At 35.2% G+C, this 144,179-nt stretch overlaps 1 protein-coding gene, 5 long non-coding RNA genes and 9 gene segments (V, D, J or C); all 15 read left to right on the top strand.

Moving 5' to 3' along the window:
* The first annotated feature begins 1,680 nt into the window (after window positions 1-1,680).
* On the top strand, window positions 1,681-2,212 carry LOC128022776 (T cell receptor alpha variable 18-like). The segment is given in 2 exon segments: window positions 1,681-1,781; window positions 1,896-2,212. Coding segments are annotated over 2 exon segments (357 nt in total).
* An 8,369-nt stretch (window positions 2,213-10,581) lies between these two features.
* Window positions 10,582-11,424, top strand: LOC128031258 (T cell receptor alpha variable 5-like). The segment is given in 2 exon segments: window positions 10,582-10,704; window positions 10,795-11,424. Coding segments are annotated over 2 exon segments (423 nt in total).
* A 5,057-nt stretch (window positions 11,425-16,481) lies between these two features.
* On the top strand, window positions 16,482-17,667 carry LOC128031274 (Ig kappa chain V region K16-167-like). The segment is given in 2 exon segments: window positions 16,482-16,693; window positions 16,927-17,667. Coding segments are annotated over 2 exon segments (414 nt in total).
* Window positions 17,668-22,980: 5,313 nt separating this feature from the next.
* On the top strand, window positions 22,981-35,159 carry LOC128031178 (T cell receptor alpha variable 14/delta variable 4-like). The segment is given in 3 exon segments: window positions 22,981-23,270; window positions 23,355-23,522; window positions 34,720-35,159. Coding segments are annotated over 3 exon segments (360 nt in total).
* On the top strand, window positions 25,899-26,636 carry LOC128031164 (T cell receptor alpha variable 14/delta variable 4-like). The segment is given in 2 exon segments: window positions 25,899-26,106; window positions 26,216-26,636. Coding segments are annotated over 2 exon segments (363 nt in total).
* A 6,270-nt stretch (window positions 35,160-41,429) lies between the features above and the next one.
* On the top strand, window positions 41,430-41,998 carry LOC128031173 (T cell receptor alpha variable 14/delta variable 4-like). The segment is given in 2 exon segments: window positions 41,430-41,564; window positions 41,674-41,998. Coding segments are annotated over 2 exon segments (363 nt in total).
* Window positions 41,999-66,846: 24,848 nt separating this feature from the next.
* On the top strand, window positions 66,847-75,640 carry LOC128022766 (uncharacterized). Its single transcript, XM_052610562.1, has 4 exons — window positions 66,847-66,984; window positions 67,073-67,204; window positions 74,238-74,462; window positions 75,294-75,640. Exons 1-4 carry the CDS (start codon window positions 66,945-66,947, stop codon window positions 75,638-75,640), a joined length of 744 nt encoding a protein of 247 aa, XP_052466522.1. The 5' UTR covers window positions 66,847-66,944.
* On the top strand, window positions 69,872-70,576 carry LOC128031161 (uncharacterized). The gene is made up of 3 exons (XR_008188060.1): window positions 69,872-70,193; window positions 70,269-70,329; window positions 70,439-70,576. It is a non-coding gene; the product is annotated as an uncharacterized LOC128031161 (long non-coding RNA).
* A 224-nt stretch (window positions 75,641-75,864) lies between the features above and the next one.
* Window positions 75,865-81,149, top strand: LOC128031155 (uncharacterized). Its single transcript, XR_008188059.1, has 3 exons — window positions 75,865-75,946; window positions 76,017-76,077; window positions 81,011-81,149. It is a non-coding gene; the product is annotated as an uncharacterized LOC128031155 (long non-coding RNA).
* Window positions 81,150-94,667: 13,518 nt separating this feature from the next.
* LOC128023638 (T cell receptor alpha variable 18-like) lies at window positions 94,668-95,433 on the top strand. The segment is given in 2 exon segments: window positions 94,668-94,831; window positions 95,040-95,433. Coding segments are annotated over 2 exon segments (354 nt in total).
* A 3,768-nt stretch (window positions 95,434-99,201) lies between these two features.
* Window positions 99,202-100,132, top strand: LOC128023622 (T cell receptor alpha variable 3-like). The segment is given in 2 exon segments: window positions 99,202-99,294; window positions 99,428-100,132. Coding segments are annotated over 2 exon segments (354 nt in total).
* Window positions 100,133-101,037: 905 nt separating this feature from the next.
* LOC128023606 (T cell receptor alpha variable 9-2-like) lies at window positions 101,038-101,652 on the top strand. The segment is given in 2 exon segments: window positions 101,038-101,128; window positions 101,200-101,652. Coding segments are annotated over 2 exon segments (471 nt in total).
* A 5,928-nt stretch (window positions 101,653-107,580) lies between these two features.
* LOC128023595 (uncharacterized) lies at window positions 107,581-110,744 on the top strand. Its single transcript, XR_008186029.1, has 3 exons — window positions 107,581-108,317; window positions 108,510-108,677; window positions 110,604-110,744. It is a non-coding gene; the product is annotated as an uncharacterized LOC128023595 (long non-coding RNA).
* Window positions 110,745-114,940: 4,196 nt separating this feature from the next.
* Window positions 114,941-128,404, top strand: LOC128031133 (uncharacterized). The gene is made up of 3 exons (XR_008188048.1): window positions 114,941-115,036; window positions 115,134-115,304; window positions 128,268-128,404. It is a non-coding gene; the product is annotated as an uncharacterized LOC128031133 (long non-coding RNA).
* A 1,876-nt stretch (window positions 128,405-130,280) lies between these two features.
* On the top strand, window positions 130,281-139,523 carry LOC128031138 (uncharacterized). The gene is made up of 3 exons (XR_008188049.1): window positions 130,281-131,080; window positions 131,432-132,029; window positions 139,016-139,523. It is a non-coding gene; the product is annotated as an uncharacterized LOC128031138 (long non-coding RNA).
* The last annotated feature ends 4,656 nt before the right edge of the window (window positions 139,524-144,179 follow it).

Here is a 144,179-nt window from a genome sequence, read left to right as displayed (position 1 = left end):
AATCAGTAGAGAGAACATTTTACATCAATTACATGCATGTGTGATTCTTAACATCTTTTTTCACTGAAAGGACTTTGGTTGTGAAGTGTCTTATATTACTTACAGGTGTGTTTTCTGACAGCATTGGACCAAATGAAGAGGATAAGAGTATAACCAGGAAAGACGGAGAGTCTGTGACACTGAGATGCTCATATGATGCAAGCAGCAATGATATTTTGCTTTACTGGTACAGACAGTATACTAAACGAAAACCTGAGTATTTACTGTTGAAAGGAGCTCGATCATACAATGGAGCTGTTGATATACAAGATCAACGATTTCTGTCAACTACATCCCAAACCTCCACTGAACTCACTATTAAGAGTGTAACTCTGTCGGATTCAGCTCTCTATTACTGTGCTCTAAGAGCAGCAGCCCAGTGATACAAAATGCCTAAGAAGGTTTACAAAAACTCACACACAATTCTAGCTCTAAGAGTCAGTAATCAAACGTTGATAGTACCACATGTACCACTGAGATTGTAAACAACAGAATGTGGTTACACCTGCTGAACAATTAAGGACAGCATGAAAAAGAGTAGAGAATGGTATACACAGTCAGAAAACAATGCATAAAAAGAGTCACCTTTATCTAAGTATTGATATGATTACATTTAATGTAGTTCACATCAGTTTAAATAAAAAGAGATAGAGGATTGGTTGTGATGTCACTAAATCTTTGTTCCTGTTTACTTATTTATATACTAATGTATTAGTTAACACATTAGTTAACATAAACTTACAATGAACAACTCCACTCTTCAGGATTACTTAATGTTTTTAAAAAAAGCAGCGAGACTGTTCAAGTTTTTTATTTTACTATTTGCTTCGCGATGAGAGGAATAAGACATAATTCACCCCAAAAAGATGCTAACACATTGTTTACCATGAAGTTGTGTGCGGAACAACCAATCAAAACTATGTTAGTTGACCAATCAGAACACAGTATGCTACCGAAAGGTGGGGCTTAAGGAAACTGAATCTTTTGAACAGCTTCGCGCGAACCATTTGGGGATCTCTGAGAATTGAGGTAATTTTAAAATGATATTTTGACAAAATGACAATGTTTTTTTAACCTTGGATGGATTTAAACCTATTGTACAGGACTTATAAACAGTGATAGGAAGCTTAGAATTTTCATCTTACTGGCTCTTTAACAATAACTAGTTAATGTTGTGGTTAATGCATTAGTTAAAATGAGCTATAAATGAATCATGCATCTGTTCAGAATTACTTTATCTTTGCTCATGTTTAATTATTTATATACTAATGCATTAGTTAATGTATTAATTAACATGAACTAACAACTAACTATGCCTGTCAATAGCTTTATTTAATAAGCTTTTTTTAATTACAATACACATACATTTATTAAGCAGCTAACAACCACAATTATTAAACAATATTAACACCCCATTTGGGCACTGATTTGGGCTATTGGTAGACTTGGAAACCATCTAAACATCAACTCATATTTGGTGTTACCAATTTGGTATTTTGGTATTAACATGGAGATAATTTTTTATATTTCCACCTGTTAATACTTCCATGATCATGAGAAAAATGTGAGGAAATTGAACAGTGATGCAAGCCATGCCTTTATAAAGCAGGAAGTTCCTGTGTGTGTTTGTGACTGATCTGCAGTGACTTACAGCTCAGAGCACTGAGAGCCTCAACAGAGAACTGAACTGATCTGATTGAACATGGACAGATGCTTCATACTGATTCTCATCGTGGGAACAGGTACATTATTTATGAGTGAAAACAGCTGAAACAGTCTATTTACACTAGCACAGTATTTATTATTATTATTATTTATTTATTTATTTTCAGTTCATATGTGCTTACTGTTGACAGGTTTGGTGGCTGGAGACAGCATTGATCCAGATAAAGGGACAGAAAAAAGTATTAAAGAAACAGAAACAGTCAAGATGAGCTGCTCATATAGTGCAAGAAGTGCTGATGTTTTTCTTTACTGGTACAGACAGTATCCCAACGGAGAACCTCAATTCTTATTATACAAATATGCACCGTCTTTGGGTGATTATGAAGACACCTCTGATGATCGATTTCATTCAGCTACAACACAATCCTCCACTGAACTCACTATCACTGATATACGTCTGTCAGATTCAGCTCTCTATTATTGTGCTCTAAGAGTCCGTGCCCAGTGATACAAAACATGAGACATGTCATACAAAAACCTGAAGCTCTTTTCACTTTTAAATTATCTACTGAAAACCACAGTCAGAACCACAATTTATACAGCTCTGAATGTAATAAAATATGTGGTCACACCTGTGAGACTCTGAAGTTGGCCTGTTATAAAAAAATAAAATAAAATAAAATAAACAAACCTTAAATGTTGCGACCAAACCAAATCTGGTTCAAAAGTGCTTAACAAATTTACTATACCACCACCCAATATAAGGTATAACTGTCCTAAACTAACAGTATTGGTAATTACCAATATATATATATTTTCTGTAATGGTTTGTGCTCTTAAATCACAGTAGTATTTCTAATGCTAATATTTGTAATATTTGAATTTACTGTTTTACAAGAAAGGCTATTATTATGAATCATTTTATTATTATTATTATTGTTTATTTTTTAAACAAGTTTGTGTGTGTGTGTGTGTGTGTACACACACACACACACACACTTAATTAGTTTCTGACATAAGCATATATTTTTTCCTGTTGTTGTTAGAAAGTAAACAGACTCCATCAGTGGGAGGAGTTTATTCACACTGTTGAGGATGTGAGCCAGAGAGAAGCAGTTATTCAAAGTCTATTTTTGCCATCACTGTCAACACTGAAGACATCATGTTTGTCTTTACCTGGATAATAATGCAACTTTGCATGGGTAAGATTTATTCATTCAAGCATTTTTTATTTTATTATGAAAACAATCATACAACAACAAAAATCATTAAACAGCTGAAAAAAAAAAACTTCCCTATAAAATACAATTAAAGTTATAGAACTATTATATTAATTTACTACTTGATTAATTGTGTTTCTTTTCTTTTCCACAGGAACTTATTTTGCTGATACAATTCAACCACTGTCTTCAGAAAAATATGTAGTTGAGGGTAAAAATGTGACACTGTCCTGTAAATACAGTACCAGTACTGGCACTGTTAACTCTCTCCAGTGGTATCGACAGAATGGTGGAGCAAAACCAGAGTTGCTACTTTTTCTTGATGAATATTCAACTAAATCTGAGCTTGATCTTCGTCTGTATTCAAAAGCTACAAAATAAATCAAACGTGTGGATCTGAAGATCTCCTCTGCTGCTGTATCAGACTCTGCTCTGTATTACTGTGCTCTGACGTCCACAGTCACAGGAAACACAAGAATGCTGCACAACATCCTGACATGTGCGAAGACGTACATCTATTTTTATTTTTTATTTTTCATAAATGTACCTCTTATATAAATTGATTATGGAGAGAATGTAGAATGTTTAATTATTATTATTATTATTATTTTCCCTACTTTAAATGTTAAACTTCATTTGTAATGATTTTTGGTAACCATTAGATGGCGATATGCACCATATATTCATATTATCAAGCCTCATTACAGAATTAGCTCCTCTTTTAATATTTAATAATTAACAGATATCTTATTTACAGATCTGTTGCTCTACATTTTTCATTGTCTATACAATAACAACAACAAAATTAGTCTGGTTGAGGTTCTATTAATATTCACAATTGATCTTGTTGAGAACCTCAGTATTATTTAATGTGGAAAGGACTCTTTAATGGAGCAGAACTGGGACCCCAGAGTCTCCTCGCTTTCAGTCGACAACATCAGAAACATCCACTGAACTCATTATTACTGGAGTAACTCTGTCACATACAGCTCTCTATTACTGTGCTCTAAGAGTTTGTGGTGCAAATTAATTTTTTCCTCTTTGAAAATGAAAAACATCAAAACCACAATCTTTTTAAACACAGACATTATTAAATTATGTGAAAAAATCTGTGTCTGAGTGTGATAACTGATAAGTAATTGTTTCCAGACATAAAAAAAAGATAAATAAAAAAAATTAAATAGAGAAATAAAAAAATCTGTACATTTCAGCCATTTTACTTATTATTATTAATTATCATTTTGTTTATTTTTTTTATGTTATAATTAATTATCCTGTCATAACATAACAACTGTTATGATACATCTCTTATTACCCAAAGTGCTATGCATGTGCTATAATTTTACACTCAGTTTATTGTGCATAAATGATAACTTAATTTGATTAATTTACTTAGATCATTTATTATTAATTCTAACTAACTTATACGTTGTTCGGTTCTGACTGACTATGTAAAAACTAAAGAAAAAAAAAATGTTACATTAATATAGACTTTGGTGGTATGAAAAGACTAATCTTGGATTTTAAAACTAATTATGTGTGTGTGTTTGGGGACATAAGAATGGTAGAATTGCTGGTAACATTGTAATTTGTGGCTGAGTGATTTCTAGAATTGGAAGGCTATTTCAAAGAACTTTAATTTATTCACTTAAAGCACTGTTAACTTTTTTTGGTCAACAGAAACCTGATGAAACAAATCAATAAAGATGCAAATGCACAGCAGAATCTTATTAGACCTATGGTAAGTGGAGGCCTCAATGAAGGTAACTCTCTGTAGCAAGAGAAGGCCTGATGACACTTGCAGTAAATGGCCGAGCTCTAGGAGTGGAGGCCTCAGCATGATGACACTCTAAAACAAGAGGAGGCCTAACTATACCCCCATACTCATGCAGAACATATTGTAAGGAGGCTCACATGAAACCTACAAATAACAGATGCTGACCTAGCAAAGCTTTGGCAAACAGAGGCCTCTATGAAGATAACTCTCTGTAGCAAGAGGAGGCCTGATGACACACACAGTAGATGACCGAGCTCTATGATTGGAGGCCTCCACGTGAGACTCTCAGATGAGAGGAGGCCTAACTTAGCCCCAAACTGAGGACTTACTGTAAGGAGTCTCACATAGAGCCTACTACTCACAGATGCTGTCCTAGCACAGCTCTGGCATGGAGCTCCAATCTCTCTGCTAATTTAGTATAGAAATCTAAACTTCTCCAAAGCCAAATTACAATTCACCATTCAATTCCTTAGAAAGTGAAATAAAGTCTGGACTGAATATTAAGCTGAATATTCAAATAATATATGCAATTTAAAGAATCATGTAGGACACCTGCCCTCCAGGACCAGGTTTGGAGACACCTGTGTTAGACTATGGGTGCTGAATTTAAAATGAATCTGTTCGTAATTAATAAAGTCAGCACTGGGGGGCAGCATCCTTCAAAAGTACCATGTGAAGATTTAGACAAGACCTAAAATATAATCAAGAGAACAGCAGCACAGAGGAAACAGAGAGCTACAGTAATGACAGAGAGACACATTCATTAGAATACACATCAAAACATTAATTCTCAACAATGAAAAAACTGATGATTATTATGCTTTTCTTCTCAGCACAGGACTCAGTTAAATAGATTTATTGCACTTTACAGATACTGTTTTTGTTACTTACATACGTATGTAAATTATAAAAAGTTAAATCTGTTTTCCAGTGTGCTGGGGGCAAGACGGTGTTAAACAGCCTTCGGGAGAAACAACTGCAAATATAGGAGATCCAGTTACTCTACAGTGCAATTACTCTACCAAAACTACAAATGCATATCTCTTCTGGTACAAACAGCTACCAAATAGAGCACCAACATTCATGCTGAGTGAATTTACTGTTGGTAAAGGATCTACTGAGGATGAATTTAAAGAGAGGTTTTCTGCAACACTGGACTCCACATCAAGAACAGTTCCACTGACAATCAAGAATCTGCGAGTGTCTGACTCTGCTGTGTACTACTGTGCTCTGAGGCCCACAGTGACTGAAACACACTCAACAATCACACAAAAACATAGCTATACATAGAAATAGACTTATGTGCAAGTCACGTAGAGCATCATAAAAGTACAACATCTAACAACAACTTTCACACTCTTTACACTTGAATCAAATAAACCTCAAAGATCAGCTTTTTAAAATACTTTGTCAGTGATGTGCTGAATCATAGAATTGTATTTATACTGCAAAGCATATTTTCCTGTTTCCACTAAAAATAGCTAAAAGGTGTTCACCTTTTCAATAAAACTGCAAACATTTTATTTGATTTGTACTGTTTAAAACAATTTAAATACTATATGGCCAGTTGAAAAGAATGAGGACAAGTATATTCTAAAATAGGCTTATCTGAGAAATAAACTATTTTGTTTTTATAGATATTTTTATATATTCTAAAACATTATGTATGATTTTGGCAAAAAAATAAATAATGTGGCACAAATGTTATTTAGTTAGTCTCATACAGTATTTCCATAATGTCTTGTACCTTTGACATTAAACATGGTGTCATGTGGATGGGAATATGCATGGAAGTAATATGCAGATGAGATTATGCACAGTAAAACGAGGTCATTGTAAGCTCTATATATGGTTATTTTGGGGAGGACACTGGGTGGACATGCACATATGCACAATCTTTCCCTGACTGGAATTTATAAAGGGATTTTTGCACAGGTTCATGGTTTCATAAACCTGAAAACTTTTGTGCATACGTAAAAACCTAGCTTCTGTGTGCATGTACACTTTTAGGATGAAATCTATGGAGAGTTTTATATATGAGGCCCCAGGGGATTTTAAGCAGGAAGTTTCAATGTGTTTGAGAGTGAAACTGCCGAGTGTCACAGTAACATAGATCTACAGCTCAGAGCACAGACAACATTAACACACACCTCATCTGACCTAGTCAACATGGAAAAACACCTACTTCACCTGCTTCTCATTTTAATTCTGGCTTCAGGTACATGCAGACACTTTTATTTTTTTATTTATTACAGTGATATTAATTTGAGATAATTTTGTGTGTTACTTGAACGGCAAATGATATATATATATATATATATATATATATATATATATATATATATATATATATATATATATATATATATATATATATATATATATATATATATATATATTTATATATATATATATATATATATATGCCATTTTATTTGTTTGATTTAGGTGTGATGACTGCAGACCAGATAAGGCCAAATAAAGATGCAGTTGTCATAAAGGAAGATGAGACTGTGACCCTCAGCTGCTCATATGACACAAGCGACAATTATGTTTATCTGTACTGGTACAGGCAGTATCCTAATGGAAAACCTCAGTATTTAATATTTAGACCTGCCAGATCAGCCACTACAACTGGGAAACCAGCTGATCCTCGCTTTGAGTCGACTACATCACGAACATCCACTAAACTCACTATTACTGGAGTAACTCTGTCAGATTCAGCTCTCTATTATTGTGCTCTAGAAGTTGTAGCCCAGTGATACAAAGTCAATGTGAAGCCGTACAAAAACTCAAATTCATTTTTCTCTTTAATCTCAAGCCACATCAAACCCACAATCTATAATTCACACAATATAATTAAACTTGTGGAAACACCTGTGTGTGGTTACTGAAAGGGTAATGGAAAGGAAAAAATATATACTTCTTGAATTATTATAATTATAATTGTATAATTTATAATTATAATTTAATATCTCCTCTGCAAAATCTCTTGTATGAAGTCTGCCTGAGTCTCAAAAATGTTCCTCTCAAAGTCAAACTCTTCATATAGTGCATATTAACATCCAATACATGTCATTTTACTTCTTCTTTATTATACAGTAATAATACATTGATTCGGACATTAGTTACACTGTTTGTGAATTGTCAGAATGTGACTGAATTTAATTTAAATAGTTCAGATCAGCAATATCTATTCAAACTCACCACAAGGAGGCATCATTCCTCAAATTCTTACTGTATATAAAGCTGAGGCTTGTGAAGAATCTCAAACTACAATGAGAAACGGAGAAGAAAAGACTTCTGGAAAATTCTGTTCAAATATTCTCCCTCTTTATCTTAAAGTGAGAATGGCAAAATGGGTGATATTATTATTATCTTTTCTTCACAGCTTTTGAGTTTGGTAAGAACATTATTTGATCATTTACACTTTACTTTATGATATACTCAATGACAGCACTTAAATCATGGCTACATCTATTTTCCAGTTTGCTGGGGACAAGACAAAGTTGAACAGCCTTCAGGAGAAATGACTGCCAATGAATCAGCTCAAATCACTCTACAGTGCAATTACTCTACCAGTTCTTCTAATGCTTATCTCTTCTGGTACAAACAACTACCAAACAGATCACCAACATTCATGCTGAGTGAATTTACAGTTGGTCAAGGAACTACCGAGGATGAATTTAAAGATAGATTTTCTGCAACATTAGATTCAACATCAAGAAGAATTCCACTGATGATCAAGAATCTGCGTGTGTCTGACTCTGCTGTGTACTACTGTGCTCTGAGGCCCACAGTGAATGAAACACACTCAAAACTCACACAAAAACACTGAGATCTACCACAAACCACTCCTGTCATCATAATACACTCACAAAACATTGAATACAATCACCAAAAGAGAGAGTGAACAGAGTTCCATGGCCATGAATTTAATAAAAGGATCTTAAAGTCAGTTCACCCAAAAAGTATTGTTCTGTCATCATTTCTCAACACCCTCATTATATCCTAAACATGTATAACTGTTTTGGAGACCACTGACTTTGACCATTGACACTATATGAACAAAAACACAAAAATATTTAGTTAAAGTCATACAGGTTACGAACAACTGTTTTTATTTTGTCTGTATTATAAATCTGCACTTTTCTATTTATAACTGAGAAATTAGATATGATTGAAAAATAATTCTATCAAATTTAATGCAAATTATTCTATGATACTATGACACTTAAGAGTCAAAATGAATCACAGATTCTTTCAGTCAAGCAGTGTAGTGAGGTACTGTGCTATAGTCTCCTCCTCCAGGTGTTTGTAAATGTATTCAGTGTAACTTTAGCAAAGAGATACTGAAGCAAAGAGACGGTTAAAACTTCTGTTCTACTTTTCATTCATTGATGTGCTCATTCAGTTTAGTGTAATTTAGCACAACATATTTATAGTATTATGATGACACACTGGCAAAAATATTTCATGTTGTTCATCCCATATTTCTTGGGTAAGTAGATTTTAAACACCTTTCTTCAATTTGACAATGACTGAATGAATTACATTTGCAAATGGTTTTCTAATTTCCAGGGTGTAAATCTGAGGATGCCGTCCAGCAGAATATGAGAGTTCAAACTGCTGTTGAAGGTGCAGCTGTAATAATCAATTGTACATATACAACCACTGATCCATCGCCAACTCTCTTCTGGTACCAGCAAAAAGTCAATGGATTCCCAAAGTACATGCTGAACAGAGTTGCTACTTATGGAAACAATGAGGAAGAGTTCAAGAAGAGATTTAATGCAAGTCTGAACACACTAACAAAAGCAGTTCCACTGACAATCCAGGATGTGCGTGTGTCTGACTCTGCTGTGTACTACTGTGCTCTGCAGCCCACAGTGACTGAAACACACTCAACACTCACACAAAAAATGTTTTTAGCCTGAAGGTGGCAATATCTACATACACATGATGCCTCCTATTTACTATTGTAAGCCTGATTGTAAGTAAACATTCTGCTATTGAACATCATCACTATTAACATAAGCAGAAAACAAAGCTTCACTTACAGTTGTGGAGGACTGCTGTGAAAATGGTCTATTTACCCATCACCCTAAAAAATAAACAAAGCTGACTTGGTTGCTTGTTTTATTGATTTGTCGCTTTAATTTCTATAATATGTAATCAAAACTGTCATTCATCCTTTATTTGTGTAAATGATTTTACAGCTTGTTAAATCTTTTACAGCTTGTTAAATCCTTAGTGGGGTATTAGTTCTTATTAGTAGAATTAGAATCATTATTACCTTATCAGGATTTTTGTTTGTTTTTTTCCCCAGGGTTATTAAAAAAAAAAAAACTGAAACACTGAATGAGCAAAAAAGCACCATGACCAGTCCAGTTTAAATGTTCAATAAAATGATTAATATGCATTCAAACATGTTTATCAAGTTTTAATTCTAATTACTAAAGTTCTATCATTAAATAATACTTGATTATCATATAATAATGCTTGACTGACTGATGTTAAATGTGTACTTAAATGTGTAGTTTTTTAAATATTTGAAAGTACACATTTAACATCAGTCAGTCAAGCATTATTATATGATAATCAAGTATTATTTAATGACAGAACTTTAGTTATACCATTAAATAATTTTTTATTATTAATTTTTTTAATTATATATACAATATTTTTATTTATTTATTTATTTATATTATATATTTTTAATTTTTATTTTATTTCATCATTATATATATATATATATATATCTCAGTCTGGTGAGTTAAAAAAAAGAGAGAAAAAAACCTACCCAATGGCGAGTCAATTGCCAAGGTGTCTTTGGACCCTTCTTCTGTTCTCCAGGAGTGAAATGTCAACAGAGAGGAGGGACTACACAGACCTGACACTATCTAATCAATTCAGACTGAAGAAACTATTCTAGTCTTCAAATGAACACAGTGCACTGCACAATGGATATCTTTTCAGTTTTTCTCTTCTACAGTCTGGCATGTATGTGTATGTGTATGTATATATTTATTATTGATTGTTAATGATTAGCTTATTTAAAAAGATCTCATTAAACATGTACTTCTTTTTCAGCTGCTGTCTCTGGAAACGTTATCACACCAGACAAAACAGAGCTTTCTGCTGAGGAGGGTTCAAGTGTTACATTATCCTGTAGTTATTCCTCTGCAGATTATCTATACTGGTACCGTCAATATCCTGGTTCAACTCCTGAATTTCTTGAGCTCATCCTTGATGGTACAACAACCACCAAAAAGTCTGATGCAGATCCAAGACTCTCAGTTAAACTCACTAAACGAGAACAAAAGCATGTGGATCTGGAGATCACCTCTACTGCTGTATCAGACTCTGCTGTGTATTACTGTGCTCTGAGGCCCACAGTCACAGGAAACATTTGTGTTCCCTACAAAAACCCCAGTGAGAGAGACCAAGAATAGAGCAGATGTAGTGAGTCAAACAGTCTTAAAGGGGTCATATGATGCTGCTAAAAAGAACATTATTTTGTGTATTTGGTGTAATTAAATGTGTTTACGTGGTTTAAGGTTCAAAAAACATTATTTTCCACAAACTGTACATTACGGTTTCTCCTCAATGCCCCACCTTATGAAACCCGCTGATTTTTACAAGGCTCATTGGTCTGAAAAGTGTGGTGTCCTGTGATTGGCCAGCTATCCAGTGCATTGTGATTGGCCGGGTACCTCAACTGGGTGATGGAAATGTTATGTCCCGTAACATATTGTGATGCCCTGTCCAGCTGGAGTGAAGAAAAATAAACATTGAAAACCATTATAAACATGATTTCTAATTGTGGCCTCTTTTGTAAGGCCAAACAAAGTAGTTTCGCTTTCACAATGAAACCGCGTCAAACACCCGTGGCCTAGAGCGAGCGGAGGCGGGCCAGCTAGAGAACGGCACAGCCAGTGGATTCTGCAAAGGAGCTTGCGGCAACCACATGCTATGACTCTGGGATAGACTCCGCTTTGTCCTCGGTGAAAGCCGATCCGGCGATTCACAGTGAAAGGTTGATGTATTTCGTCAGCGACCAGCATGGATCAGCTCCAGGCATGACGAAGCGAATATTGTCCTCTTTTGGAAGGTCAAACAAAGTAGTTTTGCTTTCACAACCAAACACACAGCGTCTTTACGACATTACAGTGGCGGCAACAACAATACTACAATGAGAATAATTGGGCAGTGTTATGCAAATCTTCCCACATAGTGACGTAGATATGTGGGGGTGTGTTAGAACGAGCCATTTCAGGGGGTGTGGTTGACTCTTAACTTTTATAAAGAATATCTCTTTGGATTTGAGACTTTAGTCTTTGCAATTTTACAGATCTTCTTTATTGAAATCACATCATTTTGACCCCTTTAAACTGACATTATGACATTCACACAACATAACATTGAGTGTACACTTTCAGCGATGTGGAGTGTTAAGAAAAGACACCTCGCAGATGATGCTAGCCACCCTTCTGTTATATCAACCAATTATCATAGAGACGTAAATTACGTGTCTTTAGTTTGAACATCTCCCACTGCGCTGATAAAGTACCAATTACTTATGATACTGTAAGTAGCGATATTGAATATTTGATCGCCAACATAATTCCCAAGCTGTCATTCAAACAATTTTTATACACATTAAAAATGAAGGGAAAACATGCCTAAGATAGATATAGGCTACAGCCGTCAGCTTAATTAACAGGCATAAAAGGCAGCTCTCTTTTAACACAGACTTTTAAGAAGGGATGGTTTGCTCCAAGTGATAGGCCAGGTAAGTGAAGTTACATTATCTTGCTGTATGTGTATCGTTTTCTTTACTTTTCTGACTAAAAACAACCAAAAAGCCATTTTAAAGTTAAGAAAATAATAATAATGATACAAATAATAATAATCAGCAAAGATCCCCAGACCAATACAATTAGTGTGCCTCCTCTGTTTTAAAATCCACAAGCCGCCACTGCATTAAATAATACAATATAAACAATGTATAACAACACATACAAACACATATTACATGATGTCTATAAATATCAGAAAGACAGAAAATATGACATTGTTTACTGTCAACGAAGAAGAGCATTTGATGAAGAAGAACATTTTACAGATGGACAGAAAGAGAGACAGATAGATCATTTTAATTGTTTTTATCCAAAGCAAACCACATCATGTGACAGCGAGCAGGAAGTACCTGGGTGTCTTTAAGAGTTTCACTGTCTCATACAGAGTTCAGAACATCGAAAGACTCAAAAAAGAACTGATCTGATTTAACATGGACAGATGCTTTCTGCTTATTGTTATTATGGGAATAGGTACATTAATGATGAAACAGCAAAATTATTCATTTTTTCAAAAGTCATTTTTACTGTTTGTGAGCAGTGTTTGAAATGTTTGAAATGTGCTTGGTTCATATTCTGCTTTTTTTGTTCACAGGTTTGGTGTCTGGGAACAGTATTGAGCCAGATAAAGAGAAAAATTTTATCAAACAAGAAAGAGAAACTGTCAAGCTGAGCTGCTCATTTAGTACAAGCAGCAATGACATTCGGCTTTACTGGTACAGACAGAATCTACATGGAGAACTTTTGTTTTTAGCATATAAAGGTGCTCGATCATTGAGTGCTAAACGCACCTCTGATGATCGGTTTCAGTCGACTACATCAGATACATCCACTGAACTCACTATTACTAATGTAACTCTGACAGATTCAGCTCTCTATTATTGTGCTCTAAGAGTCGGAGCCCAGTGATACAAAACATGAGACATGTCATACAAAAACCTGAATCTCATTTCAATTTGAAAATATCTAGTGAAAACCATAATCAAAACCACAATCTATTCAGCCCTTAATGTAATAATATATGTGGTAACACCTGTGTGCAGAAGCCATGCAAGTAAACCAGAAACATTTAAAAGAAGCATTAAACATTCAGTTATCATATTTCATTAGTTTCTTGCATGAAAACAGCATTAAATTAATCTGTTTATTCAACAAATTCCTCTTCTTTTAATTAAAGATTATCATTTCAACCTTTAGAATCAAACTATTGAGTATGAACAGTAAATGTTGAAAATAGTGTAGCTAAAAAAAAAAAAAAAAAAGAAAAAAAAGATTATAATTCAAACAGGGAAAAACTGCAACAAGGTTTTTTTTGTTTTTTGTTTTTCTAATGAAAGTTGTAATTGCAAAACCTGGTCACACCGTGGCAGAACTGTATCCTCTTATACATGCAAGCTCTTCCTAGCAGTATTTCACCTTTACAAACAAAGTCACACACAGTTAAATCAAAACTCAGACTGGTTCATTTTTATCATCATTATATTTCACTAATACTGCTTTTATATGCTTTATGTTAATCTGGCAAATTTCTATTGGTAAGGAATTCTATTTGCTGCCATTCTAGGTAAAGCAATTTTACTTTTAATTTGAATTATTCCTTATATCAGTGTATACTTCAAAACAGATTTATTTACTTTTTTTTTTTGTATTTCCTGACAGAGTGCAATAAACAAGATTCTGTCAATCAGCCAACAAGAGTTCAAACAGCTTCTGAACATGAGATGGTTAAACTTCACTGCACTTACAGTACCAGTGACCGAAACCCTTATCTTTACTGGTACCAACATAAAATATTTGTTATGATATTCATACTGGTGATCATATTTCCACTTTCCACAAACACTCAAGCAGCAGGAGGAGCAGATTCACACTGATGTTGACAGTTTGAGATGATGATGAGTGAAATAATTACTGTAACTCTTTTTGCCATCGTCTCTGCAAACATGTTACTGTTTACCTGGATAGTAGTCCAACTATGCATTGGTAAAAGATCACACCATATTATTTCAGTCAAAATAAATACAGAAAATACAGAAAAATCTATTTTAATTTATTGCTTGATTAACTGAGGCAATTTTCCTTTTCACGAGAAATTCTTCTACTGATATAATACAACAATTTACTTTAGAAAAACATGTTTTTGAGGGTGAAAATGTGACTGTCTTGTAACTTTCAGTACCACTGGTGTCACTGTTAACTCTCTCCAGTGCTATCGCCAGTATCTCAGAGCAAAACCAGACTTTTCACTCTTTGTAACTGAATATTCAAGCAAATCCGAGCTTGAACTTTGTCTGTATTTAAAAGCTACAAAAGAAATCAAATGTGTGGTTCTGGAGATCTCCTCTGCTGCTGTATCAGACTCTGCTCTGCGCTACTGTGCTCTGGAGAACAGAGTCAAAGGAAACACCACAATCATAGGCAGAGTTTCACTTTTATGTGTGTGGGGGGTAAAATAAAATAAAATTGATATGAATTAAATTTAAATGAATTTAAATTAAAATGAAATAAAATATGTAAAATATGTGTAAAATAATGTGTTTTTTGAACAACCTAGTACTGTATGAGAGCTTGTTCTAGTACACCCCCAAAACAAAATCAAGACTTCGTAAAAGACTATAATAGGGCCCCATTAATAGAGAGAGACTAGTAATGTGGTTCAAGCATGTTTTTGAAAAAAAAACATTTTAAGTTTAATTCTTAATTAGTGAAAAATGGTTTTCAAAGTAATTTCAAGCAATTTTAAACGTCATCCACAAGGGGTCAGCCTTGCTCTCTCCATGAATGAGTGTATTTTGTGACATGATACAAACCTTTATAGAAGAGCACTATGGCATAAACACAGAGCTTTTGAGAGCATAGTTGAGTGAATGTTTGTTCATAGATAAACTATGTTTAGATGGGTTTTGGTTTCCTTGTGTTTCACAGCACATTATGATGGTAAGCACATCTGTATAAGCCTGATAATAAGACATTTTTTTTTTGACATACATTCAGGTCAATACATTTTAAACTGTACTTTCCTAATAATTTGTGTTAATGACTTACTTTTTTCTGTCTATTTTTTCCAGTGTCCTCAGGACAGGACAGGGTTGAACAGTCTTCAGGAGAAATGACTGAAAGTGAAGGAGCTCAAGTTATTTTAATGTGTAATTATACTACTACTTCTACAGGTCCATACCACTTCTGGTACAAACAACTAACCAACAGATCACCAACATTCATTTTGAATCAATATTCCACTGAGCCTGATTTTACGGAGCAATTCTCTGCAACATTGGACCCCGCATCAAGCACATTTCCACTGACAATCAAGAATCTGCGTGTGTCTGACTCTGCTGTGTACTACTGTGCTCTGAGGCCCACAGTGACTGAAACACACTCAACACTCACACGAAACCTTTTATGGGCCACTTGAAGTCTGTGTGCACAGAACTCTGCATAAAGCACCACAGAAGTGGAAAGGTTCCAATAGCAGTCCTTTTAGTTCTATTAAACACATTTGAACAAAGTTTAATTCCAATTTCAAAATTCAGCACATTAGAAATGTAGTGCTGTAAACTACTTGTAAATTGCTTTCATATTCTTTCACTTATTCACTGCAGTTAAACTGAGAGATATGATGAGTCTGTGGAGATTTGAAAAAGAGCAATGATCACTATTAATATTAACAAAATCAGTGACAATCATGGATTTTTGTGTGTGTCTGACTCTGTTGTGTGCTACTGTAATATGCAGCTCATTGTGAAACACACTCAAAACTGAAACACAAAAACAGACTTCTGTCCCATGACAATAATAAAACAATGAATACACTTTTTTTTTTTTACATTTAGTACTCATCACTATAAATTTAAATTATAAATAAGGTCTTTGCACCATAATATGGTCTTCATAATCTTCTGTGAACCTCACAAAAGCAGATCTCACATTTATTTAGTCTAAATGTAATGTTTGGTTTAAAACGTGTAGGTTTTTGTTGGCATAAGACTGGAAGAGGAGGAGTTTGGCACATACTGTAGATCTGAGATGATCTTGTTACATTTTCTATACTGTCACAAAGCTCAGTCCTGCTGTAGTGAAACACACATGTACAATGATTCTTCATTCAGTCATCCTACTTTGGACCTTGACATGTAAGTGCTTTTGTGTATGTTTTGCATGCATTTGCGTTTCTATCTAAACTTATTACATCCTTAAATAATGTATTATTTTTCTGCTACTACATTTTAAAATCTCATTTCACAATGACAATGCAACATTACCGGTAATATTTTGCGTATTGCATGTATTTTACAATTTGAAATCACTGTAACAAATCTATTTCAGCACTATTCAAAAATTAAAAGTTTTTTTTTTTTTTTTTCAGGTGTGAGTTTTGGAGCTGAAATCACACCAGACAGCACTGAGGAATCTGCTGCAGTGGGTTCAACTGTTACTTTATCCTGCAGTTATTCCTCTGCAGACTCACTTCAGTGGTACCGTCAGTATCCCGGATCAGCTCCTCAATTTCTTGTGCTTATAATTGAGAGTGTGAAAGAGACTAAGCCATCTAATGTAGATCCCAGGTTCTCTACTAAGCTCAGAAAAGAAACTCAAGCAACAAAAGAGATCAGCCGTGTGGATCTGATCTTCTCCTCTGCTGCTGTATCAGACTCTGCTCTGTATTACTGTGCTCTGAGGCCCACAGTCACAGGAAACACAAGAACACTCTACAAAAACCTGACATGTGAAAAAGCATAACTATACCTTCTACAAATCAGACTAAACAGACTAGAGCAGCCTCATCACCTGGGGAAAAAACAAATGATTCCAAATAAGTATGTTCTATACAGTATGAATGTGTGTAATATAAATGTAATCTGGATGTACTACAACAGCCATGTTGTCATTGCCACGCGACCTACCAGTGTCAGTATCGTTGCGTCACTGCCATTCATAAATCCAATGGCCTCATGGGACAGTAAAGTCTCCATCATATGCACACTTAAGAATTACGCCAGAAGTAGTAGGGCATCAGTGTACTTTTTGCCTACTCTTTTTTACTGTGAATTCGGACTTCATTTGTTACATACTGTCTTTCACCTACTAAATAATAGGGAAGTATGTGATTTCAGATGCAGCCAATGTTTATCAACATCCAACTTCATCCACAAGGGGTCAGCATTGTTCTCTTCATTTATAGACATAATATGTGACATGACACGACCATTTAAAGAAGAGTTTTTTTTTAGAGCAGAGCAGAGTTGAGAGGATTGTTTTTTTCTTTTATCTCGTAGAACAACTATGTTTAGATGGGGTTTGATTTATCTGTGTTTCATAGCACATTATTATTGTAAGAACATTTGTCTGTTTCTGTATACTTTAAAAGAAAAGGCATTACTTACATCCAGGTTACTAAATGTTTCAGTTCAATATTAATGATTCATGTTAATTACTTTTTTTTTTTGTCTGTTTTTCTAGTGTCTTCGGGGCAGGACAGGGTTGAACAGTTTTCAAGAGAAATGCCTGCAAATGAAGGAGCTCAAGTTATTTTAATATGTAATTATACTACTTCTACAACTCCATATCTCTTCTGGTACAAACAGCTACCAAACAGATCACCAACATTCATTTTGAATCAATATTCCACTGAGCCTGATTTTACAAAGCAATTTTCTGCAACATTGGACCCCACATCAAGAACATTTCCACTGACAGTAAAGAATCTGCGAGTGTCTGACTCTGCTGTGTACTACTGTGCTCTGAGGCCCACAGTGACTGAAACACACTCAACACCCATACAAAAAACAGAACAAGTGCTCAATTATATGACAAGGTTCAAATCCACATGCTATTTACTTCTTTCCCACAACAATAACATGCATATAATAATAATAAATAAATAAAATCATTTAGTTAGTACTGTGCAAAGTGAATGTCATCCAATTTATGAGATCTAAATTATTAACAAAGTATAAGAAATAGTGTAGTTCATATTCTGTTTGTTGTGTTCTGAGAACTGACAGAGTTAGTTAGTAACAACAAGAGGGTACAATAGGATATGAATAACAATCAAATGTCTCTGTTTATGAAACAGATCTGATCTGTTCTGCTCTCTCAAAGAGCTCTCAGGAAGAGGTGGGGTTTAAACACTGATATCTGATGTGATCTTCTTTAACTTCAAGTCTGTTAGAGAGAGAATAAGAAACACAATGAATCTCTATTCTGTAATTCTACTTTCAGCCTTTGCATGTAAGTGTTGAAGTTTTGTGTTTTGCACCCCTATACTCTGAGCAATCAGAATGACACATTTCTTCTCATTAAGTATAAAGCGTTTTTCTTCATGTAGTATATTAAATTCTATAATGATACATCCAAATTGAATATATATTTAATTTAAACACCTGTTCTTAAAATGTTTTATCAACCTTTACAGATGCAGCTTATGGAAATGAAATCAAACCAACCAAAACAGTGGTGTTTGCTGCTGAGGGTTCAAATGTTACATTATCCTGCAGTTATTCATCTGCACTCCGTCTTCACTGGTACCGTCAGTTTCCTGGATCAGCTCCTGAGTTCATTGTGCTCATCTCAGACAGTTCAAAACAAACTAAGGAGTCCTATGTAGATTCTAGATTCACGACCAAAGTCACTAAAGTCAGTAAAGAAAATCTTGTGGATCTGAAGATCTCCTCTGCATCTATAACAGACTCTGCTCTGTACTACTGCGCTCTGGAGCCCACAGTCACAGGAAACACAAGAACACTGTACAAAAACCTGACACACAGCACTGCATCTTCCTCACACATACACAGCCCCCATATCTGCCACAGTATAGTTAACACAAGGGAAAACCCCTCTATTCAGAAAAAATACTATTATAGATTATCATTCACAACAAAATAAGATATAAGAAAGGGTGACAAAGATTCAGTTACAATATGATTCTCAATATATTTATGTTTTATTAAGCAACATTGTTAAAAGAGGTGATAAAATCTTATTTATATGCATTTACCTTTATCAGGTGACGAGGAAAGAAGGGTTTATATTTAAAAGCATTTTGCTGAACCTGATAGAGACAGCGTCATGCAATCATGACCCCTTTGTGGAAGACTGTCTATGGCCCCAGATTATTATTGTTTCACTTCACTGAGATTATAAGCACACATACAATGATGCTCCATTCAATTATTCTAAAAAAATAAGTGAGTAAATAGCTTTATAATATAAAGAAGTAAAACATAAGTATAGTGCTTATCAATAATTTTTTTTAAACACTTTTTATACCAATCATCCCTTTATAAAGATTTGTTCAGGATATCAAAATAACATCACGTTTAGCAATTTCAAACTTCATCCACAAGGGGTCAGCATTGCTCTCTCTTCATTTATATAATATCATGTGACATGATACAACCCTTTAAAGAAGATCACTGTAAGATGAACAGTTTTTGAAAGCGGAGTTGAGTGATTTTTCTGTTCTTTTACCTCATAGATCATTATGTTTGGATGGGCTTTGATTTCTCTGTGTTTCATATCACATTGTGAGGGTAAGCACATTTTGTTTCTGCACACTTTAACAGAAAAAGGTTTACCTAAATGTAGGTTACTAAGTGTTTACACTTGCTTTCCTAATAATTCCAATAAATGATTTATTTTTCTGTCTATTGTTCCCCAGTGTCTTCTGGACAGGACAGGGTTGAACAGTCTTCAGAAGAAATCACTGCGAGTGAAAGAGATCAAGTTATTTTAAGATGTAATTATTTTACTACTGGTATAGATGTATACCTTTTCTGGTACAAACAGCTAACAAACAAATCACCAACAGTCATTCTGAATCAATACTCCAGTGAGCCTGATTTCAAGAAGAGATTTTCTGCAACACTGAACTCTACATCAAGAACATTTCCACTGATGATCAAAAACCTACATGTATCTGACTCTGCTGTGTACTACTGTGCTCTGAGGCCCACAGTGACTAAAACACATTCAACACTCACACAAAATCAGATGAAGTGCTCAGTTATATGATGAGGTGCAAATCCACATGATACTGATGCACATGCACATTCATCCCATATGATCATGTTACATTTTATAGACTGTCACAAAAATCACACATGCACAATGACACTTCATTCAATCATTATTTTCTCTGCTCTGGGATGTAAGTACATTTGTTTATTTCTTGTATTATGCATTTGCAATTCAAATTGAAATCAATATTCTGATCAGACACACAGAAAAAATAGTTACCTTTTAGGTACTAATATGTACACTTTAGGTACAAACCAAATCAATCTTACTGTAACTACTATTCATTTTTATATAATATGTTGATTTATAAGTGATCTATAATTGTTAACGAGGACTGGAAGTGAACTATTTAGATGTGCATAATTAAGCAGGCTTTATAGATAGATGTAGGCCTATACATAAAATACTTTCTCATAAATACATTTCTCATCTTAAATGCTACATGAGCTCTTTTTTCACTGAAAATGTTAACATTTCTAGATAGATTAATTGTATGTATGTATATATATATATATATATATATATATATATATATATATATATATAATTTCAAATCAATGATCACTTGAATCATTTTCAAACACTATTTGAAAATTGAACGTTGTTTTTTTGCTCTTCTCCAGGTATGTGTGGGAAGGGGGTGCAGCTGGTGCGGTAAAGCTTCCATTTCATCATTACTGCAGGATACATATTGCGTCAGTTTATAATTCAAATATCCAGGAAGAGTCTCTAATGATGAATTGTGTTGGAAATATCCCCTACACCAACTCAACCCTAAAACTACCTGATGGTGTTAAGAAATGCAAAACTGATGTAATAATGCATTAGTCGATGTAACCATGCCATTTAAACTTAATATGCAGGTTTGAAGCGTTTTGTCAAGCATAAAATAAATCGAGTGCAACTTCACACTGCGTGACCTGCATGTGAGATACTAAAGTTCAAAAGCATCATTTTTAAAATCTCGCAGCAGGATAAAATTGTTTTGAATATATAACATAATATTCCTAATTGTGCAGAAATTATGCTTTATTAATCTAGACTGTGGACCTGTAAATCATACTTTGTGTGAAAAGGAATAAAAGTTGGCGTTTTAATGCCTATAGTGTTCATAACAGGAAACTGCATCTCTGTTTTTTTTTCTTTCTTTCTAAGTTTAGCAGAAATGTATTTAGAGGCATCTATTTCCGATGAGTGTTATGTTGTCCACAAGGGGTCAGCATTGATCTCTTCATTTATTGTTACAACGTGACATGACACAAGCATTTAAAGAAGAGCTCTGTGAGATGAGCACAGGGTTTTGTAGAGCAGAGCTGAGTAAATGTTCTGTTCGTTTACCTCATAGAACAACTATGTTTAGATGGGCTTTGATTTTTCTGTGTTTCATAGCACATTATGAGGGTAAGCACACATTTTCTGTTTCTGCATTCTTTAACAGAAAAATAATTACATTCAGATTACTAAACGTTTACACTTATTTTCCCTAATAATTCAAGTTAATGAGTAAATGTTTCTGTCTATTTTCCAAGTGTCTTCGGGACAGGACAAGGTTGAACAGTCTTATAAAGAAATGACTGCGAGTGAAGGAGATCAAATTATTGTATGGTGTAATTACACCACCACAGATACAAACCCATATCTCTTCTGGTACCAACAGCTACCAAACAGATCACCAGTATACATTCTGAACAAATTTACTTTTGGTGAGGGAAATACGGAACCTGATTTTAAGAAGAGATTTTCTGCAACACTGGATTCAACATCAAGAACAGTTCCACTGATGATCCAGGATGTGCGTGTGTCTGACTCTGCTGTGTACTACTGTGCTCTGAGGCCCACTGTGACAGAAATCACAAAAACACTGTACAAAAACTTGACATGTGAAAAAGGATAACTATAACTGCTACAAATTAGACTAAACAGACTGGCCGGAGAACATAACAATCAAGAGAATCACATTCGCAAATTGCCAATTGAGACACTGAATGTATTCCATAAGACTTCCATAGTACTCAAAGACACAAGATTTAAGATTAGATATAATAATTCTGTACAAACCCATGATTAAACTCATTAAATGCACTGTGAAAAGTACATTACACAATGTAACATTTTTTTTTTATGTTTATAAATTAAAGGAAAAAAAATCATGGAGGAAAGAAACAGAATGGATAATTGTTGAGGATGAGGAAACTAACATATGAAAAAAAAAAAACTTCATTGTCATTTTGTAATGCTTTTTGCTAACCATAAGATGGCAATATTCACCACATATTCATATTATTAAGCCTCATTACAGGATCATTAGCTCCTCCTTTTCTATTTACTTGTTTAAAAAACAGATCTCTCATTCACATCTGTTTCTCTTCTTCTTTCATTAATGTACCATACAACAAAAATTATACTGTGATACTGACTGAAGGATAGGATCTGTGTAATAATATTTGCCGTTGTTTCCGGTGAGACTAATTTTTGGCTTTGTTTTTTGTTATTGTTTTTTTATTTTCACTAAATTGCAAATTGCCAGACAGCATAATCTACAGAGAGGAAGAAGTTCCTGAATAACTGTATGTCTACAAACTCAGAGCATCACAATCATCACAACCCAGAGAACAGAAGAGCATCAACAGAGCAGATCTGACTTACTAAACATGGACAGACACTTGATACTGATTTTAATCATGACTTTAGGTAAAATACCCTTGTGCTAAGGGAAATAAATATGATAGGATTTAACCAAGATTAGTTTAAAAATGTTTGTTTATATCTTTGCAGGTGCAAAGGCAGCAGACCAGATTGGGCCAGATCAGGGTGAAAAAGTCATCAGTACTGAAGGAGAGTCTGTGAGATTAAGCTGCTCATATGATACAAGTAGCAGAGATGTTAGACTTTACTGGTACAGACAGTATCTTAATAAAGAACCTCAGTATTTAATGTGGAAAGGTGCTCGGAACTGGGGTGGTACTGGAACCCCTGCTGATCGTCGCTTTCAGTCGACTACATCAGAAAAATCCACTGAACTCACTATTACTGGTGTAACTCCGTCAGATTCAGCTCTCTATTACTGTGCTCTAAGAGTTGGAGCCCAGTGATACAAAATCTATGTGAAGCTGTACAAAAACTCAATTTAATTTTTCTCTTTGAAGCTCAACCACATCAAAACCACAATGTTATAAATAGATAAATTATTTGGAAACACCTGCAAACAACTGTTATAAAAAAATTTATTCAAAAAAAGAAATGTTTAATAATCGGTGCCAATTAAAATGGAAAGAAAAAACAAAGTGAAATGCACAACAAAAGATACACAAGCACTTCATAACACACATGAACTTACAAATTACATATAATGCAGGTCAACTCAGCTAATAGTATTATAATGATATTTTCAATTGTTTTTATTTTAAAGATTATTATTTGTTTTCTAATCAACCGGATAATTCAACAAAAAAAAAAGAAAGAAAATTTGATGTTAATTTAATGACTCTTAGGCCATCCAAGATGTACTAGGTTCATTAAAGGCAAGACAGCGGCTGCCCGTTTTTGAGAATCAGAAAAAAAGCAAATTAAAGAAAACAAAATTACCTTGTTATGAATGAAGATATGAGATCTTAATAATTGAAACAATTGGCCTGTGTAAGAATCCTTAGCTTTAGCCTCAGTGATTTTCAAACAGATCATTCTTTTGAACCAGTTCATCAAATTGGACTCATTCAGTGCTCCAGTTCCTCTAAAAGTACACTGAACCAAAGACCAATGAACCGGTGAAACAAGCACTTGAACAAAGGAGCGAAATTTCACTTTATATGCATTAGACATTTAAAACATCAACATTTCACATCATTGAGTGTTTTAACTATATAATTGTGTATATGTTACATCAGGTGTTATTCAAATATTGCCCTGGAGGGCCAATGCAGTGCAGAGTTTGGCTCCAACCCTGATCAAAGTCACCTGCCTGTGATTTTCTAATGATCCCAAAAAACATTAGCATGCTTAGGTGTGTTTGACTAGGGTTAGAGCAAAACTCTGCAGGAAAGTGGATCTAGTGGTCCAGATTTGAGGATTGGCCCTCCAGGGCAAGATTTGAATAACCCTGTGTTACATCATTGCATGATCACGGAAAGAAACAAGTGAATTGAACCAGTTAATTAAAATAAAGGTAAATGTGTAAATCATATTCAGTTTTTTGCACAGACCGATCATTTTGCCTTAGAAAACCTCAATATATCGTCAGGAGTCACGGGTATTGTGTTTATATGCTTTTTTCAGCTCTCCTGATCATTTATTTTACACCAGCTGTCATGCAGATGTTATGCAGTAGAAGGAGGAATGCACCTTAGGAATAGAAGATGCTCAAATTAATTTAAATTGATTATTGTCATTTGCAATGCTTCATGGAATTTTAGTCTTTCCTTCTCTAAGAACACAGTCTTTTTTTTTTCTTTTTTTTTAAATGTGCTTGCCCCTGGATCAGTATCCATCATCTGAGATCAATTATAGGAATCACAAAAAGGTGTGAAAAATTTGAACACTTTCAAACTTGGATCAATCACATAAGTCTCCAACCATCACAACAATAAAAACGAACAAACTAATTTATGAGCTAATGCAGTATAGGCACACTGATTTTTATAATACAAATTTAAATATGGAAATGTATTACATTTTAAAACATAAAAAAAAAAAAGATTTAAGACATAAGAACTCAGAAATATTTAAGATTCATAATTATTTTAGGTCACTAATCAAACTTTTGAGACTGGCCTGGTTAACTATTATCAATATACATCTTTTCTGTTTATTTCGGTTCAAGATTTATGCTCTAGATCAGTAATATTCTGTCTTGTCAACAACTTGTATCATAGTGTAACAATATACAAAAGTTCATAGTCATGGGAAGAAGGAGGCGGAACCTACAAACATTCAAATAAAACTTTAATTATAAAATAAACACAAAACAGTGTGACAGCCCTATAGCCGACGATTGCCGCGCACAAACAAAACCAACACACAAAATAAAACCCAGGCCTGGTCCTCTCTCGTCCTTCACTGTCGTAACTCCTCCTTTTTATCCTTCCAGAGCTTCTACGTGGGACTCGAAACCAGTGAGTGGAGCAGGTGTCGCTCATTTCCAATCACTCCACTGGCCTCGACCCGTTCCCACGGCTCTCGGTCCAGCCCCACTCATCACACATAGCACTATTAATATTATTGGCTCAATAATTCAGGTTTATAGATTTTGTTAGTCAAAACCGTCTGCTAAAGTAAAAAATAGATGTATGATTTTTTTGCTGTTGCAAATGTTGTAGAATGCAAACTCACAAAAAAATGTGAGAAGCGGCAGATGCTCTTTTCACACAGAAAGCAGGAAGTTTCAATGTGTTTGAGAGTGAAACTGCAGAGACTCACAGTAACACAGATCTACAGCTCAGAGCACAGACAACATTAACACACACCTGATCTGACCTAGTCAACATGGAAAAACACCAGCTTCACCTGCTTCTCATTTTAATTCTGGCTTCAGGTACAACTTGACTCTCTTATTATAATTTTATTACAGTGGTTTTAATGAGATAATTTGAGATAATTTTGTTTAACTTAGCTGACAAATTATTATTGTTTGTTTGATTTAGGTGTGATGACTGCAGACCAGATTAGGCCAAATAAAGATGCAGCTGTCATGAAGGAAGATGAGACTGTGGCCCTCAGCTGCTCATATGACACAAGCAGCAGTTATGTTAGACTTTATTGGTTCAGACAGTATCCTAATGGGGAGCTTCGCTACTTAATATACAAGGCTGCACGGTCAAGTAGTGGAAGTGGGAGACCCGCTGATCCTCGCTTTGAGTCGACTACATCAGATAAATCAACTGAACTCACTATTACTGGTGTAACTCTGTCAGATTCAGCTCTCTTTTATTGTGCTCTAAGAGTTGGAGCCCAGTGATACAAAGTCTATGTGAAGCCGTACAAAAACTCTAATTATTTTTTCCCTTTAATGTCAAGCCACATCAAATCCAGAATCTAGAATTCACAGAATATAACTACACTTGTGGAAACACCTGTGTGCGCTTACTGAACACATAAATGTGTTCTGAATTACAGTACATCACAACAATTTTAAAAGATATGACTAAACATTTCATCATCATTTAATACCTCCTCGGAAAGGCCCTCGTATGAAACTACTGAGTCTCTTAAACAGTTTTCCACTCAAAGCCAAATCATTCATACAGTGCAAACTAACATGTCCAATAAAAATCATTTTACTTCTTATTTATTCAGATTTTTTCATTGATTCAATTCAACTGATTTTCACATTAGTTGCACTGTTTTTGCCATTTGGTACAATCGAATGTTTGTTCACCACAAGGAGGCATCATGCCTCAAATTCTTATATAAAGCTGAGGCTTGTGAAGAATCTCAAACTACGATGAGAAACAGAGACTGTGCAGTAAGAAGAAAATACTTCTGGAAAATTCTGTTCAAATATTCATAATTTTTTACCTTTAAGTGAGAATGGAAAAATTGGTGATTATTACACTTTTCTACACATTACATTATTTTGGTAAGAAAATTATTTCATCATTTACACTTTAATACTACATCTGTGTGAGATACTCAATGTAAGCAATTTAATAATGGCTACATCTATTTTTCCAGTTTGTTGGGGACAAGACAAAGTTGAACAACCTTTAAGAGAGATGACTGCAAACGAAGCAACCCAAATTTCTCTACTGTGCAATTACTCTACCAGCAGTTATAATAATGCATATCTTTACTGGTACAAACAACTACAAAATGGATCACCAACATTCATTCTGAGTGAATTTACAGCTGGTAAAGGAAATATTGGGGATGAATTTAAAGATAGATTTTCTGCAACATTAGATTCAACATCAAGAACAGTTCCACTGATGATCAAGAATCTGCGAGTGTCTGACTCTGCTGTGTACTACTGTGCTCTGAGGCCCACAGTGAATGAAACACACTCAACACTCACACAAAAACACTGAGATCTACCACAAACCACTAACTATATCATATTATATTCACAAACACCACATAAAATCTATAACCATGATCTTAAAGGGACAGTTCACCAAAACATTGCCATTATTTAGTCATCCTCATGTTGTCCTACCTACATGACTTTATTTCTTCATTGGGATGAGAAGATATATAATGACAAAATATACATTTATTAAGTAATATCAAGTAATTAATAGACCATACAATAAGCAAAGTATTAACTGCCTTCATGTTGCATTAAATAAATTACATAGGGTTTGTTTAGAGTTATGTATGACAAAACGAATATGCTAACATTATACATTATTTTATTTTATCTGTATTAGTAATATGCACTTGCACATAGTAAAAAAATGAGAGAATACTAAAATGTCATATTCTTTCAAAGTTAAAACAAATTACTCAACAATACCTTAAGTGTCAAAATGTGTCTGAAAAAAAATCTGTATATAGACAGACTCCTCCTCCTGCTGTTTGTAAATGTATTCAGTGTAACTTTAGCAAAGAGTGCCTGAAGCAGCAAAGGGTATAGAACTGCTCTTCTAGACGTGTTCATTAAGTTTAGTTTGAATTTAACACAGCACATTTACAAAATTAAGATGATGACACAGTGGAAAAAATATGTAGTGTTGTTTATCTCATATTTCTTGGGTAAGTATAAATTCTTTCTTAAACAAAATTCCTTCCATATTGATTTGAGAATTAATTAATGATTGAATTAATTAAATTGGTAAATGGTTTTCTGAATTCCAGGATGTAGATCTGAGGATGCCGTCCAGCAGAATATGAGAGTTCAAACAGCTGTTGAAGGTGCAGCTGTAATAATCAATTGTACATATACAAGCATTGATCCATCGCCAACTCTCTTCTGGTACCAGCAAAAAGTCAATGGATTCCCAAAGTACATGCTGTCTACTTATGGAGATAATGATGACAATTTCAAGAAGAGATTTAATGCACGTCTAAAAACATTAACAAAATCAGCTCCTCTGACAATCCAGGATGTGTGTGTGTCTGACTCTGCTGTGTACTACTGTGCTCTGAGGCCCACAGTGACTGAAACACACTCAACACTTACATAAAAACATTGTGTCAGCATGCAGAAGTTGAGACATATTACAAAGTTTATTTTTGTCTTTTTATTGTCACATTGTTATTTTTCTAAATACTATGAATGTACTTAAAATGTATTTCTACTTAAATCTTAAATCTGTGTGTATACAGATGCAGGGTGTCTTTACAAAAAATAAAAATAATAATAATAATAATTATAATAACAATAACATATATATATATATATATATATATATATATATATATATATATATATATATATATATATATATATAAAACACAGCTTGCGAACAAGACTGAGACAAATACACTTTGCATTTATAAACATTATAAATGTAAAAATAAAATTCAATTGAATTTAATAAAAAAGTTTAATTACTAATGTATTTCATCACTAATTACTAACTCAAAGTATTGCAAACTCCAAAACAAAGCACCTCCTCTAGAAGCATACACGGTACTGCTCTGGTGTTTGCAGAAATGCTTTGATATCTGACTGATTTTGATTGTATTTCACATATGTAAGTTACTTCGGATAAACATACATAAATTAGGAAATACATAAATTCACCACATGGAGGCAGCATACCTCAAGGTGTCTTTAAGGAGACTTGCCTGTGGACCTGAAGACTTGAAATATCAAGAGAAGAGCAACACAGAGGAAACCAGGAGCAACAATCACATCAGACAGAGAGAGAGAGAGAGACAACAGAAGAATACACTTTAAAATATTAATCTCTTTATCTCAGCAATGGAAAAATGGGTGATTATTACACTTTTCTTCACAGTACAGGACTTTGGTAAGAAAGTTCTTCATTTGCACTTTATTATTTCTTTAGATGTGCGTTACTTCATATATGTAAATTATTAATGATTAAATTTATTTTCCAGTATGCAGGGGGCAGGACAAAGTAGAACAGCCTTCAGGAAGAATGACTGCAAATGAAGCAGATCAAGTAACTTTAATGTGTAATTGCACTACAGAAAATACTAATGCAGATGCTTATCTCTTCTGGTACAAACAGCTTCCAAACAAATCCCCAATATTCATTCTGAATAAATATCCATTTAGTGAAGGAATAACTGAGCCTTATTTTAAGAAGAGGTTTTCTGCAACATTGGATTCAACATCAAGAAGAGTTCCACTGACGATCAAGAATCTGCGAGTGTCTGACTCTGCTGTGTACTACTGTGCTCTGAGGCCCACAGTGACTGAAACACACTCAACACTCAAACAAAAACAAAACAAATGCTCAATTATATGACAAGGTTCAAATCCACATGCTCTTTACTTCTTTCCCACAGCAATAACATGCATATAATAATAATAAATAAATAAAATCATTTAATTAGTACTGTGCAAAGTGAATGTCATCCAATTTATGAGATCTAAATTATTAACAAAGTATAAGAAATAGTGTAGTTCATATTCTGTTTGTTGTGTTCTGAGAACTGACAGAGTTAGTTAGTAACAACAAGAGGGTTCAATAGGATATGAATAACAATCAAATGAATCTGTTTATGAAACAGATCTGATCTGTTCTGCTCTCCTAAAGAGCTCTCTGGAAGAGGTGGGGTTTAAACACTGATATCTGATGTGATCTTCTTTAACTTCATGTCTGTTAGAGAGAGAATAAGAAACGTACACAATGAGTCTCTATTCAGTCATTCTGCTTTCTGCCTTTGCATGTAAGTATGAAAATGTTTTTTTGCATCTCAGTACTCTCAGTTGTCTTTTCAGTATTAAGAATAAAGTGTTTTCGTTTATGTTGTATATTGCATTAAATATAAATATTTGATCTACTTTTGCAGATGCCGCATATGGAAATGAAATCAAACCAACCAAAACAGAGGTGTTTGCTGCTGAGGGTTCAAATGTTACATTATCTTGCAGTTATTCATCTGCATATTATCTTCACTGGTATCGTCAGTATCCTGGATCAGCTCCTGAGTTCATTGTGCTCATCTCAGATGGTGAAAAAAAAGCTCAGGAGTCTTATGTGGATTCCAGATTCACAACCAAAGTCACCAAAGACAAAGAAAACCATGTGGATCTGGAGATCTCCTCTGCATCTATAACAGACTCCGCTCTGTACTACTGCGCTCTGACGCCCACAGTCAAAGGAAACACAAGAACACTGTACAAAAACCTGACACACAGCATTGCATCTTCCTCACACATACAGCCCTCATATCTGCTATAGTTAGCACAAGGGAAAACCCCTCTATTCAGCAAAAACAGTATTATAGATTGTCAGTCACGACATAAAAAAACAAAAAAACAAAGGGTGACACACAAAGATTTGGTTAAAAGATAGTTCTTGGTACTCATAATGTTTTATAAAGCAACCATGCTGAAAGGTGATAAAATCATATTAAGACGCATTTGCTTTTTCCCAGGTGATAAGGCAGGAGGTGTTTGTGTGGTTTACAAACCTGACAGAGACTATATAACCTGAGAATGTAAGCACACATACAATGATAATACTCCATTTAGTTATTCTAAACTCTAATATTCTAAACAAATGTCCATGAGTATATCAGTGAGTAAATAGCTTTATAACATACAGAGGGATACGTTTTGTGTGGATCAAGCATTTGTTCAAAAACACTATTCATACCAATCCTACTACATTTATTATAAATAGTGCAAGGTTTACATTTTTTAGCAATTTCCAACTTTGTCCACAAGGGGTCAGCATTGCTCTCCTCATAGGTATTACGTGACATAACACAAACCTTTAAAGAAGAGCACTGTAAGATGAGCAGAGTTCTTAGAGCAGAGTTGAGTACATTTCCACTCTTTTACCCCCTGTAACAATTATGTTTAGATGGGCTTTGATTTATCTATGTTTCATAACATATTATTACGGTATGAACTTTTTTCTGTTTCTGTATACTTTAAAAGAAAAGGATTTACTTACATTCAAGCTCCTAAATTATTACTATTCATGGTAATGATTTCCTTTATTTCGGTTTATTTTTCCAGTTTGCTGGGGGCAAGACAGGGTTGAACAACCTTCAGGAGAAATGACTGAAAGTGAAGGAGCGCAAGTTATTTTAATGTGTAAATATACTTCAACAAATCCGAATCTCTTCTGGTACAAACAGCTTCCAAACAGATCACCAATATTCATCCTGAATCAATACTCCAGTGAGCCTGATTTTAAGAAGAAATTTTCAGGAAAACTGGATTCTCCATCAAGCACATTTCCACTGACAATCAAGAATCTGCGAGTGTCTGACTCTGCTGTGTACTACTGTGCTCTGAGGCCCACAGTGACTGAAACACACTCAACACTCACACAAAAACAGATGAAGTGCTCAGTTATATGATGAGGTGTAAATCCACATGATACTGATGCACATGCACATGGAAGTGAAATATTTAGATGTGCATAATTATTAAGCAGGCTTTATAGATAGATGTAGGCCTATACATAAAATACTTTCTCATAAATATATTTCTCATCTTAAATGCTACATGAGCTCTTTTTTCACTGAAAATCTTATTTTTTATAGATTAATTGTATGTATACAATTTCAAATCAATGATCACTTGAATCAATTTCAAACACTATTTGAAAATTGAACGTTGTTTTTTTTGCTCTTCTCCGTGTGTGTGGGAGGGGGTGAGGGGTGGGGGGTGCAGCTGGTGCGGTCAAGCTTTTGTCCAAAAACATCATTTATACCAATCATATCTTTAAAAGAATTGTTTAGAGTTTGCAGAATAACATCATGTTCAGCAATTTCAAGCTTCCATTTCATCATTGCTTCAGGATACATATTGCGTCAGTTTATATTTCAAATATCCAGGAAGTGTCTCTAATGATGAATTGTGTTGGAAATATCCCCTACACCAACTCAACCCTAAAACTACCTGATAGTGTTAACAAATTCAAAACAGATGTAATAATGCATTTGTAGATGTAACCATGCCATTTAAACTTAATATGCAGGTTTGAAGCGTTTTGTCAAGCATAAAATAAATCGAGTGCAACTTCATACTGCGTGAGCTGCATATGAGATACTAAAGTTCAGAAGTATCAGTTTTAAAATCTCGCAGCAGGTTAAAATTGTTTTGAATATATAACAATATTCCTCAAGTAATTGTGCAGAAATTATGCTTTATTAATCGAAATCGTGGACCTGTAAATCATACTTTGTGTGAAAAGAATAAAAGTTGGAGTTTTAATGCCTATAGTGTTCATTTCAACAGGAAACTGCAGCTCTCCAACACGTTTTTTTTTTTTCTTCAGTATAGCAGAAATGTATTTAGAGGCACATATTTCCAATGAGTGTTATGTTGTCCACAAGGGGTCAGCATTGATCTCTTCATTTATTGTTACAACGTGACATGACACAAACATTTAAAGAAGAGCTATTTGAGATGAGCACAGAGTTTTTTAGAGCAGAGCTGAGTAAATGTTCTGTTCGTTTACCTCATAGAACAACTATGTTTAGATGGGCTTTGATTTTTCTGTGTTTCATAGCACATTATGAGGGTAAGCACACATTTTCTGTTTCTGCATTCTTTAACAGAAAAATAATTACATTCAGATTACTAAACGTTTACACTTATTTTCCTAATAATTCAAGTTAATGAGTAAATGTTTCTGTCTATTTTCCAAGTGTCTTCGGGACAGGACAAGGTTGAACAGTCTTATAAAGAAATGACTGCGAGTGAAGGAGATCAAATTATTGTATGGTGTAATTACACCACCACAGATAGAAACCCATATCTCTTCTGGTACCAACAGCTACCAAACAGATCACCAGTATACATTCTGAACAAATTTACTTTTGGTGAGGGAAATACTGAACCTGATTTTAAGAAGAGATTTTCTGCAACACTGGATTCAACATCAAGAACAGTTCCACTGATGATCCAGGATGTGCGAGTGTCTGACTCTGCTGTGTACTACTGTGCTCTGAGGCCCACTGTGACAGAAATCACAAAAACACTGTACAAAAACTTGACATGTGAAAAAGCATAACTATACCTGCTACAAATTAGACTAAACAGACTGGCCGGAGAACATAACAATCAAGAGAATCACATTCGCAAATTGCCAATTGAGACACTGAATGTATTCCATAAGACTTCCATAGTACTCAAAGACACAAGATTTAAGATTACATTAATTCTGTACAAACCCATGACTAAACTGATTAAATGCACTGTGAAAAGTACATTACACAATGTAACATTTTTTTATGTTTAAAATTTTTAAAAATCATGGAGGAAAGAAACAGAATGGATAATTGTTGAGGATGAGGAAACTAACATATGAAAAAAAAAACTTCATTGTCATTTTGTAATGCTTTTTGCTAACCATAAGATGGCAATATTCACCACATATTCATATTATTAAGCCTCATTACAGGATCATTAGCTCCTCCTTTTCTATTTACTTGTTTAAAAAACAGATCTCTCATTCACATGTGTTTCTCTTCTTCTTTCATTAATGTACCATACAACAAAAATTATACTGTGATACTGACTGAAGGATAGGATCTGTGTAATAATATTTGCCGTTGTTTCTGGTGAGACTAATTTTTGGCTTTGTTTTTTGTTATTGTTTTTTTATTTTCACTAAATTGCAAATTGCCAGACAGCATAATCTACAGAGAGGAAGAAGTTCCTGAATAACTGTATGTCTACAAACTCAGAGCATCACAATCATCACAACCCAGAGAACAGAAGAGCATCAACAGAGCAGATCTGACTTACTAAACATGGACAGACACTTGATACTGATTTTAATCATGACTTTAGGTAAAATACCCTTGTGCTAAGGGAAATAAATATGATAGGATTTAACCAAGATTAGTTTAAAAATGTTTGTTTATATCTTTGCAGGTGCAAAGGCAGCAGACCAGATTGGGCCAAATCAGGGTGAAAAAGTCATCAGTACTGAAGGAGAGTCTGTGAGATTAAGCTGCTCATATGATACAAGTAGCAGAGATGTTAGACTTTACTGGTACAGACAGTATCTTAATAAAGAACCTCAGTATTTAATCTGGAAAGGTGCTCGGGACCGGGGTGGTACTACTGGAACCCCTGCTGATCGTCGCTTTCAGTCGACTGCATCAGAAAAATCCACTGAACTCACTATTACTGGTGTAACTCTGTCAGATTCAGCTCTCTATTATTGTGCTCTAAGAGTTGGAGCCCAGTGATACAAAGTCTATGTGAAGCCGTACAAAAACTCAATTTAATTTTTCTCTTTGAAGCTCAACCACATCAAAACCACAATTTTATAAATAGAAACTAATAAATTATTTGGAAACACCTGCAAACAACTGTGATAAGAAATGTTATTCAAAAAAAGAAATGTTTAATAATGTGCCAATAAAACCTCAAAATATCATCAGGAGTCACGGGTATTATGTTTGTATGCCTTTTTTTCAGCTCTCCTGATCATTTATTTTACACCAGCTGTCATGCAGATGTTATGCAGTAGAAGATGGAATGCACCTTAGGAGTAGAAGATGCTCAAATAATTAAATTATTTTATTATAGTTATTTGCAATGCTTCATGGAATGATATGTCTTTCCTTCCCTAAGAACACAGTCTTGTATCTTTTTTTTTTTTTTCAAAAAGTGTGCTTGCCCCTGGATCAGTATCCATCATCTGAGATCAATTATAGGAATCACAAAAAGTTGTGAAAAATTTGAACACTTCCAAACTTGGATCAATCACATACATTTCCAAGCATCTCAACAATAAAAAACGAATGAACAAACTAATTTATGAGCCAATGCAGTATAGGAACAATGATTTTTATAATTCAAATATAAATATGGAAATATATTACATTTTATGTACACTTATGTACAAGACATAAGAACTCAGAAATATTTAAGATTCATAACTATTTCAAGTCACTAATCAAACTTTTGAGACTGGCTTTGTTAACTATTATCAATATACATCTTTTCTGTTTATTTCAACTCTAGATTTATGCTCTAGATCAGTAATATTCTGTCATGTCGACAACTTGTATCATAGTGTAACAATATACAAAAGTTCATAATCATGGGAAGAAGGAGACGAAACCTGCAAACATTCAAATAAAACTTTAACGGGGGGGGGGGGATGCTCATTTTCTAAGTTCCACTTTATGTCGTCTTTTTTTTTTCCTTAAAGGTGTTCAAGGTTTACTTGATGTGCTTACGCGCCGATTGCTAAGTTAACAACACAGAGATATTTGAAGCAGTTTTACTCACCGCCTGCGGTTCCAACTCACGATCGTGACCCTTTTTCATTGGGACTGCATTATCCTTAAGAAATAAACGATATGCAAATCTATGGAATAAAATCACTTTCAAAAATAATCGTACATAATTCAAAACATTTGTGTGTAATTTTAATATACTCGTGCGTAATTTAAAACTATTGTACGTAATTCTGTTCGAGTTGGATTCCAAAATCTACGGCCACTACGGTTTACAGATACGCGAGTTTGTGTGTTTTTTAGAGTACAACTCTAAAATGCACGACTGTGACAGTTTACAGACACGGCGCTTGTTTTCACAATAGCTCTGTTATACACACGACATGCGAATTACGACCACGAAATGCGGTGTGCAAAACGACTGTCAAAAATACGTCATCAAGGTCACAGGCATTACTATCCGAGGGAAGATGAATCGATTCAACGAAGAGTCATACTCTTAATCGCTATTGGCCTATAGATTCATAGAAAGCGATAAATTAAACACATAATCCTAAAAAAAAATAATAATAATTTATCCAATGTAAAAACAGCATTAATGATGTAAATAATATTGTTTTAAATTAAACTAAACTTCGAAAGTACCTTCAAAAGGGCTTACTGACGTAATCACCACCGCACGTTTAGGTCTTAGTTTATCAATAATCAAATACAGATTACAATTATTTTTGATAATACAAACGTCTCTTAACACGGTTAGTCGCACTTGATGTTCTTAAGTTAAAGTAATTTAAAGTCAGCTGTATTTGTTAACATTAGTGAACTAAGAAGAACAAACAACGCACAGCTGTATTTTTATAAATTAACAAAGTTTAATAAATACTGTATCAAATGCATTGCTCATAGTTAATGTTAGTTAATACATCAGTCAACAAATTAAACTTTATTGTAAAGTGTTACACTAGAAAACTAGGTTTTGCCTGATAGAGAAAAATGAGTAAAAAAAAAAAAAAAAAAAACTAATAAATTAAAAAATTAGTCAGCAGAGTTTAGTAACCTTGTTTTAAGTGACATTAACCAATTAATCAAACAGACACAGGTTTATCCACTAAAACATTTATTTAGCTTTCAGTTTCATTCACCAATTCAAGTAAAAAGATAGATAGATAGATAGATAGATAGATAGATAGATAGACCACTCATTCATTCATTCATTCTGTAGTAGCAGTCCATAGAACAGAATCCAGCAAACTCTTCGTCTGAATAGAAAGCTGTGAAGATCCCTTCTTTCCAAGACCACAGTATCTACAGCATCACACATCTGCTGAGCTCCAGCTCCACTCTGTGTCTTCCTCACATCTGGACTGACAGACTTCCAGTCAACCATACCTACACAAGAGAAAAACAAATGTTGAGAGATTCAAACAAGAAGTAACCAATAAGTAGAATAAAATATCCAATAAAAAAAGAAGCACAAGTGTCTGAGACTGCAAGTCTGCAGCCAGATCCTTCTCCATTATATTATAATACAACTGTACTACTGACTATTCACTGAGTAACAAAAGTACTACATATGCTTCCTGTGCATGGTTTCTAACAGAATGGAATAAGAAAAAAGTTGCCTGGCACTCATCTATACCACAGGTTATACTAATATTTACATTTACATTTATTCATTTAGCAGACGCTTTTATTCAAATCGACTTACAGATGAGGACAGAGTTGAAGCAATCAAAAAACAAAAAGAGCAATGATATATAAGAGCTTTAACAAGTCTCAGTTAGCTTAACACATTACATGTAGCAAGGGCTTTTAAATAATGTAATAAATAAAAAGAAAACAGATAGAATAGAAAAAAGAATAGAGCAAGCTATTTGGTTCATGTGCATGTACAACTCCAAAGTGTTGGGTTAACTTCAAAAGAGTGAATGTCCTTCGAGTGCACTTTGTGCAATGGTACAGTCAAGGCATGAGGATCTAATAAAAGAGGCTAATCATTCAGAGTAAAGTTACTGGCAGTGCTTGTCTCCATCTTCTAATGTTGACAATGTCCCTCTGAAGGAAAGTCAGTGTCTTTCTCATGTGTGGTGGATATGCAATGTTGAAAGCAGAATACATCCAGAAGGCTGTTATGAAGCTTCATCAAGGCTGGTGCACTGACACTCATCTGTTCCATCTTCTGTCACCACACTGAGCCCTCGAACTATGATTGACATTTTACAGTCAGTATCCATCAAGGTGTACGGTAGGAAAGGTGTAGACGGGTCCCCCTTTCATAAAATAAATGAATAAAAAGAATAATAACAACAACAACAACAACAACAACAACAACAACAACAACAACAACAACAACAACAACAACAACAACAACAACAACAATAATAATAATAATAACAAGAAAAAAAAAAAAGAAAACACTTTTCAGATTCATCAGATTCTGTTGCATTCTCTTTGGCTCAGACAGTGTAGCTACATACAGTGCAGAACTGCAGAAACAATCAGAAGCTAATGTATAAGCTTCACAATATACGGTGCATTTCATGTTCTTGTCTAGACTGATAAATCTTACATTGTTTTCTAAAACTATTGCTTTAAATTTTTAACAGATGGGCTAAAAAGGTACAGAAGAATAAAATATTACCTGAAAATATTTGAAACATGATATTTTACAGTTGATGAGTTTTTTTTTCTTTAATATACTCACTCCAGCAGGTGTCCTGAAGTATGTGTATTTTTTGAGTACATCCTCCTCAGACATTCCTTCAGTGCTTTCTCAGCGTCTCCAGGAGAATGTTCCTGTCGTGTGGTCTTTGACAGCCATGTGTCTGGATGCGTTTCACTTTATAACACATTCACATGAGCCTCAACAGATATTGAATCCTCCCCAACACAAGTTTCCTTCATCAGAACAACAGAAACAGATCATGCTTAGACCGTGACATATATGAAAAACATCTAAATACTTACTGAGCAAGGTGCTTTAGATATAAAAAAATAATAAAAACATTGAACTGCATAAACATTAAGATGATGGTCAGGCAGTGAAGAAGTGGAGTACATACAAAAAGGATTTAAATATCTGTAGTACATTATCTTCCTTACATTAACCTGCACTAAGTGAAAATGTAAAATTGATTAACAGTGCAAAAATAAATTATGCATATGTCAGTGTGCTTACATATTCTACAATAACCTGCAAGTGGAGCTCGTTCTGCTTTACATTTCAGGTTTAGGGATGTGTCAGATGTGCTTAAAACACAAACTTGACTGATTGTCATTTTCCAGCAAATAAAGATTACAACATCTTGTTACTACAATATTGTGTGTGATTATGTTGATAGAGATAAATCAATGGTTTAAAAACAATTTAACTTACTCAGTCATTTCTTTCTGTATTTATGTGCTAATTTGCATAAATACCACAACAGATCTAAACATTGGGTATAGCCAGGTGAAAATGTCTTGTTCGATCTTGTTGATAACAGTAAAATACTTAATATTAAGGTCTGAATGGAACCCATTTAGGCTACCCATGAGCATTAATACAGAGAGGCAGGAAGAAGTACTTTAGAAACCAGCCTTTATTAGTTTGGTCCGTGGGACTGTTTCTGGAAATTTACTTTTTATTTTGCCTACTTTTTGTCTTCTGCATGCTCCTTACTATTGTCTCATGTTCTTGCCTCAGACTCGTCCCCCAGAAACAGCCCCAAATATAATCTTTTAAAAATTAATAAAGGAACCAGCCTAAGTAGGAACCAAAGTACTTCTTCCTGCCTCTCTGTATTGATGCTCATGGGTAGCCTAAATGGGTTCCACTCAGATCTTAATATTAAGCATTTTACTGTTATTTGTCAACAAAATTTAACAAGACATTTTCACCTGGCTAGACCCAATGTTTAGATCTGTTGTGGTATTTATGCAAATTAGCACATATTTAATTAGACTATGCACCATTTGTCCATGTTAACAAACGATTACTATCTCTGTAATATTGATACTCTCTGTTATTAGTTATTAGTACACAGGGGTCGTCAAGTTCGGTCCTGGAGGGCCCGTGTCCTTCAGAGATTAGCTCCGACCTCATGACCGCCTGGAACAAGTTTGATGACCCCAGCTTAAACATGTCAGATTAAAAAAAAAATAATAATAATTATTAACTTACCTGAGACGAGGTGTAAGCGCTTGGCTGTTGATCCGCCATTTCGGCGCCAGTGGTTTAAAACTTTGGTAGGGCGCATGCGCACTTCGTTGAATCAATTCATCTTCCCTCGCATAGTAATGCCTGTGACCTTAATGACGTATTTTTGACAGTCGTTTCACACACCGCATTTCGTGGTCGTAATTTGCATGTCGTGTGTATAACAGAGCTATTGTGAAAACAAGCGCCGTGTCTGTAAACTGTCACAGTCGTACATTTTATAGTTGTACTATAAAAAAACACACAAAATCGCGTATCTGTAAACCGTCGTGGCCGTAGATTTTGGAATCCAACTCTGACAAAAAACAGAATTACGTACAATAGTTTTAAATTACGCACGAGTATATTAAAATTACACACAAATGTTTTGAATTACGTACGATTATTTTTGAAAGTGATTTTATTCCATACAAATCCGTCGTCAAACTGGGCCGTGTTTGTAAAACAAGCATCTTCGAAATGCAGGGAACAAACACAAACACTTGCACAACTCCGTGGATGCTCTTTAAAAATAAACTCCGTCCACTGGTCCCTTGATGTTTTTTTTTTCTTTTGGTAATCTGTGCAGGGTTGTCTTGCCCTGGCAACCAAAAACACACTTCTTTTATGACATTTCGCGACGCTCTCACTCTGATCAGTGAACATCTGTTGTGCTCTAAGTGCTCTGCTATACGGGAGCACGCGCTCTTCCGGCAGAAGTGCCTTAGGACCCATATAAGGAAATTCCGCTCCATCTAACGTCACACAGAGCCATACTCGAAAAAAACTTTCCGAAACTTGTGACAAACCAGAAGGAGTATTTTGGAACAAAAATACTCCTTCAAACGTACAACTTAATTTTTGAAACTTTATCCATGTTTAGCATGGGAATCCAACTCTTTAACAGTGTAAAAAACTCAGTATGCATGAAATAGCATTTCACCCCCCTTTAATTATAAAATAAACACAAAATAGCGTGCCAGCCCCTCGCGGACGACTCCGCACACAAACAAAACCAACACACAAAATAAAATGCAGGCCTGGTCCTCTCTCATCCTTCACTGTTGTAACTCCTCCTTTTTATCGTTCCAGAGCTTCTACGTGGGACTCGAAACCAGTGAGTGGAGCAGGTTTCGCTCATTTCCAATCACTCCACTGGCCTCGACCCGTTCCCACGGCTCTCGGCCCCGCCCCACTCATCACACATAGCACTATTAATATTATTGGCTCATTAATAATTAAGGTTTATAGATTTTGTTAGTCAAAACCATCTGCTAAAGTAATAAATATATGTATGATTTTTTTGCTGTTGCAAATGTTGTGGAATGCAAATGCAGATGCTCTTTTTACACAGAAAGCAGGAAGTTTCATTGTGTTTGAGAGTGAAACTGCAGAGACTCACAGTAACACAGATCTACAGCTCAGAGCACAGACAACATTAACACACACCTGATCTGACCTAGTCAACATGGAAAAACACCAGCTTCACCTGCTTCTCATTTTAATTCTGTCTTCAGGTAGAACTTGACTCTTTTATTATAATTTTATTACAGTGGTTTTAATGAGATAATTTGAGATAATTTTGCGTAACTTAGCTGACAAATTATTATTGTTTGTTTGATTTAGGTGTGATGACTGCAGACCAGATTAGTCCAAATAAAGATGCAGTTGTCATGAAGGAAGATGAGACTGTGACCCTCAGCTGCTCATATGACACAAGCAGCAGTTATGTTAGACTTTATTGGTTCAGACAGTATCCTAATGGAGAGCTTCGCTACTTAATATACAAGGCTGCACGGTCAAGTGGTGGAAGTGGGAGACCCGCTGATCCTCGCTTTGAGTCGACTACATCAGATAAATCCAGTGAACTCACTATTACTGGTGTAACTCTGTCAGATTCAGCTCTCTTTTATTGTGCTCTAAGAGTCGGAGCCCAGTGATACAAAGTCTATGTGAAGCCGTACAAAAACTCGAATTATTTTTTTCCCTTACCCGTCAAGCCACATCAAACCCAGAATCTAGAATTCACAGAATATAACTACACTTGTGGAAACACCTGTGTGCGCTTACTGAAAGGCTAATAAAAATAAAATATGATGTTCTGAATTACAGTACATCACAACAATTTAAAAAGATATGACTAAACATTACATTATTATTTAATACCTCCTCGGCAAAGTCTCTTGTATGCAGTCTCTTAGTCTCTGAGTCTCTTAAAGGGGGGGTGAAATGCTCGTTTTCACTCAATATCCTGTTAATCTTGAGTACCTATAGAGTAGTACTGCATCCTTTATAACTCCAAAAAGTCTTTAGTTTTATTATATTTATAAGAGAAAGATAGTCTGTACCGATTTTTCCCGGAAAAACACGAGCGCCTGGAGGCGTGATGTGTGGGGCGGAGCTAAAGAATCATGAGCGTGAGTAAGCTTTTGCGTTGAGAGCGTTTGGAAGCTGTGACATTACCGTGAGGAAAAAACCATCCAAAACAAACCATGGCTAAAAGTCAGATTCAGCGTATATTTATGATCCAGAATCAGATCCAGAGGATGAAATTTAACAAGAGCAGCATCAGCAACAACGTCTCTATGTTAGGGCTGTGCAAAAAATCGAATGCGATTTTCATGTACATCTCATCAGTAAAGACGCTCCAGTAATTAGAAGTATATCTCCAGCACGTGTGTTCAGATCAGGATTGCCAGGTTTTCACAACAAATCCTGCCCAGTTGCTTCTCAAAACTAGCCCAATCCCACTTCCAGAAGGTTCCCCGATAAAACATTGCTTCCCGGGGTTAAAATATACGTTTTTTAGCAGGGTTGCCTTGGTAAAATTTGCGTTTTAGGGGCTAAATATCACGTTATTTGTATTGGGGTCGCTGTGACCCCAATACAAGAAGCAACTGGGCAGGATTTGTTGTGAAAACCTGGCAACCCTGATCTGAACGCACATGCTGGAGATATATTTCTAATTACAGGAGCATCTTTACTGATGAGAGGTGCATGAAAATCGCATTAGATTTTTTGCACAGCCCTAGTATGTACTGAAACTGTATATATTTGCTTAGCGGTTTTGGAAAATGACTAAGTTCCACTTTATGTCGTCGTTTTTTTTTTTTTTTTTAAGCTTTACATGTGGAAAGTGCAGTTTGATGACAACATCACATGTTGTTTACTTGATGTGCTTACGCGCCGATTGCTAAGTTAACAACACAGAGATATTTGAAGCAGTTATACTCACTTGCCTGCGGTTCCAACACACGATCGTGACCCTTTTTCATTAGGACTGCATTATCCTTAAGAAATAAACGATATGCAAATCCGGCGTCAAACTGGGCCGTGTTTGTAAAACAAGCATCTTCGAAATGCAGGGAACAAACAAACACACTTGCACAACTCTGTTGATGCTCTGTAAAAATAAACTCCATCCACTGGTCCCTTGATGCTGTTTTTTTTTTTTTGGTAATCTGTGCAGGGTTGTCTCTCGCTCTGATCAGTGAATGTCTCTGCTCTGCTCTACGGGAGCGCGCGCTCTTCCGGCAGAAGTGCCCTTAGGACCCATATAAGGAAATTCCGCTCCATCTAACGTCACACAGACCCATACTCGAAAAAAAACTTTCAGAAACCTGTGACAAACCGGAATTTGTTCCAAAAATACTCCTTCAAACGTACAACTTAATTTTTGAAACTTTGTCCATGTTTAGCATGGGAATCCAACTCTTTAACAGGGTAAAAAACTCAGTTTGCATGAAATAGCACCCCCCCCCCCCCCCCTTTAAAGGTCCCCTTCTTCGTGATTCCATGTTTTAAACTTTAGTTAGTGTGTAATGTTGTTGTTAGAGTATAAATAATATCTGTAAAATTCTAAAGCTCAAAGTTCAATGCCAAGCGAGATATTTTATTTAACAGAATTTGCCTACAAAAAACGACCCGTTTGGACTACAGCCCTCTAGTTCCTGCAGTAATAACGTCACTAAAACAGTTTTTTTGACTAACCACCGCCCACATTAATTTACAAACAGGGGGCGTGGCCTTGTTGCACTCCAACGGAGAAGAAGGAAGAGCTGTTTGTGTTTGTCGCCATGTTGTTGAAACGCTGTTTTTTTCATCTCTGAGTCCAATCATCTTTGTTTGGGCTTCCCAGGAACGCTGTACTTTGAGATTAATGGTTACAATTTATGTTTAACTCTGTTCCCGAAAATTATAATGCACATGTAAAACTATGTGCAGCACATTTAGCTGAGGACAACTTTCTCAATCTCAATCAGTTTAATGCTGGATTTGCACAAAGATTATTCTTGAAAGATGGAGCAGTTCCCTCTTTGTCTGGAGAAGGCGTTGTTTATGGACCACAACTGGTAAGTGTATTTTATTATTTAAGTTGGTGCGTTTAACAGTTTCTGTAACTTATTACACAAAGGGCAACGCTGTTTAGCTTTGTTAACTAGATGTTAAGGCTGTGCAAAAAAATGAATGCGGTTTTCATGCGCATCTCGTCAGTAAAAACGCTCCTCCTGTGACTATAGCTGTGTCCAAATTCAGGGTCTGCATCCTCCTTAGGATCCTTCCTACCCTGTTGAAGGAGGATGGGTCCTCCGACGACCGCAAAAACCGGAAGTCGGTGTTTGTGAATTTGGACAGCCTACCCTTCTTTCAGTTCCCTCCCTTAACCGTTGCTCATGTCCTGTCGCCTAGCAACCGTGACAGCGCCAAGCAAGAAGCGGGTGAAAAGCTCATCGTTCTCTCCCCGGAGCTTTATAAACACTTCTGTCTGCTCTTTCGTCCTTAGAAGCGTTAAAAACAGCTTCAATCACTAACAAATAAGCTGTGTGTAAGGGGATATTCACACAGGCAGTAAGGAAGAAGCTAGTTTACGAAAGTAAACGTTTTTTTTTTTTTACCTATACACGTACACATGTAAAAAAAAAAATGCTTAATGCTAAAACAAAATGCCTAACTAGAAAACCACTGAAAATATATCTTTTTGAAAAGCCAGTTTTTAAAAAACATCGAAAATAATACTCCTCCCCCACTCCGCTACCGCTCGCTTCGTCCTGCCGAAAAGAATTATGGGATAGGTAGGACGCGAAAGGATCCATCACACCCATCCTTCGAATTCGGGGAAAAGGAGGACGCATTTGTGGGCCGCATTTGAAGGATCCTACGAATTTGGACAGCCTTCGTCGCGGCGCTGTGACGTAACATCCTTCAAATGCGTCCTCCGAAGGATGTAGACCCTGAATTTGGACACAGCCTATAAATACATCTCCAGCACGTGCGTTCTAGCCCAATCGCGTTACCAGGAGGTCAGCCTGCTCTCAGCTGCTGTCGAATCACGGCACAGGTACCGCTGGCCCAATCAGAACTCGTTACGTATTTCTGAAGGAGAGGCTTCATAGAACAAGGAATTCATCAGCCCGTTTTTGTGACAATGAAAACAGCAGTATACATACAGATAGGTGAATTGTGTGAAAAATACTGTGTTTTTACACGCGAAACATGAACAAATGTTATATTGCTCATTGTAAACACAATCAAAGCTTCAAAAAAGCGCGTAAAACGGGACCTTTAAAGACAGCTATCCACTCAAAGCCAAATCATTCATACAGTGCAAACTAACATGTCCAATAAACATCATTTTACTTCTTATCTATTCAGATTTTTTTAATTGAATCAATTCAACTGATTTTCACATTAGTTGCAATTTGGTACGATTGAATTTTTTTCAGCTCAACAAAATCTATAAGTCACCACAAGGAGGCATCATTCCTCAAATTCTTATATAAAGCCGAGTCTTGTGAAGAATCTCAAACTACAAAGAGAAACAGAGACTTTGCAGTAAGAAGAAAAAACCTCTGGAAAATTCTGTTAAAATATTCATCCTTTTTTACCTTTAAGTGAGAATGGAAAAATGGGTGATTATTACACTTTTCTACACGGCACATGATTTTGGTAAGAAAATTATTTCATCATTTACACTTTAATACTATATCTGTGTGAGATACTCAATGTAAGCACTTGAATAATGGCTACATCTATTTTCCAGTTTGCTGGGGACAAGACAAAGTTGAACAACCTTTAAGAGAGATGACTGCAAACGAAGCAACCCAAATTACTCTACAGTGCAATTACTCTACCAGCAGTTATAATAATGCATATCTTTACTGGTACAAACAACTACAAAATGGATCACCAACATTCATTCTGAGTGAATTTACAGCTGGTAAAGGAAATATTGGGGATGAATTTAAAGATAGATTTTCTGCAACATTGGATTCAACATCAAGAACAGTTCCACTGACGATCAAGAATCTGCGAGTGTCTGACTCTGCTGTGTACTACTGTGCTCTGAGGCCCACTGTGAATGAAACACACTCAACACTCACACAAAAACACTGAGATCTACCACAAACCACTAACTATATAATAATATATTCACAAACACCACATAAAATCTATAACCATGATCTCAAAAGGGACAGTTCAGCAAAACACTGCCATTATTTAGTCACCCTCATGTTGTCCTACCTACATGACTTTATTTCTTCATCAGGATGAGTAGATATATAATTACAAAATATTAATTTATTAAGTAATATCAAGTAATTAATAGACCATACAATAAACAAAGTATTAACTGCCTTCATGTTGCATTAAATAAATTACATAGGGTTTGTTTAGAGTTATGTATGACAAAACGAATATGCTAACATTATACATTATTTTAATTAATCTGTATTAGTAATATGCACTTGCACATAGTAAAAAAAATAGAGAATACTAAAATGTCATATTCTTTCAAAGTTAAAACAAATTACTCAACAATACCTTAAGTGTCAAAATGTGTCTGAAAAAAAATCTGTATGTAGACAGACTCCTCCTCCAGCTGTTTGTAAATGTATTCAGTGTAACTTTAGCAAAGAGTGCCTGAAGCAGCAAAGGGTATAGAACTGCTCTTCTAGACGTGTTCATTAAGTTTAGTTTAAATTTAACACAGCACATTTACAAAATTAAGATGATGACACAATGGAAAAAATATGTAGTGTTTTTTATCTCATATTTCTTGGCTAAGTATATATTCTTTCTTAAACAAAATTCCTCCCATATTGATTTGAGAATTAATTAATGATTGTATTAATTAAATTGGTAAATGGTTTTCTGAATTCTAGGATGTAGATCTGAGGATGCCGTCCAGCAGGATATGAGAGTTCAAACAGCTGTTGAAGGTGCAGCTGTAATAATCAATTGTACATATACAAGCATTGATCCATCGCCAGCTCTCTTCTGGTACCAGCAAAAAGTCAATGGATTCCCAAAGTACATGCTGTCTACTTATGGAGATAATGATGACAAGTTCAAGAAGAGATTTAATGCACGTCTAAATACATTAACAAAATCAGCTCCTCTGACAATCCAGGATGTGCGTGTGTCTGACTCTGCTGTGTACTACTGTGCTCTGAGGCCCACAGTGACTGAAACACACTCAACACTCACACAAAAACATTGTGTCAGCATGCAAAAGTTGAGACATATTACAAAGTTTATTTTTGTCTTTTTATTGTCACATTGTTATTTTTCTAAATATTATGAATGTACTTAAAATGTATTTCCACTTAAATCTTAAATGTGTGTATACAGATGCAGGGTGTCTTTACAAAAAAAAAATAAAAAAAATAATAATATTAATAACAATAACAAATATATAAATATAAAACACAGCTTGCGAACAAGACTGAGACAAATACACTTTGCATTTATAAACATTATACATTTACATTTTTTTTTCAATTGAATTTAATAAAAAAAGTTTAATTACTAATGTATTTCATCACTAATTACTAACTCAAAGCATTGCAAACTCCAAAACAAAGCACCTCCTCTAGAAGCATACACGGTACTGCTCTGGTGTTTGCAGAAATCTGATAATCTGATGTGTATTGTGAAATTGCTTTGATATCTGACTGATTTTGATTGGATTTCACATATGTAAGTTACTTCGGATAAACATACATAAATTAGGAAATACATAAATTCACCACATGGAGGCAGCATACCTCAAGGTGTCTTTAAGGAGACTTGCCTGTGGACCTGAAGACTTGAAATATCAAGAGAAGAGCAACACAGAGGAAACCAGGAGCTACAATAACATCAGACAGAGAGAGAGAGAGAGACAACAGAAGAATACACTTTAAAATATTAATCTCTTTATCTCAGCAATGGAAAAATGGGTGATTATTACACTTTTCTTCACAGTACAGGACTTTGGTAAGAAAGTTCTTCATTTGCACTTTATTATTTCTTTAGATGTGCGTTACTTCATATATGTAAATTATTAATGATTAAATCTATTTTCCAGTATGCAGGGGGCAAGACAAAGTAGAACAGCCTTCAGGAAGAATGACTGCAAATGAAGCAGATCAAGTATATTTAATGTGTAATTACACTACAGAAAATACTAATGCAGATGCTTATCTCTTCTGGTACAAACAGCTTCCAAACAAATCCCCAATATTCATTCTGAATAAATATCCATTTAGTGAAGGAATAACTGAGCCTGATTTTAAGAAGAGGTTTTCTGCAACATTGGATTCAACATCAAGAAGAGTTCCACTGACGATCAAGAATCTGCGTGTGTCTGACTCTGCTGTGTACTACTGTGCTCTGCAGCCCACTGTGACTAAAACACACTCAACACTCAAACAAAAACATGCAAAATAAATAAAACCTGTCCAACTTTACCAACGTAACACTATAAAACAAGTGAAAACATTCTAAAAAGTTACTATCATTTATAAGTTATCAAGTGAGAATCATATGAGTAATAAAGAATAAATTGATCTTAAATGGCTCGGGGGACCAAAGAATTGAGTCATTAAAAGTTCAAGATGAACCTGGAATTGTGAAGTTGTGAAGTTCTACTCAAGCAGAACTGATCTATAGCATTTCCATTTTGTTTTGCAGTATGACACAGAATGCGAATACATTTTCCTTTTTCCAAGGTTCTTGTGCTTGTGTTCAAAACTGTCACCTCCAACCAATCACCTGCAAGTGAAACCATAAAAGTAAAAAAAAAAAAAAAAAAGTCTGAAGACACACCTCTTCTGTGAGGACTGAACTAATACATTATAATTGGAGCCCAGAGAACATCAATACACTGATTTGTCCTACTGTAAACATGGTAAAATGCCTGTTTCTGATTTTAATTCTCACCCCAGGTACAGTATGACTCCCTTTATTCATTGAAGTCATTCACAGCAGAAAAACAGTGTAAGAAATAATTGTGTGCAGTTTGAATCAGTAATTATCTTATTTCTTTGTTTTAGGTGTGATGACTGCAGACCAGATTAGGCCAAATCAAGAAACTAGTGTCATGAAGGAAGATGAGGTTGTGACCCTCAGCTGCTCATATGATACAAGTAGCAGATATGTTAGACTTTACTGGTACAGACAGTATCCTAATGGAAAACCTCAGTATTTAATGTGGAAAGAGGCTCGGGATTGGAGTAGCACTGGAACCCCTGCTGATCGTCGCTTTCAGTCGACTACATCAGAAACATCCACTGAACTCACTATTACTGGAGTAACTCTGTCAGATTCAGCTCTCTATTATTGTTCTCTAGAAGTTGGAGCCCAGTGATACAAAGTCTATGTGAAGCCGTACAAAAACTCAAATAAATTTTTCACTTTGATCTCAAGCCACATCAAACCCACAATCTATAATTCACACAATATAATTAAACTTGGGGAAACACCTGTGTGTAGTTAGTGATGTAGTTATAAATATAATGGGAAAAGAGCGAAAGAGATCAAAATAAAAAGTTGTGGATTGCTAATATGCAAAATATATGCAAAACCAATCGTAATAGTTTGGACAGCTATACACTTTTTAAGATTACAAAACTGACTTTCGATGCTGGCAGAATTAAATATATGTAATATAGTAATTAAGAATAACATTAATATTAAGTATGTCTCTTTTTCTTTAAGTTTCCTCTTATAATATACATAAATACAATAACAATGTCAAGTGATAATAATGTCTAGAATTACATCAATTCATCAAATGGAAATAAGGGGTCAGTGCTTGAACCAATGTATGGGACTGATAAAACAAACATTGGAAAGACTTTAAAATGCACCCAGAATCCTTCAGGAGGAGGAGAAAGTCACACTGTGTGTGATCAGGTTCTGTGCAGTCAGACTCCTCCTGCGGGTCTTTGCATTTGTGACAGTGTTACAGCTACTTTATCACAGAGAGGCTGAAACAAGAGTCTGCTGTAGATTTTAATGAGTTCATTTTATCTAAATTATTATTTTAACTGTTACGTGCCTCCCTGGTCTAGGGTAAGGGATGGCAGAAACAAGGAATTTTTTTAAACAAGGTAGAAAACAACTTTTCTACCGACCACCTGGACACGTTCTCTCCTGTCCCAGCATGCCACAGAAAACCACACAGACTTGTCACTGTCTAGAATTTTGGTTTATTTAACAAACTCAAAGAAAGATGCTTAGCATGGAGCAAAATAAAGTTCAGGAGGGGACCAGGCCAAAATAACAAACATAACAGATCTAACTTACAAAAAGGAGTACTTTTTAATCTCTCTAAACAAAATCCAAAAATAAACAACAAAAGTCTTACCTTACTCCCTTTCTAGACAAAAACAGTTGAAAACATGGACAATAAAAGAAATGGCGTCCTCCTCCATACGGCTCCAAAATTAATTAAACTTTCACCTTAAGGTCTAACCTTGGGAGCTTACTTGTACAAAAACAAATAAACCACAACTCTCCAACGTTTCAAACTGTATACACCAACAACAATGTAAACAGACAACTAGCACACATGCTATGGTCTGGGGCAGGTGAAAAGTCTCCAGAGGCAGCAAAGGCCAAGAAGGGCACACTTCAGATGGAGTCCTCAGCTCCCATCTACAAGCTTTCCCTCCAGCAGCCAATCAGAGCAACCAGGTGATTGATGACAACCAGAACCAGCCGATCTTCATCAAGCTTTTTGAATGGCGTAGAGAGAATAGAGCGACAAAAAAACAGCCAAAATAAACTGTAATCAACATAGTGGCAATAATTAAATACTGCACAAATAACACCTTAAACAAATTACGCCCAAGGACGTAACATAACAATTGTGATGACAAACTGGCAAAGACTTGTAGTCATCTTTATCCCATTTTACTGGGGTAAGTCAAAATCTACAATATGCTTTTAAAATGAATATGAGATCTTCATCAGTGATGTTTTGCATTACATTACAGGATGTGGTTCTCTGGAAAGCGTTGAACAAAATACAACCGTTCAAACTGCTGTTGAAGGAGCAGCTGTAACAATCTACTGTCAATATGAAACCACTGATATGTCTGCAAATCTCTTGTGGTACCAGCAAAAAACAAATGGAGTTCCAGAATACATGCTGAGTAAATTTGAAATGCAGTTCAAGGAAAGATTTAGCAGCAATATCAACACAATTTAAAAATAATTTCTACTGACAATCAAGGATCCATGTATATCTGACTCTGCTGTGTACTACTGTGCTCTGCAGCCCACTGTGACTGAAACACACTCAACATTCACACTAAAACCATGTATGCCTTACTTCAGAACATTTAGAATTAAGATTTTTTTTGTTGATATGGTTTCTTTGACTGTTTACTCTGTGACCCACTTTTGGGTCGCGACCCACCAGTTGAGAAACACATGACACTACCTCAAGTACTAATCCAAAGAAAACATCTGCTTTTGAAGATGACTAAGAATGTTTGCATTTTTGCCTTTTCCATGGTAAACATCACAAAACTGTCAGCAAACTTGTAACTGTAATGTTAATATCACAATGTATTTTGCATAATAATGTTGTTATGCAATGCTTTATCAAAGACTTTGTTTAATCAGCCAAATAAGACAAAAACTGCCAACGCATGACAACAGGTCACCCTGAGCTGAATTTGAAGAGAGATTTGATGCCCAGTTAAACTCAAATTCGGGTTTTAGGTGGATTTAGCACTGGTCCAGTTAACAAGGGTACCAATATGATCAGAAGAGAAGGAGATTCTGTGACAATGAGCTGTTCATGACACAAGCAGCAGTTATGTTTTTCTTTACTGGTAACCAAACAGAGACAGAATATTTACTGTATAAGGATACCCGATCCTGGAGCAGTTATGGAAATCTGTGACCCTTGGTGTCAGTCAACTACATCTGAATCATCTACTGAACTCACTATTAAGAGTTACTACTATAGGTCAGCTCTGTATTATTGAGCTTATATTGAGGCTTGTTGATATAAAATGCCTGAGAAGCTTCACAAACACACAAACACACACACACACACACACACAAGAAATATCTTTTGTAAATCACAGAAATAAATAAATGAGAGGATATGGTAACACTTGTTGAACAATAAACGGTGGTTCATAATTTGTTAATTTTCCTTCTTCCAATGAACAAACTAAATAAAATATTATTCAGTTGTTATTGTAAATTGAATTGTAAAAAATAATTAGCAAGAGTAGAGAATTTAAATATCCAAGTTGTTATTTCTTCCCTCAAGAATAACATAAAAATAATGAAAGTGTTATACGTTAATAAAATAATATGATTATAATTTCAAACTGAGTTTGTATTTACTGTTGAAAGGAGCTTAATCATACAGCGGAACAGTTGATTCAGACTGTCACTTTCAGTCATCCCAATCATCCAATGAACTCACTATTGACAGTGTACAGTAACTCAGAATCAGATTCAGTTCTCTATTATTGTGCTCTTAGAGTTGGACCCCGGTGATACAAATGCCTGAAATTTTTTACAAATATTCACACACACAATTCTTGCTTTAAAAGTCAGTAATCAAATGTTTATAACATCACATGTACCACCGAGATTTCGAACGACAGAATGTGGTAAACCCTACTGAACAAGATAGGAGCACATGAAAAAGAGTAGAGAAGGGTATTTATTATAATGAACTAGAACAAATTGCTGTTTTACAGCAAAATAAATGTGAAATTTCATATGAAATATGAAACTTTAAATTTTGTTTCACAGTTAAATAAAAAAATCTTAATTTATAGATTTAAAAAAAACAGAACTACATTATCAATAAGAAACAATTACACTAGAAAGCTGTTTTAAATGAATTAATATGAATTTCAAGAACAATAATGGTGTATAACAACTGTGTGCCTTGTGCACTGATAATTAAAATATGCAGAGTCAGAAAACACTGCATAAAAAATGTCCCCTTTTTATAAATATTGATGTAATTACATTTAAAGTAGTTCAAATCAGTATAAACCAATCCTCTGTAAAATTACAATTTGAAATAAAAAGGGATAGAGGATTGGTTGTGATGTCACTAACCACACCAATAAGAGTCCTTACAGCAGAGCACCTCCCCACTGCAGTCATTTATAAGTGCATCCATTTCAGTCATTTATTTCATTTATCGAATGTCTGCATATGGATGAATCTTACAAATGATAAATACAAACACCTCCTAAAGCTGTGATCAAAGCCAATTAAAAACATATTTAAACTCAGGTATTAACATGGAGATATGTCTGCTACTGATTCTAATAATAATTTCAGGTGAATAGATTTTATGCTTTAAAAATGTTGTTTTTTAAAAGAATGATGTTTTGGATTATGGAGAGGGCTGATGGTTTAATGTGTAGTTGCGATGTTTTAAACTTTATTGCAGGTGTTTTTGCTGACAGCATTGGACCAAATAAGGATACTAATATGATCAGGAGAGAAGGAGAGTCTGTGACACTGAGCTACTCATATGATACAAGCAGCAATAATATTTATCTTTACTGGTACAGACAGTATCCCAACACAGAACCTCAGTATTTACTGTGGAAAGGTGCTCGATCATATGGAGGAGAGGATAAAATAGATCAACGATTTCAGCCAGCTACATCCCAAACATCCACTGAACTCACTATTAAGAGTGTAATTCTGTCAGATTCAGCTCTCTATTATTGTGCTCTACGAATAAGAGCCCAGTGATACAAAATACCTGAGAAGCTTTACAAAAACCTCACACACTGTTATTGCTTTGAACTTTAGCAAATACAAGTGTATCAAACCACAGAGATGTCAGTATTCAAATGTTTTTCACACCACATGTATATCTTTTGTAAATAAAAAGAATGTGGTGACACCTGTTGAACAGTTCTGAAGTATGTGAGAGCGGAGAGGAGAGGATATGACATCAAACTAGAAAAACTTATGAACACACTTGCTTTAGTTTATGTCATTTGCATAAAGCTACTCCTTAGCATGGTTCCATGGAAATCAAAGCTAAATTATATTCTCAACTATGTTAAACTCATAAAAATAGTGCCAATTTATTTCAAGTTCTCTAAATATTTTAAAACAGGTATTATTACAAGACTTTATTTGCCTTGTTTTGACTAAATTTGTTGTATAGGAATTATGCACATTCTTGTTTCTTAGACTTAGAATTTAAGTCCACTTTTAGGGTGAATTTATAATGGTTTGAGTCTATGCCCTAAATGCTTTTAGGGAGTAAATATTGTGCGCACACAGAAGTTGTAAAAATCTTGAGATTTTGCTGAAACCGGAGAGATTCTACAGAGCTAGGAAAGTATGACAACAACAAACACTAACAACACTTCTAAACTTGTGATACTAAGGAATTTATATGGAGGAAGAATTAATGGAACAAAGTTCCAGGAGACAAGTAATTTTGATGTCTCGTTCATAGTTTGATTTGTGATGTTAATGACAGAACTGACAGAAATGTTATCATCTGAATAGTTTAATTTGAAATATATACTGATATACTTTAACACAAGCTTTCCACATACTTAAACACATTTTCCGTTAAGCTTTCGAAGTCAGTGTTTTATATACGGTGTATAATTCATGCCCAAAATGTAACACGTCTATGTTTGTAAGCAGTTTGTTAGACCTGTCAGTGGCCGGTGACTTAAGGAAATTTACTGGCCAGAAATATTTTTAACCAGCCATAGAAAAAATAAATAAAACAGGCAGCTGTGACAAAGTTGTAGATAATAGCAAAAAAATAAATATCACAATCCTTGATTTCAGTGTCAATATCTGCTAAAACTACTAGCTTACAATATAAACTATTAGGCTACATTTTTTTTAAAGACTAGTAAATAGTTAAAAACACAGACAACAGCAGGATTATTGGAATTGGTGTCTAAACCACAGCAGTGGATCCAACACAGCGGCCATTGCTTGGACTATTTCAGAAATAAAACGGGGAATCCGTTTACTTACGGGGATTTGTCGTTGTTCTTCTACTCGCATTTGTGTTAATTTTAGTCCCTGTTTGTAAATGTTGCATTTTGGTCAGCCGGCCACTCCTGGGAAGGTTTCTCCACTGTTCCATGTTTTTGCCAATTGTGAATAACGGCTATCACTGTGGTTCGATGGAGTCACAAAGCTTTAGAAATGGCTTTATAACCTTTTAAAGATTTACAGATCTCAGTTACTTTCTTTCTTATTTGTTTCTGACATTCTTTGGATCTTGAAATGATTTCTAGCTTTTGAGGGTCTTTTGGTCTACTTTATTTTGTCAGACAGGTCCTATTCAAGAGATTTCTTGATTGTGAACTGGTGTGGGAGTAATCAGGCCTGGGTGTGGCTGAACTCAGGAGTAATAAACCAGTTTTAACAGGGGGGAAAACACTTCTTCACACAGGGCCATGGAGTTTTGGATTTTGTTTTCCCTTATTAATAAGAACAATTTCAAGTGCTCTACATTCCAGAATTGGTTTTGTTCATCAGATTGAAATAAGGGGTCAGTGTCTGAAACAGGATGTGAAGATACTGATAAAACAAACATCAGAACATTGGAAAGTTGTTAAAATAGGCTACACCCAGAATCCTTCAGGAGGAGGAGACAGTCAGATTCAGATTCTTTTCATCTTTACAGTTTGAACTATTTCAGTGACTTCATACTAAGTCATATTTTCTTCAACGAAAAGAGTGACATTCTTTCACATGATTTACATTTTTAGAACATAACAATTCTTTAAGGTAAATTAAAATTAGCAGTTTGCTTCAATAGTCTGTAGAAATTTACGGAATTACAGTAATGAGAAAAAAAGGTAGAAACTAAAAGTACATACTGTAATTCAAACAAATAATTTTCAGGGCTAATCCTGAAATTGCAATCAGCAGTGTTTGAAAGGCACAAGGCTGAAATCTATTCTGTTTTGAATGTGTGTGCTTCACAGTTTTGACATCAGTGTGTAAGCATTTGAACAAAGTGCTGTAAATCCACAGTGTTATGCAGGTTGTGGTTAAAGTCGTGGGATAAGTGTGTAGAGTTTTGAAAACTGTGTTCAAGCAATGAAAAACGAACTAGAGTTTGGTCCACATGAACTGCTGCTGTGCAGACTGTAGTTAGAGTTTTGCACATGTGACTCCAGTTGTGCTAACTGTTGTTTAGCAATCGAAAAAAACTGTATTTAGCAGCTAGAGCAAAAAAAATTAAATATTCCAATTATTATTTTTCCCTTTAAGAAAAGCATTTCAAAGTAATGAAATAGTGCTATATGCTGATATTAATAATTTATAATTTTTTTATAATTTCAGTAACATAAACAGTATTACGTAATACATTCATAAACATAAATGTTGGCACAGTAAATGTGAGAAATGACATTTGAACCTTTTGCAATACAAAAAAGAAACCAGGAGAGGGTGATATTCGCTTTACATTGTTATATGTTCATCTGAAAGTGCACCCAGCTCCACCTCTTTATCACTAACACCAAGACTTTGAGTAACAGACTCACGCTTTCAGGACTGAATCATTCTGCTTGGATATACTATTCTCTCAAACAATGAAACTATGGTTGGAAATGTTGGTTTTTGCATTGGTTATTGCTGGTATGTAGAGATAATTTCTTTATGTTTATTTCTTTATTCAATAATTTGTTTTATTATAATTAGTTTTATTGTCATTTTAATATAATTTGTTCTTATTTGTTTATAGTACCATTTGTAACATCGTATATTTGCAGAATGTAGAGCAGAGGATACAGTTGATCAGCCAGATAAACATGTAACTGAAGCTGAAGGAGGATCAGTCACGTTACAATGCAAATATACTGCAACTACAACAACACCAGAACTCTTCTGGTACATCCAGAGAGAAAATGATGTTCCTAAATACATGCTAAGGAAAAACAAATACGGAGGTGATCAGGGCACTGAGTTCCAGGAGAGATTTCACTCAAAGCTTTCATCAGATTCAGTTCCTCTGACGATCAAGAATCTGCGTGTGTCTGACTCTGCTGTGTACTACTGTGCTCTGCAGCCCACAGTGACTGAAACACACTCAACACTCACACAAAAACTTTATTCAATGCTGATCCCCATTCTGTGAAACAATCAGCCTTTTTCATTCTTTCTCACACATGTATATATGCAAAAGCTTTTTTTAAATTAATATATAAATATTTAAAATTCAACAATATAATTCATGTTAAAATAGAATAAATGTTCAATGACAGTCAAAAACAAAACAAAACAAAACAAAGCTTGCTGTGTGTTGACAGAAAAGGGGGCAGGACTTTATATGACAATCTACACCCATATTATTAATATAAATCACATAAGTTCTTCAGTGCATTCATTAACCTATGATTTATGTACTCTATTAAAAATAATTATGGTAGACTATAATTTATCATTGTCCACTTTTAAAAACAGTTCCGATCTGAAAAATCAAAATGGAGATATTTATTGATCTTCAAAATCACATCAGGTGAAGCACGCTTTTAGCAGTTTTCACACACACACATTTTTTGCTTTAAAATGTGTATAATACCAAATGTACCACTGAGACCTTAAACGCCTGCTGAACAATTAAGGAACGTGAAAACGAGTAGAGAAAATTCAATATAATAATGATCAAGAACAAGTAACTGCACTTAATGTTTATATTTGTTTGTATATGTAATGTCTTGCTTTACCTTTACAGCTAAATTGTATAATTTCAAGTTTAAAGACAAAAAAACAACACCAACACTATGTTTATTCTTGTGTGAAATACAGAGAATCAAATAATAGAAGTTATGCCGAAAGAATAAATACGAATTGTAAAGGAAAACACAATTATGGTTTAGCCTCATGTAGATTATTCTAAGATCCACAATGCATGATCGTAAAAAACGTCACTGAGGTTGATGAGTATTGTCATTATATTGTTCTTGATATGCATTGTTCCGTTATATTTACATTATGAAAAGAAGAGATAGGATTGGTTATGATGTCAGTGACCACACCCACACTATTCATAAACAGCAGAGCACCTCCTCACTGCAGTTATTCATTTATGCATCCATTTCAGTCATTTATTTCATTTATCAAACATTTATAAGTTTAGATGTATGAACCTCAAAAAAGACAAGCTGTGATCAAAACCAATTTAAACTTTTAAACTGAGGCTTCATCATGGAGGTACGTCTGCTAGTGATTCTCATAATTCCAGGTGAATATAATTAATGCTTCAATCATCATTGTTGTTTTTGACAAAAATGGAATTCTGATTCATGGAAAGGTCTGATGGTTTAATGTGCAACCGCAATTACATTACAGGTGTGTGTTCTGACAGCATTGAACCAAATGACAAAGATACTGATATGATCAAGAGAGAAGGAGAGTCTGTGACACTGAGCTGCACATATGATACAAGCAGCAAATATGTGTATCTTTACTGGTACAGACATTCTCCTAAAAGAGAACCTCAGTATTTACTTTATAAAGGTGCTCGGTCATATAGCAGATATGAGGATATACCAGACCGCCGGTTTCAGTCGACTACATCCCAAACATCCACTGAAATCTCTATTAAGAGTGTAACTCTGTCAGATTCAGCTCTCTATTACTGTGCTCTAAGAGTAGAAGCCCAGTGATACAAAATGCCTTAGAATCTTTACAAAAACTCAAACACACAATTCTTGCTTTAAAAGTCAGTAATCAAAGGTTTATAAACCCACTGAGATTGTAAATAACAGAATGTGGTAACACCTGCTGAACAATAGGAGAGCATGAAAAGAAGAGAAGGTATGATAATAAACTAGAACAAATTGTTGTTTTACAGCTAAATCAATTTGACATTTCATAGAAAAATGTGAAACTGTTACTTTTTTACAGAAAAAAAGAAATATGTTATCTGACTTCTCATGTGAACTAAAATATTCAATAAGAAAGGAGAATTAAACTAGGATCTGTGTCAAATGTATTTAATATTAATTGCAAGAACAGTGACTGTTTGCATTATGTACAGCATATATTCTAATATGTACACTGAGAATGTATTGCATAAAAAGAGTTAACTTCTCATAAGATTTGTAAATACAGCTGTTGTTTTTTTTCTTCTTTTTTTTACATTTAGTTCACATTGGTTAAACTGATAAATCCTCTGTATAACTAAACAATTTGAAATAAAAAGGGATAGAGGATTGGTTGTGATGTCACTAACCACGCCCACAATAAGAGCACCTCCCCACTGCAGTCATTTATATATGCATCCATTTCAATCATTTATTTCATTTATTGCTCCTTTAGCTTATATCTAAACCAATTAAAACATTAAAACTGAGGTATTAACATGGAGATATGTCTGTTACTGATTCAAATAACAATTTCAGGTGAATATATTTTACCGTTTAAAAATCTAATGGTGTTTTTTTTTTTGGTTTATGGAAAGGGCTGATGGTTTAATGTGCAATTGCTATGTTTTATTGCAGGTGTGTTTGCTGACAGCATCAGACCAGATAAGGATACAAATATGATCAGGAGAGAAGGAGAGTCTGTGACACTGAGCTGCACATATGCTACAAACAGCATTTATGTTATGCTTTACTGGTACAGACAGTATCCCAAAACACAACCTAAATATTTACTGTGGAAAGGTGCTCGATCATATGGAGGAGAGGATAAAATAGACACACACACACACACACACACACACACACACACACACACACACACACACACACACACACACACACACACACACACACACACACACACACACACGCACACACACACACACACGTTTGTTTTGTGAAAAGTGGGGACATCCCATAGGTGTAATGCTTGTTATACTGTACAAACTGTATATTCTATGGCCCTACACCAACCCTACACCTAACCCTAACCCTCACCGGAAACTTTGTGCATTTTTACTTTCTCAAAAAAAAAAACTCATTCTGTATGTTTTATAAGCATTTAAAAAAATGGGGACATGGGTTGTAACACCTGTGTCATACCCATGTCATTATACAGAGTTGTGTCCTGATAAGTCACAAAAAACACCCCCCCCCCACCCCCAAACACATACAGATACACACAAAACACATACAGTACTCGACAAATGCGCAACACAAGAGTGAAGGCACGCTAGTGACATCTGTTGATCAAAGCCATGCAGGAACAGCGCACACAATTTTTTGTATGTGGATTAAGTCATTATTTCGAGAAACTAAATCATTATTATGAGAAAAGTCATTATTATGAGAAAATAAGTAAATATTACGAGAAAGTTTCTCAATATAACGAGATACTAAGTAAGTCATAATTACAGTATGAGAGTTTCTTATCAAATGCAAACTGTAACAGGCATCACTCATACTGGAAAATGAATAGTTATTTGCTTAAATTAAGGGATCTTAAACAGGAAATGGAAAGATGAGTAGAGGGGAAATGAGTAGTACAATAGCTAAATCACAGCCTCTCATGGAAGAAGAGTGCGCCTAACAGAATGACAAAATAAGCTTGATGATATGTACAGAAGGTGATCACAGCGAGCCTTTATTGAATCGAGACAAAAATGGTTAGAGCATGGAAAGCAGATGTCTGCTTATTTGTTCAAACTTGAAAAGTCTAGGGATAAATTAAATTATATTTCCAAAATGAATATTAACGGATCTATTACAGATAACTTTAATACAATTTCTAGTTTTTGTTTTAATTATTACTCTTATTTATACACATATAAATTTAGTGAGCTTAATATGTAAAATTTGTTGTAAGCATTTAGAGAATGTAAAAATAATTAGTCAAGAGGATCATCTATTATGTGATCCCGAATTACTATCGCTGAAATTGCAACACTAAAATGCAATAACTAAAATGTAATAAATCACCAGGTAGTGATCGAATTACTGCTGGATTCTATAAGCAGTTCTCTTAGATTCTTGACCTGTTCCTTTCTGAAGTTCATTCTGAAAGTTTAAAGTCCTCTGAACTTCCTACAACTGTGCATCACGGTGTAACCGTGTAACCGATTCTCAAACAAAATCAAAAGGAAAACTATACAAGGGAGAGAAAGAAGTAGTCCTGATGTCATTAGTCACGCCCACATTATTAATAAACAATAGGCAGACTCTCCACATATAGTAATTAATCAGATGAGTAAAACAGAACAGAACATCTTCAGAACAGCTCTCATCAAAAGCATAAACATGGAGAAGCATCTACTACTGATTGTCATAACAGTATCAGGTACAGTAAAATACAGTTTACACATTCACATTTTTAAGCTATTTCAGTAACAGTAAACAATACAGAGTAAATATCAAACTATGAGAAATTACACAGTTTTTTTTTTAAATAGAACCTTTTATACAGGCTGGTTTACAGATGTACTGTTGTGTGTCTAAAATGTATATTCAGGTGTATTTCCTGACAGCATTGGACCAAAAGACAAGGACGCTATAATCAGTAAAGAAGGAGAGTCTGTGACAATGAGCTGCACATACAGTACAATCAGCAATGAAGTTTTGCTTTACTGGTACAGACAGCATCCCAACTCAGAACCCCAGTATATACTGTGGAAAGGTGCTCGATCATGGAACCGTGAAGAGGATATACAAGACCGTCGCTTTCTGTCGACTACATCCCAATCATCCACTGAACTCACTATTAGGAGTGTTATTCTCTCAGATTCAGCTCGCTATTTCTGTGCTCTAAGAGCAACAGCCCAGTGATACAAAATGCTTGAAAGGCTTTACAAAAACTCACACACAAAGTTCAAAAACATTCGTAATCAAATGACACCCAGCCACATTTATCTCTCATTTAACCCACACAGAAGATAAACACCACAACATGGTAACACCTGTTTATTAAATGGGAGGGAGAGAGGATCAAAGTAAATGATATTAAGAGTACGGTATGTAACAAATTAAATAATTAATTCAATCTCTAAAACAGAAATAAAAGAAATAGTCTTTTAAAGAACACATTTCTTTGAGAAAAATCCCTTCTCTATTTTCATTAACAATGCTGTTTTTAGATACTGCTTCGTTTGCCTGAAATCATCCAGTCACTCATCACTATAAAACCACTTGCATTTGCTTATTTCTAGATTGAAACATTAAGATATGCATACATCTTGAGCTGTTGAAGTTCACCAGTTCATTGTTTAGGCACTGTCAACTATTAGGTTAGCAACGTCCTTCAGAATATCTTCTTTTGTGTTGAACAGGTTACAGGTTTAGAACAAGTTTAGAGTGAATAAATGATCACAGCATTTTCATTTTGGGGTGAACTATTCTTTAATCCGTCAGACCTTTGAGCCAGATTTACAGAATAGATTTAACTTTGAATCCATTAAGATGTTCCAGAAGACATGCAACTGAGCTATGAACCCAACATGCACAACACATCCATTCCTCATTTGACATGAAGTTGATTGAGTTAACAACATGGCAAGACTTACCTTGATGGTGGAGCTCAAATTTGTTCAAATCTACCAAATTCAACTTGTACAGTACCTAATAAGACCGCTTTTCTGAGAACAATTTAAATATTTCAGCTCGGCAGCAGTTACAGAATGAATGCTTGGATCACATTTTTACTTATTCTTTTTTTCATTTTCTTCCGGTATGTAATCAGTTCTACCATATTCTCTATTTCAGGAATTTAGTTTTAGGCTACTTAATAATTGACAGATATTTTGTGTTGATTTTCAGAATGCCGAGCAGAGGATATAGTGTTACTCAGTCCACAATAGTGCAAACTGCCACTGCCGGGGAAACAGTGACTACTGACTGCACATTCAAAACCAATGCTTTCCCAATGCTTTACTGGTACCAATACAAAGAAAATCAACTCCCAAAATATGTGCTGAAGAGATATGCTGAATCAAGAGATGAGGATGAAAACTTTAAGGAGAGATTTAATGCAAATCTAAAAACCTTCCGCTGACAATCCAGGATGTGCGCGTGTCTTGATACATGTACATAGTGGTCCCTACGGCCTATTCAACTATTTGCAATGTACCTTCAAATTTTAAAGGCAGTCACAAAAAAAAAGAAACAAGAAAACAACTACAAAGATATAGACAGAGACTAATTTGTATACTTTTAACTCCCCTTTGGATGTGAAATGAATGGTACTTTAGAGTATTTACTCTCACATAAGACTTACATGCTTAAAAGGAGGAGGAGTAAAGCAGCTTTACAACACTGAGATAAGGAACTTCTTGTTTTAGTAAACCTGGCCTTTTTCTCCTGACAAACAATACATCATGTCAACATTTGCAGTAGTCATATTAATAGAATCTCTCCTAATAGCATTTCAAGGTAAGATTTCACAGAGATAACTCATTTTAACTTAAAATTGGTAATATGCGAATCAGAATTCTGATGTAAAAAAAAAATGCTCACTGCTCTCTTAATTGTTTTCAGGTGTTAGTAATGCTGAAGAGATCATATTTCCCAAGAATGACACAGTAATCGCTAAAACAGATGAAAAAGTTATCTTATCTTGCAGCTACACTGGCACCGTTTATGATTTCTATTGGTACCGTCAATTCCCTGAAAAAGCACCTCAGTTCCTCATAATGGAATCGTCTGGATTCATAAAACAGGCTTCTCCTCAGGTTCCTGGGATAACAATGGCCAACAGAAAAGACATCAAACACATGGAGCTGGAGATCTTCCCTGCAGCAGAGGCATATTCTGCTCTGTACTACTGTGCTGTGCAGCCCACAGTGAAAGGAAAACCTCTGACTCCATACAAAAACCACAGTGATCCTTCACACAAGAACAGATGTACAGAAATGTTTCTCACGCTACTTCTATAGACAAATACATTTACAAAAAATTAAAATAAATTCACTCATTTTAACTCATAATGTGATTATAGTTTGAGTGTCAAGACATATTCCTTTATGGTATGGTATTTCACTAACAAACAAAAAACATACTCATTCAATTTATTGACAGGACTTCGGTGCTGTTTTTTTAGGGTGCAAAGATTATGTTATGATCTTATGATATAATGAGATATAATGACTGTTAATTAAAAAAATCTAATATTATTATCCACTAAAAATTAATATTCATATACTCTAAATTAGTGAATGTAAGTATGTCTAGTATTTATGGAAGGATGAAAATAATGAGCATGTACTATTAATGCAATCAAGTACATGTTCCACTTCAAAGTACAGTATACACATGTCATTCTCTCTCTCTCTCTCTCTCTCTCTCTCTCTCTCTCTCTCTCAGAATAAAAGCTTGACCAGAATCTGAGCTTAAGGTTTTCTGGTGTCAGATCAGCATGTCTTATATAAAAAAGGGGGGATGCTGGCAAAGGACAATGATAAACAATAGCAATAGAAATCAAATTGTACATAATTATTATTTCTTCAGCTAGAACTCGTGAGAATGCATAAACACTTCATTTTCACTGCAGTATAATTTAAATGTGGGGGTACTCGTTTCAAAAGAAAACCTGACAGAGGTTAAACAGATGTGTGTCTGTTCTCCTCCACTTGGGGGAGATGTTTTAACAAATATATACAGCTCCAATCTTACAACCAGAACTTATCAAAGAGGTGGTTGAGCATCTCAGCAAGTTCCAGTTAGATTCAAGAGAATATACTTCTGGATGTCTTTTAAATCTTGATTACAATGAGAAGCTGTGTGGAAACTCTTTTAATCCTGTTTGCAACTTTCATGGGTAATGTACCAAATTTTATGCATGTATTTTCTCTTACCTGTCAGTTTCTAATAGATTATACACAAACTTACTAACATAATTTACTCTCCTCACAGAATGCAGAGGACAAGACTCTGTTAAACAGCCCCACAGTTTCCAAGCAGCATATGAAGAGGAGGATTCAGTAATTTTGGATTGTAAATACAATACTACAAGCCAAAACCCTACTCTACTCTGGTACAGACAAAACAGCCATCACTCTCCAAAATATATACTACGGAGACATAAAATTGGAGATGGAGATGAAGCCATTGAGTTCAAGGGACGATTTCACTCCAGACATGATTCTATTTCAAGATCAGTTCCTCTGACAATTCAAAATCCACGTGTGTCTGATTCTGCTCTGTACTACTGTGCTCTGCAGCCCACTGTGACAACAGGATATTCAGTGCTAGAACAAAAACCTACTTGAGCTTACAACTTTAAAAAGATGAGAATGAGCACCAAGATAATAGTGTTATTGTGCTGTGGAAACTGTTCTACAATACCACACACAGACATCTGACTGAGATTACTGTTAAATATTACAAAAGAATGCAGTAAATTTAGTCATTAGTCTCCTTTATTTTGACAATTCCAAGGGAGAGGAGGCCCTGAATGTGATTTTTATTTAGGGGGCCCGAGGCAATAGAAATAATAATAATAATAAAAAAAATATCAGTAACTTGCTAAAGAAAAACACTTCTCGTGTTTTAATATATCAGTTTTCTGTAGAGCCTATAAAATTAAATCAGAGAATACCTTTTGTGTAAACTTCAAATCAACTGAAAGAAAAACCAAGTAAAAGTGACTCAAACATATTTACCATTCAAGAGAGCACATTATTTCAAAACAGACACATGCTGTTCTGAACTCCAACAGAAGGGGGCAACATAATCTCACGAGTTATGTTTCACAAGAATTTCACTGATTTTCACCAGTGATGATTAAATACTATCAACATTTAATAAAAAAAAATAAAAAAAACTGATTGTAGTTAATGTTGACCAATGATTATTAAATTAATACCCTGGTGAAAGTATTTTTTAAAGCAAATTCATTAGATATATAGATAAATCTATCTTAAATGCAGTGAAATGGTAGAGTATAAGTGACAGTAGTGTTTCACTGACCAAACCCACATTGGTATATAGAACTTTACTCAGTGCATTCAGTCACTCTTTAGCTTCTCTAACATTTTATTTATGAAGTCACAATCAGCATACTTTATTGTTACAAATTTCCAATAAATCAGTTTAATAATGTTATAAACTAAAAGGTGCTCGATCATGGAGGAGCAGTGAGGATGAGTTTCAGTCAACTACATCCCAATCATCCAATCAACTTACTATTTTAAAAGCAGCTTTGTCAGATTCAACTCTTTATTATTGTGCACTTTATGTAGAAACCCAGTAATACAAAAACACAGTAGAAACCCAGTAATACAAAAACACAAGAGAAGGTTTACAAAAACTCACACAAATGTAATGCTTTCGATAGCCTTTTAATTTATCATGTATTGCATATTTTTTTTTCATTTTAGCTTGTTTGTTAGGTTATCTCTTCTCATATTATGCTAAGCCTCATTCAAATTATAGAAATGAGAAAAATAGACATTGAATATTGGCAATAAGAAGCAAAATTAAGAGAAAAAAATGCATTATCAAAACACAAAGAATTAAAAAGAAATTATCACATATTTAAACAGTTACTGTATGCATTCTCATTTCATATTTTCTTTGGTGCTTCAGATTTAATGTCAGGACAGAAGGAGGAGTTTAGCACAGACTCTATACAGCTGAGTAGATCTGAACATCACACAACACTGTGTGGAGCAGCTGCTCTGTTTTTAGCTTGTTCTTATACTAGATCAGTGAGTGAACATGTTGATCTATATTATTATATTGCTGTCATCAACTGAAGGTACAGTATAATATTGCAAAAGCAATAGCATTATATTAAAGCAGAATTGTTTGAAAAAAAAAAAATTAAAACCACTTTTGATTTGCAGGTTACGGAGCCTCAGAAGTCATCACTCCAAAAAGAAACAGAGAATTTGCTCTTGAGGGTGACATTAATGTGACACTCTCCTGTAACTACAGCGGTTCTGCTGTTGGTGTTCACTGGTATCGTCAATATGCAGGTTCACCACCACAGTTCCTCATACTGGAATATTCAGGGATAACAACTCCAGCTAATCCACCCATTCCAGGAATAATCATCAATCACAGAAAAACTGAAAGCCATGTGGATCTGATCATCTCCTCTGCTGCTGTATCAGACTCTGCTCTGTACTACTGTGCTCTGCAGCCCACACTGACAGGAAAACAGACTGCACTGTACAAAAACCTCACAGTATTTTGGGAAAGTATTAAAGCATGTCACTGAAATATGTTGTAACTTGTAATTTATCTGTATCTACACTGTAAAAAATGTGGAGTAGGATTTACTTGAAAAAAGTTTTTTCACTCAGAAAATTCTATTAAATTTACAAACATTTGCTAAGTAAAAGCCTAAACATAATTATTAGTAGGTTTAATTAGACATTTTTAAGTTAAGTTTACTTGGAAATTCCCAGTTAATTTTGTTGACTCTTTGTTTGTAAATTTTACATAGTGCAGCCTAATGCTTATTACTGAAAAAAATATGTATTATGTATTTTTCTTTTACAAATTTTGCACTCATATATTTTAAGTAAAATTTAAGCACTGAATTTAATAAAATCTGCGAGTTTATGCAATTTACTTTAACAAGGTAACACAGGTAAATCACCGTGCAATTAAAGCATTTGGTTCACTTGCAAACATTCAAGTAAGCATGTGGACAGGCTGTTATCATTTTAAGATAATATGCCCACTCAATAAAAATTAATAGCCAAATGAACACAGAGACCTCAATACTTGGTACACCACACACAATGACGGTAACAATCAGTGAATAGTGTTTGAGTATCAATGGGTCATTTTGAATAGAAAATAAACTCCAGGTGTCACAAAACAGTATGTTACTAAAACAAACAACAACTAACAACTAAAATAAACAACTAACAACAAAAACAACCATAAAACAGTGTACATTTTTAATTATGCATGCCCCATTGCTTGATGGGAATATGGGATCATAACTTGAGATTTACTTAAAGAATCCTTGTAAACACAACAAACGGTTCCAAGTAAAATATACTTATGAGTTTTAACCTTCATTACCTAGGCAGTTCCATTTGAATTTACTTATGTATTTAAGTAAAATAAATAAAAATGAAAACTCGAGTAGCTTATTGAATTAAACATGGTATTTTGAAGTAAAAAGACAAAATAGTATTTGTTTGTAAAAATTTACTTAACTGATGCTATCTTTATTTACAAGTTAAAAAAAAAAATCACTTTTTACAGTGTATGTATTCTTTACTGATTTTCTTATATATGTGGGACTGTGTTATAAATAACAGTATGGTCTGTCATATATTGTGTGAGATGAAGCCTGAATGTTGTCTGAGTAGGAGGAGTTCACACATTGTGAAATGCATTAAGACTCTCAACATTTCACAAACCTCATTGTATTAACAGATGTTTCTATGTGTCTCCTGTTCAAACCTGATTATTGTGCCAACATGTTGATTTTTTTCAAAAAATCTTTCATCAGCTCAAGGTAGTAAATTTTGAAGTTGTCAATAAAACAAATAATACTGAAGTATTACTTTTCTTTTAAAAAATTCTAATAAAATATGTTCAGTCTATACACACACATTTAGTTTTGTACTTTAATTTAGTTCTTTTTAAGCAAAAGGGCCTGCATATTGGTATTTTAATAGATTTGAAAGAGGATGTCAGTTTATTTTCTGGCTCTGTTTTTGAATTTTAAATGTATGCTTTAAATCCAGGTTCTGGAGCAGCAGAAGTCATCACACCATTCAGTGATTATCAGTTTTCTGATGAGGGTGAGAGTGTGACACTCTCTTGTAGCTACACTGGTTCTGTTCGAGGTCTTCACTGGTTTCGTGAATACGCGGGTTCACCACCAAAGTTCCTCATTATGGATTATAATGGGGCAGTTATTAAAGCTGATCCTCCAGTTGCTGGACTCTCAATCCATCACAGAAAAGACAACAGTAGTGTGGATCTGAAGATCTCCTCTGCTGCTGTCACTGACTCCGCTCTGTACTACTGTGCTCTGGAGCCCACAGTGAAAGGAAATCCACTGCATGCTGTACAAAAGGCTGTTTAAATAAGACTGAAAGTGAGAGCTGGGGATGACTGTTTATGTTTTTAATTGCACATATATTTCTTATAAAGTTCTTATATTAGTAGATCCTTAAGAAACTGTCATACTTTGAAAATATTCTCTGGCTGAAATTGGAAGATTATCACTTTTATGAGGACATAAATCATGTTTTATGCATAACATAAGTGAGCACAATCAGGGAAGTTGTGGCCTAATGGTTAGAGGGTTGGACTCCTAATCGAAGGGTTGTGGGTTCTAGTCTCGGGCCGGACGGAATTGTGGGTGGGGGGAGTGAATGAACAGCTCTCTCTCCACCTCTCTCTCTATTGAAGTCACCTTCAATACCATGACTTAGGTGCCCTTGAGCAAGGCATCGAACCCACAACTGCTCCCCGGGCGCCGCAGCATAAATGGCTGCCCACTGCTCCGGGTGTGTGCTCACAGTGTGTGTGTGTGTGTGTGTTCACTGCTCTGTGTGTGCCCATTTCGGATGGGTTAAATTCAGAGCACAAATTCTGAGTATGGGTCACCATACTTGGCTGAATGTCACTTCACTTCACTTCACTTCAATCAGAAGTACATCTCAATAAAAGTGTCTCAAAACATTTACCCTTTTAGATGGTACATTTTAAAGCACAGTAAACTGGGTAAAACATGCTGTTCTGAGCTCCAACAGAAGGGGGCAACATTATCTCACAAGCTTTTTTGTTCACACCAAATAAGCACCTGACGTCTATAAGAAACAGCTGAAAGCACAGAACATGTTTCATATTTCATTAACCCACACACACATTATTCACACACAACAGAAGTTCACTCAGTCTCAGTGCTGTCAGTCAACCATCAGCTACTCTCATATTTTCATTCATTTTATAAAACCACATTCAGCAGAATTTGGAACCAATATATTGGTACAGTATGTTAATAATAATTATAAAAATAATCAATTTAATAAGTACTAGAAATTAAAAATCTGATCTTTATAGTGGACATCAGTTAAGATGGAGGAGAGACAGATGATACTCATAATGATCATCACAGTTTCAGGTAAATATACTTTTAAGCACAATTACTTATATTTTGTGAATCAAATAATTCAGTCAAATGTAATGTTCATAAGTAATGACATTTAAAAATGTGATTCACTACATTTTAGGTGGTTTTGCTGATAGAATTGGACCAAGAGAAGGAGACACTAATATAATCAGAGAAGAAGGAGAGTCTGTGACACTGAGCTGCACATATGAAGCAAACAGCAATGATATTTGGCTCTACTGGTACAGACAATATCCAAACAGAGAACCAGAATATATACTGTTTAAAGGCGCTAGATCACTGAGCAGTTATGAGGATATACCAGATGGGTTTCAGTCGACTACATCCCAGACATCCACTGAACTTACTATTGTAAAAGCAGCTCTGTCAGATTCTGCTCTTTATTACTGTGCACTTCGAGTAGCCCAGTGATGCAAAATACCAGAGAAGCTTTACAAAAACTCACATGAAATTAATGCTTTGAAGAGTCTTTAATCAATCAGTATCAAAACACATCATGTTTTATAAACCACAAACAGTGAATTTGGTAACAGCTGTGAAATTGAGAGGTTAAAAAGGTTGCATAAGGGCATGTGAATATAATATACAGTAGCATGCATCACATGGTTTCACATTATCACTTCTCAGTTAAATCCTTGCAAAACAACAACAACAAAACACAAAAAAACTTATTTACATTCATGGTTATACATTTTGTACTTCACGTGTCACTTTTATAAATGTAATTACTAGTCTGAACGATAAAAAGGAAGCAAATCATAAAAGTTAAATAAAACCATTACATCACACATTACATCATTACAACACTTTCTGACAGAGGCTTCCGCTGTTAATCAGTATATTTGACAACTAAAATGCAGGTCTAAATTCTATTAAGGCTAATGAAAAATATGAATTACGTGGTGAGTTATCACCACAAACACATTCAGGAGATCTATGATCAGAGAGAGATGATCTGATTCATAAATTCAAGACTGTAGCTTTAAGAGAAGGTACTCTGTGGAGAAAATGAATGAATATTTAGTTCAGTAACACTCTGTCATGCTGATGAACCTGAAAACCATCATCCTGAAAATGATGCTTTGTTGTATGCCTTTGCTCTGGTCTCTTTCATTTCAACCCTCATATTTCTCTCCATCTGTTTCATTTGTAAGTCTAGAGAGAATAAAAATGTTGATAATTTCATCTGCAGCTGTCAGTTTGGAAATTTCCCCACACCAGTTGAAACTTATATGTTACAGACAGAAGGGGACATTATAAGTCTTTTATATGGTTACTCCTCTGCAAGAAATTTCTGGGGACAGGGAGATCAACAGAACCCAAGAACAAATCGTTAGGATTATTTTTTGATAATTATATCTTTGTGGCTGAAGAAATTTTTAATCACTACCTTGGTTTCCAATACAACCTCAATGAGCATTCAAGTGGCTCAAGTTACTGTACAGTTTGTTTTGTGGATATTAACATCAATATGATCATTCTTTTTAAGGAAAAGCTAAATTATTCAGATTTTATGGATATTTTATATGAGTCTAGGAAGCAGGCAAACATTTTGTTAGCAAGTTTAGTGCAAAAACAAATAAGGGTAATTTAGAATAAATATTATATGATTTAATGTGTATGTAGACCAATGTCGGTGTTTTAAGTTGAACCAGTAGAGGACGACATGTTAAAATGTACATAACACATTGACTGCTGTAGTAATTGTTAGGTGCCTTGTGTTATCCTCTGAATGGTTACAGCTGTATTTATTTGATGGTTAAGAAGTTATTTTGTTTTTATTGCAGAATTCTAAAAGATCTAATTTTATTTCACATTTTATTTTGTTTAATTAGTAGTCAGTAGACTAAATTCAAGTTGATGAATTTCAAATGAATAGTCATAGTATGGTGCTGAAGTTTGCTATAACAGATTCAAAAGGATCACTGTTTTAATGGGAGGTCAGCTTCTGGAGGTGCTTTCTGGAGACATCATCTGCTAGACAGTGTTTTCTGTCTAAAATAACATGCGGCAGAGGAACTAATCCACTGCAAAATGGTGCTCAGCTTTTTACTTTTCTTCTGCACTCTTGCATGTAATAATTTTATGTTTGCATTATTATGTTTTTTCATAGTTTCCATTCTATTTAATTGTATTTTAATTTGTTTATTTCTTGGTATCCTGTGCTGTTTTATTTCATGACAATGGAGTTAATAGGTGTCAGTTTTAGGAATGTCATCACACCAGTCCAAACAGGTGTTTTCGACGGAGGGGGGAAATATAACTCTGTCCTGTAACTACTCCTCAGCGATTAGTCTGCAGTGTATCTCCAATTTCATGGTTCAGCTCCTGAATTTCTTTTGAAAATACTACATAGGACAGAGACAGTTTCACAGAAGTCTCACATTGTAGAACTAGATCCTCGATTGTCTGGAAAACGGAATGAAAAGAAAATCTGTGTGGACCTAGCAATCTCTTCTGCTAAAGTGACAGACTCTGCTCTGTACTGAGCCCACTGTGACAGCAAAACAAACTACACTGTACTAAACCTGACTTGTGTTAATCATCCAGTGGGTAAATTATTAATCATCCAGCATATTTTTACAGATATGTGTGTGATAGTTTAAAAATAATAAATACATAAATTAATAAATAAAGAAATAGTATCTTGCTAAAGAAAAACATTTATCATGCATTGATTTACCATTTAAAGTAGTTTTCTGTCAAATTCTATGTGATAATACATTTTGTTTATCTTTTATAAATAATTTACAGACAAAAAATAAATAAATAAATAAAATAAAAGTTACTCAAACATATTTTCAGTTCAAGAAAGCACATTATTTTAAAAAAGACACATGCTGTTCTGTGCTCCAACAGAAGGGGGCAACATAATCTCACAAGTTATGCTTCACAAGCATTTCACTGATGATCACCAGTGATGATTTAAAAGTACTATCAACATTTAATTTCAAACACTGAATGTAGCGAATGTCGACTAATTAAATTAATTACATTTTTAAAGTAATACCCTGCTGGAAGTCTATATTTTCACTTGCTCTTTGTAATTTTGGTAAAGCAAATTCATTAGACTTTCAGGTAAATATACAATATTTTATTCACAACTACAGTAACTTGCACTGTACACCAAGTATGTATTAAATCATGATATATTTAGTATTATGCATTTTTGCATGATGCAAAACACATCACATTATTGTTAACCAGAAAGGGAATGTGGTAACTGCTGTAAATTTAGTGGATAAAAAATTCATATAGCATGTGAATATAATTTAGCATGTAATGCATATTCTCTTCATATTAGCTTGTAATTATCTCTTTTCATATTAGGTTGTGTTTATAAGTATCATGAAAAATGATAGAAATTCACTTTTGAGCCAAATAGTCAGAATATTTGCAATGAGCAGCAAACTCAAGAACACAAATGTGTTTTCAAAACAAAGAATTAAAAAGAAATGATCACATATTCAAACAGCTACTGTATGCATGCTCATTTCATATTTTCTTTGGTGCTACAGATTTAATGTCAGGACAGAAGGAGGAGTTTAGCACAGGCTCTATACAGCTGAGTAGATATGAACATCACACAACACTGTGTGGAGCAGCTGCTCTGTTTTTAGCTTGTTCTTACTAGTTCAGTGAGTTAAAATGTTGATCTATATTGTTATACTGCTGTCATCAACCAATGGTATTATATTGTAAAAGTAAAAGCAATTTATTCAAATGGAAATGTTTGAAAATAAATTTAAGACTACTTTCATCTGCAGGTTGCGGAGCCTCAGAAGTCATCACTCCAAAAAGAAACAGAGAATTTGCTCTTGAGGGTGACATTAATGTGACACTCTCCTGTAACTACAGCGGTTCTGCTCGTGGTGTTCACTGGTATCGTCAATATGCAGGTTCACCACCACAGTTCCTCATACTGGAATATTCAGGGATAACAACTCCAGCTAATCCACCCGTTCCAGGAATAACCATCAATCACAGAAAAACTGAAAGCCATGTGGATCTGATCATCTCCTCTGCTGCTGTATCAGACTCTGCTCTGTACTACTGTGCTCTGGAGCCCACACTGACAGGAAAACAGACTGCACTGTACAAAAACCTACCAGTATTTTGGGAAAGTATTAAAGCAAGGATTTTTCTACTGACATTTTATTATTCAATGTTCATTAAATACTCAGCTAACCAATAAATAATAAAAACTCCTTCTTCATGCTTTTATGTCATGATTTAAATGTATAAAATGTAATATCCTGCAATTTAAAGGTAATTGTAAGCAACATTAATATGTTTTCTGCAAATCTGGATAATTATTGCTATAGGATCCGCATTTCAAGATAATCCCCCTAAAATGTCACTGAAATATGTTGTAACTTGTAATTAATTAAGTCTATCTGTATCTATGTAATACTACTTATTTGATTAAATATGTGGGACTGTGTTATAAATAACAGTCTTGTCTGTAATATATTGTGTAAGATGAGGGCTGAATGTTATCTGAGTAGGAGGAGTTCACACATTGTGAAATGCATTAAGACTCTCAACATTTCACAAGCCTCATTGTATTAACAGATGTTTCTATGTGTCTCCTGTTCAAACCTGATTATTGTGCCAACATGTTGATTTTTTTTAGTTGTATTACTATCATCAGCTCAAGGTATTGTTGCATATGCTGGACATTTCATTAGTACACTGTAAAAAATATTTTGAAGTTGTCAATAGAACAAATAATACTGAAGTATTACTTTTCTTTTACAAGAAAATATTTTCAGTCTATAAACACACATTTAGTTTTGTACTTTAATGTAGTTCTCTTTTTAAGCAAAAGGGCCTGACTACTGTTTCTCAGAAGCCAATAACATAATGGTATTTTCATACAGTAGATTTGAAAGAGGATGTAAATTTATTTTCTGGCTCTGTTTTTGAATTTTAAATGTATGCTTTAAATGCAGGTTATGGAGCAGCAGAAGTCATCACACCATTCAGTGATTATCAGTTTTCTGATGAGGGTGAGAGTGTGACACTCTCTTATGGCTACACTGGTTCTGTTCGAGGTCTTCACTGGTTTCGTGAATACGCTGGTTCACCACCAAAGTTCCTCATTATGGATTATAATGGGGCAGTTATTAAAGCTGATCCTCCAGTTGCTGGAGTCTCAATCCATCACAGAAAAGACAACAGTAGTGTGGATCTGAAGATCTCCTCTGCTGCTGTCACTGACTCCGCTCTGTACTACTGTGCTCTGGAGCCCACAGTGAAAGGAAATCCACTGCATGCTGTACAAAGAGCTGTTATATAAACTAATGTCAATAAAAATAACTCAAACATATATACCATTTTAAAGCACACAGTAAAACAACTGGATAAAACATGCTGTTCTGATCTCTAACAGAAGGGGGCAACATTATCTCACAAGCTGTTTTTTTTTTTTTTTTACACCAAATAAGCACCTGATGTCTATGAGAAACAGCTGAAAGGACATATTTAATTTTATACACAACAGAAGTTCACTCAGTCTCAGGGCTTTCATTCAACCATCAGATGCTCTCATATTTTCATTCGTTTTATAAAACCACATTCAGCAGAATTTGGAACTAATATATTGGTATGTTAATAATGATTATAAAACGAATCAATTTAATAAGTACTAAAAATTAAAAATCTTATCTTTATAGTGGACTTCAGTTAAGATGGAGGAGAGGCAGATGATACTCATAATGATCATCACAGTTTCAGGTAAACATACTTTTAATCACAATTACTTATATTTTATGAATCAAATAATTCAGTCAAATATAATGTGCATTTATACTAAACAAAAAATTAAATAATGACATTTAAAAATATGATTCACTGTATTTCAGGCATTTATGCTGATAGAATTGGACCAAGAGAAGGAGACACTAATATAATCAGAGAAGAAGGAGAGTCTGTGACACTGAGCTGCACATATGAAGCAAACAGCAATGATATTTATCTCTTCTGGTACAGACAATATCTAAACAGAGAACCAGAATATATACTGTTTAAAGGCGCTAGATCACTGAGCAGTTATGAGGATATACCAGATGGGTTTCAGTCGACTACATCCCAGACATCCACTGAACTTACTATTGTAAAAGCAGCTCTGTCAGATTCTGCTCTTTATTACTGTGCACTTCGAGTAGCCCAGTGATGCAAAATACCAGAGAAGCTTTACAAAAACTCACATGAAATTAATGCTTTGAAGAGTCTTTAATCAATCAGTATCAAAACACATCATGTTTTTATAAACCACAAACAGTGAATGTGGTAACAGCTGTGAATTTAGAAGGTTAAAAATGTTGCATAAGGACACGTGAAAACAATTTAGCATGCATTACATGCATTCTCATGTCTCATTACATCTCTTTTCTCATTTGCATACGTTTTTAAGGATGTCAGTAAAATGGTCTATAATCAATTCAAGTCTCATGAAAAAACAACTACAAAACACTAATTTATAATTGTTAATTGTTCTTCAGAAGTTACTTTTGTGAATGTCACACTAGTCCGAATAATAAAAAGGACCAAACAATAAAAACCTATTTAAAAAAAGGGGGAAACAAATAAGATGTTGCATAAAAATATGAACAGCACTTTCTAACAGACGATTGTTAGAAGAAACAGTATACTGGTTAAAATGCCAAAATGTATACAGTTTTAATATAATGAAATATATTTGTTAGGTGCCAAATTATCATCATGAACACATTCAAACATTCAGGATCAGAGATCACAGATCTAGGATCAGAGAGAGATGATCTGCTTCATAAATTCAGGACTGTAGCTTTAAGAGGAGGTGCTAGAGGGAACCTCTGCTATTTGTTAAATTGATGTTTACTTCAGTAACTGTTGGTGATACAGATAAATGGAAACATTATCTTGGAAAATGATGATTTTTGTCCTTTTGCTCTGTTTTCCTGTCTGTAAGTATTTAATCTAAACTTTTTTTTATTGTTTATTGAGGCAAAATTTGTAGTCAATGGTTTGTTAATAGCAAGAATTGAACCTTAAAATAAAGTGTGGCTGTAAGGTTTTCCTTCTCAAGATTAAAAAATGATTTCATCTGCAGGTGTCAGTTTTGAGAATGTCATCAAACCAGCTGAAACTCATGTGTCTGGGACAGAAAGGGATATTATAAGTATCTCCTGTAGCTACTCCTCAGCAAACAGTCTGCTATGGTATCGCCAATATCCTGAATCAGCACCTGAATTTCTTTATGTTATTCATGCCACTGGTGCAGTTTTACAAAAATCTAAAATTGTGGATCAAGATCCTCGATTCTCGGCAAAACTGAATGAAAAGAAAACTCATATGTACTTGGAGATCTCTGCTAAAGTGACAGACTCTGCTCTTTATTACTGTGCCCTGGAGCCCACTGTGACAGGAAAACCAACTGCACTGTACAAAAACCTTACTTAGTGTACAGTGTGAAAATACCATTGACATTTTCATGTGCCATTCAGAGGATTTACCATTCAATATATATATATATATATATATATATATATATATATATATATATATATATATATATATATATATATATATATATGTATAATATGCTCACATTGGCTATCGTGGGTATCAAAAAAAATAAATTCAATTCAATTCAATTCAATTACTTAATACTTTGGTATCAGTCAGAGGCAGCCGATCAAGACGATTTGAGTTGTTTTTATGTAATTATAAATGTAAAATTATATGTAAAATTGAGTGAGCAGAGTTTTTTTTCTTTTTTTTGAGAATGAAGATGACCAATGCTTGAAGTATACAGCTGCTTCTCAGTTGTAAAGTTGTTGTAAAGCCCCTTAAACCTTTTTCAATTAGTCCTTCAGCACACATATGCACTAACATGGATGTTACTCCCCCTTCATGACCATGTCCTTCTGAGGGGGGTGTAACACTAGAACAGTATGTTCTCTTATGAATTACAGAAGCTGGGCAGCTTTTAAATTGTGTGTTACACATGACACTAACCACACCCACAATATTAGTACACAATATACTGGATGTCACCACAGATTCATTTACACCATAAAACGATATTCAGGTACAGTTTTCTAATTATATCAGTAATAGAAATACAAACAACATCTGGACGGCCAACATGGAGAAGCAGATGCTATTAATGATTCTCATCGTAGTTACAGGTAAATAATACTTAATCATACTAAACATAGTAGAAAGCTGTAAGAACAATATTCCATTTTAATGCAAAGCAAACCTCGCCCTGATGTTTATATATGCACACACACACACACACACACACACACAACTATATATACACACAAAAACATGTTTTATTCCTGATCAGAGATTGATGTATATATAAAAAAATCATTTCAGGTGGATTTGCAGACAAAATTGGACCAAGAGAAGGATATACTAATGCAATCAATGTAGAAGGAGAGTTTGTGACCCTGAGCTGCACATATGATGTGAGAATTAAATAATGTTTATCTTTACTGGTTCAGACAGTATCCAAATGAAAAACCTCAGTTCTTAGTGCTCAGAGGCGCCCGACCACAGAGCAGTGAGCATTTACCATCCACTGAGCTCATTCTTGAGAAAGCAGCTCTGTCAAATTCAGCTCTCTATTACTGTGCTCTTCGAGCAGCACAGTGATCCAAAATCTTGAGACACTTTACAAAAACTCAAATACACAGCATGCTTTGAACAGTCTTTGATCAAATTGCATCAAACCACAATTTATAATTTTTTTTTGTAAACCACAGCTCTAGAAATTAGAGTGTGCCAACACATGTGAATTGAATTCTGGAGATTATGTAAGATTATATAGGGGGCGTGTGAAACTATCACTTAGCATTTGTTTTTCTAAATGCTATTTTAAATTCAAAAATCATTCAGTATACAAAATTAATGTTTTTTTTTTGTTGTTTTTTTTTTTACTTAAAAAAATTAAAACAAACAAAAAAATATAGTAGTTCTCTATATTTTTGTAGAAGTTATTTGTTCATTATCCTCTATAGATGACATAAACCTGAATAGCCGTCATGTATATTATGGCAAGAGGAGGAGTTAAACAGACACTAGTGCACAGATAAGTAACAATCCGGCTCTGTGCGAAGCAGCTGTTCTTTGTTTAGCCTGTTCCTGGCAATTTGCTGAGTGAACATGTTCATCTGTATTATCATACTGATGTCATTAACAGAAGGTATAATATTGCAATGTTTTAGACAAATATTGAATAACATTATGGAAATACACTGAAATAAAGTACAGACCCAAAGTTTGGACACACCTTCTCATTCAAAGAGTTTTCTTTATTTTCATGACTATGAAAATTGTAGATTCACACTGAAGGCATCAAGAGTTTTATAATAATGAGTTTGAAAATCAGAAATGCTTTCACTCTCCTCAAATTGCTTTGGAAAAAAGTCTGCAAAGTGACTAAATGTAAATATAAATGTAAATGCTTTATTAGCTAACCAAGCTAATAACAACATTGCATTATAAAGTACATACATATTATTGCATTTAAATGGAGAATGTATATTTAAAAGAGGATATAGATTTCAGATGTAATATGCAGGTTCACCACCAAAGTTCCTCATACTGGATTCCTATGGGGCAGTTATTAAATCTGATCCTCCAGTTGCTGGAGTCTCAATCCATCACAGAAAAGACAACAGTAGTGTGGATCTGAAGATCTCCTCTGCTGCTGTCACTGACTCCGCTCTGTACTACTTTGCTCTGGAGCCCACAGTGAAAGGAAATCCACTGCATGCTGTACAAAAAGCTGTTTATATAAGACTGAAAGTGAGACGTGGGGATGAACGTTTATGTTTTTTATCACACATATATTTCCTATAAAGTTCTTATATTAGTAGATCCTTAAGAAACTGTCATACTGTGAGAATGTTCTGTGGTTGATTATCACTTTTATGAGGACATGAAACGTTTTATACATAACATAAGGGAGCACAACAATTAAATGATTGTATTCAGAAGTACATCTCAATAAAAGTGACTCAAAATCATATTAGATGGTACATTTTAAAGAACACAGAAAACTTGACAAAAACATGCTGTTTTGAGCTCCATCAGAAGGGGGCAACAATCTCTTTTTTTATAAACAAATGTTAATAAAAATAACTCATTTTAAAGCACACAGTAAAGCAGCTGGATAAAACATGCTGTTCTGATCTCCATCAGAAGGGGGCAACATTATCTCACAAGCTGTTTTATTTACACCAAACAAGCACCTGATGTCTATAAGAAACAGCTGAAAGCACAGAACATGTTTCATATTTCTTTAACCCACACACACATTATTCATACACAACAGAAGTTCACTCAGTCTCAGTGCTGTCAGTCAACCATCAGCTGCTCTCATATTTTCATTCATTTCATAAAACCACATTCAGCAGAATTTGGAGTTCATAATGATTATATAATGAATCAATTTAAAAAGTATTAGAAACTAGAAATCTGATCTTTATAGTGGACTTCAGTTAAGATGGAGGAGAGGCTGATGATACTCATAATGTTCATCACAGTTTCAGGTAAATATACTTCTAATCACAATTACTTATATTTTGTGAATCAATTAATTTAATCTTATACCATTTTGAATGAAAAAAAAAAACATCAGAGTTTTAAAGTTTGATTCACTGCATTTCAGGCATTTATGCTGATAGAATTGGACCAAGAGAAGGAGACACTAATATAATCAGAGAAGAAGGAGAGTCTGTGACACTGAGCTGCACATATGAAACAACCAGCAATAATATTTGGCTCTACTGGTACAGACAATATCCAAACAGAGAACCAGAATATATACTGTTTAAAGGCGCTCGATCATTTAGCAGTGAGGATATACCAGATGGGTTTCAGTCAACTACATCCCAGACATCCACTGAACTTACTATTGTAAAAGCAGCTCTGTCAGATTCTGCTCTTTATTACTGTGCACTTCGAGTAGCCCAGTGATGCAAAATACCAGAGAAGCTTTACAAAAACTTACATGAAAGTAATGCTTTGAAGAGTCTTTAATCAATCGTTATCAAAACACATCATTTTTTATAAACCACGAACAATAAATGTGGTAACAGCTGTGAAACTGAGAGGTTAAAAAGGTTGCATAAGGGCATGTGAATATAATATACAGTAGCATGCATCTCATGGTTTCACATTATCACTTTTCAGTTAAATCCTTGCAAAACAGCAACAACAAAACACAAAAAAAAACTTATTTACATTCATGGTTATGAGTTTTGTACTTCAGGTGTCACTTTTATAAATGTCATTACTAGTCTGAACGATAAAAAGGAAGCAAATCATAAAAGTCTCTTTCATTTCAACCCTCATATTTCTCTCCATCTGTTTCATTTGTAAGTCTAGAGAGAATAAAAATGTTGATAATTTCATCTGCAGCTGTCAGTTTGGAAATTTCCCCACACCAGTTGAAACGTATATGTTACAGACAGAAGGGGACATTATACGTCTTTTATATGGTTACTCCTCAGCAAGAAATTTATGGGGACAGGGAGATCAACAGAACCCAAGAACAGGTCGTTAGGATTATTTTTTGATAATTATATCTTTGTGGCTGAAGAAATTTTTAATCACTACCTTGGTTTCCAATACAACCTCAATGAGCATTCAAGTGGCTCAAGTTACTGTACAGTTTGTTTTGTGGATATTAACATCAATATGATCATTCTTTTTAAGGAAAAGCTAAATTATTCAGATTTTATGGATATTTTATATGAGTCTAGGAAACAGGCAAACATTTTGTTAGCAAGTTTAGTGCAAAAACAAATAAGGGTAATTTAGAATAAATATATGATTTAATGTGTATGTAGACCAATGTCGGTGTTTTAAGTTGAACCAGTAGAGAAAGACATGTTAAAATGTACATAACACATACCATTGACTGCTGTAGTAATTGTTAGGTGCCTTGTGTTATCCTCTGAATGGTTACAGCTGTATTTATTTGATGGTTAAGAAGTTATTTTGTTTTTATTGCAGAATTCTAAAAGATCAAATTTTATTTCACATTTTATTTTGTTTAATTAGTAGTCAGTAGACTAAATTCAAGTTGATGAATTTCAAATGAATAGTCATAGTATGTTGCTGAAGTTTGCTATAAAAGATTCAAAAGGATCACTGTGTTTTAATGGGAGGTCAGCTTCTGGAGGTGCTTTCTGGAGACATCATCTGCTAGACAGTGGGGGTTTTCTGTCTAAAATAACATGCGGCAGAGGAACTAATCCACTGCAAAATGGTGCTCAGCTTTTTACTTTTCTTCTGCACTCTTGCATGTAATAATTTTATGTTTGCATTCTTATATTATTATATTTTTTCATAGTTTCCATTCTATTTAATTGTATTTTCATTTGTTTATTTCTTGGTATCCTGTGCTGTTTTATTTCATGACAATGGAGTTAATAGGTGTCAGTTTTAGGAATGTCATCACACCAGTCCAAACAGGTGTTTTCGACGGAGGGGGGAAATATAACTCTGTCCTGTATCTACTCCTCAGCGATTAGTCTGCAGTGTATCTCCAATTTCATGGTTCAGCTCCTGAATTTCTTTTGATAATACTACATAGGACAGAGACAGTTTCACAGAAGTCTCACACTGTAGAACTAGATCCTCGATTGTCTGGAAAACGGAATGAAAAGAAAATCTGTGTGGACCTAGCAATCTCTTCTGCTAAAGTGACAGACTCTGCTCTGTACTGAGCCCACTGTGACAGCAAAACAAACTACACTGTACTAAACCTGACTTGTGTTAATCATCCAGTGGGTAAATTATTAATCATCCAGCATATTTTTACAGATATGTGTGTGTTAGCTTAAAAATAATAAATACATAAATTAATAAATAAAGAAATAGTATCTTGCTAAAGAAAAACATTTATCATGCATTGATTTACCATTTAAAGTAGTTTTCTGTCAAATTCTATGTGATAATACATTTTGTTTATCTTTTATAAATAATTCACAGACAAAAAATAAATAAATAAATAAATAAATAAATAAAAGTAAAAGTTACTCAAACATATTTTCAGTTCAAGAAAGCACATTATTTTAAAAAAGACACATGCTGTTCTGAGCTCCAACAGAAGGGGGCAACATAATCTCACAAGTTATGCTTCACAAGCATTTCACTGATGATCACCAGTGATGATTAAAAAGTACCATCAACATTTAATTTCAAACACTGAATGTAGCGAATGTCGACTAATTAAATTAATTACATTTTTAAAGTAATACCCTGCTGGAAGTCTATATTTTCACTTGCTCTGTGTAATTTTGGTAAAGCAAATTCATTAAGACTTTCAGGTAAATATATAATATTTTATTCAGAACTACAGTAACTTGCACTGTACACCAAGTATGTATTAAATCATGATATATTTAGTATTATGCATTTTTGCATGATGCAAAACACATCACATTATTGTTAACCAGAAAGGGAATGTGGTAACTGCTGTAAATTTAGTGGATAAAAAATTCATATAGCATGTGAATATAATTTAGCATGTAATGCATATTCTCTTCAATATTAGCTTGTAATTATCTCTTTTCATATTAGGTTGTGTTTATAAGTATCATGAAAAATGATAGAAATTTTGAGCCAAATAGTCAGAATATTGGCAATGTGAATGTGAATGTGAGCAAAATGAAGAACACAAATGCATTTTCAAAACAAAGAATTAAAAAGAAATGATCACATATTCAAACAGCTACTGTATGCATGCTCATTTCATATTTTCTTTGGTGCTACAGATTTAATGTCAGGACAGAAGGAGGAGTTTAGCACAGACTCTATACAGCTGAGTAGATCTGAACATCACACAACACTGTGTGGAGCAGCTGCTCTGTTTTTAGCTTGTTCTTACTAGTTCAGTGAGTGAACATGTTGATCTATATTGTTATACTGCTGTCATCAACCAAAGGTATTATATTGTAAAAGTAAAAGCATTTTATTCAAATGGAAGTGTTTGAAAATACATTTAAGACTACTTTCATCTGCAGGTTGCGGAGCCTCAGAAGTCATCACTCCAAAAAGAAACAGAGCATTTGCTCTTGAGGGTGACATTAATGTGACACTCTCCTGTAACTACAGCGGTTCTGCTCGTGGTGTTCACTGGTATCGTCAATATGCAGGTTCACCACCACAGTTCCTCATACTGGAATATTCAGGGATAACAACTCCAGCTAAACCACCCGTTCCAGGAATAACCATCAATCACAGAAAAACAGAAAGCCATGTGGATCTGATCATCTCCTCTGCTGCTGTATCAGACTCTGCTCTGTACTACTGTGCTCTGCAGCCCACACTGACAGGAAAACAGACTGCACTGTACAAAAACCTCACAGTATTTTGGGAAAGTATTAAAGCAAGGATTTTTCTACTGACATTTTATTATTCAATGTTAATTAAATACCCAGCTAACCAATAAATAATAAAAACTCCTTCTTCATGCTTTTATGCCATGATTTAAATGTATAAAATGTAATATCCTGCAATGTAAAGGTAATTGTAAGCAACATAAATATGTTTTCTGCAAATCGGGATAATTATTGCTATAGGATCCTCATTTCAAGATTATCCCCCTGAAATGTCACTGAAATATGTTGTAACTTGTAATTAATTAAGTCTATATGTATCTATGTAATACTACTTATTTGATTAAATATGTGGGACTGTGTTATAAATAACAGTCTTGTCTGTCATATATTGTGTAAGATGAGGGCTGAATGTTGTCTGAGTAGGAGGAGTTTAGCACGCACATTGTGAAATGCATTAAGACTCTCAACATTTCACAAGCCTCATTGGATTAACAGATGTTTCTATGTGTCTCCTGTTCAAACCTGATTATTGTGCCAACATGTTGATTTTTTTATTTTTATTACTATCATCAGCTCAAGGTATTGTTGTATATGCTGGACATTTCATTAGTACACTGTTAAAAATATTTTGAAGTTGTCAATAGAACAAATAATACTGAAGTATTACTTTTCTTTTACAAGAAAATATTTTCAGTCTAAACACCCACATTTAGTTTTGTACTTTAATGTAGTTCTCTTTTTAAGCAAAAGGGCCTGACTACTGTTTCTCAGAAGCCAATAACAAAATGGTATTTTCATAGATTTGAAAAAGGATGTAATTTTATTTCCTGGCTCTGTTTTTGAATTTTAAATGTATGCTTTAAATGCAGGTTCCAGAGCAGCAGAAGTCATCACACCATTCAGTGATTATCAGTTTTCTGATGAGGGTGAGAGTGTGACACTCTCTTGTAGCTACACTGGTTCTGTTCGAGGTCTTCACTGGTATCGTGAATACGCGGGTTCACCACCAAAGTTCCTCATACTGGATTCCTATGGGGCAGTTATTAAATCTGATCCTCCAGTTGCTGGAGTCTCAATCCATCACAGAAAAGACAACAGTAGTGTGGATCTGAAGATCTCCTCTGCTGCTGTCACTGACTCCGCTCTGTACTACTGTGCTCTGGAGCCCACAGTGAAAGGAAATCCACTGCATGCTGTACAAAAAGCTGTTTAAATAAAACTGAAAATGAGAGGTGGGGATGAGGGTTTGTGTTTTTTTTTTTAAATCACACAGATATTTCTTATAAAGTTCTTATATTTGTAGATCCTTAAAGGGGGGGTGAAATGCTATTTCATGCATACTGAGTTTTTTACACTGTTAAAGAGTTGGATTCCCATGCTAAACATGGACAAAGTTTCAAAAATTAAGTTGTATGATTGAAGGAGTATTTCTGTTCCAAAAATACTACTCCCGGTTTGTCACAAGTTTCGGAAAGTTTTTTTCGAGTATGGCTCTGTGCGACGTTAGATGGAGCGGAATTTCCTTATATGGGTCCTAGGTCACGTCTGCCGGAAGAGCGCGCGCTCCCATATAGCACAGCACTGAGAGCACAACAGACTTCACTGATCAAAGCAAGAGCGTCGCGAAATGTCACAAAAGGAGTGTGTTTTTGGTTGCCAGGGCAAGACAACCCTGCACAGATTACCTAAAGAGAAACAGCATTAAGGGACCAGTGTATGGAGTTTATTTTTACAGAGCATCAACGGAGTTGTGTAAGTGTTTGTGTTTGTTCCCCTGCATTTCGAAGATGCTTGTTTTACAAACGCGGCCCAGTTTGACGTCGGATTTGGACATCGTTTATTTCTTAAGGATAATGCAGTCCCAACGAAAAAGGGTCACAATCGTGTGTTGGAACCGCATGCGGTGAGTAAAACTGCTTCAAATATCTCTTTGTTGTTAACTTAGCTATCGGCGCGTAAGCACATCAAGTAAACGACATGCAATGTTGTTATCAAACTGCACTTTCCACATGTACAGCTTAAAAAAAAAAAAAAAAAAAAAAAAAAACGACAAAGTGGAACTTAATCATTTTCCAAAACCGCTAAGCAAATATATATACAGTTTCAGTACATACCACATAGAGCCGCTGTTGTTGCTGCTGCTCTTGTTAAATTTCAGCCTCTGGATCATTAATATACGCTGAATCTGACTGTTAGCAATGGTTTGTTTTGGTTGGTTTTGTCCTCAGGTAATGTCACAGCTTCCAAACGCTATCAGCGCAAAAGCCTACTGGCTCTCGTGATTCTTTAGCTCCGCCCACACGTCACGCCTACAGACGCTCGTGTTTTTCCGGAAAAAAATCGGTACAGACTATCTTTCTCTTATGAATATAATAAAACTAAAGACTTTTTGGAGTTATGAAGGATGCAGTACTACTCTATAGGTACTCAAGATTAACAGGATATTGAGTGAAAACGAGCATTTCACCCCCCCTTTAAGAAACTGTCATATTGTGAAAATGTTATGTGGCTGAAAGTGGAAGCTTATTACTTTTATGAGGACATAAATCATTTATGCATAACATGTGTAAGCACAACCATCAAATGACTGAATATAAACAAATGTCAATAAAAATAACTCATTTTAAAGCACACAGTAAAGCAACTGGATAAAACATGCTGTTCTGATCTCCATCAGAAGGGGGCAACATTATCTCACAAGCTGTTTTATTCACACCAAACAAGCACCTGACATCTATAAGAAACAGCTGAAAGCACAGAACATGCTTCATATTTCATTAACCCACACACACATTATTCATACACAACAGAAGTTCACTCAGTCTCAGTGCTGTCAGTCAACCATCAGCTGCTCTCATATTTTCATTCATTTCATAAAACCACATTCAGCAGAATTTGGAAGTAATATATTGGTATGTTAATAATTATTATAAAACGAATCAATTTAATAAGTACTAGAAATTAAAAATCTTATCTTTATAGTGGACTTCAGTTAAGATGGAGGAGAGGCAGATGATACTCATAATGATCATCACAGTTTCAGGTAAATATACTTTTAATCACAATTACTTAGATTTTATGAATCAAATAATTCAATCAAATATAATGTACATTTATATTAAACAAAAAATGTAATAATGACATTTAAAAATATGATTAACATTTCAGGCATTTATGCTGATAGAATTGGACCAAGAGAAGGAGACACTAATATAATCAGAGAAGAAGGAGAGTCTGTGACACTGAGCTGCACGTATGAAACAACCAGCAATTATATTTATCTCTTCTGGTACAGACAATATCCAAACAGAGAACCAGAATATATACTGTATAAAGGCGCTCGATCACGGAGCAGTGAAGAGAATATACCAGATGGGTTTCAGTCAACTACATCCCGGACATCCACTGAACTTACTATTGTAAAAGCAGCTCTGTCAGATTCTGCTCTTTATTACTGCGCACTTGAAGTAGCCCAGTGATGCAAAGTACCAGAGAAGCTTTACAAAAACTCACATGAAATTAATGCTTTGAAGAGTCTTTAATCAATCAGTATCAAAACACATCATGTTTTTATAAACCACAAACAGTGAATGTGGTAACAGCTGTGAATTTAGAAGGTTAAAAAGATTGCATAAGGACATGTGACTACAATTCATATTGGGTGCCACTCCACCTGTATCCACAGGATACCTATCTAAACAGGGTGTTGCTACTAGGGATCTGTTGAAACAGTTCCTTCAACAAGCTTATGCAAGAGCAAGTGGTAGCCCCTGTGTGACAGGCCAAGACTTAGTATGATTCTAGGCTCTGTAGCATCCCTTTAAATTAATCTATTATTGATTCCAGGCCTTGAGCTCTACCCTGGGCCCAGGAGTCTGGCCCTAACAGGTAAGCTTGGGTATGTAGCCTAGGCATTTGGTCGCAAGGGAAAATGTCACAGACAGCTGTCTAAAGTCCCGGGTGCAACTCCCATGTACTCCCCAAGGAAGGTGGTGTGGGTATACTGTGGGATGTGGGAATCCCAATTTCATGATGACTACACATAATCTAACCATCCTGCTTAATCTCAGAAGAATTTGTTTTGGAAGATTTCTTTCCTTTGTCCTCTCTTTTAGAGATTTTAGAGTTTAACTCTACACCAATCAAACACACATGAACCAGCTAATCAAGGTCTTCAGGATTATTACAAATAAATAAATAATTGGCGGGTACGCTGAAACAGACTGGAAATAGAATTTGCAGGACAGTTCATCTCCAGGAACATAGGTGAAGACCTCTGGGTTTGAGTTGATATAGGCAGTTAAAGATTAAGCCTTATTTTTTTACGTTCCAACAAGAAAGAATAAAGAAAAAGTATTTGAGAGTGAAAGTTTTGTGTGGCATTTTGAGTGAAATTATGCTCTATATTGAAAGAATGAGTGGGATATATAAATACATAAAGATTATCAATGCTTAATTAGTCCTTCAGCACACGTATTCAACTCTTCAATAGGCTCCACCACTATTTTCAACGATCTATTTTAATATCTCACTAACATGGATGTTACACCCTTCACGACCATGTCCTTCTGAGGGGGGTATAACACTAGTACTGTATGTTCTCTTATGAATTACAGAAGCTGGGCAGCTTTTAAATTGTGTGTTACACATGACACTAACCACACCCACAATATTAGTACACAATATACTGGATGTCACCACAGATTCATTCACACTATAAAACGATATTCAGTTACAGTTTTCTAATTATATCATTAATAGAAATACATACTACATCTGGACTGCCAACATGGAGAAGCAGATGCTATTAATGATTATCATCGTAGTTACAGGTAAATAATATTGAATCCCACTAAACATAGTTGTAAGCTGTACAAATCTCAATTTAATGCAAAGCTAACCTCATCTTGATGTTTTTTATGTTATATATATATATATATAGCAAGGACACATTTGTGGCATGTTTTAATGAAATAATCCTGATCAGAGATTTCAGAAATGTATTTCATTTCAGGTGGATTGGCAGACAAAATTGGACCAAGAGAAGAAGATAGTAATATAATCACGAAAGAAGGAGAGTTTGTGACCCTGAGCTGCACATATGATGTTAGCAGCAATAATGTTTGGCTTTACTGGTACAGAAAATATCCTAATAGAGAACCTCAGTATTTACTGCTCAAAGGTGCTCGATCAGAGATTGGTGCTGAGGATAAATCAGACCATCGGTTTCAATCAAGTACATCCCAGTCATCCACTGAGCTCGTTATTGAGAAAGCAGTTCTGTCAGATTCAGCTCGCTATTACTGTGCTCTAAGAGTAGCAGCCCAGTGATAGAAAATGCCTGAGACGCTTTACAAAAACATGCTTTAAACAGTCTTTAATCAAATCATCAAACCACAATTGATTATTTTTTTTGTAAACAGCTTCTCTGGAAATTAGAGTATGGCAACACCTGTGAATTTTGGAGATAATGAAAGGTTATACAGGGGGCATGTGAAACTATCACTTCGCATCTGTTTGTCTAAATAAGTAATTTAAAATGACTCTAGATTCTGAAGTCTAGAGTCGTGGGGAAGTCGTGGCCTAATGGTTAGAGGGTTGGACTCCCAATCGAAGGGTTGTGAGTTCTAGTCTCGGGCCGGACGGAATTGTGGGTGGGGTAGTGCATGAACAGCTCTCTCTCCACCTTCAATACCACGACTTAGGTGCCCTTGAGCAAGGCACTGAACCCCCAACTGCTCCCCGGGAACCGCAGCATAAATGGCTGCCCACTGCTCCGGGTGTGTGCTCACAGTGTGTGTGTGTGTGTTCACTGCTCTGTGTGTGTGCATTTCGGATGGGTTAAATGCAGAGCATAAATTCTGAGTATGGGTCAACATACTTGGCTGAATGTCACTTCACTTTTTTTTTTTTTGAGCAAACAAACAAGAAAATAAATAAAATATATAATTATTCTAAAGTAGTTATCCTTCCATGATCCTTTAAAGACCAAATAAACCTGCATAGCTTTCATGTATATAATGGCAAGGGGGGAGTTAAACAGGCACTGGCGTACAGATAAAGATAGGTAACAATCAAACTCTGTGTGAAGTAGCTTCTCTTTGTTTAGCCTGTTTCTGGCAATTTGTTGAGTGAACATGTTCATCTATATTATCTGATGTCATCACCACAAGGTATATTTTTGAAAAATACTGAAACATGTTAAACTGATTTGTGTATATATTATAACATACTACCAATGCACTACACTTTATAATATTATATAATATATTATTTAAAAGATCAGTATATAAATTTTATGTTCATACAAGATGTGTGAATGTTTGTTTGTTACAGTTGATGATACATTTGAACTACATCTAGTCCACCCGTTCCAGGAATAACCATCAATCACAGAAAAGAGCAAGTAATTCTGGAGATCTCCTCTTCTGCTTTATCAGACTCTGTTCTGTACTACTGTGTTATGAGGTCCGCAGTGTCAGGAAACATAGTAACTTAGAACAAAAAAACTTTCAACACAATTTCACTGCTATAGCCTGGCAAAAATAACACCATCTGGAAGTACTGTTGATGACCAGCTGAATGTCTGGGATTTCCAATAAAATTGCTGGGACTTGGAACATGAATTAGCATACTAAATGTCTTAATGAAAACGTAACATTACAGAAAGGTTTAGTTGATAAAAAATGTCATTAGCATGAAGAACAACCTGGACATGTGCGATTAGTGTGTGATGTCACTAACCACACCCACTTCTACATTAATTCAAACTGTAGAGTCAGTGAATCGTATCTTCTTCATTCACATTAAATACATGAATTCCCTAAAGTCCATCATTACAGTGTCTCTAATTACGGCAAACATTATTTGTATTAAAACAAAATAAATTACTTGAAATATTAACAGACAGATGTTGACTGCTGATTCTCATGACAGGTTATATTTTAAGTGCCATTTATAGGTTTGAATCTTGTTTTATTTTTTATTTTTTATAATACTTCTTTATCAAAAGTGACAGTAAAGACATTTATAATATAACAATAGACTTCTATGTCAAATAACTGCTGTTTCTTGAGCGCCAAATCAGCTTATTACTGTAGAATAATGTCTGAAGCATCATGAAGCCTGGAGCTTTCATTGTAATTTTGATCATTCTATTATACTGTAATTCTAAAGGAAAATTCATTTTTGTAGGTGTATTTGCTGACGGCATTGTGCCAAAAGAAGTGGGTACAAAAATAAAACCAGGAGAGATATACAGTGTCCTCCATAAGTATTGGAACAATAAAGACAAAATAGCTTTCTCTGCTGTGGAGTCAAGACATTAGCAAATATGATTAAAGGATGAATATGCGACAAAACTACAGAATGTCACATTTTATTATTAGGACTTTCGACACTACACGTTTAACCAAATAAAAAGAACAGCACTTTTAGAGTTCATCCCACTATTTTATGTGAGCAAGAATTGGAACAGTTAAATTTAAGGCAGATATAAAAGATTAAAAGCTAATATTTAGTTGCAGATCCCTTGCATGCTATTAGAGCAGTGAGTCTGCAATCCATAGACATCACCAGACTCTTGCTCTTATGCTGTGAAATGCTTTTCTGCAGCCTTTAATGCATCCAGTTACAACTGTTGCTTGTTTTGGGGAGTTTCTGTCTTTAGTTTCCTCTTCAGCTAGTGAAATGGCAGGCTGGAGGATTTAGATCTGGAGATTGATTTGGGCAAACTAAGACTTTACATTTCCTTGCCCTGATAAAGTCCTTGACTGAACTGGCAGGGTGTTTTGGGTCATTGTCCTGATCCAATATGAAGTGCTTTCTAATGAGTTTGGTGGTATTTTCTTGAATGTGGGTAGCAAAGCTGATTTTGTACCCTTCCAAATTAATTCTGCTACTGCCATCATACAATTAAGTCATCATTAAAATGAAGAAGTCCTGTTCTAGAGACAGCCATGCATGCCCATGCCATGACACCAGCTCCACCAAGCTTTACAGATGAGCTTGTATGCTTAGGATCATTTGCAGTTCCCTTTTTTCTCCACAGTTTTGCTTTCCAATCACTTACTGTAGATAAAGGTTAATCTTTGTCTCATCAGTCCATCAACTCAGTTCCAAAACTCTGGCTCACATTTGTAAAGAATCTTGACTTTCTATTTTTGGTGCTGAACAGAGGTTTGCATCTTGTTGTGTAGCTTCTGTAATTCTTTGTCAAATTCTCCTTTGGACTGTAGATAGACAGAGCATCACCCCAGCTTTCTGGAGCTTGTTGGTGATTTTACAGACATTTAGGGTTCATTTTCACAGTTTTTTATAATTTGTCTGTCATCAACTACTGTTTTTTTTCTCAGCCGACCAGGTTTTTATTGGTTGCTATCTTGAAAAACAAGTTTATGATTTCAAAAGTAGTCTGATTGATTCCTAGCTGGTGAATTTAGCTCTTTCAAGAGACAAAATGTTATTGTAACTAATAGGTTAAACAATGTATCTTACAGTATTGTTTTAGCTTGAGGTATAGAGCATTGATCAATCAAACTAAACCAAACATGAAAAAAATCATTCCACATGTGTTTCTGGTTTTGTGATGAATAATTTTAAGAGGCGGAGCATAACATAGGCCTGTAGGACACAGAGTCATTCAGTGAATGGCATCACAGATGACTGAGGCGAGCAGCAGCCTGTTCATCATGTTCACATGTGTGCTTATACTGCTGTCTTTAACTCAAGGTAAAATCTTACATACTGTATCACTCATTACATTACACCATTCTCATTTTAAATATGCCCAACAATCCTTATATATATTTTTTTGTTGGTTTGTTTTGTTGTAGTAAACAGAGCTAAAGATGTCATCACCCCATACAGTGATGCAGCATTTGCCACTGAGACTGAGAGTGTGAAACTCTCTTGTAACTACACTGGTTCTGTTGAGAGTCTTCACTGGTATCTGCAACATGCAGGTTCACCACCACAGTTCCTCATTCTGGATTACTATGGAACAATTACTCGTGCGAATCCTGGAATATCCATCAGTCACAGAAAAGAAGAGAATAGTGTGGATCTGATCATCTCCTCTGCTGCTGTATCAGACTCTGCTCTCTACTACTGTGCCCTGCAGCCCACAGTCACAGGAAACACTCTAAACACCATACAAGAACCTGAAACACTATTAAATTGTAAACAGTGTTGACTCCAGGGGCGCTGCCAGGAATTTTGGGCCCCATGACAAAAAATCAAACAGGGCCCCCTCTGCACAGCTGTTGTCACCACATCTCTAGGACCTAACTGTCCTACCAAAAGCTTTACATAACTCTAATCAAAGACTTGCAACTGTCTTGCTGCTTGTAGTTCAATACTAGTACTAGCACAATATTATGTCTCTCCACCAGGCATATGAAGGCATATATTCAGAATATTTAATTGTGCTCTGAAACTGCAATTTCTTTCTGAATTACTCTGAGCTTTGTATACAAAATACAGATCCATTCATCATTGTTAAAAATTAAATTATTTTACAAGATTAATTGCTAGTGTTGGAAAATAACACTATTCTGATGCAAACTATTATGAATTTCATAATTTTCTTAAAACGTATGTAATATAGTGTACAATTGGGACAATTCTCAAAGGTTTTCATAAATTCCTATCCACCGAGCAGTATAGTTGGAGCAATTTTGCACATTTAACTTTTTGAATGCACTAGTTCTGAGATACATGTATATGTTCATTATCTGCCACTAGGGGGTGAAGTTACAGCAAAAACAATACATGCAGTGAATTATTTACATTCAGAATTCTAATTGTATTTTCTTAAAACAGATGGCAAAATAATCAAAGATATCAAACAGAGAGAGTGAGTAACTCTGAGCTTTATATAGCTCAAGTACAAAAGAGCAAAATAAAATCCTATTAACTGACAGTCATCACAGTTTCTAGTAGAAAGATAGAAAGTGGTCTAAATATCTGAAACCACACCCACATTTATAGACTATTAGCTGCACAAATGACTCCCCATTACATTGAAGCATTTACTTTCAACTTCAAATCATTAAGCATATATTAACACGCCTAATTTATTATAAATACATTTCTTACCATGGAGAGATGTGTTCTACTGCTTCTTATAACAGTAACAGGTAAAGTGCATTTCATTAGACTTGAACAGACTGAGGATTCAAATTTTTAATTGTGTACATATTAATTGAATTGATATTATTAATTGAATCTGATATTCTATATTTCATAGCATAATAAATGTTATAATTCATAGCACTGTTACTTTATCAACAGAGAGAACAGGGGTTAAATTAAACTTTTAATAAAGAATAATTCATTCTCTTGCAGGTATATTTGCTGATAACATTCAACCAAAGGACAAGGACAATATAATCAGTAAAGAAGGAGAGTCTGTGACACTGAGCTGCACATATGATGCAAGCAGTAACAATATTATGCTTTACTGGTACAGACAGTATCCCAAAACACAACCTCAGTATTTACTGTGGAAAGGTGCTCGATCATGGAGCAACAGTGAGGATATACCAGACCGCCGGTTTCAGTCAATTATATCTGAATCATCCACTGAACTCACTATTGCCAGAGTAACTTTGTCAGATTCAGCTCTCTATTATTGTGCTCTAAGAGTTGGAGCCCAGTGATACAAAATGCCTGAGAGGCTTTACAAAAACTCACACCCAAACTAATTGCTTTGAACTGTATTTGATCAACTGAAAATCAAACCACAAAGTCTCTGAATAACAGAATATGGCAACACCTGCCAAAACTTAACTGAGATAAATGAAATTAAGGATTAAAGTTTACTTCATGAATTATTACCACCCTTCATGCTGTGATCATCAGTGTTCATGCTGATGATTTATAAATTAAAAACAGCTCATTCATTTGACTTTACCAGACAATTAATATTTTACCTCAACGGTCCAAACTAAGGTGTTGTTTGAAGAAGGAGAAAATTGTATAAGTATATATGAATCTCATTACATTCATATATTTACCTTTCAATTGAAACTCATTAAGCATTTATTTATTGGCTTATTTTATTAGCAAATTTTTGACCAAGGAAAGATGTGTTATACTTGTTATTACAATTTCAGGTAAAGTGCATTTCAAATATCAGCAATAGACTAAAATATATGGTGGAATCAAAGTGTTGATTATGTACATATTCAATTCATTGATTATAAATTATAATTCTGACATCATATATTGTTTTTCATGTTGTTAATTCATTGCACAGTATATGTAACAACAGAAAGGAGAGGGGTTTTAATTAAACTTTTCTAGCTGGAAAACATGCAACATCTTACTTAAGTACACTGTCCTGCAGATAAACTAAAACTTCTTGAAAATGATGATTTTTATTTTGTTTTAATTTGTTCTCTAACAAAAGTATATTCTATCACAAACTGTCAGGATTTTATAATTTTTGTTTGCTGTTCTATTATTTCATATGAATATTTATTTCTTTAAATATTGATTTAATTTTGAATATTGCAATCTGCAGGTGTCAGTTTTTGGAATGTCATCACACCAGTGTAAACTGAGGTGTTTGGGACAGAGGAAACAGAAATAATACTGTACAAATACACATCATATCCCTGATTAGTACAATGAACATTTGAGAAATGACACTACTTGTAAAATAACAAGTGCAAGCAGATCCATTAGGCATCCATCCATCATAATAATTGTTAATTTCTGTGTTTTACAAGAAGGTTATGTCAAAAGGCGGAGCTTAACACAGGCTTGTGAAACAGATTAGTTCAGTGATAGTCAGCATCACAGATCACTATTGCAAGCAACAACTACCATCGTGTTCACTTGTGCACTTATACTGCTCACTTGAACTCAATGTAAAATCGTAAATGCATCATTACATAACAATATCTAATTTTAAGCATGCTTAAATAAGTTTTGAATGATTGAGGCAACACTTGCTGCTAAAACTGTATTAGTGTAGGAAGAGTCTTATTCAAAATGAAGTATAGTGCTTTTTTTATTAAACTTATAAACTGACTGACCAAATGGTTGTTGCACAGATTTGCATTTAAAGTTCAAGTGGATCTGTTTTCCCATAAGCTTTACCTCATGTATTACCTGAAACAGTACTTCTCAGCTGTGTGTTCATGTTCACTCCAGTCCTGTAGCTCAGTCTGTGTTTTTTTATGCTGATTTAAGTATAATTTTAAATGATAGTAGTTTGCTTGAGACATTATCTGTTTGACAAGGAAATAATTAAAATTCTGGTTGAAGAACAGCTTGTGCTGAACTAGAACATATTTCTGGTTAAAATCAACATGTTGCTCTGCTTAACTGGTTTGTTCTGCTATCTTACATGCATTGCATTTATTTGTCTTTTCTATTACTTTGTCTAGTTGACATGAATAAGTGTGGAGTCTAAATAAACCACACCCACACTATGGTTTCACAATAGGCCACTACTATCATACATTTACCTTTAAACTTCAGTTCATATAGCAAGCTACGCAGTAAACCTTCCCAACATGGAGAGATGGTTTCTACTGATTCTCATAACAGCACCAGGTATAAAACATTTAATCTGAGCAGATTCAAATATTTTTATATTAAAATGTTTGGCCATTTTTATTGGTACTCTACTACAAAAACAAAGTCACATTTGTTGAAGAAATTCTTTGCTAGTGTAATTTTTATTTATACATGTGATGCTTTTTTGGATGTGTAGAGAAGCCAGCTGACCTGTTCAATCTGTCCAATTCTCCTGCAGGTATTTTATCTGACAGTATTCAACCGAAGGAAACTACTATTTACAGAACTGAAGAAGAGCGTGTAATGCTGGGCTGTTCATATGATACCAGCAGCAGTTATGTCTATCTCTACTGGTACAGAAAGTATCCTAACAGAGAACCAGAATATTTACTGTATAAAGGTGCCCGATCATATAGCAATGAGAATATACCAGATAGGTTTCAGTCCATTACATCCCAAACATCCACTGAACTCACTATTAAGAGTGTAACTCTGTCAGATTCAGCTCTCTATTATTGTGCTCTAAGAGTAGAGGCCCAGTGATATAAAATGCCTAAGAAGCTTTACAAAAACTCACATGTAGTTTTTGCTTTAAAAAAATAAAGATCAAATAAGAATTAAACCATAGTTATATCTTGTACAAACCACAATGCTCCTTTCATTACACCTGCTGGAAGAAAAGAACTGTGCTTAGGAGGAAACTGTAAAAGAAGATTACATTCCCGATAATTGTTTTGTCATGCATTTTTTTGTTTTTTTGAAGGAATAGTTTAAACAAGAATGAAAATTTGCTGAAAATTTACTTGACTAATGCTATCCAGATGATTTTGGATTAGCATTAGTTATGCTAACCAGATGAGTTTGTTTCTTCATTGGAACAGATTTGGTGAAACTGTGCATTACATCGTTTGCTCACCAGTGGATCTGCATTGAATTGCTGCCATCAGAATGAGAGTCCAAACAGCTGATAAAACCATCACAATAATGCACAAGTCATTTTGTCCTGTTTGTCAATTAATGTCATATGAGGCTAAAAGCTGTGTGTTTGTAATAAACCATTTAAATGCTGTGTAATTAATCTAAATTAATCTTTAATGACATGAGGGTGACTACATTTTCAGCAAATTTAAAATTTTAGGTGGACTATTACATTAATCCTTTCATAAGCAGTTATACGCTTATGGATACTGCATGGATTTTTGCTCTTGCATGTGGCACTCTTGTGAATGACATCCTCCAGTCCAAAATGAGATGTTCCGTCCAGAAATTATTAAAATATTAAAGACTCCCTTGAGGGATGTCATAAGCTTTAACTCATGTATTAGTCTACCTGAAACAAACATTAATTTAAACAGCTTAACAACTGTAACAGTATTTCTCATCTGTGTATTATTCATGTTCACTCCAGTCAATACTGTAGCTCAGTTTATGGTTTTTAATGCTGTTTTAAGTGTAACTTTAAGGGTTGGAGATTGTTTGAGACATCATCTGTTTGAAAAGGAAAGAATGCACATTTTTGTTCAAGAACAGATTGTGCTGAATTAAAACTTAATTTTGGTTATAATCAACATGTTGCTCTGCTTAACTGGCTTGTTTTGTTCTGTTATATTTAAGTATTCCATTTACTTGTCTTTTCTATTGCTTTGTCTACTTGAGATTATTAAGTGTGGAGCTTTTACATAATATTAGTTTTTTTGTCCACATAGAAGAACTTGCCGTTTTTTTACTTCCATAATGCTAATGGTGCTTTTCCTTACACATATAAAGATGGCAGGGTAACCAAAGATAAATGCACAAAGAGACAGCAACTCTGAGCTCTATATGACAGATTATGAGCAAACAATCTAGAGGAAATTAAACTAACTGACAGTTTCTCAATTTCTAATGTAAAACAACAGGAAATATCAGAAACCACACCCACATTTACAGACATTATAGCTGCACAAATGACTCTCCATTCATACATTTACCTTTCAACCTATAACCATTAATGCATATTTACAGACCTAGTTTATTGGTAAATTTCTCACAATGGAGAGATGTGTTCTACTAATTCTTATAACGGTATCAGGTAAAGTGCACTTTAAATATTAGCACTACACTAAAATAGATATAAACATATTTAATTCTTAGATGTTGAACTAAAATGCTTGAAATCACATGTGATAAAGGAGTTTTATAAAACATAATTAATTATTTTGCAGGTGTGTTTGCTGACAGCATTGAACCAAAAGACAAGGATAATATAAACAGTAAAGAAGGAGAGTCTGTGACACTGAGCTGCACATATGATACAAGCGGCACTTATGCTATGCTTTTCTGGTACAGACAGTATCCAAACAGAGAACCTCAATATTTACTGCGTAAAGGTGCTCGATCATGGAGCTACAGTGAGGATATACCAGACCGCCGGTTTCAGTCAGTTACTTCTGTATCATCCACTGAATTTACTATGGACAGTGTAACTCTGTCAGATTCAGCTCTCTATTATTGTGCTCTAAGAGTTGGAGCCCAGTGATACAAAATACCTGAGAGGCTTTACAAAAACTCACAAACAAAATAAATGCTTTGAATCATATCTGATAAAGTGAAAAACAAACCACAGTTGTACTTTACATGAGCCACAAAACCTGTGAATAAAAGGTTATGGTAACACCTGCTTTAACTTAACAGATAAATAAAAATTAAGCATGAAAAGTTTCATTCAACAATTATTACTCTGAAAAAGTGACTGCTTTGTTCATGCTAATGATTCAATAACTCATTTATTTACCGTATTTTCCGGAGTATAAGTTGCACTTTTTTTCATAGTTTGGCTGGTCCTGCGACTTATAGTCAGGTGCGACTTATTTATCAAAATGAATTTGACATGAACCAAGAGAAATGAACTAAGACAAATGAACCAAGAGAAAACATTACCGTCTCCAGCCTAATGCTGCTCAGTGCTCCTGTAGTCTACCACTGAAAACAGAGGGCCCTCTCGCAGCTGTAGACGGTAATGTTTCTTTTGGTTTTTGGTTCTAAATAAATGCGACTTATATATGTTTTTTTCCTCATCATGACGTATTTTTGGACTGATGTGACTTATACTCAGGTGCGACTTATAGTCCGAAAAATACGGTAGTTGATTCTGTCTGTCAGTGTGAGTCAGATTATTTGAATATGAAGACTATCTTTAGGGGGAGGTGCATTAGCAGGAGACCTGCTGTTCTACAGTAGAGAGTGAATCAATGTTACATCAATAAAGGTCTGTCCTGCAGATGTCCTGTCCTGTTTTTCAGTCTGTTCACTAACATGTAAAAATATTCTATGCCAAAGTGTCAGATTTAATTTTCTTGCTTGCTGTTCTGCTGTGGCATGTGAAATTTTCATTTAAATGATTTCAACTTGAATTCTGTCTTCCTATTTGCAAGTGTCAGTTTTGGGAATGTCATCACACCAGTCCAAACTGAAGTGTTTTGGACAGAAGGACACAATAAAACTCCTTTAACTGCTCCTCAGCAGTTAGTATTGCCCATATCCCGGTTCAGCTCCTGAATACTTTTTAGTCATTTTTCATACTACAGAGAGTTAAACAAAAGTCTGAAATTGTAGATCAAGATCCTTGATTCTCTGGAAAACTTTAAAAAAAAAAAAAAGAAAAAAAAAACTGTGCAAAAGCACATCATACTTCTGTTAGGTAATTGAAAATTAGAGAAAAATTACATTACTTTGAAAGATAACAAGTCCAAGCAGATTTAGGCATCAATCCATCATATATGTTAATGTCAAAAGTCAAAAGGTGGAGCTAAACACAGGTTGTGAAACAGATTAGTTCAGTGATAGTCAGCATCACAGATCACTGATGCAAGCAGGAACTACCATCATGTTCACTTGTGTGCTTTTACTCCTGACTTTTACTCAAGGTAAAATCTTACAAGTATCATTATATCAACATATCTCATTTTAAACATGCTTAAATAAGCTGTTGTTGTAGGTAACAGAGCTAAAGATGTCATCACCCCATACAGTGATGCAGCATTTGCCACTGAGACTGAGAGTGTGAAACTCTCTTGTAACTACACTGGTTCTGTTGATAGTCTTCACTGGTATCTGCAACATGCAGGTTCACCACCACAGTTCCTCATTCTGGAGTACTATGGAACAACTACTCGTGTGAATCCTGGAATATCCATCAGTCACAGAAAAGAAGAGAATAGTGTGGATCTGATCATCTCTTCTGCTGCTGTATCAGACTCTGCTCTCTACTACTGTGCCCTGCAGCCCACAGTCACAGGAAACACTCTACACTTCATACAAGAACCTGACTGGCTCTATAATGAGATGTCAATAACAGCAAGTAGTATCCACACAGATGAAGGTACTTTTATTTTGATGATACATTAAAATTAATAATTAATTATACATTTTCTGGCTGGTTATATTATGCTGGTTACATGTATTGATTTAACTCTCATTATTGAAAAGTAATATTTTCAGATGTTTCATCATGTTTTGAAAACTTCAATAACTAAAGTAAACATTTATCATCCTTTATATTTTTCAGGTTCACCAATGTTTTATCCTTGTTAGACTCCTGAATGTTGTCAACGGGAGAACAAATGTTTATCACACCACCACTGGGGGGTGCTGTTTACATACAAATGTTTCTGAGAGGACACCTACTGTAACTGTATCTGAAATGAATTCCCATATGCAAGGAACAACAGAAGATGGCCCTTTTTCTGGACTTATGTGTAATTTGGTGAAACTATTCTTAAAGGGGTCCTTTTATTCTTTTTCACTTTTTCAACTTTAGTTTTCCTGCAATGTTCTTGTTTGAGCATAAAAATATCAGCAAAGTTGCAAAGCTCAAAGTCCACTTCAAAAGGAGATAATCACAACAGTAATCACTTTTCAAAAAGTACAACAAATGACTCGTTTGGACTACAACGCATATTTTCTGGGATTTGTGATATCACAAATACTGACAAATGGGATGAAGGGTCCCGTTTGAGCTGCACAAGAGAAGGCAACGAGTGTTATCACTTTGTCAGAGACACGTTAGCTTTCCCAAAACAGACAAACTTAGAGTGGTTGCAATCATCCACTAATATCTTTAAAAAAAAAAATTATAAACCCATATTATAAATGCCTAATATAATCAATATAGATATCAATCAAAATAAAATTTGTCACTAGACTGCAAATATAATACAAACTGCATTTTCAAATATTAAATATAGTAGTCTCTTGTTTGTTTAGCTTTAAACTATCTTTATAGTAACATAATGAACACAATGAACATAAAAACAACTAATGTAGGAAGAGACTTATTCATCAAGAAATATAGTTATTGTTAAGATACTGATACACTGACTGAAGGCACAATCTTATCATCTCTGCTTTTAATAAGACAAAACAGAGAAGGTGGTCTAAATAATCCACACCCACACTGAAGCTACAAATAGGCTACTACATACAGTATATACACCATATATTTACATTTTAACTTCAGTTTACAAAGACAGTAAACCTTCCCAACATGGAGAGATGCTTTCTACTGATTATTATAATCTGAGCAAACTCAGTGTATATTAAACTCAGTGTATATTAAAATGTTTTAAGCCATGCTTATATTTTTTACTCTATTATTACTATCTACTAACCACAAACACACTAGTGTAAAACCTGTTGGAAAAAAAGAGCTGTGCTAAAGAGGAACCTGTAGACCTGTTGTCATTTCATGGAAAACCCTCCAACAAAAGAGCCTCTGAAAATAAAGTTTTCCATGTTAAATTTAATATTTGCCATAGTGTGAATAAGCGTATCTTACAATTAAAATGAGTTTCATATTTTTTTAAAGAATAGTTTACTCAAAAATTAAAAACTGCTGAAAATGTGCTCACCCTTACGCTATCCATTATGAGTTTGTTTCTTCATTGGAACAGATTTGGTGAAATTTAGCATTACATTGTTTTCTCACCTGTGGATCTCCAGTGAATGGGTGCCATCAGAACGAGAGTCCAAACAGCTGATAAAAAATCACGATAATCCACAAGTAATCCATGCAACTCCAGTTTATCAATGTCATATAAGGCCAAAAGCTGTGCATTTCTAATAGCCAGATGTATCATTAAAATGTTTTAACTTCAAACTGTTGCTTCAATCTAAAATATGACTGCAGTAAAAAAAAAATCTTGTCTGAATCAGGAGAGAAATATGGACACTTGTTAGCACTGTTTACAAGCAAAAACAGTCCAAAACATTGAATATTATGTATTATGGACTCATATTTTGTCCAGAAGTGTTAGTTCACCTGAAAATGAAAATGATGTCATTAATGACTCACCCTCATGTCATTCCAAACCCGTAAAGACCTCCGTTTATCTTCAGAACACAGTTTAAGATTTTAGATTTATTCAGAGAGGTTTCTGTTCCTCCATTCAAAACATATGGACGGTATACTGTCCATGTCCAGAAGGGTAATAAAAACATTAATCTTTTCTTCCGGGTCTGTGAGCGTGTTCACTGCAGTGTAGTGATGTCCGGTTCACAAACGAATCATTAGATTTAACTTGAAGCAGTTCACCAAATCGAACTGAATTCTTTGAAATGGTTTGCGTCTCCAATACGCATTATTCCACAAATGACTTAAGCTGTTAACTTTTTTAATGTGACTGACACTCCCTCTGAGTTCAAACAAACCAATATCCCGGAGTAATGCATGCACTCAAACAGTAAACTGACTGAACTGCTGTGAAGAGAGAACTCAAGATGAACCAGATAACGAACAAACGATTGACGACCCATTGAAAGTGACATGATGTGTAGCCAGGTACGGTGTCCCATACTCTGAATACATTCACTCCATTCATACATTCATTCACACCCCCCTAATTCCTGCTGGTACTGAGAATCCAACCTGCGTGTGAACCATTAGGCCACAACTGCTCTTTTGGTACTAAAGTAAAACTTCTGACCTGTGTATTCTTATTTAAAATACTGTAGGCTTCAAATGGGGATTCATCAATTATGGACTGCAGCTTTATGGGGAGTTAATCTGAGACCTCTTCCTTAACTTGACAAAGAATGAAAGATTAGTAGACAGTTGGTGCTAAATACTTCATTGTGCAAAATGATTACTCCCTATTTCCATGCTTTGCTTTGTTGTCTTGAGTGTATTCCAGATTGAATGTACTGACTAATAATAATTGTTATTTTTGGTCCCACTTTATATTAGGTGGCCTTAACTACTATGTACTTACATAAAAAATATGTTTATATGTTTATAAGTTTTCATATTGTATTGTAAAACACTTTTGCTGCTATTGAGGTGGGATAGGGGTAAGGTTAGGGAGAGGGTTGGAGGTATGGGTATGTTTAAGGGTGGGTTAAGGTGTAAAGTATGGGTCAACAGTGTAATTATAAATGTAATTACAGAAATTAAATACAGATGTAATTACATGTCATTTTTTTATATAAGTACAATGTACAAACATGTATGTACACAATAAGTACATTGTACTAAATTATTAATTAAAATGTAAATACATAGTAGTTAAGGCCACTTAATATAAAGTGGGTCCGTTATTATTATTATTATTATTATTATTATTTAATATACAAATGAAAGTGTTATGTTTCAGTACATTATAACATGATAACTGCATGAATTTTGACTCTTGGTGTTGTCAGTTTATATTACATTTACATTACATTATTCATTTAGCTGACGCTTTTATCCAAAATTGCTATATATGTCAGAGGTCGCACACCTCTGGAGCAACTATAGGGGTTAAGGGTCTTGCTCAGGGACACATTGGTATCTTACAGTGGATTCGAACCTGGGTCACACCAAAGGCATGTGTCTTATCCACTACGCCATCAACATCCCCGGTTTTCCAAATGTCATCAATCCAGTCAAAAATTAAATGTTCCATCCTGAAGGAGCAAATATAACTCTGTCGTGAACATTCTCTTCAGCATATACTCTACAGTGGTATCACCAATATCCTTCTAAATATCCTTTAGTCATTCTATATTCTACTGGGAAAGTTTCCCAAAGGTCAGAAATTGTGGCTCGAGATCCTCGACTCTTGTGCCCACAGTGACCAGAAAATAAACAACACTGTACAAAGAGTAAGACAGATCACACACTGCATCACTGTCAAGCACTTAATTTAACATTCAGTTTATAGTTTTAAGAGGAGGAGTTTGCTTGAGACATCATCTGTTGACAAGGAAAGAACAGAAAGTTTAGTTGAAGAACATCTCGTGCTGAACTAAAACTTCATTCTGGTTATGATCAACATGTTGCTCTGCTTAACTGGTTTGATTTGTTCTCTTATATGTAAGTATTCCACTTATTTGTCTTTTTTTATAATTTTGCTGAGATTAATAAATGTAGAATTTGTGTTAGTTCATTTTTATGTATGTTACATTTCTATAAATTGACTTTTGATTTTGAAGGTGGCAGTTCTGCGAATGTTATCACACCAGTTCAGACTGAGGTTTTTAAGAAAGAGAGAGAAAATGTTACTCTGTCCTGTAGCTACTCCTCAGCATCTACACTGCATTGGTATCGCCAATATCCCGGATCAGCTCCTGAATTTCTTTTGATAATACTACACGCTACAGGAAAAGTTTTACAAAAGTCAGAAATTGTGGATAGAGATCCTCGCTTCTATGGGAAAGTGAATGAAGAGAAAACCCATGTGATTCTGGAGATCTCCTCTGCTAAACTGACAGATGCTGCTCTGTATTACTGTGCTCTGACGCCCACAGTGACAGGAAACACAACACCACCATATGAAAACCCTCCTAACAGTGATACTATAGGTGAATGTACTGTACCATACATGTCATGTCTTCTGAATATATGAAATTATATATATACACACTGTATATATAAGCCAAAAACAAAAACTTGAAAAAATATTATAGATTTGCATTGACACCATGATACATGTCATCTATTTAGAAAATGTAGTTGTGCTCTGATTAGGAATTACTCTTAGTTTTGCATTCATAATACTGATGTACAATACTGATCATAAAATGTATTGTTTATATTGCATTCATGATTGTTTGCATGAAATGTTTGGACAAGTTCACTTTAAAATTGCTGGTGTTGGAAAATCACTTTATGCATGTTTTTCATTTATAGTCTTCACAAAAGTAATTTAAGTCAGTAGTGTTAACCTGGGAAAATATTTCTGCAATTTCTGCAACAAAACTTATCTTAAAATGTATCATAATTCATTGTTTAATTGGACCTTTTTTGCAAAATGATGGTCTCTTAATGCATCAGTTTTATGATAAATGTACTGTATTTGTTTGTCATCTGCCACTAGGGGGTGATGTTACAACAAAAAAATCGTAAAAATTATTTTTCGTAAGGGTGTGTCAGTTTGGGGAATGTCATCACACCAGTCCAAACTGAGGTGCTTGGGACAGAGGGGCACAATATACTGTAACTCTGTCCTGTAGCTACTAGTCTGCAGTGGTATCACCAATATCCCGGTTCAGCTCCTGAACACCTTATAGTCATATTCCATGATACAGGGAAAGTTTCAAAAAAAGTCTGAAATTGTAGATTTAGATTCTCTGTAAAACTGAACAAAAAGAAAACCCCTGTGGAACTGGACAGACTCTTCTCTGTACTAATGTGCCCTAGAGCCCACTGTGACAGAAAACTAAATAAAACTGCAAAAAACATTTCAGAAATGATATTACTTTGTCAAATAGAAAGTGCAAGCAGATTTAGGCATCAATCCATCATATATGCTAATGTCTGTGTTTTTAAGAGGGTTATGTCAAAAGGTGGAGCTAAACACAGGTTGTGAAACAGATTAGTTCAGTGATAGTCAGCATCACAGATCACTGATGCAAGCAGGAACTACCATCATGTTCACTTGTGTGCTTTTACTCCTGACTTTTACTCAAGGTAAAATCTTACAAGTATCATTATATCAACATATCTCATTTTAAACAAGCTTAAATAAGCTGTTGTTGTAGGTAACAGAGCTAAAGATGTCATCACCCCATACAGTGATGCAGCATTTGCCACTGAGACTGAGAGTGTGAAACTCTCTTGTAACTACACTGGTTCTGTTGAGAGTCTTCACTGGTATCTGCAACATGCAGGTTCACCACCACAGTTCCTCATTCTGGATTACTATGGAACAATTACTCGTGTGAATCCTGGAATATCAATCAGTCACAGAAAAGAAGAGAATAGTGTGGATCTGATCATCTCCTCTGCTGCTGTATCAGACTCTGCTCTCTACTACTGTGCCCTGCAGCCCACAGTCACAGGAAACACTCTACACTTCATACAAGAACCTGACTGGCTCTATAAATGAGATGTCAATAACAGCAAGTAGTATCCACACAGATGAATGTTACATTCAAATTCATATTTAACTATACATTTACCAGCTGGTTAGTATTTCTACTAGTTAATATTTCTTATGTTCATATTTACTTAGTAAATTCGATTTTTTTTATGAAATCATTGATATAATATAACAATATAACTATTATATAACTATCTATACCATATCGATATCAATAAATAAATTCAAGTTTTATCTTCCTTTTATTTTTCAGATTCACAAAAGTATTATCCCTGTTAAACTTATGGATGTCAATGGGAGAATACATGTTTGTCACATCACCACTGGGGGGTGCTGTGTGCATTAAAATATTTTAGAAAGGACGAATTTAATGCCGCAAGCACAAACCTTACTATCAAATATTGAATATTTAAACTCTACCAAAACGGCTTTATTTAGTTTATCTTTAATGATCCTCATAGTAACATAATAAACATGATCACAGTCACATTTGCTGATGAAACTGAATCAGTAGAGGGAGATCATTATTGAACAAGAGGTAATATTTTTAAGTTTCATTCACTGAAGGCACAATCATCTCAGCTTTTAATAAGTGAAAACAAAGAAGGTGGTCTAAATAAGCCACACCCACAGTGTAACTTCACAACAAGATACTACAATCATTACAATTCAGTTTATAAAGCCTCGAGCATGAAGTTAGTAAATCTTGGAGAGATGGAGAGATGCTTTCTTCTGATTCTAATATCCACTACAGGTAAAACATGTAATCTGAGTAGATTTAGATATAATGTACATTAAAATGTTTTGGCCATGCACACATTTTTTTATTTTACTCTATTACTATAATGACATCACTTTTTTATTTTTGTAATTTTAATGTAAACATTTTATGACATTTTGGACAAACCAGCTGACCTGTTATTAAATCTCTCCAATTCTCTTGCAGGTATCTTATCTGACAGCATTCAACCGAAAGACAAGGAAACTAATATTTACGCAACTGAAGAAGAGCGTGTAACACTGAGCTGCACTTATGACACAGGCAGCAATTATGTCTATCTCTACTGGTACAGACAGTATCCTAATGGGAAACCAGAATATATACTGTTTAAAGGTGCCCGGACTTGGAGCAGTCATGAAGATATACCAGACACTCGGTTTCAGTCGATTACATCCCACACATCCACTGAACTCACTATTACTGGAGTAACTCTGTCAGATTCAGCTCTCTATTATTGTGCTCTAAGAGTAGGAGCCCAGTGATACAAAATGCCTGAGAAGCTTTACAAAAACTCATATGTACTTAAAAAAATATCAAATAAAAATTAAACCACAATCATATTTTGTGTAAAACCACAGCACTTCACAAACACAATACTGTAACACCTGCTGGAGAAAAAAAAAGTGCTTAGGTGGAAAGTATACAGGAAGATAATAATCCTTTGGTTTGTCATGCCATAATAAACCTTCCTTTTTAATGCTGTCAGCAGAAGGTCTACACTGACTAAAAGTAACAGACCAAAATATAGAACAACAAATATTTCAACGTCTCTTTAATACATTCTGACTGCAACAAACTTCAGGTTATTAGTGGTACTATGCATGTTCATATCTATCATATCTAGGCCTCAAATGCTATTTTATCTATTCTAGACTGCAACTTTTAAGGAGAGGAGTTAACTTGAGATGTCCTCCTTAAGGTGCCAAAGAATGAATGATTTGTTGAACAACAGTTTGTGCTGAATACAGCATTGTGCGAAATGATGCTCTACTTGCCAGTTTTGCTTTGTTGCTGTGTGTATATTTTCAAATCTTGATCCCTTTTAACTACGATGAATTAAATAAAGTATAAATGTTTCATTATGTAATTATTGGTATGAAAATGTAACTGTCAAAGTGCCCCTTTATTTGACCGATTTTTCCGGTCAGTTAGATGGTTTTTGTTTTGTTAGTTTTTTTTTTTTTTTGACCAGACACGTTGATGTTTTGTTGTCTTGCATATAAGTATCCTATTTCAGCTCTGTTTTGTCTACTTATTTCTATGTCTTCTTTGTCAAAATGTAGTCAAATGTTCATAATCTCATCTGCAGATTTCAGTTTTTCATCACACCGATCCAAACTGAGGTGTCTGGGACAGAGAGGGGCAATATAACTACTCATTACGTCATGATTAGTCTGCAGTGGTATCGCCAATATCTGGGTTCAGCTCCTGAATACCTTTTAGTCATATTTCATGCTATGGGAAAGTTTCACAAAACTCCATAACTGTAGAATTAAATCCTTGATTCTGACTCAATTCAGACTCTGCCCTAAACTCTGCCCTGATGCCCACTGTGACATGAAAACAGTACACACCATACAAAAACCTGACTGACTCTTACAATAAGATGTTGCCAAAAACAACAGGATCCATACAAATGAATATGTCAGTTAGATAAACTGAATTAGCTGTTACTCAAGTTATTTTGGTTTTATTATTCATTATTTTATCTTTTACTTAATAAGGTATGACACAGAAGGAGGTCAAAATAAGCCACACCCACACTGCAGTTTCACAACAAGATACTACGATCATACATTTACCTTTACTTCTTTCCACAAAGCAAGTTAGTAAACCTTCCCAACATGGAGAGATGCTTTCTTCTTATTCTAATATCCACTCCAGGTATAAGACATGTAATCTGAGCAGACTCAAATGTAATGTACAAATGTTTTGGCAATGCAATTTTCGCTATTTTTGTTACTTTATTGCAATAAAATCATCACATTTGTTGGAGAAACTGTTTTTATGAATGTAATTTTCCTTATAAATGTGATGAAGTTTCGGACAAGCCAGCTGACCTGGTATTAAATCTCTCCAATTCTCTTGCAGGTATTTTATCTGACAGCATTCAACCGAAAGACATGGAAACTAATATTTACACATCTGAAGAAGAGCGTGTAACACTGAGCTGCACTTATGATACAGGCAGCAATTATGTCTATCTCTACTGGTACAGACAGTATCCTAATGGGAAACCAGAATATATATTGTTTAAAGGTGCCCGGACTTGGAGCAGTGACGAAAATATACCAGACACTCGGTTTCAGTCCATTACATCCCAAACATCCACTGAACTCATTATTAAGAGTGTAACTCTGTCAGATTCAGCTCTTTATTACTGTGCTCTAAGAGTAACAGCCCAGTGATACAAAGTGCCTGAGAGGCTTTACAAAAACTCACTCAGAAAACTTGCTTTGAACAGTGAGTTATCAAATGAATATCAGACCACATTTGTGTCTTCACAAACCACAAAGTCAAATTGAAGGATATGGTAAAACCTGCAGCAAATAAATAAACAGCTGCATGTAGCCTACAGTAAACAACATCTGATGTAAATGGGGTAATTTTAGTGATTAATAATTAGTCAGCCCTCTGTATTATCAGTAGTATTATCTCTTTAGCATGGATTATTAGTATGAGATTATTATTACGTAATTTATATTTTAGTCACAATATTGCCAGTTGTTTTTGCTCTTTTGTTCTGCCAACTCAAATAGTTCCAAATGAAGCCACAAAAGAATCACGGCTTCTGCAGCGACACACAGTTAAGGGTGCGTGTTTTTGAACAGTTCAACTCTGAATGATTCGGTCATAAAAACAGACTCACTTATAAAAACATTATTTTGGTTAATTCCTGAATTAATCTGAGCTTTTGCATGGATTAATTTAAAGGATGTATGATTCAATAAAGACATGTTTCATTCCTGAATGATTCAGCATTTTAAATTAATCAGTTAATGACTCACTCAAAGAAAGTCCAGTCACCTGTCGCCACCTGTTGGTTCTGTTTTTGGATATTAGTACTGCATCAATACTGCATTGTAATGAGGTACTTCATGATGGGAATTTTGAATGTCAATTTTGGGAATATCATCACACCAGTCCAAACTGCGGTCTTTGGGACAGAGGGGCACATTATAACTCTGTCCTGTAGCTACTCCTCAGCGATTAGTCTGCAGTGGTATCTCCAATATCCTGGTTCTGCTCCTGAATACCTTTTAGTCATATTCCATGCTACAGGGAAAGTTTCACAAAAGTCTAAAATTGTAGATCTAGATTCTGGATTCTCTGGAAAACTTCAAGAAAACCTGTGTGGATCTGGAGATCTCTTCTGCTAAAGTGACAGAGTCTGCTCTGTAATACTGTGCCCTGGGCCCACTGTGACAGAAACTAAATTAAAGCTGCAAAAAACATTTGAGAAATGACATGATTTTGGCAAATAACAAGTGCAAGCTGATATACAGTAGGTATCAATCCATTATAATATATGTTAATTTCTGTGCTTTATAAGAGGGTTACTGTATTTTTACAGGTGGAGCTTAACACCGGCCTGAGAAACAGATTAGTTCAGTGATAGTCATTTATAGTCATTTATTTTTCAGATTCACAAATGTATTGTCCCTGTTATACTAATGGATGTCAATGGGAGAATAAATGTTCGTCACATCACCACTGGGGGTGCTGTGTACATTCAAATATTTGTATTTTTAAGATTTGCATACACTGAAGATACAATCATCTCAGCTTTTAATAAGAAAAAACTAAGAAGGTTGTCTAAATAAGCCACACCCACACTGTAACTTCACAACAAGATACTACAATCATAGAATTACCTTAAAACTTCAGTTTATAAAGCCTAGGGCATGAAGTTAGAAAATCTTGGAGAGATGGAGAGATGCTTTCTTCTGATTCTAATATCCACTACAGGTATAACACGTGTAATCTGAGTAGACTTAGATATAATGTACATTAAGATGATTTTGGCCATACAAACATATTTTATGTTACTCTAGTACTATAACGTCATCACATTTATTAAGGAAACTATTTTTATTATTGTAGTTTTAATTTAGAAATTAAATTACATTTTGTACAAACCAGCTGACCTGTTATTAAATCTCTCCAATTTTCTTGCAGGTATTTTATCTGACAGCATTCAACCGAAAGACAAGGAAACTAATATTTACAGAACAGAAGAAGAGCGTGTAACACTGAGCTGCACTTATGATACAGGCAGCAATTATGTTGATCTTTACTGGTACAGACAGTATCCTAACAGAGAACCAGAATTTATACTGTGGAAAGGTGCTCGATCGCAGAGCATATATAGTTATACACCAGACCGTCGGTTTCAGTCGATTACATCCCAAACATCCACTGAACTCAGTATTACGAGTGTAACTCTGTCAGATTCAGCTCTCTATTATTGTGCTCTAAGAGTAGTAGCCCAGTGATACAAAATGTCTGAGAAGCTTTACAAAAACTCATGTAGTTTTTGCCTTAAAAAAATAAATTAACATTTAACCACAATCATATCTTGTGTAAAGCCACAACACTTCTTTCACAATATGATATTTGTAACACCTGCCGGAAGAAAAGGAAATGTGTGCTTAGGGAGAAAATGGAAGATGATAATTCATTGTTTTTGTCATGACATAATACATCTTCCTACAAAAGAAGCTATAAAGATCTAGTTTTCCATAAAAAATTTTTAAAACTACAGTGACTAAAATTAAAAGACCAAAATACAGAACATCAAATGTTTCCATGACTGTAATCTCAGGTTATTAGTACTTCAGTAAAACTCCTGACCTGTGTGTTCATATCTGTCATATCTAGGCTTCAAATGCTAATTCATCTTATAGTCTGCAGATTTGAAGGGGAGGAGTAAATCTGAGACCTCCTCCTGTACCTGACAAGGAATGAATGCTAGTTGAACAACAGTTTGTGCTGAATACTGCATTGTGCAAAAAGACACTCTGCTATTGCTAATATTAAGTCACTAATATTGCTAAGTTCCTCAATATCTTTTAGTCATTCTATATTCTTCTGGGAAATTGTCGATCATGATCCTCGATTCTCTGGCAAACTGAATGACAAGAAAACCCATGTGTCTGATCATATCCTCTGCTGCAGTATCAGACACTGACTCATAATATACAAATATTATGGGGAAAAGATGATGAGTTAATGGACTTACAAGACTGTAGGATAGATAACAATGTTTTCTTGTAATCCTATTTTATATTATGCAGTTTATGTAACATTTATTCAAGATAAACTTCATTTGAAGGACTATCGCACGTAATGTTGGTTGGTAAATATTATAATTTAATAATGAAATATTTTATATAATAAATAACATAATTTCTTCATTTAGACTTTAATTATTAGACTACAGTGTTTCCCATACATTGAGTGCAGGTGTTTTTACATCACTGTATTTCTGAAGGAAACCGACTGTCTTCCACAAAAGCAATGAATGTCATTTTCATTTAATCTTGCACGTAATGTCAGATAAAGAAGTACTGGAGAAACCTCAATCTCTACCACTCAAACAGCGACTCCTGCTGGCACAGAATGAGTTTGCATAATGCCCCCTGTGAAACACTGGACTATGGTATAAATATATACTATATAACAGTTTCACTACAATTCAAGTTATAATGCTAGAATTAAATAACAATAAAAAAATAACACATATGCACTTATCAGATCCTGAATTTTTTATTGTTAATCTACACTCTACCAGAAAGATTTCACAAAGGTCAGAAATTGTGGATCGAGATTGTCAATTATCTGGGAAAGGGAATGAAGAGAAAACCCCTGTGATTCTGGAGATCTCCTCTGCTAAACTGAAAGATGCATATATATATATATATTCAATCAGTAAATAAATAATGAATATAATTTTATCTGAATCATAGAAGAAAACTGAATAATATTTCTCAAAAACTACTGAATGTTTTACGTTTGACAAGATGTATAGCTTTGATGTAAAAAAATAAAGATGAATAAAATTATGCCCAGCTTATGTACATTACTTTTATGATATTAGTTCACCACCTGCATGGAAGTCTTAGAAACTGTTAACCTTTGAAAAATTTGCTATATTTGGGACCTACAGAACAAGTCTCAGCACAGTGTAGATGTTGTTTGACAAGCAGTGAAGAGCAATTATACTTCCTGTTTTTGTATCCACTCCCTAATATTTAAAGACCAACCTCAAACAAAGCACATTATGATGTATCTGATGTGATCATGGAAAGACTTCAAATGCTCATTCGACAAATCAGAAAACATCTACTGCTGTATTTACTTACAGCATCGGGTACAATCCACAAGTCTAGTATGATTATTCAGGTATTTAAATATATACATCTTAATAGTGAAACTGTCTTATTAAAAAAAAAAAAATACCTTGCGCTGCTAATGCTCTACCATGAGCCACAGGAACAATACAGATGTTGTGTGACAAGCAGTCAAGAGAAATTATACTTCCTGTTTTTGTATCCACCCCCTAATATTTAAAGATCAACCTCTCATAGAATCTGCAAATTAAGACATATCTGATGTGATCATGGAAAGACTCCAAATGCTCAGCCAACAAATCAGAAAACATCTACTGCTGTATTTACTTACAGCATCAGGTACAATCCACAAGTCTAGTATGATTATTCAGGTATTTAAATATATACATCTTAATAGTGAAACTGTATCTTATGAAAAAAAAAAAAATCCTTTCAGGTGTTATCTGTCAAGATTGGATTCGACCAAGTGACCAGAGGACCAGTGTTTCCAGTACAGAAGGAGATCCTGTAACACTGGAGTGTTCATATGACACAAGCAGCAGCTATGTTCTCCTTTATTGGTACAGACAGTTTTCTAAAACACAGCCAGAATATATACTGCTTAAAGGTGGACGATCAGAGACATATGAGAACATACCAGACCCTGATCGATTTGGATCAACTACTTCCCAGAAATCCACTTCACTGACCATTAAGAGTGTAACTCTGTCAGATTCAGCTCTCTATTATTGTGCTCTAAGAGTAACAGCCCAGTGTTACAAAGTGCCTGAGAGGCTTTACAAAAACTCACTCAGAAAACTTGCTTTGAACAGTGAGTTATCAAATGAATATCAGACCACCTTTGTGTCTTCATAAACCACAGAGTCAAATTGAAGGATAAGGTAACACCTGCAGCAAATAAATAAACAGCTGCATGTAGCCTACAGTTAACAACATCTGATGTAAATGATAATATTAGTGAATAAATAAGCCCTATATATGATCAGCAAAGCTCTTTAGCATCTATTGTTAGCAAGACATTAATATTTAGTAACTTACATTTTAGTCATAATATTGCCAGTTGTTTTTGCTCTTTTGTTCTGCCATAGCAAATAGTTCCAAATGAAGCCACCAAAGAATCAGTGCACCTCCCAGCAACAAACAGTTAGGGGAGTTTGTGTTTTTGAACAATTCAATTGAGTGAATGATTCAGTCATAAAAACAGACTCGCTTATAAAACATCCATTTTGTTAATTCCTGAATAAATCTGAGCTTCTGAATGGATTAATCTAAAGAATGAATGATTTAGACAAGTTTCATTCCTAAATTAATCAGCATTTTAAACTAATCAGTTGAATTAAAAATGTAATGACTCACTCAAAGAAAGTCTGTGGTATCGTCAATATCATGTTTCAGCTCCTGAAACCCCTATAATCTTATTCCATGCTATAGGGAAAGTTTCACAAAAGTCTGAAATTGTAGTACTAGATCCTCGATTCTCTGTAAAACTGAATGAAAAGAAAACCCATGTGGATCTGCTAGTGACAGACTCTGCACTGAACAACTGTTCCCTGGAGCCCAATGTGACAGGAAAACACTACACACCAAACAAAAACCTGACTGACCCTTAAAAATTTGATTATGTCGAAAAACAAAAAAAACAAAAAAAACAGGATCCATAAAAATTAATATGTCCGTTAGTTCAACTGAATTAATGGATGAAGAAACTTCCTCAAGTAATTTTGGTTTAATAATTCATTTTAAGATATTTGTACATTGAAGGCACAATAATTTTAGCTTTTAATAAGGAATGACACAGACGGAGGTCTAAGTAAACCACACCCACTCTGCAGTTTCATAACAAGATACTATGATTTACCTTTACTTCATTTCATAAAACAAGTTAGTAAACCTTCCCAACATGGAGATATGCTTTCTTGTTATTCTAATATCCACTCCAGGTATAAGACATGTAATCTGAGCAGACTCAAAAGAATGTTTTGACAATGCAACCTTTTTTTATTTATTTAATGTTGCTCTATTACAGTAGCATCTTCACATTAGTTGAAGAAACTTTTTTATTATTATCATTTTTGGACAAGCCAGCTGACCTGATATTAAATCTCTCCAATTTTCTTGCAGGTATTTTATCTGACAGCATTCAACCGAAAGACAAGGAAACTAATATTTACAGAACAGAAGAAGAGCGTGTAACACTGAGCTGCACTTATGATACAGGCAGCAATTATGTCTATCTCTACTGGTACAGACAGTTTCCTAACAGAGAACCAGAATTTATACTGTAGAAGGGTGCTCGATCACGGAGCAGTTATGAATATATAGCAGACACTCAGTTTCAGATGACTACATCACAAACATCCACTGAACTCAGTATTACGAGTGTAACTTTGTCAGATTCAGCTCTCTATTATTGTGCTCTAGTAGCAGCCCAGTGATACAAAATGTCTGAGAAGCTTTACAAAAACTTACATGCAGTTTTTGCCTGAAAAAAAAAAGAAAAAAATCAAATAAAAATGTAACCAGATCATATCTTGTGTAAAGCCACAACACTTCTTTCACAATATGATATTTGTTACACCTGCTGGAAGAAAATGAAATGTGTGCTTAGGGGGACAATATACAGGAAGATGATAATTCATTGTTTTTGTCATTCCATAATAAATATTCCTACAAAACAACCTCTAAAAATCTAGTTTTCCATGAAGAATTTTTTTTTTTTTCAAGTCAGCACATAGGTCGACAGCGACCAAATGTAAGAGACCAAAATACAGAACATCAAATGTTTCCATGATTGTAATTTCATGTTATTAGTGGTACGTCAGTAAAACTCCTGACCTGCGTCCTCATATCTTTCATATCTAGGCTTCAAACGCTATTTTATCTATTATTGTCTGCAGATTTGAATGGGAGGAGTAAATCTGAGACCTCCTCCTCTAGCTGACAAGGAAAGAATGATAGTTGAACAACAGTTTTTGCTGAATAAATCGTTATGCAAAAAGACACTCTGGTTACAAGTTTTGCTTTGTTGTCTTATGTGTACAGTAGGTGGACAACCAGAATGGGTAATACCACCGCGTGTAGCACCGCGTGTACCACTGTGGCATTAACTGCAAGTCAGTCGCGTGTTAAAATAATTAGCAAAACTACCACCAAGTGGCACAAAGAGATGGACTGCAAACTGAATATAATTGTAAAATTAGATGAAAGGAGGAAGTAAAACAACAATAAAATTATAATATAATATTATAACATCCTTAAAAACTATTAGAAAATTTAAAGTGAGTTAATTTCAAAACGTGGTTTAGTCTACACATAAAAAAAATAAAAGAAAGACCTTTACACAGGCTCTTACTACATGCTATTGTTATTAAACAGTCACTATATATATATATATATATATATATATATATATATATATATATATATATATATATATATATATATATATATATATATATATATATATATATATATATATATATATATATATATCAGAAAAAAAATCATAATTTTTTTAACATAACAAGAACCGAAATAAAAACATTTATATGTTTCATGTTATATGTTTTTATGCTTCAAATGGGAAAAATAACACATTTATATAATATATCTTAATAGTTGTAGAAAAAGGTCAATTTAGCTCAAAGGGAATAATTTAAGATTTTAAAGGGAATTTGAACAGAATCACTGTTTCACGGCTGATCACTGACACGGCTAGCGATTCGTTGAACGAGCTGTTTAACATCAAATCTGCAATGGATATTAATATCCAAATTATGGTGATAAGCACACACACTCACACATTCACACAAGTTGCAGGAAGATAGAAAGTTTTGAGATTAAGAGAATGAAAATGTGGAATCCCAAGTTTACAGCAATACGCGAAATTGTATAGACATGAACAGCCATCAATCAGTTAATTAACCCTCGCATTGAAATCCTCAATGAGGTTCAAATTATATTAGATACACCAGAACAGATGTGAGACTGGAGGTTTGTTACTTGCATTGCCTGTGTAAAGGGGTTCCCTTTGTTGTCTTTGGAAAGGGGGTTTCCCGAGGTTGCTGATTGGCTGGAAGTTCAGTAGTCGTTGAAGTGACGTCTTGGGAAGCCCGTGGTTGGATGTTGGCTGACGATGCGAAGTTATGGGCTGGGTGAAGTTGAACGGACACTCCAGGTCAGACTCTGGAGACACAGTGTTACAAGACTTAACTCAGAACATGAATCTCTCAACGGAAAAGAAAAGAAACTAAAGTAAAAGAATAGAAGTAAAGTTTGACGAGACTATGTGGTGTTTCTTCTCATTGTGGCTAAGCAGCAGCAGGCGTGCAGGCCGAAGCACACTGGAACCGTGCTCAAAGAATGCTAACATAACATCTTGTAGTTATTCCTCACCATTAAGTCTCCTTTGGTATCGACAGCCTAATACATCAACTCTTCAGTTCCCTATACTCATCATACAAAGCTCTGAAAAAAGTAATACAGACTTCAGATGAGCATCTGTCAGGAAAACTGAACGTGGACAAAAATCATGTGTATTTGGAAATCCCCTCTTCCAGAGTTAAAGACTGTGCAGACCATGGTAACAGGAAGTGAAATCTTAATGTACAAAAAGCTGACAGCTTGAGATCTCATGGGGTTTATCATGAGTTAGGAGGAGCTTCAAGAAGCTCTAGAGATCATAAGTGCCATCATAGATGCACTATTTTAGCACGATGCGGCTCACCACAGTTATCCTGCTCTGTGCTGTTGGGAGTGAGTATAACTTAATATTACATAAAAGTCAAGTATATTTTTTATTTGTATTATGTTGTCTTAATAATATACAATATTTGACTATAATTACACCGGAAACTTCCAAAATGACTTCCTAAATGGCTTAATTAAAACAAAATGTGTTATTGTTTAGAGTCCATCATCACTTATCTTTATCATAATTTCCAGGTGGAAGGTTTGAGAGTCCCATTTCATCAGACCAAACTGAGGTTTTTCACGAGGAGGGTGCCAGTATAACTTTGTCCTGTAGCTACTCAACTGCAGTTAGTTTATATTGGTACCGCCAATATCCCAGATCAGCTCCTGAATATCTTTTATCAATTTTTCAAACCTCTGGACGGGTCCAGAGTGCAGAGAATCTGGATTCTCGGTTTTCAGCAGGACTGAATGACAAGAAAAACCGTGTGGATCTGATCGTCTCCTCTGTCAAAGTGACAGATTCTGCTCTGTACTACTGTGCTCTGCAGCCCACAGTGACAGGAAACCTTTACACACTGTACAAAAACTTGCCTAGAAAATTCATGAAAAACATGTTCTCCTGGGCGCATACCTTGTAAACTTCCTTCAACAAGTTAAGATACTGTAACACATAAACAGTGTAAGCCCTAATAAGAAAAATATGTAATTATAAAAGAAGTCAAATACCATGAGCTATCTTTTTACTAGAATGAATCTGCCATCTAGCGGTTCTTTAGGCTCAGTACACTGGATTACTGGTGAAATATTTATAGTGAAAATTTAATATAGCACTATTATTTACTCAAAAAGTAGTGTTTGTGTGTGTGTGTGTGTGTGTGTGTGTGTGTGTGTTTCTTTTTAAATAATAGACTGGTAATATAAGTTTTCTTTCGTCTGTAATTTTTGCATGTATATTTAAAAATAATTCATCTAAATTTGTTCTGCATTATCAAAAAATAATTTCCCTAAAAATAAAACATTAAACTGAAAATTCAAATTAAAACATTGCCATAGATTAAAACTCTCTCTTCTTTCTTATTGCTGCACCCATAGATTAACAACCGTTGCTTTGCCGTTGCGCTCCGCTATAAGTGCAAACTGCATGTGATGCCTTTGTGGGTGAATTCTGCCGTCGGAATGTGATCGAATAGAGGGGTGGCTGCCGGATGGATGATGTGTTTAGCACGATTTGGTATGTATAACCCATGGGCGTAGGTTTAGGGGGGTACGCTAGGTACTAGTCCCTATCTGTTGTGTATTCATTCCTTTTAATTTTAAGAGTTGCGATCTGCGTTATGTTTCAGTAATGACTTGCTGAATTATTCTCACAGATATATTGCTGATACATTTCTCAGTTAATATCCTATATATCAGCGCATTTGACAGTTGTTTATTATAGAGTTTGTTATATGTTGAGTTATTGGTAATATGTGAACAATGAGTATTTATATCTGTTGTATTATTTATTTCAGAAACTACCTCAAATACACTAACTTGTGTGTTAGGTCACATCTTGTGCAATAAACCATCAAAATAAATATGATGACTCCGACTCCTTGACAAGAGTTCTGCAGCGGTCAATAAATATTAACCAGCATTCAGTGGGGCAATCCCCAACACTATCAATATTTTGAGATGGCAAATTTGTCCCCACCAGTATTTAGCAAGCTCCTTTGAACTGCTATATTTGGATCTTTGCACTCACCAAAAGCTGAGATCAAACCTACGCCCATGGTATAACCTCCTATTTCCCTTTTGCCCTCATGAAGGTAATGGGGCTATAATTCTTTTGTGTTTTAGGAGGTGAAACCATTCTGTGAGTGGGCTTGTTTCACTCCCAGTAACAACTTGATTTCAACATGGCTGGGACCTTCAACACTGCCGTTTTGCTTTAATTCTGTTTTGTTTAATGATTTGGGTTGTATGTGTTGATTTTGTTTAAACAATTTGTTTCATTTCATTTCCATTGGCAAGATGTTATACTAGGCACAAGATAATTTTCACAATAATAGATTGTTCCCTATTCTTATGCGTTTTTTTATTTTTTTTCTTCAGTTGTTAACATTCGCTTTGCTTTTGTTAAATGCATGTTTTGCTTCTGTTAAGTTAGCATTGCATTCGCTAATGCTTGTTTTGTCTTTGTGTTTTCTTATGTTCATTTGTTTTGTATTTTTTTTTTTTTTTTTGTATTTTGTTTTGGCTTCATTTATCTTTCGCTTTATATTTGGTAACGTCAGCTTGATATTTCGTAATTTGTCCTGTTATTCTGGTTTGTTCGTTGACATTTCTTTTTTTGCTGTAACCTTTTCTTTTTTTCTTGTACTGGAGCTGGGTCCTGGAGAGGGCAGGCTGACCCTTCCCGTGTGGTTATGTCACTGTTCACTAGAGTGGCGTGGAGTTGCCGTGAATCCTTTGGAGGGTGTGAGTGGTTTGAGGCACGTGTTTGGTTATCATTATTACTATTATTACTATTACGGGCTTTCCTGAAGCCCGGTGTCAAGCCTGCCGCCTTAGTAGTAAGCCCCAGCTCTTTTGTTGTGGTGTGTTGTTGTTTTTCTTCTCTTGTTTGTTTTGCACCAGGTGGTGCTGCTTCCTGTGTGGAATCGTCTTGCGGTTACGTGTGATTACTTGAATGAGACCCTTCTTTTTTTTTATTATGTTTGTTAAATAAAGATGTACAAGTTTTATACAAGGTACCCATGGCTCTTGGTCATTTTCTGAGAAATTGAACCTGTGCCCTTTGGGCTTTTCCCAGAGTTGGTTCTGAGTGGCATAGTCGTTATTTTTTTTGTAATAATAATTTACAAAGTTAAGAGCTGCCGTAATACCACGAATTGCCACATTATCATTGAAATGAACCTTAACATAAAACAACAGAAGTCAGTGACACAATACAAACCTGGAATCTATCACATTTAATTGTGATGTTTTGTTTTGCTATATATACAGCACTTAAACTATAAAATGTACATACAGTGGATTTTTAAGTCAGTGAGCTGCATTGATTTACATAAGATTTACTTTAGACTATTGGAGATCACAAGAACACCAGTTTATGAGTTTGTAACAGCCCCTTGAAGTCTATAGCATCTGTGACAACTGCCAGAGACATCACTGCATTGTGATTGGGTGTTGAAAACACTGGCAGGGAGCTTTAGTTGTCTGAACGGAGGCTGTTAGGATAGTTCTGCAAAGCTCAGTGAGGATACCATCATTTTAAACAATGAGCTTCTGCTTGCTACTAGTTTTAATGCCATTCATTGGTACGATTTCAGTTGATAGATGTATTTGATGAATTTCCTTTCTTTACACATTCACAGTGTGTATCTGATGATAACCTTATGCTAACGTTTAGATGCTTTTCAACTTTAGCAAAGTTACTGAACAGAACTGAATCAACATTGGACTGACTCAAGCTGACTAGTGACAGTTGTCTTCTGGAGAGTTGCTTACAGTTGAAACAGAAGTCATTTCATAACTGATTCATTTTTGAATGCTGTTATTGTGCTTTTTATTTCTGTTAAGCTGCTTCAAACAATCTGTATTGTACTGTATATTGAGCTATACAAATAAATGTTACTTGATTTGACTTGCTAATTTAACATTCTTCTCAGGTGCCAGTATACAAGACAGCATTACCCCAACATCTCCTACAATCCATGCAATGGTCAATGAAAAAATTATGATCTCTTGTAAATACCATTACACTCTGTCAATGAATAATCTACAGTGATATCGACATTCTCTCAACTCTGCGCCGGAATTCCTGGTTCTAATCATGGAGTCAGGACAAAATCAAACGGCTACACCTCCTCTCCCTCGGCTGACAGCTTCAGTCAATAAAGAAAACAAGACTGTGAATCTGGAAATCTTTCCTGCAGATGTGAAGGATTCAGCAGCATATCACTGTGCACTGCAGCCCACAGCGGGAGGAAATGCATGTACACCATACAAAAACCTTCTCAGAGCTAAACGGAGAAGAAAATGGTTTAAATCAACTTGAGACCAAAGAGTCTGGACAAATGCCACAAGGGGGCAGCACTTTTTTACCACACTCAACAACATCAGAAGCATGCAGGGATGTTGACGTGTGACAAGTGGTACTAGACTGCTCAGAAACAAATAGCAACACCTTAAGATTGTGAACAGAGGCATAGCTGATCAGTAAATTCAGGATGAGAAGATCAGTGGTATTAATTCTCGTAGCTGCGTCAGGTAGGCTATTTTTTTAAATTGATAAAAAAAATTAAATGAATGCATAATTTCTCAATTTAAAAAACAGATTTTATATTTATGTAAGTCCTCACATACCACTTTTTACTTCCTTTCCAGTTGCTCTTGGTGATCGCATTGTCCCAGATCAAGCTGTTATTATCAGAGATGAAAGCGACCGGGTCACATTGAGTTGCTCGTATGAAACAAGCAGTGAATATGTTTATCTTTATTGGTACAGACAGTATCCTAAAAGTGAGCCACAGTACATACTGTGGAAAGGTGCACGACAAAGTAGTGGGAGTGATATACCAGATCCTCATTTTGAATCTTCTACAACCAGAACATCCACTGAACTGATTATTAAAGCAGCTACTCTGAATGATTCGGCTCTCTATTACTGTGCTCTTAGGAAAGACCCAGTGATACAAAGTTTCTGAGAATCTTTACAAAAACACACATGCTTTGAACTCAAAACCATCTAGTATTAGCCAAACCAAAATGTATTATCTGCCAAAACCATTACTGTATGTGGGAACACCTGCAACTGATACAGCAGCCAAAACCAAAAGATTCATAAATTTAATGAAGCAGCACTGTGTAGTGCACTGCGAGGACAGAAGTGTTGAAATGCAGAACATATACAGATATACAGTATTGTTCAAAATAATAGCAGTACAATGTGACTAACCAGAATAATCAAGGTTTTTAGTATATTTTTTATTGCTACGTGGCAAACAAGTTACCAGTAGGTTCAGTAGATTGTCAGAAAACAAACAAGACCCAGCATTCATGATATGCACGCTCTTAAGGCTGTGCAATTGGGCAATTAGTTGAAAGGGGTGTGTTCAAAAAAATAGCAGTGTCTACCTTTGACTGTACAAACTCAAAACTATTTTGTACAAACATTTTTTTTTTTTCTGGGATTTAGCAATCCTGTGAATCACTAAACTAATATTTAGTTGTATGACCACAGTTTTTTAAAACTGCTTGACATCTGTGTGGCATGGAGTCAACCAACTTGTGGCACCTCTCAGCTGTTATTCCACTCCATGATTCTTTAACAACATTCCACAATTCATTCACATTTCTTGGTTTTGCTTCAGAAACAGCATTTTTGATATCACCCCACAAGTTCTCAATTGGATTAAGGTCTGGAGATTGGGCTGGCCACTCCATAACATTAATTTTGTTGGTTTGGAACCAAGACTTTGCCCGTTTACTAGTGTGTTTTGGGTCATTGTCTTGTTGAAACAACCATTTCAAGGTCATGTCCTCTTCAGCATAGGGCAACATGACCTCTTCAAGTATTTTAACATATGCAAACTGATCCATGATCCCTGGTATGCGATAAATAGGCCCAACACCATAGTAGGAGAAACATGCCCATATCATGATGCTTGCACCTCCATGCTTCACTGTCTTCACTGTGTACTGTGGCTTGAATTCAGAGTTTGGGGGTCGTCTCACAAACTGCCTGTGGCCCTTGGACCCAAAAAGAACAATTTTACTCTCATCAGTCCACAAAATGTTCCTCCATTTCTCTTTAGGCCAGTTGATGTGTTCTTTGGCAAATTGTAACCTCTTCTGCACATGCCTTTTTTTTAACAGAGGGACTTTGCGGGGGATTCTTGAAAATAGATTAGCTTCACACAGACGTCTTCTAACTGTCACAGTACTTACAGGTAACTCCAGACTGTCTTTGATCATCCTGGAGGTGATCATTGGCTGAGCCTTTGCCATTCTGGTTATTCTTCTATCCATTTTGATGGTTGTCTTCCGTTTTCTTCCACGTCTCTCTGGTTTTGCTCTCCATTTTAAGGCATTGGAGATCATTTTAGCTGAACAGCCTATCATTTTTTGCACCTCTTTATAGGTTTTCCCCTCTCTAATCAACTTTTTAATCAAAGTACGCTGTTCTTCTGAACAATGTCTTGAACGACCCATTTTCCTCAGCTTTCAAATGCATGTTCAACAAGTGTTGGCTTCATCCTTAAATAGGGGCCACCTGATTCACACCTGTTTCTTCACAAAATTGATGACCTCAGTGATTGAATGCCACACTGCTATTTTTTTGAACACACCCCTTTCAACTAATTCAACTAATTGCCCAATTGCACAGCCTTAAGAGCGTGCATATCATGAATGCTGGGTCTCATTTGTTTTCTGAGAATCTACTGAACCTACTGGTAACTTGTTTGCCACGTAGCAATAAAAAAATATATGAAAAACCTTGATTATTCTGGTTAGTCACATTGTACTGCTATTATTTTGAACAATACTGTATGTATAATATCTGGATTATTAACCCCAATTTACATAAAAAATCAATTTAATTACTCAGAAAGATAATTTAATCCAGCCTCTTCTGCTAGTGGCCTGTCGACTATGTCAGGTTCTTGATAGGAGTGCGGAGGTGCTTTGCAAGGGTTGGTGTCGTAAGGTTATGAGAAAAGGAGTTTCTCGCATGGCTCAGTCATAGAATGCGCAGATGTGAAGGCGCCTGCAGTTAGACTAGAGGCAGCCCTGACAGTGGCTGAAGAAGGGTGGAAGAAATGATGTTGGGATGAAAGGATGTCTTTGAGTGGGGGGGGGGGGGGTGTTTGAGGATGAGAGGATATAGGAGGGGGAGGAGGCAGGGGAAGATAGGGAGAGAGTACCATTGAGAGGTAAAGAGAGGGTAGAATAGGCTGAAAGAAGGGAGGAAGAAGGGATTTGGGGATGAAAGGATGTTTGTGAGTGGGGTGTGTTGCAAGATGCAGGGAGGGAGGGAGGGAGGGAGGTAGAGAATGAAAAGAAGACTTGAAAATATAATTTGAGGTTGAAGGGAGACCAGCTGGTCTGCATGAGCAAATACTAGAAGAATACCCAAGACGTGTCACTCCTTTAGTTTTGAATGGCTTGAGGGACAGTAAATGGGCATCTGGAATTTAGAAGTAGCTATAGAGAATTATCAGAAAACATGCTGATTGTTTGTTTATTTACTTATTAAGCCATACCAGCATATGTGGCTATATTTCATGGCAAAAATCAGTTAATACGTAAAATCAATCCGTGCACAAGTGTGTTATATATTCGAGTCAAGGGGGAAACAAGTTAGAATGTTCAATTTAACCAGCCTTCGTATCTTTGGCTGTGAGCCGTATTTGCTGTAATCAGCTGAGAGGAAGGGTATAGGAATGGATGTTGGGATGAAAGGATGTTTGTGGGTGGAGTTTTATGGGCAAACTGTGAGCATAGGGAAGAGAGATCAGGTTGAGCCAATGCAGGTGGAATCACGCCTTGCCTGCCAATAGGGGGCGCTGCGGTTTGATACTGTGGAGAATTCTCGTGACGTCACGTGTGATGGGGAGAGACTCCCTTGGAATTTCTGGAAGTGCTGAGGGGTCAAAGTTTGTCATGACATAAGTTTTATTGATACTGAATATGGTTGAAATAACTGTTTGTTATCTGCACGAATGAATTGGATACCTTGGATTTAAGTGAGTGTTGAAGGCTACCCGTGGTTCAGTTGTCCTCGGCTCTGGATTCTAAAAAAACGTGACGCAAACGATGATGGCGATCTCGGTCCGCGAATCCCACTGACGGAAAGCGAGGAGACCGATCTCTTTAGAGTAATAATATTAACATGCCCCATTAGTATGCCTAGATGTCCTGTCAGTGGGATGGTGGTCCTGTTTTCAAGAGAGGAAACTCACTGAGTGGTTAAGGTAGGAGTAGAGTGAGTTATATTCCTGCAATCAGTTTCACCAGGGACGAATTGCTGGGCATTAGGCATAACACATTTTCTCTTTCTGCTCTCCCGGACAAATTAGGATTTCTCACACTCTGCTGCTGTGTGTTTCACGGAAACGGCTAAATGACACCATTCCAGACAGCACGCTCCATCTGCCAGGCTTTTAGCTGTACAGAGCAGACCAAGACACAGAATCAACAGGGAAATCGTGTGGCGGCAAGATATGCTTTTACATCGACGAAAGGTGGAGTACAGATGTAACAGTGTTAAATAAGATGTGCTGTTTAGATCTAGAAACACTATCCATTAACTGCAGTGCAAGCCTTTCTATTCGCCACGGGAAGCCCTAGCAGAAAAAAAGACATTATGGATCCATTCATTATGTATGCAACTTGTAATGACCTACAGAACAAGTCTCAGCACAGTGCAGATGTTGTGTGACAAGCAGTCAAGAGCAATTATACTTCCTGTTTTTGTATCCACCCCCTTATATTTAAAGATCAACCTCTCAAGAAACAAAGCACATTAATATGTATCTGATGTGATCATGGAAAGACTCCAAATGCTCAGTCAACAAATCAGAAAATATATTCTGCTGTTTTTACTTACGGAATCAGGTACATTCCACAAGTATAATACATTTGTATGATTATTCGATATTCAAATATATACATCTTAATTTTGAAACTGTATCGTATTAAAAACTTTTTCTTCCAGGTGTTATCTGTCAAGATTGGATTCGACCAAGTGACCAGAGGACCAGTGTTTCCAGTACAGAAGGAGATCCTGTAACACTGGTGTGTTCATATGACACAAGCAGCAGCTATGTTATCCTTTATTGGTACAGACAGTTTTCTAAAACACAGCCAGAATATATACTGCTTAAAGGTGGACGATCACAGACATATGAGAACATACCAGACCCTGATCGATTTGGATCAACTACTTCCCAGAAATCCACTTCACTGACCATTAAGAGTGTAACTCTGTCAGATTCAGCTCTTTATTACTGTGCTCTAAGAGTAACAGCCCAGTGTTACAAAGTGCCTGAGAGGCTTTACAAAAACTCACTCAGAAAACTTGCTTTGAACAGTGAGTTATCAAATGAATATCAGACCACATTTGTGTCTTCATAAACCACAGAGTCAAATTTAAGGATGAGGTAACACCTGCAGCAAATAAATAAACAGCTGCATGTAGCCTACAGTAAACAACATCTGATCTAAATGAGGTCATTTTAGTGATTAAATAATTAGTAAGCCCTCTGTATTATCAGCAAAGCTCTGCATGGATCAGAGAAATGGTTTCAAAGCATACAGTAGATCCTCGCTATGACTCCGCAACTTCAAAGGCATCTACTTTTTTGGTTAATTAAAAATCTAAAACTGGAGGACACTGCTCTCTACTACTGTGTGCTAGAAGAACACTACGAGAAAAAAACCTCATGTTCAAAACTGTGTTGTTTGAAACCACAAAATACTTATTTCCCTGCAATTAATAATATTTACACCTGCAAATAAAGAATCCAAATATACTAATATGCGATTGGCCAGCTACATTATTGTACAAATTCCATACTAAGGAAAGAGTCTGAGCTTCCAGAGGAGACATCAGTTTTCACATGTCATGTTATATTATTTTGCTCTGCCTAGGCTCGATCACAATGTTGCTGTTCATAATTATTTGGATGTTAACCCTTGCAGGTATATTTTTCTTTAACAATTGTTTGTGACTGTATTTCTGAAAACCGTTTTCTTTATATCTCATTATATTCTTCAATATATTCTCTTATTATTTACTTTTAAGATTTAACTCATGCAGAAGCCATTACTCCAGAATATAAAGAAGTGCATGTATTTGAGACCGAGAACATAACACCATCTTGTAGTTATTCCTCGGCATTAAGTCTCCTTTGGTGTCGACAGCCTCACATATATCAACTCTTCAGTTCCCTATACTCATCCTACAAAGCTCTGAAAAAAGTAATACAGGCTTCAGATGAGCATCTGTCAGGAAAACTGAACGTGGACAAAAATCATGTGAATTTGGAAATCCCCTTTTCCAGAGTTAAAGACTGTGCAGACCATGGTAACAGGAAGTGAAATCTTAATGTACAAAATGCTGACAGCTTGAGATCTCATGGGGTTTATCATGAGTTAGGAGGAGCTTCAAGCAGCTCTAGAGATCATAAGTGCCATCATAGATGCACTATTTTAGCACGATGCGGCTCACCACAGTTATCCTGCTCTGTGCTGTTGGGAGTGAGTATAACTTAACATTACATAAAAGTAAAGTATATGTTTTATTTCTATTATGTTGTCTTAATAATATACAATATTTGACTATAATTACACCGTAAACTTCCAAAATGACTTCCTAAATGGCTTAATTAAAACAAAATGTGTTATTGTTTAGAGTCCATCATCACTTATCTTTATAATAATTTCCAGGTGGAAGTTTTGAGAGTCCCATTTCATCAGACCAAACTGAGGTTATTCACGAGGAGGGTGCAAGTATAACTTTGTCCTGTCGTTACTCAACTGCAGTTACTTTGTATTGGTACCGCCAATATCCCAGATCAGCTCCTGAATATCTTTTATCAGTTTTTCAAACCTCTGGACGGGTCCAGAGCGCAGAGAATCTGGATTCTCGGTTTTCAGCAGGACTGAATGACAAGAAAAACCGTGTGGATCTGATCGTCTCCTCTGTCAAAGTGACAGATTCTGCTCTGTACTACTGTGCTCTGCAGCCCACAGTGACAGGAAATCTTTACACACTGTACAAAAACCTGCCTAGAAAAAAACATGTTCTCCTGGACGCATACCTTGTAAACTTCTTTCAACAAGTTAAGATACTGTAACATCTAAACAGTGTAAGCCCAAATAAGAAAAATATGTAATTATAAAAGAAGTCAAATATCATGATCTATATTTTTACTAGAATGAATCTGCCATCTAGCGGTTCTTTAGGCTCAGTACACTCGATTACTGGTGAAATATTTATAGTGAAAATTTAATATAGCACTATTATTTACTCAAAAAGTAGTGTTTGTGTGTGTGTTTTACTTTTTAAATAATAGACTGGGAATATACGTTTTCTTTTGTCTGTAATTTTTGCATGTATATGTAGCTATATTTAAAAATAATACCTCTAAAAATGTTCTGCATAATCATAATTCATTTCCCTAAAAAAAAATGTAACATTAAACTGAAAATTCAAATTGAAACATTGCCATAGATTAAAACTCTCTCTTCTTTCTTAGAATTTTGAAATTAACCATAACCTAAAAGAACAGAAGCCAGTGACAATACAAACCTGGAATCTATCGCATTTAATTGTGATGTTTTGTTTTGCTATATAGACAGCACTTAAACTATAAAATGTCTCAAGCTGGTAAACATACAGTACATACAGAGGATTTTTAAGTCAGTGAGCTGCATTGATTTACATAACATTTACTTTAGACTATTGGAGATCACAAGAACACCAGTTTATGAATTTGTAACAGCCCCTTGAAGTCTATAGCATCTGTGACAACTGCCAGAGACATCACTGCATTGTGATTGGGTGTTGAAAACACTGGCAGGGAGCTTCAGTTGTCTGAACGGAGGCTGTTAGGATAGTTCTGCAAAGCTCAGTGAGGATACCATCATTTTAAACAATGAGCTTCTGCTTGCTACTAGTTTTAATGCCATTCATTGGTAAGATTTCAGTTGATAGATGTATTTGATGAATTTCCTTTCTTTACACATTCACAGTGTGTATCTGATGATAACCTTATGCAAACGTTTAGATGCTTTTCAACTTTAGCAAAGTTACTGAACAGAACTGAATCAACATTGGACTGACTCAAGCTGACTAGTGACAGTTGTCTTCTGGAGAGTTGCTTACAGTTGAAACAGAAGTCATTTCATAACTGATTCATTTTTTAACACTGTTATTGTGGTTTTTATTTCTGTTAAGCCGCTTCAAACAATCTGTATTGTACTGTATATTGAGCTATACAAATAAATGTTACTTGATTTGACTTGCTAATTTAACATTCTTCTCAGGTGCCAGTATACAAGACAGCATTACCCCAACATCTCCTGCAATCCATGCAATGGTCAATGAAAAAAATACCATCTCTGTTTAAATACCATTACAATCTGTCAATGAATAGTCTACAGTGGTATCGACATTCTCTCAACTCTGCGCCGGAATTCCTGGTTCTAATCATGGAGTCAGGACAAAATCAAACGGCTACACCTCCTCACCCTCGTCTGACAGCTTCAGTCAATAAAGAAAACAAGGCTGTGAATCTGGAAATCTTTCCTGCAGATGTGAAGGATTCTGCAGTGTATTACTGCACACTGCAGCCCACAGTGGGAGGAAATGCATGTACACCATACAAAAACCTTCTCAGAGCTAAAAGGAGAAGAAAATGGTTTAAATCAACCTGAGACCAAAGAGTCTGGACAAATGCCACAAGGGGGCAGCACTTTTTTACCGCACTTGACAACATCAGAAGCATGCAGGGATGTTGACGTGTGACAAGTGGTACTAGACTGCTCAGAAACAAATAGGAACACCAATTGTGAACAGAGGCATAGCTGATCAGTAAATTCAGGATGAGAAGATCAGTGGTATTAATTCTCGTAGCTGCGTCAGGTAGGCTATTTTTTTAAATTGATAAAAAAAAATTTTAATGAATGCATAATTTCTCAATTTAAAAAACAGATTTTATATTTATGTAAGTCCTCACATACCACTTTTTACTTCCTTTCCAGTTGCTCTTGGTGATCGCATTGTCCCAGATCAAGCTGTTATTATCAGAGATGAAACCGACCGGGTATCATTGAGTTGCTCGTATGAAACAAGCAGTGAATATGTTGATCTTTATTGGTACAGACAGTATCCTAAAAGTGAGCCACAGTACATACTGTGGAAAAGTGCACGACGAAGTAGTGGGAGTGATACACCAGATTCTCATTTCGAATCTTCTACAAGCAGAACATCCACTGAACTGATTATTAAAGCAGCTACTCTGAACGATTCAGCTCTCTATCACTGTGCTCTTTGGAAAGACCCAGTGATACAAAGTTTCTGAGAAGCTTTACAAAAACACACATGCTTTGAACTCAAAATCATCAAAGTATTAGCCAAACCAAAATGTATTATCTGCCAAAACCATTACTGTATGTGGGAACACCTGCAACTGATACAGCAGCCAAAACCAAGAGATTCATAAATTTAATGAAGCAGGATGTTTGAGGATGAGAGGATATAGGAGGGGGAGGAGGCAGGGGAAGGTAGGGAGAGAATACGATTGAGAGGTAAAGAGAGGGTAGAACAGGCTGAAAGAAGGGAGGAAGAAGGGATTTGGGGATGAAAGGATGTTTGTGAGTGGGGTGTGTTGCAAGATGCAGGGAGGGAGGGAGGGAGGTAGAGAATGAAAAGAAGACTTGAAAATATAATTTGAGGTTGAAGGGAGACCAGCTGGTCTGCATGAGCAAATACTAGAAGAATACCCAAGACGTGTCACTCCTTTAGTTTTGAATGGCTTGAGGGACAGTAAATGGGCATCTGGAACTTAGAAGTAGCTATAGAGAATTATTAGAAAACATGGAGCCGTATTGCTGATTGTTTGTTTATTTACTTATTAAGCCATACCAGCATATGTGGCTATATTTCATGGCAAAATCAGTTAATACGTAAAATCAATCCGTGCACAAGTGTGTTATATATTCGAGTCAAGGGGGAAACAAGTTAGAATGTTCAATTTAACCAGCCTTCGTGTCTTTGGCTGTGAGCCGTATTTGCTGTAATCAGCTGAAAGGAAGGGTATAGGAGTGGATGTTGGGATGAAAGGATGTTTGTGGGTGGAGTTTTATGGGCAAACTGTGAGCATAGAGAAGAGAGATCAGGTTGAGCCAATGCAGGTGGAATCACGCCTTGCCTGCCAATAGGGGGCGCTGCGGTTTGATACTGTGGAGAATTCTCGTGACGTCACGTGTGATGGGGAGAGACTCCCTTGGAATTTCTGGAAGTGCTGAGGGGTCAAAGTTTGTCATGACATAAGTTTTATTGATACTGAATATGGTTGAAATAACTGTTTGTTATCTGCACGAATGAATTGGATACCTTGGATTTAAGTGAGTGTTGAAGGCTACCAGTGGTTCAGTTGTCCTCGGCTCTGGATTCTAAAAAAACGTGCAATGAGAGCGCCAAAGAAACGTGAGAGAAGCGGGTCGCGAGAATTCAGTCTCTGCGTCCACCACGCAAACGATGATGGCGATCTCGGTCCGCGAATCCCACTGACGGAGAGCGAGGAGACCGATCTCTTTAGAGTAATAATATTAACATGCCCCATTAGTATGCCTAGATGTCCTGTCAGTGGGATGGTGGTCCTGTTTTCAAGAGAGGAAACTCACTGAGTGGTTAAGGTAGGAGTAGAGTGAGTTATATTCCTGCAATCAGTTTCACCAGGGACGAATTGCTGGGCATTAGGCATAACACATTTTCTCTTTCTGCTCTCCCGGACAAATTAGGATTTCTCACACTCTGCTGCTGTGCGTTTCACGGAAACGGCTAAATGACACCATTCCAGACAGCACGCTCCATCTGCCAGGCTTTTAGCTGTACAGAGCAGACCAAGACACAGAATCAACAGGGAAATCGTGTGGCGGCAAGATATGCTTTTACATCGACGGAAGGTGGAGTACAGATGTAACAGTGTTAAATAAGATGTGCTGTTTAGATCTAGAAACACTATCCATTAACTGCAGTGCAAGCCTTTCTATTCGCCACGGGAAGCCCTAGCAGAAAAAAAGACATTATGGATCCATTCATTATGTATGCAACTTGTAATGACCTACAGAACAATTCTCAGCACAGTGCAGATGTTGTGCGACAAGCAGTCAAGAGCAATTATACTTCCTGTTTTTGTATCCTCCCCCTAATATTTAAAGATCAACCTCTCAAGAAACAAAGCACATTAAGATGTATCTGATGTGATCATGGAAAGACTCCAAATGCTCAGTCAACAAATCAGAAAATATCTTCTGCTGTTTTTACTTACGGCATCAGGTACAATCCTCAAGCATAATACATTTGTATGATTATTCAGGTATTCAAATATATACATCTTAATTTTGAAACTGTATCGTATTAAAAACTTTTCCTTCCAGGTGTTATCTGTCAAGATTGGATTCGACCAAGTGACCAGAGGACCAGTGTTTCCAGTACAGAAGGAGATCCTGTAACACTGGTGTGTTCATATGACACAAGCAGCAGCTATGTTATCCTTTATTGGTACAGACAGTTTTCTAAAAAACAGCCAGAATTTGTACTGGCAGTTGGTGGACGATCACAGAGATATGAGAACATACCAGACCCTGATCGATTTGGATCAACTACATCCCAGAAATCCACTTCACTGACCATTAAAAGTGTAACTCTGTCAGATTCAGCTCTCTATTATTGTGCTCTAAGAGTAACAGCCCAGTGTTACAAAGTGCCCGCGAGGCTTTACAAAAACTCACTCAGAAAACTTGCTTTGAACAGTGAGTTATCAAATGAATATCAGACCACCTTTGTGTCTTCATAAACCACAAAGTCAAACTGAAGGATAAGGTAACACCTGCAGCAAATAAATTAACAGCTGCATGCAGCCTACAGTAAACAACATCTGATGTAAATGGGGTAATTTTAGTGATTAAATAATTAGTAAGCCCTCTGTATTATCAGCAAAGCTCTGCATGGATTATTAGCATGATGTTAATATTACGTAACTTACATTTTAGTCACAATATTGCCTGTTGTTTTTGCTATTTTGCTCTGCCAAGTGCCAACTCAAATAGTTCCAAATTAAGCCACAAAAGAATCACTGCATCTCCCAGCAACACACAGTTAGGGAAGTTTGTGAATGATTCAATAAAGACATTTTTCATTCCTGAATGAATCAGCATTTTAAATTAATCAGTTGAATTAATAATTGAATGACTTACTCAAAGAAATCAATACAGCATTTTGATGAGGTACTTCATGATGGGATGAGCCAATCAGACACTAACTGTAACACCCTTTGCATTTATAAGGAGATTTGTGTATAATCACTGTGCACATTGAAAATTACCAAACCACACTTTTCATCTGTCTCACATTTCTGGCAGGTACAAACACACTATTACTTTAGCATCAATCAAACAGTTAAGCATTTGTTTGCTTAAACATACATTGATATTTTTACAGAAATCACTTTCTCTGCTCATATTGCACCAAAGAGAAAAACTGTCATCAGTACAGAGGGGGAATCTTTGTTTGTACGAATCAAGCAGCTCTCATGTTTTACTCTTCTGTGGTTGCCTGATCACAGGGACAGGCACCAAAGTTTTTGTTACTCAAAGGTGCACAATCAGAGAAATGGTTTCAAAGCATACAGTAGATCCTCGCTATGACTCCGCAACTTCAAAGACATCTACTTTTTGGTTAATTAAAAATCTAAAACTAGAGGACACTGCTTCCTACTACTGTGTGCTAGAAGAACACTACAATAAAATGTATTAATTTGCTGTAAAAAAAAAAACTCATGTTCAAAACTGTGTTGTTTGAAACCACAAAATACTTATTTCCCTGCAATTAATAATATTTACACCAGCAAATGAAGAATACAAATATACTAATATGCAATTGGCCAGCTACATTATTGTACATATTCCATACTAAGGAAAGAGTCTGAGCTTCCAGAGGAGACATCAGTTTTCACATGTCATGTTATATTATTTTGCTCTGCCTAGGCTCGATCACAATGTTGCTGTTCATAATTATTTGGATGTTAACCCTTGCAGGTATATTATTCTTTAACAATTGTTTGTGACTGTATTACTGAAAACCGTTTTCTTTATATCTCATTATATACTTCAATATATTCTCTTATTATTTACTTTTAAGATTTAACTCATGCAGAAGCCATTACTCCAGAATATAAAGAAGTGCATGTATTTGAGACCGAGAACATAACACCATCTTGTAGTTATTCCTCGGCATTAAGTCTCCTTTGGTATCGACAGCCTAATACATCAACTCTTCAGTTCCCTATACTCATCCTACAAAGCTCTGAAAAAAGTAATACAGACTTCAGATGAGCATCTGTCAGGAAAACTGAACGTGGACAAAAATCATGTGAATTTGGAAATCCCCTTTTCCAGAGTTAAAGACTGTGCAGACCATGGTAACAGGAAGTGAAATCTTAATGTACAAAAAGCTGACAGCTTGAGATCTCATGGGGTTTATCATGAGTTAGGAGGAGCTTCAAGCAGCTCTAGAGATCATAAGTGCCATCATAGATGCACTATTTCAGCACGATGCTGCTCACCACAGTTATCCTGCTCTGTGCTGTTGGGAGTGAGTATAACTTAATATTACATAAAAGTCAAGTATATTTTTTATTTCTATTATGTTGTCTTAATAATATACAATATTTGACTATAATTACACCGTAAACTTCCAAAATGACTTCCTAAATGGCTTAATTAAAACAAAATGTGTTATTGTTTAGAGTCTATCATTACTTATCTTTATCATAATTTCCAGGTGGAAGGTTTGAGAGTCCCATTTCATCAGACCAAACTGAGGTTTTTCACGAGGAGGGTGCCAGTATAACTTTGTCCTGTAGCTACTCAACTGCAGTTAGTTTATATTGGTACCGCCAATATCCCAGATCAGCTCCTGAATATCTTTTATCAATTTTTCAAACCTCTGGACGGGTCCAGAGCGCAGAGAATCTGGATTCTCGGTTTTCAGCGAGACTGAATGACAAGAAAAACCGTGTGGATCTGATCGTCTCCTCTGTCAAAGTGACAGATTCTGCTCTGTACTACTGTGCTCTGGAGCCCACAGTGACAGGAAACCTTTACACACTGTACAAAAACTTGCCTAGAAATAGCAAGTGTGTGTGTGTGTGTGTGTGTGTGTGTGTGTGTGTGTGTGTGTGTTTCCTTTTAAATAATAAACTGGGAATATAAGTTTTCTTTTGTCTGTAATTTTTGCATGTATATGTATATTTAAAAATAATAAATCTAAAATTGTTCTGCATTCTCATAATTCATTTCCCTAAAAAAAAATGTAACATTAAACTGAAAATTCAAATTGAAACATAGCCATAGATTAAAACTCTCTCTTCTTTCTTACCATTTTATAATGAACCAAAACATAAAAGAACAGAAGCCAGTGACAATACAAACCTGGAATCTATCGCATTTAATTGTAATGTTTTGTTTTGCTATATAGACAGCAATTAAAATATAAATGTTTTCAAGCTGGTAAACATTACATACAGTGGAGAAGTCAGTGAGCTGCATTGATTTACATAACATTTACTTTAGACTATTGGAGTTCACAAGAACACCAGTTTATGAGTTTGTAACAGCCCCTTATAGCATCTGTGACAACTGCCAGAGACATCACTGCATTGTGATTGGGTGTTGAAAACACTGGCAGGGAGCTTCAGTTGTCTGAACGGAGGCTGTTAGGATAGTTCTGCAAAGCTCAGTGAGGATACCATCATTTTAAACAATGAGCTTCTGCTTGCTACTAGTTTTAATGGCATTCATTGGTAAGATTTCAGTTGATAGATGTATTTGATGAATTTCCTTTCGTTACACATTCACAGTGTGTATCTGATGATAACATTATGCTAACGTTTAGATGCTTTTCAACTTTAGCAAAGTTACTGAACAGAACTGAATCAACATTGAACTGACTCAAGCTGACTAGTGACAGTTATCTTCTGGAGAGTTGCTTATAGTTGAAACGGAAGTCATTTCATAACTGATTCATTTCCGAACACTGTTATTGTGATTTTTATTTCTGTTAAGCTGATTCAAACAATCTGTATTGTACTGTATATTGAGCTATACAAATAAATGTTACTTGATTTGACTTGCTAATTTAACATTCTTCTCAGGTGCCAGTATACAAGACAGCATTACCCCAACATCTCCTGAAATCCATGCAATGGTCAATGAAAAAATTACGATCTCTTGTAAATACCATTACACTCTGTCAATGAATAATCTACAGTGGTATCGACATTCTCTCAACTCTGCACCAGAATTCCTGATTCTAATCATGGAGTCAGGACAAAATCAAACGGCTACACCTCCTCACCCTCGGCTGACAGCTTCAGTCAATAAAGAAAACAAGACTGTGAATCTGGAAATCTTTCCTGCAGATGTGAAGGATTCTGCAGCATATCACTGTGCACTGCAGCCCACAGTGGAAGGAAATGCATGTACACCAAACAAAAACCTTCTAAAGCCTTAATAAACCAAGCTAAATGGAGAAGAAAATGGTTTAAACCAACAAATGCCACAAGGGGGCAGAACTTTTTTACCTCACTCAACAACATCAGAAGCATGCAGCGATGTTGACGTGTTACAAGTGGTACAAGACTGCTCAGAAACAAATAGCAACACCTTAAGATTGTGAACAGAGGCATAGCTGATCAGTAAATTCAGGATGAGAAGATCAGTGGTATTAATTCTCGTAGCTGCGTCAGGTAAGCTATTTTTGTAAATTGATACTAATTTAAAATGTAAAAAACTGACATTATATTTATGTAAGTCCTCACATACCACGTTTTACTTCCTTTCCAGTTGCTCTTGGTGATCGCATTGTCCCAGATCAAGCTGTTATTATCAGAGATGAAACCGACCGGGTCACATTGAGTTGCTCGTATGAAACAAGCAGTGAATATGTTTATCTTTATTGGTACAGACAGTATCCTAAAAGTGAGCCACAGTACATACTGTGGAAAGGTGCACGATCAAGAGATGGTTGGGGTGATACACCAGATCCTCATTTTGAATCTTCTATAACCAGAACATCCACTGAACTGATTATTAAAGCAGCTACTCTGAACGATTCAGCTCTCTATTACTGTGCTCTTCGGAAAAAAACCCAGTGATACAAAGTTTCTGAGAAGCTTTACAAAAACACACATGCTTTGAACTCAAAATCATCAAAGTATTAGCCAAACCAAAATGTATTATCTGCCAAAACCATTACTGTATGTGGGAACACCTGCAACTGATACAGCAGCCAAAACCAAGAGATTCATAAATTTAATAAAGCAGCATTGTGTAGTGCACTGTGAGGACAGAAGTGTTGAAATGCAGATAATTTACATAAACTGATATATGTATAATATTTGGATTATTAACTCCAATTTTCCTAAAAAAAACAATTTAATTACTCAGAAAGATACATTTACTGTACATGTATATATACACATGTATAGTAAATGTATATATATATTACAAAAATCCAAACCATTAAAATTGTTAAAATAATTGTTATTAGCATTAGATATTAAAACCATACTTTAGAGTCTGTCACCAAGTTTAGTAACATTATGTGAATTTTATTCAGTTTTGGTGATGAATTTGGGTTTGGTTTTGATTGAATTTGAAGTCTGATTCTGTTGTATAATAAAATATAATATTCAACCTAAATTTATTATGCTTATATGTTCTGTAAATAATTTAGTGGCTTTTTTTTTTTTTAACTGGACCCCCAATTCTAGACCTAAACTGTGTGTTAGGGGTCAGTAAAAGGGGCTTTGGTGTTCTGATACACACGCCCTATTCGGACGGGACTAGTTTTATAGGGGGTCGTTAGAGAAATCTCCGTTTCACAGACGTACTTGGTAATTTTAATCCCGTCTGAATCTGCCACGTCTGTGTTTTTCTCACACAACCTCTGTGATAATTCCAGAGCAAATTACCTCCCGTTTTTCAGCAAACTCAGTGATCCTCTGAGAAAACTAATCCCGTCCGAATGCGAATGTCTGTGATTGCCGGTGATATTTTATTTCACAACGCGTTTCCTTGTGTGTTTTGGCCAACGTGAATTACCGTAGATGCTCTTACCGCGCGGATGTTTGATATATTTGCTTAGCGGCAAATAAATAATAATAAAAAAATAATACAAATAATAAAATCAAGATCAAGATTGCGTAAACTGTTAATACTGTTAAATAAAATTTTAGGGGAAGTCATGGCCTAATGGTTAGAGGGTTGGACTCCCAATCGAAGGGTTGTGGGTTCTAGTCTCGGGCCGGACGGAATTGTGGGTGGGGGGAGTGCATGAACAGTTCTCTCTCCACCTTCAATACCACGACTTAGGTGCCCTTGAGCAAGGCATCGAACCCCCAACTACTCCCCGGGCGCCGCAGCATAAATGGCTGCCCACTGCTGTGTGTGTGTGTGTGTGTGTGTGTGTGTGTGTGTGTGTGTGTGTGTGTGTGTGTGTGTGTGTGTGTGTGTGTGTGTGTGTGTGTGTGTGTGTGTTCACTGCTCTGTGTGTGTGCATTTCGGATGGGTTAAATGCAGAGCACAAATTCTGAGTATGGGTCACCATACTTGGCTGAATGTCACTTCACTTCACTTCATACCGGCTATTGTAATATCAGCATCAGGTAAGATTACTCACGTTAATTTATGTACTCAGTTACATAATGTTTTAATTACATTTAATAAAAATGTATGGTTGTGTTATACTAGCCATTTAGTATTTATTGTGTAATAATACTAAGGTTAATTCATTCAGTCATTCTGAATGAATTAAATGCACGCATACAGAGCGCTTATCTCTGTGACGCCCAGATGCACAATACAGACCCTCCCACCTCTGTAATAAACACGGAGATACTAGTCCCGTCCGAATTGGTACATGAAAATCACAGACGTCAGGTGGTAAGAATCGAAACTCAAACGTAGTTTAGAAAACTAGTCCCGTCCGAATAGTGCTTAAGTCATCCTTAGGACTGTACAAGCTGAGCTGTTAGTCAGAACATCAGCCTGAACAATGCCACTTTCGGAGGTGAGTAGCTCAATTTCTGTTTAAGCTCCTCCTGCCGATTTGGTTCTATTTGACTCTTTTACCGAGTTTCTACTGGCCAATGTATGGGCGCAGACACTTGTGATGGCTACAATTCTCCACAAGAGAGAGCTCTTTATCTAAATAAAAAAAAAAATCTACAAATGGTTAATAAGGGGAAGAGATTCAAGGCAATTCCTTCAGACATGCAGTGTATTACTGCACACTGCAGCCCACAGTGGGAGGAAATGCATGTACACCAAACATAAACCTTCTCAGAGCTAAACTGAGAAAAGAAAAATGGTTTAAATCAACCTGAGACCAAAGAGTCTGGACAAATGCCACAAGGGGGCAGCACTTTTTTACCACACTCAACAACATCAGAAGCATGCAGCGATGTTGACGTGTGACAAGTGGTACAAGACTGCTCAGAAACAAATAGAAACACCTTAAGATTGTGAACAGAGGCATAGCTGATCAGTAAATTCAGGATGAGAAGATCAGTGATATTTATTCTCGTAGCTGCGTCAGGTAGGCTATTTTTCTAAAAATGATACTAATTTTTTAAATTAATGCATAATTTCTCAATTAAAAAAAAAAAAAAACAGATTTTATATTTATGTAAGTCTTCACATACCACTTTTACTTCCTTTCCAGTTGCTCTTGGTGATCGCATTGTCCCAGATCAAGCTGTTATTATCAGAGATGAAACCGACCGGGTATCATTGAGTTGCTCGTATGAAACAAGCAGTGAATATGTTGATCTTTATTGGTACAGACAGTATCCTAAAAGTGAGCCACAGTACATACTGTGGAAAGGTGCACGATCAAGAGATGATCAGGGTAGTACACCAGATCCTCATTTTGAATCTTCTACAAGCAGAACATCCACTGAACTGATTATTAAAGCAGCTACTCTGAACGATTCAGCTCTCTATTACTGTGCTCTTTGGAAAGACCCAGTGATACAAAGTTTCTGAGAAGCTTTACAAAAACACACATGCTTTGAACTCAAAATCATCAAAGTATTAGCCAAACCAAAATGTATTATCTGCCAAAACCATTACTGTATGTGGGAACACCTGCAACTGATACAGCAGCCAAAACCAAGAGATTCATAAATTTAATGAAGCAGCATTGTGTAGTGCACTGTGAGGACAGAAGTGTTGAAATGCAGAACATGTACATAAACTGATATATGTAAAATATTTGGATTACTGACTACAATTAACCCAAAAAAATCAATTTAATTACTCAGAAAGATACATTTACTGTACATGTATATTTACACATGCATAGTAAATGTATATATAAGTACTTATATTACAAAAATCCAAACCGTTAAAATTGTTAAAATAATTGTTATTAGCATTAGATATTAAAACCATACTTTCTGTCACCAAGTTTAGTAACATTGTGTATGTGAATTTTATTCAGTTTTGGTGATGAATTTGGGTTTTGATTCTGTTGTAAAATAAAATATAATATTCAACCTAAATGTATTATGCTAATATGTTCTGTAAATAATTTAGTGGCTTTTTTAACTAGACCCCCAATTCTAGACCTAAAGTGTGTGTTAGGGGTCAGTAGAAGGGGCTTTGGTGTTCTGATACCATCTAAATCATCCTGAGGATGTGGTTTTAGAATAGATTAGCTACAAGCTCAGCTGTCAATCAGAACACCAGCCTGAACAATGCTACTTTGTTTATTTGGCTTACTAATTTCTGTTTAATTTTAATACCTAAATGAGATTATCTTCCCAGGACCTGTACAATAAACCCTACTGAGGTCAGGTTCACAGAGGTCAACCAAAATACAACACCATTACAACTCATTTCTCTTTTTCAGTAAGAGCAAACCCTGTTGTACTGTTCAGTTGTACAAAACCCTAAATCTGACATAACAAGCACATTAAAGTACTAAAAAATATACTTAAACCATTGAAACCCTGAATCCACTTGAACCCACATATGTTTCATATCTAGTCTGAGTCACACAATAATTATACTGTTCAGGATATTATTATTATTATTAATGTATTTATTAATAAGTGTTGAAACTACTGTATGGCTGACCAATCAAATTAAATGAATAGCCATTATTTTATTAGATTAAAATGAGGTATAGAATAATTACTGAAGACCATGTATTATTATTAAAGAGAGTAAAATTATGTTCTTAAAAATTTTTTTCACTGTTTATTTTTCTCCTTGTGAAAAGGGTGAGTAAAGGTTAATGGGTAAATAAATCTGACAATAAAATTCTTATACATAAGTAGAGATTAAATTTTTCTAAATATTACACATTTTGATATGATTCACATCATATCGAATACATACGAAATCATCACCTTGTAAAATTGGTAGGTTTTCCTGTGAGATCAGGTTGGAGATTCTAATCATGTGATGTCAATTTCACACAGACCAGCAAACATTTTACAATTTTTGATGCATACAAATAATATCTAAGTCCTCACTGCAGTATAGTCACAAATGGCTTTAGTGTGTAGCTCTTTAGAACTACAGGTGGAGACTAATTTTTTGCTATATTGATGTTCTATGATTCTTGTTTGCTTATACAACACTGTAAAAAATCTAATGAGCTATTTACTTAAAAAAATATGGTAACAATATTAAACAAATATTTTTGAGTAGTTTTTCAGGCTTGATTTTTTTTTAATGGAATCTACCTGAATAAATCATGTGAAATCTCCTAAATTAATTAATCTATGACACAATAAATTTAACATAATTAGGGAAATGTGCTCATTTATTTTAAGTTTATTCTCAAAAGTCTGTGATTTTAAATGGGGTCTGTTTGTATTTTGTTATTTTATACATTTACAAGACTTTATACAGCCAATCAGCTCAAATAGGAAAATACTTGAAAAATACTGGAAAGTACTGCACTAGCACTAGCAATGCTACTGCTCATTAAACA

Source organism: Carassius gibelio, chromosome A2 (genome assembly GCF_023724105.1).
Source record: "Carassius gibelio isolate Cgi1373 ecotype wild population from Czech Republic chromosome A2, carGib1.2-hapl.c, whole genome shotgun sequence".
Classification (NCBI taxonomy): Eukaryota; Metazoa; Chordata; class Actinopteri; order Cypriniformes; family Cyprinidae; genus Carassius; species Carassius gibelio.
Note: the sequence above shows the minus strand (reverse complement) of the source record. Positions and strands in the feature narration are given on the sequence as shown.

Bases quoted from the DNA above. Each gene is read 5' to 3' on its own strand.
- LOC128022766 (XM_052610562.1), top strand. From the start codon at position 66,945: ATGTTGATCTATATTATTATATTGCTGTCATCAACTGAAG. The intron at 67,205-74,237 runs GTTCACCACCAC...GTCAATATGCAG, and splicing joins CTGGTATCGTCAATATGCAG to GTTCACCACCACAGTTCCTC. The intron at 74,463-75,293 runs GTATTAAAGCAA...CTTTAAATGCAG, and splicing joins CCTACCAGTATTTTGGGAAA to GTTATGGAGCAGCAGAAGTC.